Source organism: Alosa sapidissima, chromosome 17, assembly GCF_018492685.1.
Source record: "Alosa sapidissima isolate fAloSap1 chromosome 17, fAloSap1.pri, whole genome shotgun sequence".
NCBI classification, from domain to species: domain Eukaryota; kingdom Metazoa; phylum Chordata; class Actinopteri; order Clupeiformes; family Clupeidae; genus Alosa; species Alosa sapidissima.
Window position 1 is genome coordinate 3,999,700 of NC_055973.1, and position 134,575 is coordinate 4,134,274.

General features: G+C 40.4%; 3 protein-coding genes and 1 long non-coding RNA gene across 12 annotated transcripts in view; 1 reads left to right on the top strand and 3 right to left on the bottom strand.

Moving 5' to 3' along the window:
* The first annotated feature begins 44,979 nt into the window (after window positions 1-44,979).
* zgc:113279 (uncharacterized protein LOC553749 homolog) lies at window positions 44,980-115,667 on the top strand. 4 transcript variants are annotated; one of them, XM_042067387.1, is made up of 11 exons: window positions 44,980-45,091; window positions 52,771-53,493; window positions 104,396-104,517; window positions 104,625-104,649; window positions 104,740-104,786; window positions 104,884-105,512; window positions 106,696-106,801; window positions 106,920-107,066; window positions 108,670-108,730; window positions 110,065-110,228; window positions 112,963-115,667. In XM_042067387.1, exons 3-11 carry the CDS (start codon window positions 104,452-104,454, stop codon window positions 112,978-112,980), a joined length of 1,263 nt encoding a protein of 420 aa, XP_041923321.1. In that variant the 5' UTR covers window positions 44,980-45,091; window positions 52,771-53,493; window positions 104,396-104,451; the 3' UTR covers window positions 112,981-115,667. The 4 variants fall into 4 exon arrangements, with proteins under 4 accessions (XP_041923321.1, XP_041923318.1, XP_041923319.1 ...); XM_042067384.1 differs by lacking the exons at window positions 44,980-45,091; window positions 52,771-53,493 and adding an exon at window positions 93,984-94,140; XM_042067385.1 differs by lacking the exons at window positions 44,980-45,091; window positions 52,771-53,493 and adding an exon at window positions 103,994-104,272.
* On the bottom strand, window positions 55,036-55,889 carry LOC121688065. The gene is made up of 2 exons (XR_006024490.1): window positions 55,771-55,889; window positions 55,036-55,144 (listed from the first exon to the last, which is right to left on the bottom strand). It is a non-coding gene; the product is annotated as an uncharacterized LOC121688065 (long non-coding RNA).
* A 7,181-nt stretch (window positions 115,668-122,848) lies between the features above and the next one.
* atf5b (activating transcription factor 5b) lies at window positions 122,849-125,989 on the bottom strand (the record flags this gene model as incomplete). Its single annotated transcript, XM_042068821.1, has 3 exons — window positions 122,849-123,907; window positions 124,151-125,315; window positions 125,845-125,989. Coding segments are annotated over 3 exons (1,497 nt in total), but the record flags the coding sequence as incomplete, so codon positions are not given.
* A 3,816-nt stretch (window positions 125,990-129,805) lies between these two features.
* phldb1b (pleckstrin homology-like domain, family B, member 1b) overlaps window positions 129,806-134,575 on the bottom strand; it is a 59,818-nt gene continuing 55,048 nt past the window's right edge. For all 6 annotated transcript variants that reach the window (XM_042067868.1, XM_042067866.1, XM_042067864.1 and 3 more), the window contains 4 exons: window positions 134,021-134,167; window positions 133,374-133,593; window positions 132,599-132,684; window positions 129,806-132,081 (listed from right to left, as the gene is read on the bottom strand). In XM_042067868.1, coding sequence (XP_041923802.1) covers window positions 131,941-132,081; window positions 132,599-132,684; window positions 133,374-133,593; window positions 134,021-134,167 — 594 coding nt within the window. In that variant the 3' untranslated portion in view covers window positions 129,806-131,940. The remainder of the gene's footprint in view (window positions 132,082-132,598; window positions 132,685-133,373; window positions 133,594-134,020; window positions 134,168-134,575) is intronic.

Genomic DNA, 134,575 nt, shown 5'->3' on the forward strand with positions numbered 1-134,575 from the left:
TCTTGTATATGGGAACCTGCCTTTATTTGTCCTGCTATAAATAGAATCAATCCCGGTCATAATTTGAGGATTTATGGTAGCCTAGTGCTCAACTCCTCCTGCTCAACATGACGTTAGCTGTTATGTTTATGATAACAAACTCAACTATATACATACAAGTCTATCAACATTTTTGTTCTAAGACATTTATTTCAGTATATATTTCAGTATATATTTCAGTATATATAATTTCAAGACACAAATTGGATACTTCAGTTACCTTGGTGCATAAATCCCAGAGTGTAGGCTACCACACCCCAGAGTGATGGGCCTAGCGTTCTTATGCGTTCAGTGTGGGGTTTAAACAAGCTGAGAATTTAGCGGTGTCACGTCTGCCTGTCACAGACGTGGGGAGCTCTTTGAAGCTTGGGATAATGTGATACAGTCACTACAGTAACAGTATTTTATTTTACTTCTTATGTAATTTTTTTTTTTTCAATTTTATAAATGCTTTGTTTAAATGCTGTTGGAACAAATTGATTGAAGTTGATTATAAAGGCAACTTTCTGTTGCAATTTTCTGTGTGTTCTGGACTGGTAACTTGTTAAGCCAACACTTGTTAAGTTCTAACGTTGTATAAATATTAACTGCAAACACACAGTGGAGAGTTGATTTGGTTTATACCAGACAATTTAAATAGGCCTAACTAGGCTATTTGATCATGTAGTCTATGTTTGGATCATAGGCATGATGATTCATTCATGGCTTCATAAAATATCAACATCCCATGTTGCTTTTTTCTACCATTAGCCTAAGTAGTGACCAGTATTCTACCATTGGCCCAAGTAGTGAAAACAATTGTTTGAAAACAATCAATGGTATTATCTTAATATTCTGGCAAGTTTAAAATATGATGGTCGAAAGTGGGCCAGAGGTGGCAATCCGATATCTGGAAATCTGATCCCACTATGGGTTTGTGTTCACAATTTGGTCCCCCTCACTTTCAAAATATCTCATGTGCCCCTGGCTAGCTTAGCTGTGCTTGTGGAACGTTGGTAAACCTCACTCCCCGGCGCCTCGAGTGCTGCTGGCATGCGAGCCAGTAGCCTGGGCTATTGGCTCAATTGTTAGCGCGCTCGCCTCCTGATCCGAGGTGCTGCTGTTCGCGGGTTCGAGTCCGGGCGTGTGCAGGGCTGAATCGCGCAGGTTCAACACAATGCAGGTTACATTGGTGCCGTGACCCGGATCGGGAGTGAGGTTTAGGGGGGTGAGTGTAACGGATGCCAGCTAGCTTAGCTGTGCTTGTGGAACGTTGGTAAACCTCACTCCCCGACACCTCAAGAGTGCTGCTGGCATGCGAGCCAGTAGCCTGGGCTATTGGCTTAATTATGACCGCCGCGCAGCGAAGCGGTCATATAGGTTTAGTCGTTTTTTTTTTTTTTTTTTTTTCGCATGTCCAAATTTCCGTCAAGGATTCCCGGGACACTGAAAGACCGGGGTAGACGAAACTTGGTGGGCATGTAACCCCATATGGATAGCATGGAACCATTGTTTTTCGTTTTGATCTGTAGCCCCCCCGCTGGACTGCACCCCCCGAAAGGAGGGTAGGGCAGACAGTTTTCTGTGAATATCTCGAGAACCGTAAGGTTTAAGAGGAGCATTTTTTTTTTGTATGTTAGGTCACAGATACCTGCGATTACAACACCTAATTTTTACTGACCATTGACCAAACCCATTCCATAACCACTCATTTCATGTATAGCGCCACCTAGTTAAACACAAAAAAGTAAAAATTAGGTGTTGTAATCGCAGGTATCTGTGACCTAACATAGTCAAAACTGCACGAAATTGGAAGTGTAGGATCATTATGACACCCTCTGAATGCACGCCAAGTTTCGTGGAATTCCGTTCATGGGGGGCCACACAATAAATTAATTTATGTTACTATACACCAACTGGCCTGTAGGTGGCCGGAGACAGTTTTCTGTGAATATCTCGAGAACCGTAGGGCCTAGGAGGTCCACCTTTTTTTTGTATGTTGGTTAAGGGGGCATGTCAACCCATCCCATTACCACTTATTTCATGTATAGCGCCACCTAGTTAAAAATAAAAAAGGAAAAAATTTGGTGTTTTCATCACAATATCTCTGGCTGACATGGTCAAAACTGCACGAAATTGAAAGTGTAGGATCATTATGACACCCTCCGAATGCATGCCAAGTTTTGTGAACTTTCGTTCATGGGGGGCCTTACAATAAAATAATTTATGTGTACATTTAGTGACCGTACACCAACAAGGATTCCCGGGACACTGAAAGACCGGGGTACACGAAACTTGGTGGGCATGTAACCCCATATGGATAGCATGGAACCATCGTTTTTCATTTTGATCTGTAGCCCCCCCGCTGTACTGGACCCCCCGAAAGGAGGGTAGGGCAGACACAGTTTTCTGTGAATATCGTGAGAACCGTAGGGCCTAGGATGACCAATTTTTTCCGTATGTTTGCCTCCAGGGGTCATGATAACCCATTCCATGTGCACACATGTGCATAAACAGATACACACGCACAGACATACATTCACAGTAATCATACGTATGACACATACTCACATAGTAGATATATGTACGCATGCATGCACATGCACAAGCACACATACGCAGGCAAACACACAAGCACGCACACACACACGCACACACACACACACATAAACATAAACATGTACACGCACACATGCACACAATTCAAGAATTTCTCAGAATTATGAACAGGCAAGATGGGGGTGGGGTTGTATAAAATGAATTTTACATGTGAAATCTATGAACTAATCATGTTTTGGTACTTGTTGTCTAGCAGATACCAGTGAGAACTGAGTGTGGATAATGCAATTTAGTGAGACAGTTAGAATCATATAGGCCTTTCAGCGTGATTTATTTTTGTGGAAAAAATGTGCTGGACTGGGCGGCGGTCATATTTTTTACCGCTCTGCGGTACATCTAGTTGTTAGCGCGCTCGCCTCCCGATCCGAGGTGCTGCTGTTCACGGGTTTGAGTCCGGGCGTGTGCAGGGCTGAATCGCGCAGGTTCAACACAACGCAGGTTACATGTGCATGTGTGTGTTTCTGTCTGTGTGTGTATGTGTGCGTGCATACGTGTGTGTGTGTTTGTGTGTGTCTGTGTATGTGTATGTGTACAGTATGTGGATGCATGTGTCTGTGCCTTTGGATGTGAGTGTTTGTGCATGCGTGTGTGGGTATATGTGTGCATGTGTATGTGCGTGTGTGTGTTGATGTATGTATGTGTGTTTGTGAAAAAGAATGTGTGTGAGACAATATCCTCTTCCTGCAACCCTTCGCTCAACACCACCATCTACAGGCCAATGAGTGTACAGTCACTAAATGTACACATAACTTAATTTTTTTTAGGCCCCCTCCTCCCCCCCCCATGGATGAAATTCTACGAAACTTGGCAACTTGGGATCAAACGAAATTTTTATGAAATGAAAGTCTAGTGAGTACATACCCACCAAATTTCATGTGCCTCGGTGTTTCGGTGTCCCGGGTATCATTGACCAAAATTTCAGGAAGTAGATGACGGGGAAAGAAAAAAAAGAATAAAAAAAACCTTCGCTAGCGGCGGAGTCAAAATGAGTGAGTAGTGTCAGTAGTAGTGATAATGACATTTTAAAAAAGATGGACATTTGGTGTAAAAAGGTGGTAATTGTTGTGTTTATTATATTTAAAAAGATCAGAATGTTTTGTAAAAAAATGAAAATATACTGTATATTCAGAAATATTACACATGTTAGAAGTATGGTTGTGATTTAAATCCTAAAATATTTTACAACTGCAGCAATGAAACAAAAAAGTGCTATAAATCTAGTTATGTTGAAGTCAGCATTCAAATGTTGGTATGAGTGCTCTTGAGTGTGTGTCGATTCTATTCTTACCTTGGAACAAATTCCCAGATAAGAAACATTACTGAATGCCAGAATCTTCATGGCAACTGTCAAACTTTTTCCATTACATTATTGCTGAATTAACTCTCGCTAATCCACTTATAGTGGCGTTGGAGCGTTGGAGCGTAGGGCACCAAGGGACAGAGCTATCAAACTGCTTTTCACTCTTTTGAAGCTTTCAATAATTTGTTTCACTTAAACTAAGCATTTACATGAGGCACATGGTATGCCGATTGAAACACATTCCACTCAGATAGGCTAGGTGGCTACCAGGCTCATAATTCACTTTTAATTGCAAACAGAAAATGTCTAGTTAGCATTATGTCATTACATGCTTCCATTTCCAAAGCAATAAAGGCCGTTTATACCAACTCAATATTATGCATATCATTGTTAATATTGTGCTATAAATGTGTCACAAACAATGCTAGGGTGTGGATTAGCCATAGGCATAGGTTGAGTGTGGATTAGCCATAGGCATAGGTTGAGTGTGGATTAGCGATAGGCATAGGTTGAGTGTGGATTAGCCATAGGCATAGGCTGTATTTGAATGGAGCTGGCATAATGTCATTATGCAAAACATGTAGACCAGAGGTGGGCAAACTGCGGCCCGCGGCCCGCATCCGGCCCGCCAAGCACTTTCATCCGGCCCGCCGAGCATTTCATTTAGTTATCAGGCTGCTCGCTATTTTTTTCCCTGCGATAGAGACGACGTTGGTTAGCTTTACTGCAAACTGCTTTTCACTCTCCTTAGATAACGTTTACAATGTCAATGTCAATGTCAAAACATCATGTTAAATAGAGATAACATCATGTTAACATCAAACTAAGTTAACTCTTAGTTATCCCCTTTGCAGCAGATCTAACGTGAACATTATGCGATCCATTTAATTGGGAACGCGTCTGCCGTAGGTACAACACTAGCCATAGCGGAGCAGACAGAAGATCATTGAGAAATAAATGTGAATTAAAGCGACTGTCTTAAAGTGACAGTGCACAATTTATACATTTGTTAAACAGCATAAAATTAGCAGTTTTTTAAGCAATTCATATTTTAAAACAAACACTTTTCATACTAAATTATAGGCTATAAAAAAATTATTTTTTTATGCGTGTGTCGTGTGTGTGTGTGTGTGTGTGTGGGGGGGGGTTGTTGTGCGGCCCGTCGGCCAATTTTCAAAACCCAATGTGGCCCTTGAGCCAAAAAGTTTGCCCACCCCTGATGTAGACTCACTCTTAACATGACAGTGCACCATTTATAAATAACTTAAACAATATAAAATTAGTAGTATTTCTTAAGAAATAAATATTTCAAAACAAAAATACTTATCATTTAAATGTTATAAAACAGTGTTTTTGTGTGTTTCTGTGTGTGGGGGGGGGCACCACAAAGCAGTTCTGCTTATATATAAGGTTCTGTGTGCTGAGTTCTGCTGCGGGCATGCAGAAGCCCAAAAAGTTCAATTTGGGTTCAATTCCCGGCTTCCATCACTGGGCCTTTAAGCAAGGCACTTAACTCCAAGTTGGTCCCGGGACATTGGTCCTTGTAATATAACTGACCGTGACCATAAGTCACTTTGGAGAGAAGTGCCTGCTAAGTGAATAACTGTAAATGTAAAAGCGATGAATGAGGCCCAAGGTGCCTGAAAATGAACCCACAACTTTTCAGCCTTACAGTACAGATAGCTTATTTGGGCAGTATAGGTAGTCTATTCGGCCAGTATAGGTAGCCTATTGGGGGCCGCTTCACCCATAGTCAAATGGGCTGCTCCAACATTGGCAGCAACAGAGAATCTATAGCTGGACGTGTAGCAATGATGGAAAAAATGTTCCCCACATCACAGGGCCCTTGGGGTAGCCTGGAAATACAGACTCAAATCTAGAAAGATTTAGGGTCTGGCTATGAGTAATGACAATGGCCCAACTCAAGGGGCAGTGTGATGGTTTTCTATGACTAAAGGATACATGTATGTTTTTTATAAACTTTAATATAACTGCAGTTATTATGAGACTGCAAGGCCTGTACACATCTTGAACAGACCAGACCAGCAGTCAAGGAGTGGGGTGCAAGAGGATACAGTAGACACTAGGCCTTTCATATGATGGCCAGTATCAGAGGATGATGCCAGCTGGTGAGGATAAGAACAAGGCTAAGTAACAGGTAGACATTGTACGAAATGAAGTAAACAAGATAAAAAGCCCTGCTTACACCCTGGATAGAACCAGAAAGACCCAGAACTAGACAGTTTCGCATATATTGTTATGCATAATGGGAAAATGGTTTCCACCAACCCTGGTGGATGCTGATTGGCCAAATGGTGTCTTTCGAGAAGGGCGAGAGGAGAGTGCACAACTCTAAGGTTAAGGAGTATAAAACATAGGCCGCAGCCATCTTTTAGTCAGATCTCATTGGGGGGCGCCAGCTGATGACATCTCACCTCACCCTATGGCTTGACGACTGGTCTGGACATCGTTTAGGCTGGACCAGGCTAGGAACATGGGGCACACTAGGAGGCCCACCTTTTCCAGATCTCACAGATTACCAGTCTGAGTGTGTGTGAGTGTGTGCGTATGTCCTCACCAACAAGGTGATCAACTACAGAAGCAATGGGCCTTTTCTAGATCTCACAGATTACCGGTCTGAGTGTGTGGGTGAGCATAGAGAGAGAGAGAGAGAGAGAGAGAGAGAGAGAGAGAGAGAGAGACAGAGAGAAAGTATGTGTTTCCTTATCTCCTGCATCAAACCCTTTTCTTTTTTAATAATCCTCAACTGATCTTCATCCTGCTCTGCACTCTCTGCCAATGACACAGCCAGTCAGCTGTTACATGTATTTTCATGAATGATGTGTCTACAGTCATCATTTTGAATTGTTCTTGGCTATTTTTAGCATAAGTTCACTGTCTTTACTTCCAAACCTCTTTATAATTCTACTAATCTATTATTCTACCTCTCCATATTTTTTTTTTATCAGTCATGGCTTGATATCTTCATATTGAGGGATTAAAAAAACATGTTAAGATAAATGCTACACACTGTATATGTGTTGTTAGCCTTTGCTGCTGCTGGGTTTGCTGTGTGATCCCCACCTAACCTAAACTGCACTATCCCACTATACTGTACTGATGCACTAGCTGGATTAGTGGCTCTGCAGTACAACAGATCTGGGTGCTCTGGCTGGATTAGTGGCTCTGCAGTGCAACAGATCTGGGTGCTCTGGCTGGATTAGTGGCTCTGCAGTACAACAGATCTGGGTGCTTTGGCTGGATTAGTGGCTCTGCAGTACAACAGATCTGGGTGCTTTGTTTGCAGAGATGGGAAGTAATGAAGTACAAATACATCAAGTTTGTATTCGTAGCTCATGTGGTTCAAAAGTTACAGTCGGAACCTTTTTCGGGCAGCGGCCCTATTGAATGCCTTCACATTTTTTTTTATCAGTCATGGCTTGATATCTTCATATTGAGGGATTAAAAAAACATGTTAAGATAAATGCTGTCATCTTTTCAGACATGAACAAGATTGTCTAACAAATAACATTTTTGAAAAGGGCTAGCCCTGACATTTATGTTGACACAAATCACAATGTGGAAACGAGCCACGGAACAAGTGAGGGATGTGAATTTACAATGAATTTGTGTTTTCATTATGTTTCATCATGTTTTCTGACCTGACCTCATCTCGAACCTCCCTTCCTTCTAATTGCCTTCACAACAGTATGCCAAACACACTGACACTCCAAATATTTTCCCTGCAAAACATTGACATTTTCCAGTAAATTCAGTGGAGATTAGAAACAAGATCTAATGTGAAAAATGGCCGAAGTTCTCCTTTAAGGGCATTTTTCATACACACACACACACACACACACACACAGAGACACGCACATGCACACACACGCACACGCACACACACACACACAGTTACGGCCTAGTGTGCACACACAGGCACTGTAGTAACATAATAATTAATAATAACTACTAGTGGACAAATGTCTTTGTCCCCCAACAGCTTGTTGGAATGCAATGCTGAAAAAATACAATGCTTCCTCTTTCTGATGTTAAACAATAGTGCCAAGCCTGTACTTCCTTGTTAGTATTAGACACACTACTGAGTATCCTCTGTTGTACTGAATAACTTGCATTGTGACATTGAGTATTGGATGACACTGACACTGTTTTTACAACTAAAATGTGTATGAAACAAGCAAACAAACAGGATTGGTAATTATCACTCAATGTTACAGCCTTTGCAGTGGAAATTATTTTTTTTCTAAGAGAATCTACACACTTGTGTACACTGTTCACAATTTGTGTGATTTGCATGGTGTACAGTAAACCTGCTTTCCAGTGCATTATGGTGAATCACAATTACATTATAGGTAATTGCACATGAATGAAACATCAATAAAATGTATATTCTTGTAGACCTGATATCCTGCAAGCTGTGTATCCCACCATTAATCCATATTGTGGAGGAATACAACCTTTATTTTGAAAAGCTTACTATTTAAGTCACTATTGCAGGTCTGGTTATTCCTTTGCTGTTTCTGGGTTTTCGCCTGATTTGGGCTCGCATCGACATAGCTCCCCCTGCAGCTTCAGTAGCAAGTGACTGCTACGCTAAACCCCCACTAGCTAGCGAGCCATCAATAAAGCAAGCTAAACATATACAGGGCTCACAATAAAACGGTCGAGCAAACACATTGTTCAAGAGACTATCAAACCACATTACAAAAACGTTCAATAGTAGGCTACTTACAATTTCAACAGCAACAAAGCCAAGTCGGAGTCCGTTTTGCAGTATTCTTAGAAACTACAATCTGACTACATTTTCGAGGCGCGATTGGATACTTCCGCTGATTTTCCACGGAGAAGCACTAGGGGGGAGACGGAAGTACCCACCAAACGACCCAAAAAGTGTTGTAGAACCATCAGAACGGCTCTCAACCTGCATAATTAAGGTCATTTTTGCTAAAATTGTTGCTTAGGGCTTCTTTAAAGTGCCATGTGACAATGCAAATATTTAATGACACTAAAGCAAATTATTTGAATTGAAATTACATAAGTGATTATTAAAAACATAAGTGATTTTAGTTAATAAATTAGGTTATTTTTTAACTTTTTAATTTCTTTGGTGTAACCCATTACTCAGGTGCAAAGGTACAGCACTCAAACACACATATTAAGCTATGTCTAAGTATTTTCTTATACAGCAAAGAGACAAAGCTGGTCATTTACTAGTGTGTTTATAATGGTGTAGGATGATGGGGAATTTAGGCTACAGCCTAAGGAAGCTTCAGTGCTCTACTATGCATCTGTAAACAACATAATGCCTTGCTTTTGTGCTTTGCTTCTGTTACCCAAGTTTTTAAAAGTAATAATTGTCCTAGCATTAGCATGTTTCATGAAGGAAACGGATGTTTCAGATGGATACAGATCTATTATGCTTGCAGCTCAGTGAACTCTATGTGAAGACGTGCACAGACCTGTGCTACTGTATGCCTTTAGCTGTGTGCATGGACGGATTATTAACTTTCGGGCCCCTGGGCCCAGATGTATTAAGAGTGCCCCACTAATTGTTGCATATGTGAGGGGGGTTGGGGGTCCTCCCCCAGAACATTTTTAACATATGCAGTTACTTTCACTATTGACTGACAATGGGTTACCACCGAAAACATAGGCTGGAAAAAGCAACACTTACCCTAATGTTGCTCAAATGACTGAATAAAACAACATTTATCCTGCAGAGGAGTTGCTTATATCTCGTGACAGTGCGTCTTCCGCTGTGCTCCATACTTGTCTCTCGCCTCTCCCCTAATCACTTTTAACCGTCATTACCAATTTGCAAATGATGGTGAATAACTACTCATCATGAGATGTACAGTATTTCGTAATATCTTTATTCTAATTATGTTTCCCATTGTAATCGTGCAATTTGTAATGCTTTGCATGGACGTGCGCTGGTGTGCGTTCATGAATGATAGAAGGATGGTGCGTGCACCTGCTAATATGACTGTTGACATGCGCTCTTAAATTAGCATATGAACAACTCGCCATTGACTTCTGACCAGCAGGTTTAGGTGGTGTATGATCAGGGGCGATTCTAGACCTAGAGCTTTGCTGGGGCACAGGCCCCCAACTCCCAATACATTAAAAAAAAAAATGACTGTGCGCGCAATATGAAATAAATGGCTAGTTTGATTTGGACCATCACATATCTCCCCTAGGTCACAGACATCCTCCTCCATACTCTGAATAGTTTTACGTCTAGCCCCCAGTATGTCCTCATCCGTTTCTTGCCTGTCTCTCTCCTCCTCCTCCTGCCTGGTATTGGACTGCCCAGCCTGTACTCTTTCTCCCCTCTCTTCGACCTTCTTCTCCTCCTCCTTCTCCTCCTCCAGCACTCTCTCCCTCAATTGTTGTAGCAGCCACTATCCAGCAACATCCAAACACATAGGCATAAGTAGGCTTATACTCACTGCATGAATTTAATAGGCTTTCCTACTAACACAAGGGAAGCTTATTTTTATTCAAAACTGAGATATACTTCCCTCCCATCCCAAGATATACTTCCCTCCTATAGACATTCTGGCAATACTGCAGTTCTTTGTATCTTAAATAGCCTGCTAAAGCCTTCATACTGACTTTTGGTGATAATTTGCAAATGTAGCCTATAATAATCTACACAGATGGATACTCTGATTCTGTGTATATTATTATAGGCTACATTTGCAAATGCAGCAAACTTATTTAAGTTTGCCATTAAACCATTGATCAAATCACAGCACTGGCTATTACCAGCATAAATCTTAATGTTACCGTTAATGTGGGCAAAATTATCATACCTCCCTCATCCTCCTCACTGTTCCTCTCCCTCTGCCTCTGTTCAGGAAGAATTTTCTGATGTCCATCTCTGAATAGTTTATCAGAAGGCTATGTTTAGTTTTACAGTAGGACAGCTTCACAAACAGTATAGGCTACTTTTAAAGGACTCTCTCTACAGTATACGTATAAATCCTTATTAATTGTCCGCATGTGTGCATGCAACCTACGCATGGTGTGAGTGTGTGTGTGAGGAAGAGAGCACAAGCTGGTAAACTGTTGCTAAATTTAGGCTACAATGACGCTAAGCATTGAAAAACAGATGCTAGTTATAACACTCTCTAACAGCGATCAACTTGTCATTTTTTCTGTCAAACAAGTTGTGAATTTGTTGTAACATTAAACAGGGGACTTATGTGTGTGCAGTACAACGAAACACTCGGAAGAATCATGTGAATGATTTTCATTGGTTGTTGCGTTCAATCTTAGCCAGCTACATAGGCAGGGATGGATTACTGAACGGCCTACAGGGCCCAGGGGCCCAAGGGGTCAGGGGGCCCTGAAGCCCAAGCCTTTGCATGGAATCATTGCCTCAATATCAACAAGTCAGGATGTAGGCTATGAATCCGATTGACTTTAGTATTGTCCATCCCCAAAATGCACCAGAATACAGGAAATCACATCAAACAATTTAAAAAATTTCTGGGGGAGGACCCCCAAACCCCCCACCCACATATACGGCAATTAGTGGGGGGCTCTTAATACATCTGGGCCCAGGGGCTCGAAAGTTCATAATCCGCCCATGTACATATAGCCTGGCTAGCGCCACCACTTCTCAATGAGACGTGGACTGGGAACCAAACGTTAATTTTCTCGTATTTGAAAAAAATGCCCAGATCCGTTTATTGGGTGCCACGGATGTCTATCAAATGCGTCTGTGCATAGCTCATCATCGTCTTGCTTTCCCCCTTGTTCTGTGATTGGTCCCCTATCTCAGGCGAAAATTTGCTCCATGGTCTCCAGGCTGCCTTAGCAGCTTGAATCAAATCGCGCGCAAGGCAGCATGGGAACACCCAGGCTAATGTACATAGGTGCTATTTCCTGATTGGCTATTATGGCCCTTTTCTTTATTCCTTGTTTTTTTTTTTTATTGGCTGGTAAGTGACAGGCTCGAGCCATGATTAAAGCAGGCACGGAGATGCGCTCATGAATGCCGTTTCCAGCTAGAGCCGCGCTATAATTTTACTGGGGCACTGGAGACTTTTACTAAGGCACGTGCCCCAGTGAATAAGGTCTAGTGACGCCCCTGTGTATGATAGCGATTTTTAGACAACGCGCTAGGCCCCTCCCTAGGTTGTTAATTTCCACACCCCTGGTCGCAATGTTTAAAAAATAAACGTGCAAAATACCGAATTAAGCTTTGCGCGGGTAAATAACGAGCTTTACGCCATGCGCTGGAGCCCAAAATACAGCCCGAAGTGTGTAGGCTTAAAGGGGTGGTTCAGGATTTTGGACATAGGACCTCATTTCTAAGTTAGCAAGTGTGATATTTATCAGTGGAGACCATTTTCAACACGTTTCATCCAGTCCTTCTAGTTGCGGAGTTCGCAGGTGCTAGGCTACTGCGAGTCAACAGTATGTGTTAGCCTGCCACTAAAAACAGTCTTACCCACTCCACAGTACACCGCAGGCAAATAAATGATAACGCCAGACTATCGATGTAAATGTCTGTGTTGATAGAATAGTATTAGAAATAAACCTACCCTTGCATCGCATTGCAATAGTTATACTTCTTTCCCTGAAGTTGGTAGTAGGCATATAAGCAACAGCAGCGAAAGACTGATCCCAGGTAAAAAAGTAGTATATTTTAGTGTGTTACAAAATATTATTAAAGTATATGAAGTATAAAACAAGTATGCTTACACTTACATTATACATTGTATTTGAAGTATGTTTACTGCAGCGGCGCCGGAACGAGTTTGAAAGTGGGGGTGCAAAAAAAAAAAAAAAAAAAGGCTGGTTTCGGGCTGGGTTCCCCGAGACAATTTTGAAAATGCCAAAATTCCAAATATTCACGCACGTTTTCACGTGGGATATTACGATACAAGATATGATAATAATTTAAAAAAAGTCTAACAAAAAAACTGTCATTATGTTAGGTGCGTGGTTAGGTGCTGTGTAGTGATTTCGGGTGGTTTCATTCAAGCTGATTGGACTGCAAGTAGCGTCTTTTTACGCACAAATTGATTTAGTCTAGGCTACAAGTTCTAAATGAATAATCTGTTAAAATAAACTGCGCCTGATATTGACAGACACGGACACACCAGCATAACCTGAATGTCCATTCAAGGAATAAAGGAGTCTATAGCCTACAATAATAATGATCACAATCTCAATTTTACGCAGCCAAGGTCATTCCCATTCTCCACGCAGTGCCAAGATGCACCCGCATAATTTGGCCTGTGAATCACTGACCTATTAAAATTTCATTGCATTTTACAAGAGCCCTATATCATCGAAACGATCAAAAACATTGAAACAATCTCTGTAGTCCTCCACACACAAGTTCCAAGAACAAATATAACTGAAGGTAGCGTAGAGCAGTAATGCACAGCGATTTGTAAGGTAAGTGTGGTGGTGACGATAACTGAATGAGCTTCAGTATATCATCGTAGCCTTGTTGGTCGCATTGATACGGTTGGTGCATAGTAGTGTTGCGTGGGTCAACCCGTTACCGCGGGTGCGGGTAAGTTTGATCGGAAAATATCGCGGGTGTGGGCGGGGCGGGTCAAAAATTGACAAAGCACTTCTTCTCACAAAGTTCTCACTTAAGTTATTAATAATGTAGGCTACAGAACATTAACTGCAACAAACCTTCTTGCAATCTCTCTTAACTCATGGGCGTAGATTTAGGGTGGGACGCTAAGGACTAGTCCTAATCAATATTTTAAGATGACAAAATTGTCCCCACCAATATTTTAGCGAACTTATTTGTGCTGCTGATCATTCCGACAGCCAGCACAACAGTACAAGAAACGTCGTCATATGATTTGCTGAAAAACAGAGGGGGAGGGGGAAGGGTTATCTGACATGCACGCAACAGTAGGCCTACACGCACGGAGAGTGTCAAAGCACAGGCAGCAGTAGACTCCTAGGCGGATCCGCCTTCAAGACGCCAAACCCGCGTGACTGTCGCATTCGTTTTGGTGCCTCACAGAGGATCAGCTCCGCCTCCAGGCGGTCCCGTAAATTCTACTGTCAAACAGCGGATCCTGAGTGGACCCATGTCGGATCCGCGGGCGCGGACGCGCATTTACTGTAACGGTTGAACATGACTGTACACCAAGAGCCAAGAAGAGTCATACTAGTGGATATTTTCTTTGCTGGGACACGGTTGCGCTGAACCCTCTCGAGTAAGTGATATTTATTAATATATTGCGACATTCACAATAGCTAAACATTGGCCTTTGTGGTTTTATAATCATCATGTTTATTAATTGTAATGACGTTGTTTGATATTAGGACTAACGTTAACGTTAGTGCAACCAGAGACGTTTGTCATTTTGTGCAACAGTTTGTGCAAAGTTAACGTTATTGTTAGCTGTGATGCTCATAGGAGTCTGTAGCCTATCTGATTTAAAATGGGATAGCAATTTCGGCAGAATATGTAATGGTAGTGTGATTTAAAAAACACACATTGTTATTTAACATTAGTCTGGTCTTGTCTGTTTTAATGTGTCGCTGTTGTCCATATAGTGCTACTATGCTAGCGGCATATAGCTGCTAGCTAGCATGCTGCTAGGCGCAATTGCATAAGTTATTGCTAATGTCTATTAGTGCTATACATATATTGAAATCACGTTTGCGATGCAAACCTTGATTAAGGTGATATTGGCACTGGTATTTCAGTCAATGAAGTCAGTGAGGCACTCTGCTATGATGGCTACCTACAACTTTAGCATGTTGACTCACTGATAATGGTTTAGCCCTAGCCTCTAGCTAGCTGTGCATTAACGTTTGCATTTTGCCAAGTTTGGTCTCATACGTAACTTTAGTGTCTATCTGCCATCTTTGTAATGAAAGCCTCGGCATTTTAATCACTGTTTAAGTCGGTTCAGACAACTATTGGCATCGGTTTGTGATTTATTATGCTAACGTAACTTAACTGTATGGAACTTGGTCCCCATCTTCTATTTTGTTTGTTCTGCAGCGTCAACTTTTATCGGCTGGATTCTAGCATCTAACGTTACGATTGCCTCTGTTGGGTTTGCTTGATCAAGTAAGATACTTTCTGGGTTGTTAAAATGTAATGTGAACACATTCCCGTAGCATTCCAAAATAGACCAGAGATGCTTGTACTATATGTATATTTGGACATTTTGGGATTGCAATAACCATAATGATATCGTTATGTAACAGCCATCGTTTCGGGGACTCTGATGACAGTGAAGAGCCAGAAAATGGTGACTTTGCATCTCTGAGGTACCTTCCAACTCGCCTGGTATATCAGTTGAAGCCTCAAGCCCAAGCCAATTGCACTGGCAAAGTAAGTAATAATCTCTTAACATTGAAATAACTAAATCATAATATTAATATTAGAGATATGGTTAACATTCTTAGTGCTAAATACATTCCCCTCTCTTTGTATCTATTCCTCCAGCTCCACCATCTCGCCGAGTGCCAGGCAGCTGAGTCACTACCCCTTAACCTGGAGAAAACTGTTAAGGTAAAGACTGATCTCTGAAATAATATTGAATACAGTGGCCCCATCTATATTAACACAGCAGTAGTCACTCCATTTCAGATCAACAGATTGCATCTGCATTACCATCTGAGATTTTCTGCATACTTTATCCATTACTTTCAAAATCTCAGCCAAATATTTTGTCAGTTAAAACATCTGCATTCATGCAATATTGCCTGAAAAGTTCATTCATTATTATCAGATTGTATTGAAACACATTGATTTCAATGTCAATCCATTCATGGAGTTGATATAGATAGTGCATACCAAAATATTGAAACATACAAATTCATGTCCAGCATGACCAGAGATTTGTTTTTGTTTGCCATTGTTTGGCCCTGTAGCTCTCAGCCTACCATGTTTAACAGATCACAACCATTTATCTCCCTTAGCACCTCACCATGGGGCAGGACCGCAACACTCTTCACCACCTCAACTCCCTGCACCTGCACCTGCATTTAACATACGGAGAGTTACTCAAGGTAGGGACTGATCTCTGAAATATTAGTGAATAGAAAGGCCCCATGTGTATTATCAGTCATGGTTAACAGATTTAATAAAAAAAAAAATACAATTTAATACAATTTTACAATTTAATACTACCATTTAATAAAAAAATGTTCCCCCTCTCGCACACCGCCCACCTCACTATGGGCCAGGAACGGCAGTCCCTCCTCAACTCCCTCCACCCCCACACCAGCCCTCAACGTGCAGCGAACAGAGGAGCTTTGTAAGTCATGTTTCTTTTTAAATTTAATCTCCTTAATACCTATCTCATATATTGTATTGTGTAAGCATACTTGGCTTTGGATGCTACATACCATAAACATAAACATATCTGTCTGTTTGATTACAGGTGCTGTGAGGAAAAACATGGTGACACGGTCTGCCACGGACACTGAGGTCACCAAACACGCAATCAGGTGTTTCAACCGGCGGTGGATCGGGCAACGAGGAGATGTGTTCCGCCTCCATCCACACAAATGGAGTAATAGGAGAAATAAGCATTAAACAATCTTTTTATTGAACTTCTTGTCATTCACCAGTTATTCATTTTCTGATATTTTAGCTGTGCATAGCGCAGTATTTCATTGAAGTTGTAGCCTATTAGATAAAATATTTAATGTCTGCACTGACCTAGGCCTATAAAGCACTAAATTAGGTTTTGACCACAAAATGAATGTAAAGTAGCCTAGGCAATGTAGGCTACTTAACAAAAACAGAATAGCTTATAACCTGTAACTTTCCATAAATGTCCATTTTATATTTCCATTGAGTAGTGATCACGTTTGTACAGTAAATTGATGTCTTGACTTAAACCTTTTCTGTTAGGTTTATTGACAGTATTGTTAAGTTAAAAATACGAGGCAATGCAGATTAATCGTAGGCCTATATTGCTGTAGTAGCCTAGGCTAGGCCTAGTGATAGTTTTACTTTTATCCTATAGTTGCCTAGTTTTATCCTACAGCAAGAACAGAAGGAATTTTGAAAATGAGATAAACGGGTCCAAAACGGACCCGGGCCAGATGAGCCTTTGAGTCCGTTCCGGGTCCGCGGCGGATGTATGTATCGATTTGCGGATCCCAAACGGACCCGCCGCGGAGGTAAGGTTTTAATCGCGGATGCGGAGTGGATGCAGTGCGGAGCCACGGCGGGTCCGCGATCCGCCTTCGTAGCGGATCCGTTCCTGAGAGCATCTGGACTCCGATACGGGTCCGTTTCGCGGGTCCGTTCCGGAAGGCGTCATACCTCCGCGGCGGATCCGCCGCGGAGTCCTTTTGCTGTGTGGGTACTGTACTTGTTTGCACCGGCAGTCAAGCGAGCGAGTGTGTCAACGACAACGATAAGTTAGGGCTGTCTGCCAAGCCTATCCCAAAAAAGGCCAGAGTAAAACATTGTGATATTCCCTTTGCCCTTCAGCATGTACATGTTTGCCCCTTTTTGTGGTTTGTAGATCAAAAATACGAAGCTTTTTCATTGAGTCTATGCAAAATAATTAGCCATACAAACTGGCAACTTGTGACCAGGCTTTCAAATGCGGATTTTACTGTTTAAAATAGCATATTACCTATTGTCACAGCTAACCTAGCTTCTGTAATCTTTCAACCAAAGTTAGGAGTCATGTTGAATAAGGGTGTGCCGCAAGGGCAGTCACATAGGCTATAGTCATTATCACTGACTGTTAGGCTAATTGGGCTACCAATCTTGCAGTCGCAATAAACAATGGATCCGAGATATTTTCCTGTTCCTATATTCTGTTTATGTAGGCTAATGTATTTGTGAATGTAGCCTGCACAATGCAAAGAAATAAAAGATAAACTGGTGCATTTCCATAGGCCTACTCATAGAAATGAACATTGCGAGACACTTATCTCTTCTATGATCTCATCCCATAAAGATTTTCTTTGACTTGTTAGTTTTTTTTAACATTTATTTTATCTAATGATATAGCAAACATGATGAATTGAATCCACATATCCTTGCACTTGCGAAACTATTTTTCAGCATTCACGTTCCTCTTAAAGTGACAGGCACTCAATTAGATTTACACACCAAATGTGATGATATAGACAAGTGTAGCCTAATAATTTAAATATCAATATGATGTAATCAAATTACTAAATATGTTTAGCTATTAGTAATCATGCAGATCATAAAATACTATAAATAATTCTCAATATACATTTATAGTTTATATGAATTGCAAAATATGAAAAAGAAACCTATGACAACCATTGTTGTATGTGTGTGTGTGTGTGTGTGTGTGGAGGGTCAATCAAATTCTATGATTGCCACTGATGTGAATGATCTCACAAATCAGAGTGGAGTGCACACACATCTCCAAATTTAAACAGGTGCTGGGTATAAGGCTTAGCCGACAGGGATACCTGACAGGGATACCTGACGAAGACCTCTGGTCGAAACGTTGTACTAATAAACCACTCTGGGAGGTTATAGAAACAGTGTGCGGGTATCTTTTTATTTTTCAATGATCTCACAAATCACACAAACCAAATCAAATTTTAAAAAATCGCAATAGTATCGAAATCGAGATTCTTCACTTGCTATTGGTATTGAAACAATAATGTTGGTATTGTGACAACAGGAGTTGTGGAGGTGTCCCCACCCAAAGCTGAGACCAAACCTAAGCCCTTGGTGGCAACGTTGTATTACATTTCACTAAATGTGGTGGAATTAGTGTGAGATTCACAAGGAAGGAAGGTGCAAATATTATGTAATTTATCATGGGAAACTATTGGAAATGTTATTTCTTGTTTATTCTAATTGCAAACCACACACATCCATTCGTAATCACACGTACACATTTAATACTGGAAGACTGTCATTTTGTTTATTTGATGTTGCTTAGCAACGGGGACAGACTTCAGAGCAAAGATTCTAGAACAGAGCTTCAGAGAGCCACGTTTTGAGTTCGTGGCCAAGTAGGCTACCTAAAATGTCGGTTTCCATGTGTATGTGCTGGATGTGCTTCCTTTATGAAAGTAAGTGTTTTATACAGTTAACGTTACAGACATAATGAGTCATGTTGTAGTGGTCCACATAAATGTGCCCCTTCTGTTATTAGAATGCTAAGCGGAGATTTTAACATCATTCATTTCTTGTGTGGCTAGAAGCTAGCTAGCTAGGTCATAGGGAGGAGATGTTGCTGTAACGTTATGAGATTTATGTTGCTTAGCGTAATGCCATGGTCATTTGAAATGAGATGCTTGTACTCGTAACTTCGTCACTCTTAACTTTAGGACTCCTATTTTTTTTACTAAGAGTAATTCAGGTAGCATTTTAGCCCTAAAAGTAGCGCCTGAGTCTGTGACAGCTTAAGCGAGGACTCCTAATAAGACCGATTCACAAACAATGTTTTGTGGTGGCATTTCACTTCGCGATGTTTTGAAATGCGTCTAACAATCACGAGGGAACAATTTTGCATTGTAGGCATAACTAAGGGATGCAGTAACACCACCAACAACAACCAAAACTATCCTACTCATTGTTTACATGTACATTAAATGTAACGCTTCATTGTGAATCAAATTAAAAGATTCTCCTCTTTGCAAACGTTGGCATAGGCATATGGTGACAGACAGATTAATTTAATAAATGTTGCTGCGTGAATCACGGTAAGCGCGAATGAAGTGGCCACTTCTTAATAGGAGTCACTGTATGGAAATAGGCTAAGTAAAATAGAGATGTTTAAAATAAGATAAAGTTAGGATATGCCCGCTTGACAACGGCAGAGATAACTGGCCTTTGGCCATAGCAACCATCCATTTAGAACGACTGGCCTTCATAGCAACCAAGGATTTTAGCTGTGATTCATGTAGTTACAGTATGCATACAATGTGATGCAAAGTATAGAAAGGTGATGAAATATACAAAGACAGGTCAAGAAATATAGTGCAATGTAGACAGTAGTATACAGTTGATTTACAGAAGGTGGTGTAGAGTAATATGAATTGAATATAAATATGTACAGTGTATTAGCAGTTCTCATACAATAAGTAGAATAATGTATGTAGTAGTAACATTATAATAGTATATATATATATATATATATGCAGTGTATTAACAGAATATAATAAAACAGAACTAGAAAAGCATTTCCTGAAGGAAATACAGTGCATGAAAATGCAAAAAATATGATGTCAAATATCATACAGAGTAAAAACAAACTATATTGGTTGCTAGGTAGATGAGGTTTAATATAGTTGGAATGACTGAACAGTTAAATAGGTGGATAGTTTATATAGGTAAATGATTTACTTGATCGATAAGGTTTAATATAGTTGGAATGATTGAACGGTTAAATAAGTGGATACTTTAAATGGTTAAATTATTTAGGTAGATAGTTGACGATAACTGACACTTGGAATGGCTCTAATGTTTGCTAGCAGTTATGCTAACTATGTTAACAAAGATAATAATGTTAACCAAGTTACTATGCTAACTAGCATGCTAACAATGTTAAAATGCTAACTATGCTAACCATGTGACTTAGCTAACTTATCTAATTATTTTTAGCAGTTATGCTAACTATGCTAACTAACATGCTAACTATGCTAACCATGTTACTTAGCTGACTTAGCTAATCATTTTAAGCAGTTTTGCTAAAAATGCTAACTAGCATGCTAACACGCTAGCATGCTAACTATGCTAACCATGTTACTTAGCTAACTTAGCTAATCATTTTTAACAGTTTTGCTAAAAATGCTAACTAACATGCTAACTATGCTAACCATGCTACTTAGCTAACTAGCTACAATGGGTAGGAGTCATAGCTGATGACAAGTAACAGTTACAATGGCTGAACAGTTAAAGTTCAGTAGTTTAAAGGGTTTAATTGTTTAACAGTAAAATATTATAGTGAGGACTTTTATTTTGAAACAGTTTTTGGCAGAGGAAGCAGTTGAACAGGATGTGTAGTCTTAAAGGAGAATTCCGGTGTGATATTGACCTAAAGTGTATTGAAACATGATACCGAGTGTGAACGTATGTCTCATAGCCCATCTCGACTTGTCCCCTGCACTCCAAAATCTGGCGCTAGTTAGCCGATGCTACCAACAACTTTTTCAGTAGTGGTGCTTCGGCATCGGGCTAGCCATGCAAATAAATCACTGTTTTACACCCATTTACGAGGCTCAATGTATCTCCACACTTCATTGGTAGACTTCCTAGGGCCCTGACATTTAAAACGAGACATTGAGAACTTTGAAAAAGCACTGGTAGTTTACTTACAAGACGATTTATACAGACAGTATCTTCACGAAGTTTAACGTTTGCAGCCATCTTGAATTTAGTCACGATAAGTCGAGCAACGAGTAAGAATGAACAGGTATGATAAGGGATCAGATTCCAAAAATAATTCAGTGGAAATGCATGGATTCCAGTTTCTTCCAGTAGCAGCAACTGGAATCCATGCATTTCCACTGAATTATTTTTGGAATCTGATCCCTTATCATAGCTGTTCATTCTTACTCGTTGCTCGACTTATCGTGACTAAATTCAAGATGGCTGCAAACGCTAAACTTCGTGAAGATACTGTCTGTATAAATCGTCTTGTAAGTAAACTACCAGTGCTTTTTCAAAGTTCTCAATGTCTCGTTTTAAATGTCAGGGCCCTCGGAAGTCTACCAATGAAGTGTGGAGATACATTGAGCCTCGTAAATGGGTGTAAAACAGTGATTTATTTGCATGGCTAGCCCGATGCCGAAGCACCACTATTGAAAAAGATGTTGGTAGCATCGGCTAACTAGCGCCAGATTTTGGAGTGCAGGGGACAAGCCGAGATGGGCTATGAGACATACGTTCACACTCGGTATCATGTTTCGATACACTTTAGGTCAATATCACACCGGAATTCTCCTTTAATAGAGCCAGTTTGTATGCTTAAAGCCTGAGACTGGCAGTTGGTCCAGGTGGCCTGAACACCTGCCATAGGATTCTAATTGCTGTGATGTCATAAAGGGCAATGTTAAGTCAATGGGGAAATTTTGATAGTTTTTAATTAATAGTTTAAAAAGTATAAAAGTTACAAAGATGAAAAATACAAAGCCCACGTCCTAATTAAGACCTACGCGTCAATGTTTGAATGAAGTTTCTACGTTAAACGGTTGAAGCTGCATTAGCTGCGTTAGAATAATAATAATAATAATAATAATAATAATAATAATAATAATAAAATGCCTTGGAATAACAGTACAGTGCATTTTCATGCACTGTAATAAGAAGCCTAGGAAGAACAGTACAGTGCATTTTCATGCACTGTAACTAGAGAATGCAATTCCGGGGAATTACGAGTGCATGAAAATGAAGCTACGACAGACATAGCATAGCTTAATAAAAGTTGATAGTTTAGAAGTAGACAGTTTAACAGTTGAATGTAGATAGTTTAAAAGTTGTTAATAGACAGATAGTTTAATGGAAGTTGATACACATAGTTTAATAAATGTTGAAAGTTTAAAAGTTAAATGTAGATAGTTTAAAAGTTGTTGATAGACTGATAGTTTAATGCGTGTTGATAGACAAATAGTTCAAAAGCTCTATATAGGTAGATAGTTGATGATAACTGACAGTTGGAATGGCTCTAATGTTTGCTCACAGTAATGTTAACCATGCTAACAATGCTAATAATGCTAACTAGCTAGTTAGGACTTTTATTTTGAAATAGTTGAAGGCAGAGGATACAGTTGATGGGAGTCATAGTTGACTGACAGTTACAACAGTAGAACAGTTGACAGTAGGTGAACAGTTAAAAAGTTGGATAGTTTAAAGGGACTTTTATTTTGAAACAGTTGTGGGCACAGGAAGCAGTTGAACAGGATCTGTAGTCTTAATACAGCCATATTGTATGCTTAAAGACTGAGACAGCCTGAGACAGTGGCTGCAGGTGGCCTGAACACCTGGCATAGGATTCTAATTGCTCTATTGTGATGTCATAATCTAATGTTAAGTCAATGGGGAAATTTTAGTAGTTTTTAATTAATAGATTAAAAAGTATAAAAGTTACAAAGTTGAAAAGTACATAGCTGAAGTCACATAAGTAAGACCTACGCAACACAGTTTGAATGAAGTTTCTAAGTTAAACGGTTGAAGCTGTATTAAACGCACAAAAAGCGTTAGAAGAAGAACTAGAAAAGCATTTCCTGAAGGAAATACAGTGCATGAAAATGCAAAAAATATGATGTAAAATATCATACAGAGTAAAAACAAACTATATTGGTTGCTAGGTAGATGAGGTTTAATATAGTTGGCATGACTGAACAGTTAAATAGGTGGATAGTTTATATAGGTAAATGATTTACTTGGTAGATAAGGTTTAATATAGTTGGAATGATTGAACGGTTAAATAAGTGGATAGTTTAAATGGTTAAATTATTTAGGTAGATAGTTGACGATAACTGACACTTGGAATGGCTCTAATGTTTGCTAGCAGTTATGCTAACTATGTTAACAAAGATAATAATGTTAACCAAGTTACTATGCTAACTAGCATGCTAACAATGTTAAAATGTTACTTAGCTAACTTAGCTAATCATTTTTAGCAGTTTTGCTAAAAATGCTAACTAGCATGCTAACATGCTAACTATGCTAATCATGTGACTTAGCTAACTTAGCTAATCATTTTTAGCAGTTTTGCTAAAAATGCTAACTAGCATGCTAACATGCTAGCATGCTAACATGCTAGCATGCTAACCATGTGACTTAGCTAACTTAGCTAACTAGCTACAGTGGGTAGGAGTCATAGTTGATGGCAAGTAACAGTTACAATGGCTGAACAGTTAAAAAGTTCAGTAGTTTAAAGGGTTAAATTGTTTAACAGTAAAATATTATAGTGAGGACTTTTATTTTGAAACAGTTTTTGGCAGAGGAAGCAGTTGAACAGGATGTGTAGTCTTAATAGGGCCAGTTTGTATGCTTAAAGCCTGAGACTGGCAGTTGGTCCAGGTGGCCCGAACACCTGCCATAGGATTCTAATTGCTTAACGGCTCTATTGTGATGTCATCAGCCCATGTTAAGTCTATGGGGAAATTCTGAACAGTTTTTAATTAATAGTTTAAAAAGTATAAAAGTTACAAAGCTGAAAAATACATAGCACCCATGTCCTAAGTAAGACCTACGTAACATAGTTTGAATGAAGTTTCTACGTTAAACGGTTGAAGCTGCATTAAACGCGTTAGAAGAAGAAGAATAAGAAGAAGCCTAGGAAGAACAGTACAGTGCATTTTCATGCACTGTAATAATAAGAAGAAATCGGATAACAGTAGAGTGCATTTTCATGCACTCTAATAATAACTAGAAAAGCATTTCCTGAAGGAAATACAGTGCATGAAAATGCAAAAATATGATGTAAAATATCATACAGAGTAAAAACAAACTATATTGGTTGCTAGGTAGATGAGGTTTAATATAGTTGGAATGATTGAACGGTTAAATAGGTGGATAATTTAAATGGTTAAATTATTTAGGTAGATAATTGACGATAACTGACAGTTGGAATGGCTCTAATGTTTGCTAGCAGTTATGCTACTATGTTATCAAAGATAATAATGTTAACCAAGTTTTTTTGCTAAAAATGCTAATTAGTATGTTAACTATGCTAGCATGCTAACTATGTTAACCATGTTACTTAGCTAACTTAACTAATCATTTTTAGCAGTTTTGCTAAAAATGCTAACTAACATGTTAACACGCTAGCATGCTAACTATGCTAACCACGTTACTTAGCTAACTTAGCTAATCATTTTTAGCAGTTTTGCTAAAAATGTTATCTATGCTAACCATGTTACTTAGCTAACTTAGCTAATCATTTTTAACAGTTTTGCTAAAAATGTTAACTAGCATGCTAACATGCTAACATGCTAACTAGCTACAGTGGGTAGGAGTCATAGTTGATGACAAGTAACAGTTACAATGGCTGAACAGTTAAAAAGTTCAGTAGTTTAAAGGGTTAAATTGTTTAACAGTGAAATATTGTGGTGAGGACTTTTATTTTGAAACAGTTTTTGGCAGAGGAAGCAGTTGAACAGGATGTGTAGTCTTAATAGGGCCAGTTTGTATGCTTAAAGCCTGAGACTGGCAGTTGATCCAGGTGGCCCGAACACCTGCCATAGGATTCTAATTGCTTAACGGCCGTATTGTGATGTCATAATCATAATGTTAAGTCAATAGGGACATTTTGATTAGTTTTTAATTAATAGTTTAAAAAGTATAAAAGTTACAAAGCTGAAAAATACATAGCACACATGTCCTAAGTAAGACCTATGTAAGCCTAGGAAGAACAGTACAGTGCATTTTCATGCACTGTAATAAGAAGAAGCCTAGGAAGAACAGTACAGTGCATTTTCATGCACTGTAATAATAATAAAATGCCTTGGAATAACAGTACCGTGCATTTTCATGCACTGTAATACGAAATTTAGGAAGAACAGTATAGTGCATTTTCATGCACTATAATAAAATGCCTTGGAATAACAGTACAGTGCATTTTCATGCAGTGCATTTTCATGCACTGTAATAAATATGGATATTCAATATGACAAATATATAACAGATATGTACATAACATACAGCTATGTGCAGTGTGGAAACAGTGTCATTGTAGTGCAGAAACAACATTATAAGAGTAGTAAGAATAAGTCTATGTGCAGGATGAATAGTATAAAGATCAGTAGAATAACTATGTATAAATGTAATTACAGTAGGCCTATGTACATTTGTAAATAAATAGAAAACTATGGGTGAGAGGGATAAATTCATTTTATTTAATCGTAAAAGTAAATTGCATTCAATTAAATTGCAATTAAAAATCTTTCCAGTAGGCTTTAATGTCACGCAAAAAGTACAACCAAAGCTGAGCTTGATCAACTAGAACGTCTAAAGAACCAGAACTTGAGTGTAGTTTTTTGCTGGGTCCCAGGCCATGTTGGTCTGAGGGGAAATGAGAAAGCAGACAGTGCTGCTAAGCAAGCCCTCAATGAAGAAGTCACAGAATGTCAAATCCCTGCCCCAGACCTTAAACCTATACTGAACTCTTACATCTCAGATAAGTGGCAATCTGAATGGGATTAATGTACCAACAACAAGCAAGGAATGTGAATTTTGGCACATTTTCATGATCCACTGGGTCGTTATGGGCCACACAAAATACGGTGTTGCTAAAATTACTCCTATTGTGGCTATCAGAGACATGCGTTCATTAGTATCCAGCTACATTCAATGAGTTAAGTAAAATACATTCACACACAAAAAAAAAACTCATCACTAATGTTGTGGACATTCCTTTATTCTGAGATACATCAATAGGCTCTCAAAACAATCCCAAACAGACATAAGGTCTTTATAGAGCAAATCCATATAGATTATTTGTCAAATAAACCAGTAAAACAGAATTAGGGGATGGAATATATAACATTCACACTCATAGCTCATATTTCTAAAATAAATCAGTGAAAAAGTATCCTGACAAACAAGCAGCAATTTAATGCCTTAGTCATATTTCATAATTTCAAATTTTTCTCTAGGTTACCTGATAGCCCAGTTTGAGAGGTGCAAGATGCGTGACATTATTTATTTTTGCAGCCAATCACTGCTGTTGTTTTATTTTATTAATTTGATTTTAGTCATAGAAGCTAAATTCAAAGGCAGGCCACAGGTAAAAGCCAACGAACCGCATTCACCCCGCAAGGCAATAGTTGAATAGAGCTTTTGAGGTAGGCTATTGCCACAGCTCCAACACTGAAAGGAACTGTTAGAATGCTTGGATCAAGCCAGGTTCAGCATAGCGTATGTCACTGTCTGCTCACGTTGGTGACCGGACCAGGGCAAGCACACTTTCGCAGTTCCCGCCGGAAATGCAGTCTAGTTATTTCTATTTTCTGTACTCTTATTTCCCTTCCTCCTTTATAATTGTATGTAGGTATATTTAATGGATTCAGTGTACTGTAGACAGACATAGAAGACCATGTTCCATTGCCTGGGTGGAGGAAGGTGAGTGCTTCAGTGGTCATAGACCATGTGTGCATTCTTACAGTGCACATGCCATTGCTGGGCCTGATACTGACTCCCATGTTTTATCAGCAAACTTTGACTGACCATTTAGTTTGTTTTTTCAGTCTTCAGACCGATCACTCCCACAACCACTTTCAGAGATTTGGCATACCCATTTGGTAACTATTCTAGACAAATTAACTTATTTTCTGTTCCACTGGGAATCCCCAACCAATAGCACAACAAACTTAATATCTTTTATCACCTCCTGCCAACAGGAAATCTTTGTTGTTGATGGGAAGTGTTAGTCACGCCTGGGTGACCTGGGTTCATTCTGTCCTTGTTCTTCCTATCCGGTCTTCTTGCCAACACAATCGCAATCAGGGTATTACCCTAGGGTACACAGATTAGTAATATACACAGACAGACAAAGCTAATGACATGAACAATGTTGACACAGTTTATGTCTCACAGTCTGAAAATCCTAGTACATCCGCACAGGTGAGGTTTAGACTTGGTCGCATTCTCAAGCTAGTTGACAGACTGATTCAAACTATGTCAAGACAAGATATTGTTCACACACATCCGTCTATGCAGGCTATCTGCAGGTCAGTGTTTCAGTTGAGGTCATATTGGTAACATGGTTATGTGGTCCACGCTTTTCTGATTAGCTTTATTGAGAATTTATGGTATTTATGGTTTATGGCTTTATGGTCTTGTGGGGTGTATAAGGCACCCTACTGCCAGTGGTTGGTTGTGTGAGAGCAGCTTTATTGGAGCCCCCTTTGGAGAAACGGTATACTGCAGCTCTGCTACATTTAGGCCTTGTGTTGTTGCCGTACCCAATCAGATTCAGAAGCGGTATGCTTTGCATTGGGTAGGTTGACTGTACAAAGCACTCCCCACTTTGTTTTAATTTTGTAACTGTATAATGTTGTTAAGCAATATAGCACGAGTGAGAGTGGGGTTGGTCATGGATATTCCCACGGGTGTTGTTTGGCCGTAGCCACGAGGCCAGAGGCCGAGTGGCGCAGGCAACAACAGCCGTGGGAATATCCATGACCAATCCCACGATCACGAGTGCTATATTGCTTTTATACAACAATTCTACCACAAACTAAATAATCTGAAAACACCCCATTATTGTTTAAAAAAATGTTAATTTCGACATTGTTCTTATGCATCAAAAAATAGTTCCCTTTTCAATAGACAGTGTCTTGGTTGCTAGGTAACCAACATTCCAGACCCCTCGTTACGGGTCTTTGTGGTTTACATGTCTTCTTGAAAGAAATGTGGAAATCACATTCATATCTAGGTTTGCTGCATGCATGTTACAAGGACACTGGGCCATGTCATGTAAGGGACATAGTACTGCAAAAAAACGGAAACATAGTCTACATTGCAGAACCACTCAACTTTATTAATGTATAGTGAATAAATGTTACACTACTGTGCACAGCCTGACGTGACGATGCTAGCACGTTAGCAGCTAATTATGCTAACGTTAGTTATCTACAAGTCTCCTCCAAGTGACAATCATATTATACACAATGCTGGCAATGCTGAGAACAATTAGCATCCTCGTTTATCTTACTTACATTGAGTTGACTGTGTGGCTTAATCCACAGATGTGGTGAAGCACTGTTTCGTTACGGTTTGCTAAGGAGTAACCCATTGCTTGAAATAGTGGAGAGCTGGGTGTCAAATCTTCGCATTGTATCGTGGAGTGATTTATTATTAGCTGTGCTGAGACTGAGTTGAAATGTCCAGGGATATTCCAACTCATGGAACGTCTCTCGGCCAATCAGAAACAAATAAATAGTTCCATAGAACCCAATTGTTGTATAATAGGCTACTTTACATGTATTGTTAGGATTTGGGTGCAATTCTAGCAACAGAGAAAGTGTATTAATGTTTGACCACGAGTTCATACACACTGAGTCTTACGTGACTAGCTGTAAACTCCTAGCAACTTTCCATGCATTCAGTGAAGTTTAGTTTAGTGTGCATGGAAAGTGAAATTCAGTCTAGCAGGAAATGAATGTACATTTAGTTTAGCATTCTATTTATGCATTACCAGCAGGAAATGAATGTACATTTAGTTTAGCATTATATTTATGCATTACCTCCGTATGGTCTACATCTGTGAATGTTTAGTGAGTCTCAGAATATTAATTAACTGTCATTCTGTGCACCTGAAAATTCCATGTCTCATGTCTCCCTTGCTAATAGGGCTGACAGTGATGGTATAGGAATGATGCATGTAATATAGCCCATTCAACTACTACTTTTTATTTTGCTTGTGCAGATGCCAGTGCCTGAAGGCATGTTTTGTTTGAACCTTTCCTAAAGGAATAAATGTGATAAGCCAGTTTTGGTAGTCCCTTCACCGTCTGACTAATAGTTATATATTACTAATATATTAAAGATGCCCTGCCACACGTATTTCATTACTTTGTGGTAATGTCTGAAGTTCTACCATGGACTCTGTAGCATTTTTTGTGGAAAACATGCCTTGGTTACCTTGTTTCAAGCCATTCTAGCGTGGTATTGCTATTAATAAAGTTATTGGTATTGAAAGCCTGCATGATAACTCAGCTCGATTTGCACCAGTTCTCATTAATCTTCAACTGCTTGACTCTGATTGGCTAACAGCTAGTAGGTTTCGTCCATAACATGACAGCCATTATCAACTAATTTTGTGGGCATGGCCCCAACTGAGAGAGAGAGAGAGAGAGAGAGAGAGAGAGAGGGAGAGGGAGAGGGAGAGGGATAGAGATAGAGATAGAGATAGAGATAGATACTTTATTGATCCCCAGGGGAAATTCAAGGTCTCAGCAGCAGCATACATACAACACAAACACATTCTTTACCAGCAGAAAGAGTAATTAAAGTATATAATATAAAAACACAACTAAGCAAGTCAAGTCAAGTCAAGTCGGCTTTTATTGTCAATTTCTTTACATGCACTGGTCATACAAAGAATTGAAATTTCGTTTCTTACTTTCCCATGCAGACATAGACATGCTTTAAATACAGACATAGACATACTATGGACATAGCCATAGACAATAAACATTAAATTAAAGTGCAAGACTGAAATATAGAACATGTATGTATCAAAATAGAAATATAGGACATATATATAAAAAAAAAAAAATAGAGGTAGTTGTGTTGTATATTTCTGTAGTCTTAACAGTTACATGAAGTTTAAACTTGTGCTTGTGTGACCTGTATATTTACATTGATATGCAGTAATTCAAGTATATCAGGCTTGATGTGAAGCAGCAACACGTTTGGCTGCGCAGTCACAGTGCAGTTCCACATGGCGGTGTTGGGGGGTTGGTAGACAGGATCCTAGTTTCCTAGGTTCCTGGTTGGCTGGTGGGTGGGGGGGGCTGTCAGTGATGGGAGAGTGGGTAGAGTGTTCAGCATCCTGATTGCTTGGTGGATGAAGCTACTTGCCAGTCTGGTGGTGCGGGAGCGGAGGCTCCTGTACCGCTTTCCAGAGGGCAGGAGGCTGAACAGTTCGTGTGCAGGGTGGGTTGTGTCCTTGACAATCATTAGTGCTTTGCGGGTGAGGCGGGTGGTGTAAATGTCCTGCAGGGAGGGGAGTGGTGCTCCAATGATCCTCTTAGCTGTGTTAACAGTGCGCTGGAGGGTCTTCCTGTTCTGATCTGTGCAGCTTCCGCCCCACACTGTGATGCTGCTGGAGACGATGCTCTCGATGGTCCCTCTGTAGAATGTAGTCATGACAGGAGGCGTGGCACTTGCCTTCTTCAATTTGCGCAAGAAGTAGAGGCGCTGCTGGGCTTTCTTCGCCAGTGATGCTGTGTTGGTGGTCCAGGAGAGGTCGTCGCTGATGTGCACCCCCAGAAATTTTGTGCTGCTCACTCTCTCCACAGCATCTCCGTCGATGGACAGTGGTGGCAGTTGTTTGTGGCCTCTCTGAAAGTTGACAACAATCTCCTTGGTCTTGCTGACATTTAGCAGGAGGTTGTTGTCTTTGCACCATTTAGCCAGCAGGTCTACTTCTTCTCTGTAGTGAGCCTCATCGCCCTTAGTGATGAGGCCCACCAGTGTTGTGTCGTCCGCAAACTTCACCAGATGGTTGGAGCTGTGAGTGGTTGTACAGTCATGTGTTAGCAGTGTGAAGAGCAGGGGGCTGAGCACACACCCTTGAGGGGCCCCCGTGCTCAGGGTCAGAGTGCTTGAGGTGTTGTCCCCGACACGTACTGCTTGTGGTCTCTGCAACAGGAAATCCAGCAGCCAGTTGCAGAGGGAGGTACTGAATCCTAGCTTGTCCAGTTTGCTGATCAGTTGTTGTGGTATTATGGTATTGAATGCTGAACTGAAGTCTATGAACAGCATTCTCACATACGAGTCTTTATTGTCTAAGTGGGTGAGGGCTGGATGGAGGGCAGAGCAGATTGCATCCTCCGTGGATCGTTTGGCTCGGTATGCAAACTGGAAGGGGTCCAGGGTGGGGGGTAGGGTGGCTTTGATGTGTGACATGACTAGCCGTTCGAAGCACTTCATGATTATGGGCGTGAGTGCTACAGGACGGTAGTCATTGAAGCATGATGGTGATGATTTCTTTGGCACGGGTATGATGGTGGCAGTTTTGAAAAGTGATGGGATGACTGCTTGCTCCAGAGAGGTGTTGAAAATGTCTGTAAAAACATCCTTCAGCTCTTCTGCACAGTCCTTCAACACTCGTCCTGGTATGTTGTCTGGGCCTGCTGCTTTGCGTGGGTTAATGGTGGCTAGTGTCCTCTTCACGCTGGCAGAGGACAGGTACAGGGGTTGGTCGTGGGGGGGAGGTGGGGTTTTCTGTGGGTGAGTGTCATTTTGTGCTTCAAAACGGGCGAAAAAACTGTTCAGGTCATTTAGCAGAGAGGTGTTGTTCTCACAGCTCCGTGGCGCAGGCTTGTAGTCAGTGATGGCCTGTATGCCCTAAGCAAGCAAGCAGTAAGGACAGTAGAAGATAAAGAATATGCTAAATATACTAAAATACAAATTATACTAACACTTAATACAAAATATAAAAATATACTAAAATACAAATTACAAAAATACTTAATCTAAATCAATTCTAAAAACAGTATCCACATAGTAGTGATTAACAAATCAGAGGCGCTTGCAATGACTGAGGCAGGGACTGAGCCTGTGATTCTCTGTGCATAGTAAGGTATGGTAAGGTGCTCTGTGTGAATGAGTGTCATGGTGGTAGTGCAATGGTGATAGTGCAAATGAGTAAGTCAACAGTGCAACAATGCAGAAATAAAGTAAAGTCTATACATCTATATATTTAACTATATATTTAACTATTTAAGAAAATGTATAAGTGTGGCCACAGTTCGGCTGTGGCATGGAGGGGGGGGGGGGGGGTATGCATATGTGCTAATGTGCTAATATAGGGGGGGGGGGGGGTTATGCTGATGCGCTAATATAGCACGCAAACAGTGGAGGCATAAAGACAGTGGTACAAGTGGCTAGTGGACAGACAGTACCAAACATGGAGGGGGTGAAGAGGCAGACAGACTATGCAGAGAAGTCTCTCTCCTCTTCCCTTAAGTGAGGCATTGAACAGTTCAATGGCCCTGGGGACAAATGACTGTCAGTTGTGCAAGGCAGTGAGCGAAGTCTCCAGCTGATCAGGCTCTTCTGCTTAACAATAGTGCTGTGGAGTGGGTGACACTCATTGTCCAAGATGTTGATCAGTTTGTTCAGGGTCCTTTTGTCAGATAGTGAAGTGATGCACTCCAGTTCAGCTCCAACTACAGAGCCAGCTTTCCTTACCAGCCTGTCAATTCGCCCCACATCCTTCTTCCTTGTGCTTCCTCCCCAGCATACTACTGCATAGAAGAGGACGCTGGCAACAACAGACTGGTAGAACATCCTGAGGAGCTTACTGCACTCATTGAAGGACCGCAGCCTCCTCAGGAAGTACAGCCTGCTCTGCCCTTTCTTGTAGAGTGCGTCAGTGTTGGCTGACCAGTCCAGTTTATTGTCCAGGTGGAGACCCAGATACTTGTAGGTGCTAACCACCTCCACATTGACCCCATCAATGTGGATTGGTAGCAGAGTGGGCTTAGACCTGCGGAAATCCACCACCATCTCCTTTGTCTTTGAAGTGTTAAATTGAAGATGATGGAGTTTGCACCATTGCACAAAGTCCTCCACCAGGCTCCTGTACTCCTCCTCCTGCCCGTTCCTGATACACCCCACAATTGCAGTATCATTAGAAAACTTCTGCATGTGGCATGACTCGGTGTTGTAGCAGAAGTCAGATGTGTACAGGGTGAACAGGACTGGAGAGAGCACAGCTCCCTGTGGCGCTCCGGTGCTGCAGATCACAGTGTCAGAGAGACAGTTCTTCAGTCTGACGAACTGTGGTTGCTCGGTCAGGTAATCTGTAATCCAGGTTACCAGGTGAGCGTCCACACCCATCTGCAAGAGCTTGTCTCCCAATCTGAGGGGCTGGATGGTGTTAAAAGCACTTGAGAAATCAAAGAACATGATTCTCACAGCACTTTTCCCCTTGTCCAGTGGGAATGTGTCCTCTTTCTCCCACTGGACGCCCACTTTCTCCTGGTAAGCAAACTGTAACGGGTCTAGTGCATGGCGTACCTGGGGTCTGAGCATGCCTAAGACCAATCGCTCCATTGTCTTCATCACATGTGATGTAAGAGCGACAGGTCTGTAGTCATTAAGCTCACTAGGGTGTGGCTTCTTAGGGACAGGGTGAGGCATGATGTCTTCCACAGTGTTGGAACTTGTCCAAGGCGTAGGCTCAAATTGAAGATGTGCTTCAGTGGCTCCCCCAGTTCAGCAGCACAGGCCTTGAGTAGCCTTGGGCACAGTCTGTCAGGCCCAGCTGCTTTATTGCTGCGCAATTTCTTAAGTTGGACTGTCACTTGATCTTTTGTAATGGTGAGGGGTGTAAGGGGAGGGGAGCATCTGGGATCTGTGTGTCTGATGGCTGTTGACTGAGGTCGTCGTCACCTCATTGTTCATGATCGCCATGTGGGGGAGGGGTGCAAAACCCAGTGATGGTGGGGGTACGATAGCCTGTGATGATGGAGGTGAGTGTTGCGCTGGTATTGAGGGGGTGTGAGGGTGGGGGCTGGGGGATGGTGGACGGACCACCGCCATTGGAGCTGGAGCAGGGCAGTCAAACCTGTTGTAGAAGTGGTTCAACTGGTTCGCCCTGTCCAGGTCCCCCTCCACAGAGCTGCTGTTCTTCTTCAGGCCAGTGATAACCTTCATGCAGTCCCATGTCTCCTTCAAGTTGTTTTCCTGCAGCTTCTGTTCCACCTTCTTTCTGTAATCCTCCTTAGCTTCCTTCAGCTTGAATTTGAGTTCCCCTTGCACGCGCCTCAGCTCTGCCATGTCCCCCTCTCTGAACGCCATCTTTTTCCTGTTGAGAAGGGTCTTGACATTGCTGGTTATCCAAGGCTTGTTGTTGGGAAAGCAGCGTACAGTTCTGGTGGGAACAACAATGTCCATGCAGAAGTTCAGGTAGTCAGTTGTGCACTGTGTGACCTCCTCCAAGTCCTCTCCATTCTGTAACACACTCCAGTCAGTACACTCGAAGCAGTCTCTCAGAGCCTCATCCACTTCGGGTGTCCACTTCCTGAAGGTGCGTGTGGGAACTGGTAGCCTCTGTACTTTGGGCTTGTACATTGGCTGGAGATGAATGAGGTTGTGGTCTGACTTTCCCAGTGGGGGGAGGGGGTTTGCACTGTATGCATCCCTCACGTTCGCATACATGAGGTCTATTGTCCCGTTTTTCCTTGTAGGGCAGTCAACATACTGGTAAAAATTTGTGAGTGTGGAATCCAGTGTTATGCGATTGAAGTCGCCAGAGATCACAAAAAAGGCGTCAGTGTGTTGGGTTTGAAGCCCTGCGATTGTGGAGTGGATGACGTCACATGCTGTATCCGGAAGAGCTCGAGGTGGAACGTAAACACAGACAGCAATTGCGTGCGAGAACTCCCTCGGCATGTAGTACGGACGGAGACTAACCGCTAATAACTCCACATCCTTACAGCATACAGTCTCCTTTACTTTTACATGTCCGGGATTGCACCATCTATTGTTAATGTACAGCACCAGTCCGCCTCCCTTCTTTTTGCCAGAAAGTTTACAGTCTCTGTCTAAACGAGCTACACTGAAGCCAGGCAGCTCAACGTTAGAAGTGGGGATATGGCTTGTTAGCCACGTCTCCGTAAAGCATAACAAACTACATTCCCTGTACAACTTCTGGTTTCTTACCAGGGCATCCAGTTCGTCAGTCTTATTAGCCAGTGAGTTCACGTTTCCCCATCACAATCGATGGAACTGAGGGCTTGTATCTCCACTTCTTCTCCCGACGCCTTGTCTTCACTTTTACTCCCGCTCTGCAACCCCAAAAGCACCACAGTTCCTCTGGAATGTTGTCGCGAACACAGCCAGCATTCCGTCGTAGTGCGATCAGCTGGTTCCTTGTGTACACAAGCTTGCTGTCGCTGGAGCGTTGTAATATGTCCGTATCCATAGGATAGAATAAAAACACTCCTCAAAGTGTGTAATCCAAAAAGTTGTGAAGTAAAAAGTAACCAAAAGGTAGAACAAAGATGTAGAAACAAACACTAAGACACGGAGCTGCCGAGTAGGCTGCCACACCTGACTGTGCCGGAACCGAGCTCATCAATTCCACGTCAATCTGAAGAGCTTTTGCAATTGGCCGAATTTCTCTGCTTATTACTTTTCAGTGGCTAGAGCTGACAGAGGAGGTAGCTGTTTATGTTCACATTCACAACATAGCACAAACACATATGAACCTATTATGTTAAAAGGGTCCCCCATACTGATATTTATCTATTACTAATATATTAATTAAGCTTAACCAACATTATTATAAGGGTCCCCCATACTGATAGTTATATATTACTAATATATTTATTAAGCTTAATCAACTTTATTATAAGGGTCCCCCATACTGATAGTTATATATTACTATTATATTAATTAAGCTTAACCAACTTTATTATAAGGGGCCCCACGCTGATAGCTATATTGTAAGGGTCCTATGGGGAGTGGTTCATATTAGGATAGGCAGAAGCACAGTTTAATAACAATTAGTTAAATAATAATATGTCATTAACTTTTCTATTAACATATAGTTTGTAAATAAACATTTAATATTTAAATGACATGTTTTTGTTTGTATTTATGTAATGTTCGTAATTTTATGTAATGCTCTGTTAATTGTTTGTATTTATTTTTCTAGTTAAATGTAATCACTCTTTATTTATGTTATTTTCGATCGTTTTTGTGTTATTCTTAGTCCTTTTTTTCTGATTAACAAACTCGGCTGACACCATCAACGTCAAGTTAACGTTAACCAGCTTCCATTGGGCTGATGAGCGCCTTGGCTAGCTTGCCTTATGTCTCTGAAGTCCCTCATCCATCCGTGACACTGCACATGTCTGGACGGAGGGATTGCTCAGCAAGGGTGCCTAACGTCAATCTGCAAGAGATCTGCAGCTGCCACGACCACCGAGCTGCGGCTGACATGCGAGCTGCCATGCTAGCATCTACCGGTGCCTGGAGTCTGGATCGAGTGCCAAGAAACTCTGATGACAGCGTCAACCATGAAACAACAAACAACAAACGGTCACTGTCTAGGTCCACCGAGCTGATAATCAGCAGGGTTGCCCATCACAAATTCGGACTGTCTTGTCCTTCCAGTGCTCTCCAGACTGCCAGTGAATTCTCCGGGTTGGTCAGTTATAAAGAACTTTGTTGGTGTTGCATCGTGAAGACACAGCTGTGCGCAGTTTTCATGCGGGTCATCTTGGACATTTTCAGACGGTTGGAAATTGGACTAATTTTATTTTTAATTTTTATTTATTTTATTTATTAATTTGTTTGTTGTATGTCTTGGTGTCACGGGTAAGCTGGCGAATACTAAATACTTTGCAATAAAAAGTGGCATAAAAAGTCCTCACTTTAGATGAGCTCACAAAATATCATTAACTAACCACTTGTAACTCCTGAGTTAATAATGAATGATAGTATTAGGAAGTGGTTTATAAAATATGTATCCACACTTTGACTATTTACTATGAACAAACCATTTATAACTGTGTGTACAACTGCTTTATTGATGAGAATTAACATAGCTAGGAGTAATAATTTACTAATGATGAACAAAGTATTTAGTAATAATTTGCAACTGGTTTATAATGAGAAACCCATTTCATGTATACATGGTTGTTGCATTATTTATTAAGTATAAAACATCTATTTACAAACATATTTTTGATATTTTTGAGGCTTATTTACTATGAACAAACCATTTATAACTGTGTACAAATGCTTTACTAATAAGACATAATTAGGGCTGGTTAATGCGTTAATCACACGTTAATTAAGGACCAAGCATAACGTGTTATTTTTTTTTTTTTTTTATCACGTGACGCCAAAGAATTTTGATCCTTTGATGCACCGTTTCTGGTCCTCAACAAAGAAGTGCCACAGACACTTCCTAGCAAAGATTCTAAGAACTTTGCTTCATAGTAGGCTTCTGCCATAGACAGTAAAATATTCTGCCTAGTCCTCCTCCTGTAGTCATGGAGATAATAAACACCAACGCAGTTCTGAACTCCCGGTCAGCTGAATAGTGCTTTAAAACGCTGTGTGACATGAGTGCATTGCACTCTCTTTTTGACATTCAATTACATTAGATTCCATTCTTCCTTCATTCTCCGCACACCAGCATTGCATTTTGCCACCGTGTAAATCACGATTCAGTTCTATTTGGTCGGCGCCACTCCATAAAGTACATTGTTCATCCAGTGTTTGCCAGTTACAAATTTCAGCACTGATGTGTGTGGCAAGTGACAGTGCACCATAGACTGTATAAAATAGCAGTGCACTCATGTCGGCGCCGGTGTCAGCTTAGTCGACATGGAACTAAAATATCACCGAAGCACTTCAAGTTTAAGCTTTAATCTATCCTACAAGCTAAACATTGTTTACACTCACATTGTTACATGTGAACTGAACATGGAGATATGGACTAGGCTATTTGTGTTTGTTATGCACTTCATTGAAATGTGCTCTAGGCCTAGGCTACATTTTGCACACTTGTGCATATTTCTCAATATGAAAAGTTCCTTATTTTCAACTGAACTGAAAGATAATGAATATAGGCTATATGGAGTATTTTTTTTGTTAATCAAATAGACCTAAAGTCTTAAAGTTAAGTTAATAAAGTAACCTAACTTGCTTTGCTTTCATTTGTATCACAATCAAGATACAATGGTAATAATTGCTTTATATTGTTATTATGGAATTCTGGAAAGTTCAGAAATGCAAAATAATAGAATTTGATAAAATATGCGATTAATCACAATTAACTATAATAATTTAGCAATTAATCGTGATTAAAAAATGTTTGACAGCCCTAGAAATAATGTATGAGCAATGTACTTTGCAAATGTTGAACAAACCATTTACTAATAGTTTACAAATGTTTAAAAAATGATTAATTATGTGTTATATAGTTATTCTAAAGTGCTACCAAAAACCTATTATCCACTGCCACTGTGAATCAGCTGCTAGCAACTGAATGCTTCTATGTCCCCGACTGTAAACACTCCCCGTGACTGTAACAAGGCTACTCTATCTGGCCACTAAGAACTTTGATCCGCCGGTGGCTGTGAAATTAGTCCCCTTGACTAACACTGCAACCCCCTCTCTACAACGGTGAAACTGTTCCTGCCCCCCTTGACTAGAATGTTATTCTCCCGTGAGGCATTGACTATTTAAAAAATGGCGTCAAAGCGAAACCCCCCCCCCCCCCCCCGGGCAGTGATCTCGATCCTCCGTGTCTCTCCTCCCCTCTAGGCCTCAGCCTGCTCTGCTGCCCCGGTTTCTCTCTTTGGATGAGCTGCGGCCAAGTGTCTTTAGGATGATGGACAGATGAGCAAAAGTGTCTTGTATGTCGTGTCAGGAGTTGTTAATCAAAGGCCAAAGTAGAGATGTTGGGAAATTCCGGTTTCACTTTTGCATGTTATCAGGGGAAAACAGTGTTTTTGCATTGTGACCTGTTGTTCCCTCATTTGTTCAAAATATCTGATTGTAACATCCTTCCCCAGCTGTTTTTGGCATCAGTGTGACTCCCATGTCTTATCAGCAAACGTTAGCGCAGACTGATCTTCAGACCTCAGACCTGTGACTCCCACAACCACGTCCAGAGACTTGGCATACCAATATTGTAACCATTCTAGACCATTTTTGGTTCCACTCGGAATCCCTGACCAATAGCACAATGGACTTAATATCTTTCTTGGGTTTTATACATTTTCCCGGTAGTGACACCCGCAAACCCCCTCTATCTTTTGGGCTTTGTATGAAAAAATGTCTGACCTGGCTGTCGCAAGTTCAAGCTCCCGATCTCATTCCACGAGCCTCTTGCGGCTGTAGACGGTAATGTTTCATGTAGGGTTCATACTGACTAATATGTTTTTAAAAATGTAATTATTAATATTTTTATATATAAGTCGCACGACCAGCCAAACTATGAAAAAAGTGTTATAGTCCGGAAAAAATACGGTACTGCTTTCTGCCACATATCAACTAATTTCTCAACTTGCAGTACAAACTACCGTTACTAGTTATAAATGGATGGTTTCTATGGCCAAAGGCCAGTCGTTAGCTCCATCTCTCCCGTTGTCAAGTGGGCATGTCCCAGGATCTGATTAACCTTAGCTTTGAAACATCGCTATTTTACTTCGCCTACTGCCATGTAACTACTGCTTAAAGGAACCGTATGTAAGAAATGTATTTTAATTAATCATAAAATGGCCCTGACATGTCACTAGACATTAAGAAATCATGTTCATTTCAAATACTTATATCACTGACAACAGTAGTCCGGCCAGGATATTGTCATTTAAAAAGTGCAGCCCTCAACTGATGTTGATGTTGTCATGTTGTGTTGATGTTGATGTTGTCATGTTCCCTCCACGATTATCTACTAATCACAAAGTCAGTAGTGTTTCAGCATCCGGGTTGCCAGCTCTGCCAGTAGGGGGGAATACACCGCTCTACAGTAATTTGAAAGTGATAGTAGTACCAGTTTTGGCCACAATCTTACATACGGTTTCTTTAATTATTCGCCACTTTTGTATTATTTTAAAAAAAATTCCTTTATTTTTTTATTTATGTCCTTTTGGTCATGCTCTATTGACATGTTAACAGTCTTACTCTGTCATCCTCTGTTGTTTCTCATTGTGAATCCAAAACAAATAATAATAATAATAATAATAATAATAATACATTTTATTTATAATGCACTTTTGTCATTGATCTCAAAGTGCTACAGGTTAAAAACAATAAAAATGAGAAGTTTAAGGAAAAGGAAAAGAAAAAAAGAAAAGGTTTAAAAAACATCTAAAGGGGACCAAAAGCTTTGCTAAAAAGTCTTAAAGGAGAATTCCGTTGTGATTTTGACCTAAAGTATGTTGAAACACGATACTGAGTGTGAACGTATATGTCTCATAGCTCATCTCGGCTTGTCCCCTGCACTCAGAAATCTGGCGCTAGTTAGCAAATGCTACCAACAGTTTTTCGTTGGGGGTGCCTCGGGCATCGGCCTAGCCATGCAAATAAATCACTGTTTTACACCATTTACGAGGCTCAAAGTAGCTCCATACTTCATTGGTAGACTTCCGAGGGCCTTGACATTTAAAATGAGAGACATTGAGAATTTTGAAAAAGCACTGGTAGTTTATTTACAAGACGATTTATACAGACAGTACCTTAAGGAATTTTACCGTTCGACACCACCTTGAATTTAGTCACGATAAGTCGAGCGACGAGTATGAACGAACAGGTATGATAAGGGATCAGATTCCGAAAATAATTCAGTGGAAATGCATGGATTCAGTTGCTTCCAGTAGCAGCAACTGGAATCCATGTATTTCCACGGAATTATTTCCGAGTGCAGGGGACAAGCCGAGGTGAGCTATGAGACATACGTTCACACTCGGTATCATGTTTCAACACACTTTAGGTCAATATCACACCGGAATTCTCCTTTAAGACCTTTTTTAAAACAGTGGATTGTGGTGCCCTCAGGTTGTCAGGGAGGGCATGAATTTGGTTCTGGGTATGTGGAGGAGGTTTGAGTGAGTGGAGTGGAGTAGAGGGAGTGTGTTCTGTTTTGTGGGTTGATAATTTCTTTGAGGTAGGGGGGAGCATGTCCATGGATGCATTGGTTTGTGAGGAGGGAAACCTTGTACTCAATCCTGGTGGAGACTGGAAGCCAGTAGAGTGAGTGGAGAATGGGGGTAATGTGATCATGTTTCTGCACTCTCATCAGGACCCTCGCTGCAGAGTTTTGGATGTACTGAAGCCTCTGCAGACTCTTGCTAGAGATCCCAATGAGAAGTGCGTTACAGTAGTCCAGTCTGAGGCAAAGGCATGAAAACAAATCCAAAACAAAGCCTTGAAGGCATAAGAACACAGTTTTCTCTTTCTCTCTTTCTCACTCACTCTCTCTTTCTATGTAAAGATGGTCTTTCAGGAAAATCTGATGCAGCTAAAACAGGCTCGGGGGGAGGCAGTGCCTGATCCCTTTCAAATTCGCCGTGTTCCTTGCATGCCTGTCTCTTTGGCTCAGGGCTTGGGGGATGCCACTGACTTTGAGGGGGTCCCCACTGCTTGTATTGAATGGACAGTCCTACAGTCACATGCCTGGAAGAAACCCATGTAAATTTGAGGAAGATAAAAGCTGAGAAAGAGAAAAGGCTGAGACATCACAAAATATTTAAACACTTTGAGAAACTCCAGTTTGACAGCTGTGTAATTTTAGCCCCCTGGTACAATAGCTGTGTGTCAAACTTCACTCCCAACACCTTAAGAGACACGCTAGCAATGGACGCTAGCACCGAAGCGTTTTAGTCTGCTTGCTAGCACACCACCCTCCCAGTCCGAAGTGCTGCAAGTTTGCAGGTTTGAGTCTGAGTAGTTATAGAGCCGCATAGTTAAAGAACAATGCAGGTTACTTTGGTGCTGTGACTCCGCTGGCAGTGTGGTTTAGGGAGATGGGTAACAGTAGACAACTGGTACAGTGGCTGCGCTGTAAGAGCATAAACCACTCTTCTGATGCCTGAAGAGATGCTAACATGCTAACCCATTTTTCCATGGGTTTTAGCCTCCTTGCTAAGACGTTCACCTCCCAGTCAGAGGTGCTGCAAGTCTGCCTAGCCGTGCAATCGAAACACAACACAGGTTAGGGCTGCATCCGTTAGGATGACCCTGTCTCATCTTTGGGCCCTTTCACAGGGTTAGCGCACACACTAGTATCTCATTTCTTTTTAGTTGGGTATATGGCTCAAAAGTTACTGGCTTAAATGCACCAACATTTTTCAGGCAGAGACATTAACTTTGGTAAAAAAAAAAGTAAACATAAATAACTGGCTCCAGTAAGTGTCCAGCAAATACCAATGCAGTTCTAAAAAAATGTTATGTTGCAGATACTGCATCTGCTAGAGGTCTGTATCATCATTCACAGCATTACTTCTCACACCCTCTACACATAGCAGTGTTTCTCAAAGTGTGGTCCACGAGCAGATGTGCCAACAAGAAATATGCTTAAGTCGTATCACAGTGTTAGCATTGCACTTGTCCTAAAATGCAGGCTAAAAAACTAAACTAATACTTCAACAGCAACATTTTCATCACAAACACACAGCGTCAGTCCACAGTACCACAGTACAGCACAGAGGCCCTCATTGGGCAAATGAATACAATAAGATTTGTTTCTGCCCCAACTCATAAAAATAAAAATGATAAATTGTCACTCTTTAGGCTCCCTGAGACAGAGAGATAATGTTACTGTTGTGGTCAGGTGTTCAAGGAACTAATAACCTAACTAAATATATCAAATGAAACCACTGACACAACAAAGAATGCACAGAAACTTGATAAAAATGCTTCATGGAGTATTGCGTAATGTCGTCACCATAACGTCCTGAAGTGAGTGCACTGAGAAAGAGCCACTAGGTGGTCTAATGTTTAAGGATCCAATAACTTCACTCTCTATATATATCAAAGTAGTCTTGCGTTACTATTTTCAAAAATAGATCGCTTCAGAGGAAAAATTCGAAAGAATAACTGAAAATGTGACTGTACTGTACCTAGATTTAGGTGTTGGAAACTTGAACTTTGTCCTGCATTGCCTGAGTTTAAGGTGCAGTGTTTTGATGATTTTGTAAATTTTTACCAATGCGGGTTGGATGTGTGGACCCCCCACATCCAAACCACTCTGGATCACTGAATAAGGAGATTATTTGGGTGCTAGCTCCAAAGGATCTTAATCGCCGTAGGAAATAGATACGCTGATGCATCTTTTTGCAGGTAAAGGCCCAACTCGAGGGGCAGCGCCAAGCATGCATTTGAAAATCTCACTGCACGCAATTGAATAACACTAGACCAATGTTTACTCTGAATGATTCCAGACTTCCAGACGCAATTGGATAACATTACGACCAGTATTTACTGACCTCCAACGTTGCAGCGCTGTCGTCATCAGTTTAGCTTGCCTCTGGCCCGCATATCAGATACGCCAATTTGATTGTTTTTCCTGGATGCAAGGGGTAAAAGTAGCGTGCATCATTGCTCATTGCCAGAGTGTCTCGCAGAGACAATTCCATTGTGGTCTCGCGAGAACTCTGGATTTCCAGGGTAGATCTTCACTGGAGACAGTTGAAGATTGGGTGTTTTTCCAAAAATGATTTCCTCACACCATTTGACTAACCAATCAACATTGCCCTGGTACAGTGTATGGTCCTCTGATTGAGTGAATAGGGTCACTAGAGTGGAGTCATCAGAGTATTTCAAAATATATTGATTTGGCACATTGGTTGTGCAGTCTGAAGTATACAGGGTAAACAGCACAGGGGAGCTTATACTCCAACATTGGTGGTATTTGGAGAGGAGAGTGTCATTTACCTTGACTAACTGAACCCTGTTTGTGAGAAAGGAAAAATACCAGTGAATAAGGTATGGGTTAATCTGAAACTTAATAATTTTAGATAGAAGTATGTCTGGCTGAATGGTGTTAAACGCAGATGAGAAATCAAGAAAAAGAGCCCTGGCATAGGTTTTTGGTTTATCAAGATGTTTAGATAAGATGTGCACCAGTGTAATTACTGCATCCTCTGTGCTACGGCCTTGGGTCAACTGGTATGGGTCTTGATACCTCCCCAGCTGTCTATTTAGGTGTTGAACTATGATCTTTTCTAGTGACTTCATAAGTAAGGGCTATTGGCTGATAATCATTGTATTCCTTGTTGGGGCATTGGCCTAATGTGGGATGTTTTCCATGCTAATGGTATGGAGTGTGTATCGACCGACAGCTAGTTCCCTGGCAAAGGATTTTAAGATGAGTGCACTGCTGTGGTCAGGCCCTAATGCTTTCCTTGGGTTGTTGCGCTGGAAAGTACCTCTGACCTCCTCCACAGTTGTGGAGAATCTGTCAATGTCAGAAGGTTTAATGGTCTTAACTATGTTTACACATTCCTTGAGATGGGCAGAAGAATCAAAAACGACAGAAGAAATCATTTAGCTCATTTGCAAACTTATTCATTGCCAGTCACAATAGTTTTATTTGAGGAGGACATCCCAGTCCATTTCATATTGTCCCAGAGTTTTGGGGTTTCTTTCTTTGAATGTCTTTTCCAGCTAATTCCTATGTATCTGTTTGGCTTCCCTTAGTTTGTTTTTTAAATCTATCTCCAATTGTTTGCATTTGATGGCATCTTTGTTTTTAAAGGCCACCTTCCTTGAGTTTATTATACCCTTAATGTCCTTAGACACAAACCTTTTATTGTTGGGATAGATCTTTATTTGTTTAGTGGGAATAATTAATTGTGTATTCCACCTCCCCTGCCTCGTTTCCTGCGCCCAGTAGGCCTTCTCAGCTCAGGAGGAATATGATCCAGGAACATCAGGGGCAACAAGGTTGATGGTTTATGGCGAAGTGTGAGCAAAGCATCACGACTGTATCGTGGACTGGTTCGAAGTTCCGGGTAAGATTGCAGTAGCACTTCTTTCATAGCCGCAGCAGTAAGGAACTTTTTGGAGTGTGCCGAGGGCTATCCTCCAAGGGTGACAATCCCGACTAGAGTCAGTATAATCCACGGGTAGTTTATCTTCCAAGTTACATAAGGCCAAACGAGATCGGTGGCATTTCGGACAAACAACAAATGACACTATCACACTAATTGACACATATTAACAAACTTAAACGAGCATGACATGCCCAGGACGCGGTTCGCAGCCGAGCAGCGCACCGGAAGTGTATAGTCTGTGTAAAATAAAGCGTTATTTTTCAAAAGCCTAAATTCCTTGTGTTTATCACAGTTGGTGTACTGTGTAGCTAATATTTTAGTTGTATGCGTAAAAACATCAAACATCAACAAACAATGTTGGCCACATACAATTACATATGACCGCCGCATGGCAGCCGTGGCCCACTGGTTAGCACTCTGGACTTGTAACCGGAGGGTTGCCGGTTCGAGCCCCGACCAGTGGGCCGCGGCTGAAGTGCCCTTGAGCAAGGCACCTAACCCCTCACTGCTCCCCGAGCGCCGCCGTTGTAGCAGGCAGCTCACTGCGCCGGGATTAGTGTGTGCTTCACCTCACTGTGTGCTGTTTGTGTTTCACTAATTCACCGATTGGGTTAAATGCAGAGACCAAATTTCCCTCACGGGATCAAAAAAGTATATATACTTATACTTATACATGGTGTTGCCACCAGCTGCACTTCCCAACTCTTCCATATCTCATGCTCCTGCAACTCCTTATCATCAGCAAGTCATGTTTTCCCAGTTCTCTTCATTCTCTGCTCCTGCAAGTCTCTCTGTACCTCATGTCTTACACCTTCTCTCCTCAATTACTCGATTATATGCAGTCTGAACTGATAGAACTGCAAAACAAAACACGATTTATGAATGTACCAAGCTGCATCACAATGTGAGTATGTGTGTGTGTATGTGTGTCTGAGAGTGAGTGAGAGAGAGAGAGTGAATGTGTGTGTGTGTGTGTGTGTGTTTGTGTGTCTGTGTGCATCTGTGTGTGTATGTTTGTGTGCGTGTCTGTATATCTTCAATAAAACTAAGCACACACCAAGCCAACTCCAAAAACACAAGCTGTGATGGCGACGGATTGTTGAGTCGTCTTGCATTGTTTGTGTGTGGCAAAAAAAGTTGCACTGGGACAAACCACAAATGCCATCAGGCTAGCTGTCCATGGTCACTGTGTAGCTCAGGGATACAGTATACAAAACCTGTGTTCAAAATGATTGCAACCACTGCTTCACAATTAATGTAGGACAGGTGCACAATATAGTCCCGGTTATTCTGCCAAAGTGTTTTCCCCTGCTAGCTAGCACTCACACTGCAATTTAACAATAAACTCTAAGACTACTGTACTAAACTGTAAATCAGGGGTTATTATGACTCCTGCTCACTGCTGATTCTGATCAGTCATCAGTGTTGATACTTCTTGACAAAAGTGCAATCTTTGACACCATTGATCATAGTGTACTTCTTAGCCGTTAAATGCCAGCAAAACAGAATTCTTAGTGAAACCGTCTGATAAATTGAATGTTAGTGTTGAATTGAATTTCACATCAATTTCAATTCAATTTTGAATTTCACATCAAGGCCATCACCATAACAGCATTTTATAATCTGAGAAATATTGCTAAAATGAGATCTATGTTATCATTGTGTGATACTGAGACACTAGTGCACATACAGTATTCATATCAGCAAGACTTGATTACTGCAATGCCCTGTTTTCTGGTCTTCCTGATGCTGCACTAGAAGTCTTCAACTTGTTCAAAATGCTGCAGCAAGAATAGACAAAAAAACTAAATATTTAACCACGTAACACCCGTAGGAAGATCTCTACGCTGGTTACCAGTTCAAGCCAGAGCTGATTTAAGGTTCTCCTTTTGACTTTTAAGGCTTTACATTGCGCCACTCTACGCTTATTAGCCTTATACACCGGCACAAACTCTTCACTTTCTTAATGCCAGTCTGTTGGTCATTCCATCGGTTAATAAAAAAAAAAAAAATCAGCCGGTCAAAGAGCATTTTCCTTCCGTGCGCCATACCTTTCGAATGGCCTTCCACTAAATGTAAGTGGAGCAGGCAGATTTTCTCAAATCCACCATAATACCCTAGTAGAGTAAGTTGTAATATGTTTAATTTCAATCATTTGTCTTGCATTGCTTTATTTGTCATTGTTTTGTAATAATTATTATTATTATGATTATTATTGTTTTATATTACTTGTTGGTTGTATGTACTCTTATTTTTATTTGTATTGAGGCCATGTTGCTTAGCACTATAAATAAATTGATTGATTGATTGATTGATTGATTGATTAAGTTAAGTATTAGGACAGCCCAAATACTTTGTTGTCATAGATGTTAGAAGTGGGGTGTTATCACAAAGCATCTGAAATAGTTATTCCATGACTTATTCCTTTAGTCATGTCATATACAGTATACCCGGCGGCATGTATGACAGGTCTGTTCATTGTTGCCAACCGGCGTTGTTAAAAGTACTACACTAGTTGGACAAACTGAATGTTTAATACAATCTTAACTGAAAACTTGCATCACTGTCGAGTTGAAAACCAGTAAGGCCAGAGTAGAGGATTTAAAAAAAATTCATACCACACCTCTCTCTGGAAATGGCACATATTGCACATTCATATTTTACACAAATGTAATCTTGAATGCACTGTTCATAAAATAGGCTGGACTTGTGCAGTAGACCGCAGGATTCTGTAGGTCACCATACAGAGGTTTTAATGAGACTCATCCCAGCATCTGTATTCTGGTTACCATATTCTTCATAAAACAAAAACTTTATTTCCTGTACTTAAACAAACTCTGTCTGGGACATTTTGAACTCAGCACTAGGCTCCTAGGTTATGTTCTCATATTGCAGCATGTAGGCCTATCCGTTTGATTTTCTAGACTTTTGTGAAGGTGCTAATGTTGTGGTCATGCAGCATCACCTGCTGGACAATGTAGTCACTACTCTTTGTAAAGTAAACTCAAACACTGAAGTAGCCTAAATTACAGTAAAACCTACAATACAAACAAATGGTATCATAGTATAATTATTCAACTGCTTTAACAATAAGCCTATACTTAAACTGTGGAAAAATCAAAGATTACACGAGGATAGAGGTGTCTGACCCAGAGCCATGGTCTGACCTAAGGAGCTAGGCTAGCAAGCCAGAAAAGTTGTGGGTTCAATCATTGGCTTCCACCATTGTGCATTTGAGCAAGGCACTTAACCCCAAAATCCTCCAGGGACAATGGCCTTTGTAATTTAAATATATAAGTCACTTTGGATAATAGTGCTAAATTAATAAATGTAAATGTAAATAAATGTAAATTTAGGTCTGAGAAGTCAGGGAAGATATGTAGGTCTAGTTATGAAATACTGTTTTCCAGATGTGCACAATTATGGAAAGTCTGGAGGTTTTGCTCAATGTAGGCTAATACATTTGCAGAAAAGTCTATAATACTAAAAATAGACACTTGTTTTATAAAACCATGTAACTATTTACCATTAAAAAGTAGACCTTAAATGTGGTTATTTGTAACATGCTATTGTTTTTAAAGCCAAATCGCTATAATTTAAAGACAGGTTGTAATAGCTAAGTGGGAATATACTCGAAAGGCAAATGTTATTGAAGACGTCATTAAAGAAACATTCATTAACAATGTTACCATCCAAAGATACAGTTAGAACTGTGAAAACAAGAACATTTTAACAACAAGAACATTATTTAACAATTGTTTAGTTAAGGCATAACCTGGATGATTATAACAACGCATAACTATCCAAAAATGTTTTATCACCAAATGAACTGTCCACGTTTGTGACAGGCCAGCAGTGGTCTATAGCTGATTGTTTTCTGTGCTAATGTTACTATGTAGCATTCAGTAGCCTACACTAGCCTTACCATATTTTTTTGGAATATGACTTTTTGGAACTAGTCTTCCTGCTTTGATCCTAACCTTAGCACTGTATTTGAATGTATAAAAAATGGACATTGTCTTCTGATTCCATTGTACTGTTTATTTTACGAGCAAAAAACAAGCTTTCCGTTCAACACAAGATTAGATTCGTAGCTGTATGACTAAAAACGTTCTTGCACCGTTGCCGCTAAAAACAGCAACCCCTATCGCAATTGAAAATTACTGTACGGAGGAGCTTCCTCCCTTGGCCATTGAAAACGACGTGATTCACAAGCATGAAAATGCACTGTACTGTTCTTCCTAGGCTTCTTCTTCTTTTTATTACAGTGCATGGAAATGCACTGTACTGTTCTTCCTAGATTTCTTATTACAGTGCATGAAAATGCACTGTACTGTTATTCCAAGGCATTTTATTGGAGTACATGAAAATGCAATCTACTGTTATCCGATTTATTACAGTGCATGAAAATGCACTGTACTGTTCTTCTTAGATTTCTTATTACAGTGCATGAAAATGAACTGTAGTGTTCTTCCAAGGCTTTTTCTGATTATTCTTCTTCTTCTAACGCATTTAATGCAGCTTCAACCGTTTAACGTAGAAACTTTCAGCCATTGTAACTGTTACTTGTCATCAACTATGACTCCTACCCACTGTAGCTAGTTAGCATATTAGCATTGTTAACATTGTTAACATTTTTAACAAAACTGCTAAAAACTGATTAGCTAAGTTAGCTAAGTAATGTGGTTAGCATTGTTAGCATGTTAGTTAGCATAGTTAACATAACTTAAAAATAAGCTAAGTTAGCTAAGTCACATGGTTAGCATAGTTAACATGCTAGTTAGCATTGTTAGCATAGTTATCATTTTTGACAAAACTACTAGAAAACATTAGCTAAGTTAGCTAAGTAACATCAGAGCCCGTCTACGGAGAGCCTTGGCACTTCCTATTAAGCCTCATTGTATCGACATTGGTTGCAGTTCCATTAGAATTCCACTGGGGGTGATCGCGGGCGAGTGCAGGTTGAATGGGGGTCTATGGAGCTAGACGGCTAAATGTATCTCTTTCACCTGCTTGTCGTAGAAAAAATGTATTGTAGTTTATGCAGGTTCAATATAGATTTTAGATCTAAAGTTGAATGAACGAGTACTTATGTCCTTTTCATTTCTTACAGGTTGGGTCGTTGTTGCCCATATCACGCTAGCATTGTGCTAATGAATGACATCATTGACATATTTGAAAGGCTTTTTTAGAAGACTTACGTGACTTCAAAAAAATATAACAATCAACAGTGTGTATTTTCTTTGCCTCTCCTAGCGAATGCAACATTGAAATTACTACTCAAAAAATTATATCCAGAGAAAAGTGGATATTGAGGGGTAAAGCTCCATAGACCTCCATGCATTCTGCACTCGCCTGCGAGCGCCCTCAAGTGGAATCTGAGGAGGAACTGCAACCAGTCCAGAAACCGGAAGTAACCAGACAGTGCCAATTCTCTTCCTATTAGACATTCTCTGGTAACATGACATGTTAGTTAGCATAGCTAATCATTTTAGTATTTATGCTAACTAAGTTAGCTAAGTCACATGGCTAGCATAGTTAGCATTCTACATTGTTAGCATGTTAGTTAGCTAAGTTGGCTAAGTCAAATGGTTAGCATAGTTAACATGCCAATTAGTATTTTTAGCATAGTTATCATTTTTGACAAAACTACTAGAAAACATTAGCTAAGTAACATGGTTAGCATAGTTAACATGTTAACATAGTTAGCATTGTTAACATAACTGCTAAAAATAAATAGCTAAGTTAGCTAAGTCACATGGTTAGCATGTTAACATTCTTAACATTTTAGCATAACTGCTATACATTATTAGCCAAGTTAACTAAGTCACATGGTTAGCATTTTTAACATAGTTAACAGCATTAGCATTATTAACATTTTTTTAAAAAAACTATTAAACATTGTTATCTTTGTTAACATAGTTAATAGTGCGGTCAGTTAAACGCGTTATTAACGGAGTTAACGGAAACCTATTTTAACGGCGTCAATTTTTTTATCGCGAGATTAACGCTCATTTTGGTGTAACAAACTTTGTAGTTTTTTCACATGCTGTTGCAACAACTAGTAACGTTAGAACAACTACAACACCTCACCGATCTAGCCAGACCGGAAACTAAACAATACGCACTGACGAATGGAATGGAACGTTGTATGTGCTGCATACATGCCCCCTTTTAGGGGGAAAATGACTGATATAATGGAAATCTATGCTGCATCAAAGTGGAGGGCGAAACGTGCTTATAGTAAACTTACTAAATCTTGAAACAAACATGAATAAAAGGCACAAAATAAGGTTGGTGTAAGAGTTGTCTGTGTGTTTATGGGATTAATGTGACCATGTTCCTATGTTTTTCTCTCTCCAGTTTACTAACAGGAGTGTCACGAATGTATCGATAGGCACAGTCAAACTGCCCGTGGCTAACTATAATTAAGTTCAGCAAGCTGAATTACAGGTCATAACATCAACTAAACATAAGTCACACATTCATTCTATCACTTGTAATATGAACGTAGTCTATTTCCTACAACTAGGTGAGATAATTGGCTGTTATACTGAAGTTCCACAGTTAGCTAGCTAGCAAGCTAACCGTTTTGCATGGGATATTATGGTAAGTGTACATGATAAATTTGTATAATACATGGGGAATTGCAAACGAATTAGGTTGGTAATGTACATCGTTTCGACATGAGTAAGTTACATGTTTTCCGCCAAAATGGGGCGTGATGCAGATCAAATGTATCTTTATGATGATGCGCCATTAGTAGGCTACGTAAAGGCATGCTGCACACACTTGGTTGGGCTAACGAGCCGGCCAAAGAGTAGTAGCCTAGGCTGACTCATTAGTTGTGTGCCGCCAAATATTGTTTCACCGTCACTTGTTCTGTTATCAACATTCCTCTTTGGCTGCTACTATTTGCGATGCACTCTGCTTTCGACATTCATTTACATTAGATTCCATTCTTTTCAATACAACTCCGCACACCAGCATCGCACTTTGCAGCCGTGTAAATCACGATTCAGTTATATTTGGTCGCTGCTCCATAAAATCCATTGTTCATCCAGTGTTTGCCTGTTAAAAACTTCGGGGTTGATGTGTATGGCAAGTGACAGTGCACCATAGACTGTAGGCCTATAAAATGGCAATGCACTCATGTTGAAAAGTTCCTTATTTTCAACTGAACTCAAAGATAATGAATATAGTATGAATATAATATGCCGTTTATAATGTGTGTAGGCCTACATTTTGTGCATGCACTTCTGCAGTAGCATTTATTTCAGTTTATATCAGCTATATTTCTGAAGAATATATTGTGTTGCCTCAGGTCTGCTGCACATCTTTTGAAATTTGATTTGAAATAATCAAATAGACCTATGTCTTAAAGTTCAGTTAATAAAGTAACTTGCTTTACTTTTATTTGAATCCCAATCAAGATAAACCATAATTGCTTTATTGTTAATATGGCCTCCTGGAAAGTTCAGAAATGCAAAATAATAGAATTTTAATCATATGATAAAATATGTGATTAATTGTGATTAACTATAGGAATTCAGCGATTAATCGTGATTAAAAATGTTAATCGTTTGACAGCACTAGTTTAAACCTAAAGAATAAAATGTATCAAATTATTTTTATAGGTGCACTGAGGGGAGAAAGTGTCCACAACTCCATCTTGTTGAAAGCAAAATCGTCTGCATTAGCTCTCAGCCTGAAGTGGCCGAAAGATTCCAGGGTCAGCAGAACACAGTGTCGTTTTCGGGACACCACTGTGTTGGAGGATTTAGCAGACAGTGGCGAATCAAAGTGGCGACGTGAATTTTTTGAGGCGATTTAATGAATTCTGAATTGGAGCGCAGATTCGATCAAGCTGGCATGTCAACAGCTGCAAAGAGGGAGAAAGTGCTGGTGGATTCTGCTAAGGGCATTGTTTCCGATGCTGACATCAGTAACCTTCAGCTTCCGCAGATGGACACTGCATCCCTAGGCCTGCAACTGAGGATGCTGGGTGGTCTCACCAAGCAACAAGCATTCCACTCAGTCAAAGAGTGGATTGCTCGATTTGCGTCATCTCTACATCCACAAACGAGAGGGCTCTTCACCAAGGTGGAAAAGCTGATCCACCTGTGCCTCTGTTTACCAGTGTCTACTGCTTGCTCAGAAAGGTCTTTCTCAGCTCTTCGCCGCCTGAAAACCTGGCTCCGTAGCACTGTAACTCAGAGTAGACTCACACACATGGCCCTGCTTCACATCCACAAGGACATTTTGGATGATCTGAATCTGAATTCAGCGTCTCATGGCAGAGTTTATCACCCGAACACCAGAGCGCAAATCTACGTTTGGTGTACCAAATTCATCGTAAGGTAGTGTCTAATCTCAGTCTTTTTCCTGCCGCCGTGCAGGCCCAGATATGTTTGATGTGTTTGTGATTGCTGTAGAAAGTAATTGGTCTATTGCATGTTCTGTATATTTTACGCACTGTTGTATGATGTTGATTATCATTCTGTCACATCTCCGTCTTCTTTTTCCTGCCGCCGTGCAGGCCTAGATGGAAGCTTATAGTATATATACTCTTTTGATCCCGTGAGGGAAATTTGGTCTCTGAATCCGTGAATTAGTGAAACACAGCACACAGTGAGGTGAATCACACACTAATCCCGGCGCAGTGAGCTGCCTGCAACCACAGCGGCCCTCGGGGAGCAGTGAGGGGTTAGGTGCCTTGCTCAAGGGCACTTCAGCCATGGCCCACTGGTCGGGGCTCGAACCGGCAACCCTCCGGTTACAAGTCCAGAGTGCTAACCAGTGGGCCACGGCTGTCCCGCAAACTTATATCGTTTTTGTATACATACAGTACTTTAATTGTGTTTGTGATTGCTGTAGAAAGTAATTGGGCTATTGCACGTTCTGTACGCACTAATTGCTGTATGATGCTAATGATCATTCTGTCACATCTCCAACTTTATGTTTGTGATTGCTATAGAAAGTAATTGGTCTATTGCATGTTCTGTATATTTTACGCACTGTTGTATGATGTTGATGATCATTCTGTCACATCTCCGTCTTCTTTTTCCTGCCGCCGTGCAGGCCCAGATGGGAGCCTATATCGCTTTTATTTGATGTGTTTGTGATTACTGTAGAAAGTAATTAGGCTATTGCATGTTCTGTATATTTCACACAGTAGCCTAATTGTTGTATGATGCTGATGATCATTCTGTTATGCGATTTAACCTGGTTTCGATGAATTGTTAGAATGAAAAAAAGTCCGCTACACCTGCACCAGCTCCCAATAAATGCTTAATTTATTGCGAAGTTTCGGGCACTAGCCCTCTGATGAATTAAGCATTTGTTGGGAGCTGCTGTAGCGGACTTTTTTTTTCATTCTTCCATTTTTTTTACCTTTTTGTCCAGCACACAACTTAATACTTGGGATGTGCGTGCTTTATTCCTTTTTTATTTTGATGAGTTGTTAGGCATAGCCTAGGCTAAGACACAGCCTTGGCTACTTGTGGTAGTTTTTAAAATAAACATTGTCATCTTAACACCCGTCCTGGCGCAGCGAGCTCTTTGTTTTAACAGACAATTTGATAATGGATATATTGCTAATAATATACAATTTACATTGATTGCACTAGGCAAATAATATTTTAGTTTGTAAGTACGCATTTACACAGATATTTATACATATTATTTTTTCCATCGCTGGTCTTTGGAGTTCGCTTGTTGCGATATAGGTTGTGCAAACTGTCAGCTCATCTGTTCTTCATGCAGGGGAGGGGCGAGTGTTTTTGTTGTAAGGAGACTGTGAAGTTGTGCCTAGTGTTCTGTGCAAAATTGAAAAGTGGAAGGACATCTATGGAGATTAAGAATGCTGGATTCCACTCAATGACTTGAGAAATAAACTGTGCTTTGTTTCCTCTTTTTGTTTCTTTTATTTTCTTTGAATTTAGAGGCAGGCATATGCAGTTACTTCACATTCAGCAGTTATGAACAGTCATTTTTCACCAGGTGAAAAACCTTTAAAAAGAGACAAAAAAGTAGAGAACAGACAGCATGTAAGATGAGGCTATACACCCAACAGTAGACATTTAAATAAGTGCAATATCCCACTAGACATGCAGAAAATTACATCTATTTCAGCAGCATTTGATGTCTAAATATAATGAATACTACTTCATATTTCCCACGTGTAACATACGGAAATCACTCAATAGAGAAAAGATTGAAATGGCAGTTTAAACATGACAGTAAGTAGCATGGGTAACCAGACATTTAGACAGGCGAAGAATGTTCAAATATAAAACTAATTTAATAGAAAAATATATCTCCGAGTAGAAAAAATATATCTAAGTAGAAAAATACACATTACGAGTAAAAACACACATGTAGCCCATATTAAATTACGTAGAACCCAACAAACATCCCACAACTGTAGCCCATTTGCGCACACTATACAATACAGTACAATACAATCCAGTTTTAGCAACGTTGCTTAAATCGCTAGGCATATGCAATAACATTTCAGGCATTTACACGGGCAGCAGGTGGAACCGCAACTCCACGGACGTTCGTGTTCCAAGTCAGTTAAAGCATGCATTTGGTTCGAGCACCAACATTGTTAAAAAGTGGTATAAATCCCTTACCGTCAGTCTCTCCAGCTTTTAAACGTCCCAGATTGCACAGAACTTTGTGAACATACGCAGGTAACTCTTCAGCATTTGTTAGCGTCTGCTCTAGCGTTTACTGTCGTGCCTCCATTACTCACTCCCGCTTTGCACTTAATTAGCCACCTGTCTTGGAGATGCGCTGCCCGCTGAAGGCGATGGAAAGAGGCTTGATTGACTTCAGCTGATTCCTCTGCTAACCCGTCAGAAAGTGAAATCGCCACCACTGTTTTTTTTGGGGGTTTTTTTTTGGCAGCTTTCTCCCATTAATCTCAAACTGTATCCTAAAAGCCAGTTTGATGTAACACCTCCCACTCGAGCTTCCCTGATTCATACTGGGAAGGTCGCTACTCAACGTCAAACTCCAAATGAGGTACAGTGGGTCCCCGTTAAGTTTGGACGGGTTCCTTCATGAATCACGCACCCCATTTTCTCAGCAGAAATGGCACAAACTGCAGTTGACACAAACAACCACAAGGTGTCACTTGGGTGCCACTACTATTTTTGATGCGACTGACTTACTGCTTCCATGACGCAGCGGGGGCACGGGAACTTAAATTGATCACGGTAGTTTAAGCTTACACTTGACAAAAAATTCTAATATGAAAATGTAGATGCAATTGTTGTAAAATGGTGCAGCTCCTTTAAGAAAGCACCGTGTGCAGGGATGGAGAGAGAGAAAGCGAGAGGGGATAGGGCTACAGTATGTGTGTTAGAACTTAGCGTGTGGAAAAAGTACGTGCTGTTGAGGCTGGAGCGAGTCATATTGAAAATAATGCAAAAAAAAAGCAATTATCCTCATTCATTGCAACCAAAGCATGCCTGCACAGCATGTTGTAGGCCTACTGTAGAAATGTCACTTAAATTGCAACCCCAACGTTCAAACGACAACGAAAAAGATAATAAAACAACAAGAGGGTTGAGTCTGAATGACACTGAGTTTTTAGACACTGAGTTTTTGTAGTTAAGAAATATTTTCGTATAAAAAAATGGTCATTCTTCAATCTCCTTCACTGACGCCTATGGAAAAGGTTAACGTCCCAAAACAACGATCAATGATCATCAAATTTCTCTCTCACATTGCTCCTCATAACCATCTATAAAAAAGTGTTTTTTCTTTTCTTTTTGAGCACATCCGAATCCCAGGACATAACGCACTGGACCTTATAATAGGCTCGAGATATAATTCCAAAGGGGGCAGATAGGGGCCACTGCACTTAAAACTTAAAAAGATGAAGCTTTCCGAACTTTGAAATTGCGATCAGTGACTGGCATCGGGTGAACGAAGCTTTTCGAAGTTGAACAGGCTATTAAAAACTATTTGCGCACCTCCATGTCACAGGAGAGACTGGGCTCTCCCTTCTATGAAAAAGACGTTAGGCTACCTGCAAACTGGCCTATGATTTCATTGCTGAGTTTGCGGCAAAGCAAGAAAATGTTTTTTTTCCTGAGTCAGGATATGGCGAGTCAGTGTCATTTATTTGTCCAATGTTAGCCTATAGATACAGACCAGTACATCTTATCAATAGTTTGAATGTCGTGTGTGTTTCTGCTCATTGACAAATACCGTTCAGCACAATGATTCATGCCCAATTAATTCCCCCTAAAGTGTTTGCCTTTGTTACACTATTTGGTTTCGTGATGTAGCCTATGATAAACACCATATGGCAAAATATGTGACTCAGCTAATGTTATAGGCTATACAATTGAATTTCCCCTCTTAAAGGCAAGCTGGTGTAGCTTATTAGTCTAGGCTACTATTAAAATACACCGACGGTAGCCTTGGCTATGTGTAAAGTAAACTATCGCATGATTTCATGCACGTAAGTGAAAAGGGCCTTGCATCTGTCAAGTTCGCACAGGGCCTCGCACCCCCTTGCGACGGCCCTGCAGCTCCTCCTAAGACAGCGAGGAAAAAGTTAAAATACGCGATAAACCCGGGAAAAGTTGACAGGTTTGTTTCGGTCCCGGTGATTATTTGTGAAATTGTGCAAACGACAGCCTTTTCAAGGCATTTCAAGGAAGGAGTCGTAGCATGCAAGCTCCCAAATTGACCCAGTAGCCTAAGGCATCAATAAATTGTTGGGACTGGGGAGGGTAATGCGTTTTTTCTCAATCACTTTGGAGGGTCATAGAAACAATTCTTGCTGGCGAGGGAGGGTCACGTCTTTTTTGACTAACGCTCCCAAAACTCCACCGGTAGCCCCTTAATTAAATAAATAACGAACAGTCCCTAATTGATTAATAGCCTAGGCCTACACCAGCAATTGTTGAACATTGACCTGTACAGGACATTGACAGTAGCCCAGCCTAACAAGCAAATGTTGCAAAATACATCAAAAGACGCAATTAATCAGAAATAAATAATGTAATCTGCATCGCTTTATTTAACAAACTGCAAGCAACAAGAGCATTGAGTTCGCTGTAAGGCCAAACCCAAGAGCAAAGTCTATCTGTTAAGGCAGTCGATAGACTATATAACGAGCTGTGTGCCTGGAAAGACGATAGATGACGGCTCTGGTCATCCCATACCCTCCCCCCACTTCCTGTAGCCTACCATTATGAAGGCCTGTATCCTAAAACGACTCGTTGCCGTTTTGTGACATTAAGCTTTTTCACGTTAAGCCCCCCTCCCCCATCCCCTTCTTTCACAAGCAGTGGAGGAGCGCGGGGCACAAAGTAACACTTTTTGGTAGACAAAGGAGGGTTCTTCGCGCTTCTGTCGTTTGGCCACAATCCGTTGCAACCAGGCCAGGACAGATATTTTAGAGAGGAGAGACGCCGGTGCAGCTCAGATGTCTTCTTAATTTTCTTTATTCTTTAGTAAAAGGTGCAGAACATTATTAAACTTTGACTAACATTTCGATGTGTCGATATTTTTGACTAACGAACATCGAAACGTTAGTCAAAGTTTAATAATGTTCTGCACCTTTTACTAAAGAATAAAGAAAATTAAGAGGACATCTGAGCTGCACCGGCGTCTCTCCTTCTCTAACACTTTTTGGCTTTGGCTAAATATTTCTAAAATCATTTGAGTTTCACTAGTCACATGTTTTAACAAGCAACACTTGTTATTGAACTAATAACAGACGTGTGTCGAAAATTGACTTTATTTTCCATACGGAGAAATAACATATGCAGAGTCTAACCAAGGTCAATCTTGCCAAAAAAGCCCTCAAACCTGAAAACACATGAGGCAAAAGTGCAAAACATCACAAAACTAACTAAACTAACACGCGCATATTTTTGTATTGCAATCATTGTAGCCTACAGTTGTAACACCGCGTAACAGTCGTTTTACTCCCCGGATGCGCTCATTATAAAGAACGTTTAACGTGTCCCAAAAACAGCTATCAATGAATCACCAAACGTCTTATAAACAAGTATTGCCAGGAGCAACACCTTGCAAAAAATGATAACAATAGGCCTAGGCCTTTATATGGCTCTGCTCCTGCCTAGATTTGAACTCAGAACTGCCTGAAATTTGCAGACCTGTTCTGGAAATACGTGCATTAACCCAGTGTTTCTCAAAGTGTGGTCCGGGGACCACTGGTGGTCCGCAAGCTATCTCAAGTGTTCCGCGAGCAGACGTGGTAAAATATGATATAGGCTAGATGAGTTGTTTGCAATATTGAACCAACTTGTATGTAAATCCAAACAGTTCTGCAACACTGTCTATGTAAGATATGCCAGTTTAAATCATATGAATCCTCTGACACAATAAGCAAAGTGAAAATACAATAAGCAAGGTGGTTCATTGAGTAGGCCTATTGTGCTGATATACTGTTGAAGTAGGTCTAATCTATTTTTTTTAGCTAGGTGGTCCATGCATTTTTTATTGGTTAAGTGGTCCTCCATCTGAAAAAGTTTGAGAAACGCTGCATTAACCCACTCGACCGTCAGACAACGCTATCTGCTTCGAGTAGGCCTATTGGGTAGGACTGTAGCCTACACTGGTTGCTGTGGCACAGTCTTGAGTGACCGAATTCGTTTTTCTTTGTCATATGAATGCTGTCATTTTGTTAACATTACTGTTAAGGAGATGCTGTAGGCAAAGTCTATATTTCAACCTCGTTAGTGTAGTAAAAAAAATCAGAACTATTCACAAGGTTTCTGGGCAGCATATTTATGTTCTGTTAGCAAGCGAACTTCTCATGACTACCGAGAAAGTAGCCTACTGCCAGCTGACGAAGCTCTCATTTTAAAACATTACTGAGAGACAGACACTGTACAATCAAGAAATCTTGCCACTAAATCCAAAACTATGTTTAACATTATGTACAAGGCTTAGGCTACAGTGGACTAGCATGTTGCAGGGGCTGCTAAAAACACAGAGAAACGCACTGAAAACTCGGCCAATCACAGCCCTTGCTGTCGAATGCGCCGTCTGGTTCGACCGTGGAACTTCACAGCGGACTATGCTGCCCCCAAGCGGCTGCAGTTGTACTTACATTTCACCATTCACCATGATCGTGAATGAAGTGTCAATTTTTAACTGGGACCCACTGTAGGTCACCTAACTTGAATTTGCAATTTGCTCTTCAACCGGCAACAGGGCAGCTAGGCCCCGGAAGTCCCGGTGAAGGACTGCCTCCCACTTTGGTCTTCTCAGGGCCCGGTTTGGTCCAAGGAACCTTTTTTCTTTTTCTTTTTTACAGCACTCCAGATGCATGCAATGGTCTCAACCAGCCTGAGTAAGACACTGAACCACTTAACGTCCATAAGGCTCTGGATCGCTGGACCTGCAGATGGTTTTTGTTGCCCTGTTTGAGATAGATTCTGGTCCCGTAGTGGCTTTATCGCTGGGGCCCTTGTCAGTGCGGGGACAGAGGTTTTCTTCTGCATCTTGATGATGCTTTCACTAGCAGCAGTAGCATTTCCCCTAGAGGATTTGATGGGCCATCTACTCACAGGTATGCTCAGGAACTTTGATCCATGTTGCCCCTCTGAATCCTCATCAAAGCTCTTGGGGCCACCTCCTTTTGTGATCAAGTGTGATTTGCTCCTCATTTGCAGCAGTGGCTTTCAGGTGATTAAGGTTGTCATGTGATGTCAGGAAATCATAGTTGTCCTGTTTCCACCATTCCAGGAAGTCATGGTTGGTGGAAAAAGTCTTAGACTCCTAAAAGTTGCAGCCATTTCGGCTAGTTGATGGCAGTTGTTCTGGGATCCTGGCAGCGAGCTCTTCATACTTTATTGCAACTGTTCTCATTGACCTGGCAAAGTGGGTTTTGGACATATGGGTGGACACGGTAACGCTCTCGAAAAGGTCCGGATGCGTACCTCCAACAGTTTTCCCCAGGGGCCCGTCCCACAGCACAAGATCTCCGATGACTCTGATGCGTTGAGGAGCCAGCTTACCCTCCCGGTGGCTTATCAGTAGGCTGATCTCCTTGGGCCGCTCAAGCTCATAAGCAGGGACGTCTGAGAAGAACTTCTGCAGCTGCCGCGCTGTCACGCTGTCTGCAATATTATTTAGTCCGTAACAAACTAGCTGGTGAGATCGGAGGGCACCCTTGGGGGTCTTTACGCTGATCTTTAAGAGGTACCTCTTTGTCTCTACACGGACCTTCATCCCTCCAACGCCATGAACAATGAGGGTGACATCTTCACTCTTTAGGTTCAGCCTTCTTGCAGCCCTGTGTGTAATGTAGTTTGTGTCAGATGCCAACTCGATCAAGGCCCCAATTCTCTGTCCAGCATTTGCAGTTACCTTAAGAAGCATCATGATGACTGGTGATTTTTGTATCCCACTTCCCATGAGGAGGCTCGATTGCTCCGTTGATATACTCATGGTTCTTGAGGCAGTGTTTGAAAAGACGTCTCTGCACTGGTTTGCAAGCTCTGGAGAAAGTTTCCTCAAGAAGTCCTCTTGGTCAGCGGTGTACCTTTCTCTTTCTTTCCCGGGATCACATCCACTCCTTTTCTGGCTTGCACCTCTTCTTGTGTCGGTGTTGGGGCACAAGTAATAATGATGTTCTGGCTCATGTCCATCCTGGCACTCTGGATGTTTGCAGAGGAAGGTGGGCTTACACAATGCCAGGTCATTGTGTACTTCAAGGCACCGCTCACATGCTCCTAGCTTCTTTACTGCAGCTTCTCTTTCTACTGGCTTTAGTGCTCGAAACTGCTGGCAGAAGTACAGCCTAGTCCTGTGTTTCCAATCGCCACAAACTACACATCCTGAATGGGAATCTTCCAACTTGGTGGCCCTTGTCTTGGCATATTTAGACTCAGGTCTTGCTTCCCTCCTTGCCTCATCATCCATCAGTTGCTCTAGCTGCTCATAGATCCTCTCTTGCTGCTTCAGGAATGCCAACAAGGTGTCAAATCGGTGGTCATGGGTCACAGCATTTCGACTATCTGCCACATACATGAGCCACTCCTTCTTCAGAGAGTCCGGAAGCTTACTTTCGATCGAGTTTATGACCAGTGGATTTTTTATTGCTCCTGTGTCTCCTAAATCGCTCAAGTCTTGCAGGGCCTTCTCTACCGCTTGGATTAATTCCACAATCTTTCTAGGCTGATGACTCCTCGTGGCCGGCATCCTCTGTAGTTCCTCTACAATTTCGATGGCGATGGCGGTCTGGTTCCCATAGCGATTCTCAAGGACACAGAAAACGTCTTCTGCTGTGTTGTAGGCAGTGAGTCGAAGGTCTCTGGTGACCTTTTCTTCCAGGCTGTCCAGCAACTGGAACTTCTTCACCTCCTTAGACCCAGTCGGCTCACCTTGCCTCTGCAGTGCTTCCCAGTCCTTCCTCCACCTATGGAAATCACGCCTATTTCCAGAGAACTTAGGCAGGGATATAGGTCTTAGCTTGATGGTTGCTACAGGGAGATTTGGGAGGGCTATTGGAGCTGGTCCTCTTCTCTCTTCATCCTTCAGTCTCTCCTGAATGAAATCAGCTTTTCTGAGTATGAGCTTTAGGAATTGTCAGCTGAAGTTCCTGGAGCCGGTCTTGAAGATCTTTCTTTTGGTCAGGGGGGATCCATTTCTTCCAGCGGTCGTGGACTTCCTTTGCTGACCTTGCGAGCTCTTGTAGGTTGGTAAGCATGAACTCATACGCCTCTTGTTTGCTGCTTAGGTCAACTGCGATGGTGTTCCTGCAGGCTGATTCTGCCACTCGCAGCACAGTCAACACTTCAAGGGCTCCGTAGCTGGACCACAGCGTGTCCTGGACAAGGGTTTTGATTGTTTTAAGTTTTGTCTCGGAGTCACTTGCAGTTTTTGTTATGTCAGCTTTCTGCTGTTCCGACAGCATTGCCTCTTCTCCAGCGTCCAGCCCGGCCTCAATGTCTGCAAGGAGTTTGGCTTCCAAGTCTTCATTTATACCTAGGACCTTTTCTGCTGCCATCGTGAGTCCACTGAGGTCCCCCTTCAGGTCTAACTCAGCCATGTCCTCATAATTTCTTACTAAACTGTTTGCAAGGCGAGAGAATGCTCTTTTCGATGTGGTTCTCTCCATCCTAAGGTGTTTGACGGTCTTTACGCCTTCTTCGGACATGTTTCTTCCAGTACCTGACCTGGCGGTTTTTCACTGTCAAGTTGTGCCTAGTGTTCTGTGCAAAATCCTCAACTTAAAGTGGAAGGACATCTATGGAGATTAAGAATGCTGGATTCCACTCAATGACTTGAGAAATAAACTGTGCTTTGTTTCCTCTTTTTGTTTCTTTTATTTTCTTTGAATTTAGAGGCAGGCATATGCAGTTACTTCACATTCAGCAGTTATGAACAGTCATTTTTCACCAGGTGAAAAACCTTTAAAAAGAGACAAAAAAGTAGAGAACAGACAGCATGTAAGATGAGGCTATACACCCAACAGTAGACATTTAAATAAGTGCAATATCCCACTAGACATGCAGAAAATGACATCTCTTTCAGCAGCATTTGATGTCTAAATATAATGAATACTACATATTTCCCACGTGTAACGTACGGAAATCACTCAATAGAGAAAATAGATTCAAATGGCAGTTTAAACATGACAGTAAGTAGCATGGGTAACCAGACATTTAGACAGGCGAAGAATGTTCAAATATAAAACTAATTTAATAGAAAAATATATCTACGAGTAGAAAAATCTCTGAGTAGAAAAAATATATCTAAGTAGAAAAATACACATTACGAGTAAAAACACACATGTAGCCCATATTAAATTACGTAGAACCCAACAAACATCCCACAACTGTAGCTTAAAATTTCACAGGCCCATTTGCGCACACTATACAATACAGTACAATACAATCCAGTTTTAGCAACGTTGCTTAAATCGCTAGGCATATGCAATAACATTTCAGGCATTTACATGGGCGTAGATTTAGGGTGGGACGCTAAGGACTAGTCCTAATCAATATTTTAAGATGACAAAATTGTCCCCACCAATATTTTTAGCGAACTTATTTGTGCTGCTGATCATTCCGACAGCCAGCACAACAGTACAAGAAACGTCGTCATATGATTTGCTGAAAAACAGCGTTCAATCCATCGAAAACCTCTGAAATGATTATCGTTAGACTACCTAACGGTAAAACTACTGTTTTTCATTAGGTTTACTTGCCTCTATGCTTTACCTTAAAGGGGTCATAGAATGCAAACCCGAGTTTACTTTGTCATAGATGAATAGTGATAGTTCAGTGGGTGAAATGGACATACAGAGAACTTCAAAACCCCACCGACACCTCCTTCCTATGCAAATCTCACAATTCGAAACTCCCGCCATAAAACGGGCGAATCCAAACGAAGCTGCGAGTTTACGCAAACTCGCAGGTGGTACCTTATTTGGCTCTGGCCTGTAGATTTGTCACGCCTCAAAATTTACATACAGACCAGCCCACTGGTGCTCTGAGACCAGGAACGTGAATGGAGAGCGAAGATGAGACAAACACTAGTTTAGCTGCCTGCTCGTTTACTTCCACAGGAATTATAAAGCAGACAGTTCTTCAAGGATATCGAAAATGAGCCACGGTCGTAAATGCAGTGTTCCAGTTTGAAACTTAGGCTACAAAGAAATCTGAGACTTTCCATAGTCTTCCCAAGGATTCAAAAGTTCGAGGGGCATGGATAATGTTTTTCTACCAGAAGATCCCTGCAAAGTTTGACACTCCGTTATTAATTTGTAAAACATTTCACCGAAGGCAGTTTTCAAAACCTTGTACAGTTAAGCAGGATTTGCTAAGCTGCTGTTACTGAAACGAGGGGCTGTTCCGACCGTAAGGTCATCACAACCGCATGCTGTAAGTATTATTTTGTCGCTAAGCAGTTGTTATTAACCATGCTAACGTGTATCTAGCAAGTAGAATGTGTGATTTAGTTCATTGGCAAGGCTATTTAATTTTCCTGTGTGTCATTCGGATAAAACTGAGTAAAAAAAGCTGAGTAACACGATAGTTTGGTTGCTAAGCTGTAATATAACCCATACCCATATAATATACGTTTTTGACGTCAGAAGTGGAAACAACTTCACGTTATGAATTCAAATGATATCTAGTCGATATGTTGAAAACCGTGTTGTCTAGATACAATGGATTTATTTGCACGTTCTTATTTTGGAACATTACAAGAACGGCAGCATGCCAAACAGATACCCCAAGTGTGGCATCTTGCGGGGCTTAGAATATTAGCAAATGCTTTTGCTGTGAGTTAACAGCTTGGTGTGTGCATGCAAAAGTGACTTTCACTTGTGTTACAACATTTCTGTTGTTTGGTTTAGGTTTTATCTAGCAGCCATGCACTTCAATGAGAATGCGGAGTCCCCACAACAGAAGACAGCCAAAGAGAAACTATGTACAGACTTGCCAAACAATTTGTAAGTTTAATAAAATATGTTTTTATTACAAACAACAAATCAAAATGTGCAACAGTATAGGCACTAAAAAGAACTTATCGATTCACACACAACAGGCTGTCTTAGACCTGATGCTACTGGTGTCAAAATAAGCACAACATCAGTTATCCAGACATAAAGGTTATCACCACGCGGTTTACATCACCTTCCGTTATTACAAAAATATGTAAGCCAGTTAAGCAAATTGCTGTATTGATCAGTTAGAGATTAAGCGCCCAAACCTGTGACGTCACATGCAACTGTAGTTTGTTATCACCATGTTACGACAAAAACAATTCAACTGATCCTAAAAATAAGGTATGACCACTTGAAGCAATAGAGGTGACCCCAGTGCCTAACATATGGAAGGCATTAAATTAAGATCCCAATGTGCACCAAGATATATTTTTTCTAAAAAAAAATCCCATCCCCTCCGCTAAACTCTAGGAACGCAACCACTAGATGGCGATGAGATTACTTTCCCTCCCTATAGCCTGAACTGCCCACGACGGGCTACAAACTTTTCAGCTAGTTTCTAACTGGACTTGACAAAAATTGCACAAGGGTACAAGTTGTAAAACATTTGTTTGTGTGCAAATTAATAACTTCTGTTGCTTACAATGCTAAAAACGAACCTAATGCAATGTTTAGCTGGGCTACGTGTTGCAAACTCAAGTAAATGACAAAACTTACCACTCTGAAGTAGTCATTTCCAATCTATGGGCGACTGGTTGCTCCTCTATTTCAGATTCTTCCTCTGATTCAGGCTCAAATATGCTGTTCAACACCTATGTCTCCATAGTATTTCCACCTTGGCTGTTTCAGTGAGTGCTGTCGGCCATGTTTGCATCTTTGCTCCGGAGCTTCGCTTGTTGTAAACCAACCAATCAGCACGCAGGTTATTTAAATATTCATGAGCATACCATAAAAGGAAGAAAACCTCGTTTCATTTTAACCAGGCTTGCATTAGGGCGCATAGAACAGCACATATGCCATTTTCAGCCCAACCAATGTTACACACCCTATTCAGAGACCTTAAGGACCAGCACAAAATACCCTATATCATCATTCTATCACCCCTTTAACATACAATGCTATTGTAGGCTACATAGCTTTGTTCACGAGTTTCCGTGCTGGCTGGACTACGCTTCTTATCCAAACAATACGGTTATCTCCCTTCAGTGCGTTAGTTTCCCTTCAACCGGACATGCTAAACATTCTTCTTACGGGAACCTAACGTTACGTACGAGGTAGTCGAGCCTTGTTTTGCCTTTTATTGTTTATGTAGATAACACAGAAGCTAAAATATCGGCACATGATATATGTTATATGAAGTTATGGGAGTTCAAAAAAATTCTAAATGAATGGGCGTTCTATGGGGTTAGCAGAGAGTTGATAACCACCGCTACATCGATGCTTCTACTTCCGGGAATTCGCCTGCCCCCTTGCTCCTATCCACTGTAGCTAGTTAGCATGGTTAGCATAACTGCTAAAAATGATTAGCTAAGTCACATGGTTAGCATAGTTAGCATGTTAGCATTGCTAGCATGCTAGTTAGCATAACTACTAAAAACTAGAAAAGCATTTCCTGAAGGAAATACAGTGCATGAAAATGCAAAAATATGATGTAAAATATCATACAGAGTAAAAACAAACTATATTGGTTGCTAAGTAGATGAGGTTTAATATAGTTGGAATGACTGAACAGTTAAATAGGTGGATAGTTTAAATGGTTAAATTATTTAGGTAGATAGTTGACGATAACTGACACTTGGAATGGCTCTAATGTTTGCTAGCAGTTATGCTAACTATGTTAACAAAGATAATAATGTTAACCAAGTTACTATGCTAACTAACATGCTAAAATAATAGCATGCTAACTATGCTAACCATGTGACTTAGCTAACTTAGCTAATCATTTTAAGCAGTTTTGCTAAAAATGCTAACTAGCATGTTAACATGCTAGCATGCTAACCATGTGACTTAGCTAACTTAGCTAATCATTTCAAGCAGTTTTGCTAAAAATACTAACTAGCATGCTAATATGCTAGCATGCTAACTATGCTAACCATATGACTTAGCTAACTTAGCTAATCATTTTAAGTAGTTTTGCTAAAAATGCTAACTAGCATGCTAACATGCTAGCATGCTAACTATGCTAACCATGTGACTTAGCTGACTTAGCTAATCGTTTTTAGCAGTTTTGCTAAAAATGCTAACTAGCATGCTAACATGCTAGCATGCTAACCATGTTACTTAGCTAACTTAGCTTACTAGCTACAGTGGGTAGGAGTCATAGTTGATGACAAGTAACAGTTACAATGGCTGAACAGTTAAAAAGTTCAGTAGTTTAAAGGGTTAAATTGTTTAACAGTGAAATATTGTAGTGAGGACTTTTATTTTGAAACAGTTTTTGGCAGAGGAAGCAGTTGAACAGGATGTGTAGTCTTAATAGGGACAGTTTGTATGCTTAAAGCCTGAGACTGGCAGTTGGTCCAGGTGGCCCGAACACCTGCCATAGGATTCTAATTGCTTAACGGCTCTATTGTGATGTCATCAGCCCATGTTAAGTCTATGGGGAAATTTTGACTAGTTTTTAATTAATAGTTTAAAAAGTATAAAAGTTACAAAGTTGAAAAATACAAAGCCCACATGTCCTAAGTAAGACCTACGCAACATAGTTTGAATGAAGTTTCTACGTTAAACGGTTTAAGCTGCATTAACTGCGTTAGAAGAAGAAGAAGAAGAACTAGAAAAGCATTTCCTGAAGGAAATACAGTGCATGAAAATGCAAAAATATGATGTAAAATATCATACGGAGTAAAAACAAACTATATTGGTTGCTAAGTAGATGAGGTTTAATATAGTTGGAATGACTGAACAGTTAAATAGGTGGATAGTTTAAATGGTTAAATTATTTAGGTAGATAGTTGACGATAACTGACAGTTGGAATGGCTCTAATGTTTGCTAGTAGTTATGCTAACTATGTTAACAAAGATAATAATGTTAACAAAGTTACTATGCTAACTAGCATGCTAGCATGCTAACTATGCTAACCATGTTACTTAGCTAACTTAGCTAATTGTTTTTAGTAGTTTTGCTAAAAATGCTAACTAGCATGCTAACATGCTAGCGCTAGCATGCTAACTATGCTAACCACGTTACTTAGTTAACATAGCTAATCATTTTTAGCAGTTTTGCTAAAATTGCTAACTAGCATGCTAACTATGCTAACCATATGACTTAGCTAACTTAGCTAATCATTTTAAGCAGTTTTGCTAAAAATGCTAACTAGCATGCTAACATGCTAGCATGCTAACTATATGACTTAGCTAACTTAGCTAATCATTTTAAGAGGTTTTGCTAAAAATGCTAACTAGCATGCATGCTAACCATGTGACTTAGCTAACTTAGCTAATCATTTTTAGCAGTTTTGCTAAAAATGCTAACTAGCATGCTAACATGCTAGCGCTAGCATGCTAACTATGCTAACCACGTTACTTAGTTAACATAGCTAATCATTTTTAGCAGTTTTGCTAAAATTGCTAACTAGCATGCTAACTATGCTAACCATATGACTTAGCTAACTTAGCTAATCATTTTAAGCAGTTTTGCTAAAAATGCTAACTAGCATGCTAACATGCTAGCATGCTAACTATATGACTTAGCTAACTTAGCTAATCATTTTAAGAGGTTTTGCTAAAAATGCTAACTAGCATGCTAACATGCTAGCATGCTAACTATGCTAACCATGTGACTTAGCTAACTTAGCTAATCATTTTTAGCAGTTTTGCTAAAAATGCTAACTAGCATGCTAACATGCTAGCATGCTAACCATGTGACTTAGCTAACTTAGCTAACTAGCTACAGTGGGTAGGAGTCATAGTTGATGACAAGTAACAGTTACAATGGCTGAACAGTTAAAAAGTTCAGTAGTTTAAAGGGTTAAATTGTTTAACAGTAAAATATTGTAGTGAGGACTTTTATTTTGAAACAGATTTTGGCAGAGGAAGCAGTTGAACAGGATGTGTAGTCTTAATAGGGCCAGTTTGTATGCTTAAAGCCTGAGACTGGCAGTTGGTCCAGGTGGCCCGAACACCTGCCATAGGATTCTAATTGCTGTGATGTCATAAAGGCCCAATGTTAAGTCAATGGGGAAATTTTGAGTAGTTTTTAATTAATAGTTTAAAAAGTATAAAAGTTACAAAGCTGAAAAATACATAGCACCCATGTCCTAAGTAAGACCTACGTAACATAGTTTGAATGAAGTTTCTACGTTAAACGGTTGAAGCTGCATTAAGTGCGTTAGAAGAAGAAGAAGAACTAGAAAACGCAATTCCAGGGAATTACCAGTGCATGAAAATGCAAAACATATGGTGTGAAATATATTGTTAAAACAGATTATGTGCTAATTGGCAACCAACATGATGAGGTTTAATATAGTTCAAATGACTGAACTAGGTAGATGAGGTTTAATGTAGTTGGAATGACTGAACTAGGTAGATGAGGTTTAATATAGTTGGAATGACTGAACAGTTAAATAGGTGGATAGTTTATATAGTTAAATGATTTGCTTGGTAGATAAGGTTTAATATAGTTGGAATGATTGAACGGTTAAATAGGTGGATAATTTAAATAGTTAAATTATTTAGGTAGATAATTGACGATAACTGACAGTTGGAATGGCCCTAATGTTTGCTAGCAGTTATGCTACTATGTTATCAAAGATAATAATGTTAACCAAGTTTTTTTGCTAAAAATGCTAATTAGCATGCTAGCATGCTAACTATGGTAGCATGCTAACTATGTTACTTAGCTAACTTAGCTAATCATTTTTAATAGTTTTGCTAAAAATGCTAACTAGCTTGTTAACACGCTAGCATGCTAACTATGCTAACCACGTTACTTAGCTAACTTAGCAAATCATTTTTAACAGTTTTGCTAAAAATGCTAACTAGCATGCTAACACGCTAGCATGCTAACTATGCTAACCACGTTACTTAGCTAACTTAGCTAATCATTTTTAGCAGTTTTGCTAAAAATGCTAACTAGCATGCTAACATGCTAACTATGCTAACCATGTTACTTAGCTAACTTAGCTAATCATTTTTAACAGTTTTGCTAAAAATGCTAACATGCTAGCATGCTAACATGCTAGCATGCTAACTATGCTAACCATGCTAACTAGCTACAGTGGGTAGGAGTCATAGTTGATGACAAGTAACAGTTACAATGGCTGAACAGTTAAAAAGTTCAGTAGTTTAAAGGGTTACATTGTTTAACAGTGAAATATTGTAGTGAGGACTTTTATTTTGAAACAGTTTTTGGCAGAGGAAGCAGTTGAACAGGATGTGTAGTCTTAATAGGGCCAGTTTGTATGCTTAAAGCCTGAGACTGGCAGTTGGTCCAGGTGGCCCGAACACCTGCCATAGGATTCTAATTGCTTAACGGCCGTATTGTGATGTCATAATCATAATGTTAAGTCAATGGGGAAATTTTGATTAGTTTTTAATTAATAGTTTAAAAAGTATAAAAGTTACAAAGCTGAAAAATACATAGCACCCATGTCCTAAGTAAGACCTACGTAACATAGTTTGAATGAAGTTTCTACGTTAAACGGTTGAAGCTGCATTAAGTGCGTTAGAAGAAGAAGAAGAACTAGAAAAGCATTTCCTGAAGGAAATACAGTGCATGAAAATGCAAAAATATGATGTAAAATATCATACAGAGTAAAAACAAACTATATTGGTTGCTAAGTAGATGAGGTTTAATATAGTTGGAATGACTGAACAGTTAAATAGGTGGATAGTTTAAATGGTTAAATTATTTAGGTAGATAGTTGACGATAACTGACAGTTGGAATGGCTCTAATGTTTGCTAGCAGTTATGCTAACTATGTTAACAAAGATAATAATGTTAACAAAGTTACTATGCTAACTAGCATGCTAACATGCTAACTATGCTAACCATGTTACTTAGCTAATCGTTTTTAGTAGTTTTGCTAAAAATGCTAACTAGCATGCTAACATGCTAGCGCTAGCATGCTAACTATGCTAACCACGTTACTTAGCTGACTTAGCTAATCGTTTTTAGCGGTTTTGCTAAAAATGCTAACTAGCATGCTAGCATTCTAACTATGCTAACCACGTTACTTAGCTGACTTAGCTAATCGTTTTTAGCAGTTTTGCTAAAAATGCTAACTAGCATGCTAACTATGCTAACCATGTGACTTAGCTAACTTAGCTAATCATTTTAAGCAGTTTTGTTAAAAATGCTAACTAGCATGCTAGCATGCTAACTATGCTAACCATGTGACTTAGCTAACTTAGCTAATCATTTTAAGCAGTTTTGCTAAAAATGCTAACTAGCATGCTAACATGCTAGCATGCTAACTATGCTAACCATGTTACTTAGCTAACTTAGCTAACTAGCTACAGTGGGTAGGAGTCATAGTTGATGACAAGTAACAGTTACAATGGCTGAACAGTTAAAAAGTTCAGTAGTTTAAAGGGTTGAATTGTTTAACAGTGAAATATTGTAGTGAGGACTTTTATTTTGAAACAGTTTTTGGCAGAGGAAGCAGTTGAACAGGATGTGTAGTCTTAATAGGGCCAGTTTGTATGCTTAAAGCCTGAGACTGGCAGTTGGTCCAGGTGGCCCGAACACCTGCCATAGGATTCTAATTGCTTAACGGCCGTATTGTGATGTCATAATCATAATGTTAAGTCAATGGGGAAATTTTGATTAGTTTTTAATTAATAGTTTAAAAAGTATAAAAGTTACAAAGTTGAAAAATACATAGCACCCATGTCCTAAGTAAGACCTACGTAACATAGTTTGAATGAAGTTTCTACGTTAAACGGTTGAAGCTGCATTAAATGCGTTAGAAGAAGAAGAAGAACTAGAAAAGCATTTCCTGAAGGAAATACAGTGCATGAAAATGCAAAAATATGATGTAAAATATCATACAGAGTAAAAACAAACTATATTGGTTGCTAAGTAGATGAGGTTTAATATAGTTGGAATGACTGAACAGTTAAATAGGTGGATAGTTTAAATGGTTAAATTATTTAGGTAGATAGTTGACGATAACTGACAGTTGGAATGGCTCTAATGTTTGCTAGCAGTTATGCTAACTATGTTAACAAAGATAATAATGTTAACAAAGTTACTATGCTAACTAGCATGCTAACATGGTAGCATGCTAACTATGCTAACCATGTTACTTAGCTAATCGTTTTTAGTAGTTTTGCTAAAAATGCTAACTAGCATGCTAACATGCTAGCGCTAGCATTCTAACTATGCTAACCACGTTACTTAGCTGACTTAGCTAATCGTTTTTAGCGGTTTTGCTAAAAATGCTAACTAGCATGCTAACTATGCTAACCACGTTACTTAGCTGACTTAGCTAATCGTTTTTAGCAGTTTTGTTAAAAATGCTAACTAGCATGCTAACATGCTAGCATGCTAACTATGCTAACCATGTTACTTAGCTAACTTAGCTAACTTGCTACAGTGGGTAGGAGTCATAGTTGATGACAAGTAACAGTTACAATGGCTGAACAGTTAAAAAGTTCAGTAGTTTAAAGGGTTGAATTGTTTAACAGTGAAATATTGTAGTGAGGACTTTTATTTTGAAACAGTTTTTGGCAGAGGAAGCAGTTGAACAGGATGTGTAGTCTTAATAGGGCCAGTTTGTATGCTTAAAGCCTGAGACTGGCAGTTGGTCCAGGTGGCCCGAACACCTGCCATAGGATTCTAATTGCTTAACGGCCGTATTGTGATGTCATAATCATAATGTTAAGTCAATGGGGAAATTTTGATTAGTTTTTAATTAATAGTTTAAAAAGTATAAAAGTTACAAAGTTGAAAAATACATAGCACCCATGTCCTAAGTAAGACCTACGTAACATAGTTTGAATGAAGTTTCTACGTTAAACGGTTGAAGCTGCATTAAATGCGTTAGAAGAAGAAGAAGAATAAGAAGAAGCCTAGGAAGAACAGTACAGTGCATTTTCATGCACTGTAATAAGAAGAAGAAGCCTAGGAAGAACAGTACAGTGCATTTTCATGCACTGTAATAAGAATAAGAAGAAGCCTAGGAAGAACAGTACAGTGCATTTTCATGCACTGTAATAAGAAGCCTAGGAAGAACAGTACAGTGCATTTTCATGCACTGTAAAAAGCCTTGGAATAACAGTACAGTGCATTTTCATGCACTGTAATTATTAGCTAAGTAACATGGTTAGCATAGTTAGCATTTTAACATAGTTAACATGCTAGTTAGCATAACTACTAAGCTAAGTTAGCTAAGTCACATGGTTAGCATAGTTATCATTTTTGACAAAACTATTAGAAAACATTAGCTAAGTTAGCTAAGTAACATGTTTTAACTGCTAAAAATGAATAGCTAAGTCACATGGTTAGCATGTTAACATTCTTAATATTTTAGCATAACTGCTATAAATTATTAGCTAAGTTAGCTAAGTCACATTGTTAGCATAGTTAACAGCATTGACCTGACTTGACCCGAGGTTGCGTGTTAGCCTGCGTGCCTATGTGTATGCACTCATAATGATTCTCAACTTTTTACTGGATTGCCATGAACAAAGTAAAGGCAAAAAAGGTGTTTGTTTGTTAAACAAATTGGAATGCAATGTGAGCCTTGAATTGGATGCCATGCAGGAATTTGCTAGGATCTCAAAACCGGATAATGAGCATGCTTTGCCATAGAGAAACACACGATAGCGCTGGATTATAAACATGCTTTGCCACAAAAACAGACAAAAACGTGGGGTAAGTCCAGCTATATGAAGTTATTATTTTGCTGTCACTTTGTCTGTTTTATAACCCAGAAGGATGTATCAAATGATTGCTCTGTGTCTCCTCTTTCATTTGACATGCGTGGCATATCTATCCGATCACGGGTCAGGGAGTAATTCAAACGAGAGTAATGAGCGTGCAGCGTTGGTTTGTGTACCTGACGTTATTATTTTGCAGTCACTTCGTCTGTTTTCATAAGCCAGAAGGATCGATAGTCTCCTCTTTCATTTGATATGCTTGTCATATCTATGCGATCACGGGTTCGCGGGTAGTAATGGGTGTGCAGGTGAACGCAGAGAAGTATAGACTGTAAATATGATGCAATTTGATTTAATTTCAAGATTTTTTTTTACATTTTCATACTTTAACATACAGACAAGTGTGTGGTCTCATTGGAAAGCCCCACTTCTCCTCTGTCACGCAATTAAAAAAATCATCTCAGTTGAACAGTTGCGGAGCAATGTAACAGAGAAGAGAGGGTGTGTTTTTTGACGCACTTTGCGTCAATCGGGTTCTAAGGGTTAAACCTCATCTACCTAGCAACCAATATAGTTTGTTTTTACTCTGTATGATATTTTACATCATATTTTTGCATTTTCATGCACTGTATGTCTGGAGTGGGGCAAGAGAGTTATTAAGCGCTTTCAGACATACTTGTAAGACCGGAGGTTCTGCCGATGTTAAACGGTGGGGCCGGGGAAGTCCGAATTTAGCCGGTTGTTCTACTACTCCCCCCTAGTATTTCCTCCGGACATTTTGTAAATGTGCTGTGTCTGAACGAGGCGTAGAACATGCGGTTAAAATTCACACCTAGTGAGAGGGCGTGTTGGTGACGTTTCTTTCATGCGTCCACGTGGTTAGATCTGACTTAAATGCAAGTGTTATGATGGAGTGGCATAGTGCTGTCCAGAAAATCTCCGACCTGGAAAGATGCAGACATCACGGAGCTACTGTCCATGAGGGCATACAACATTTTGATAGAACACATGAAGGGAACGGCAAGAGACGTTGTAGCCTACAACTGCATGGCAAGGCCAAACGAATTCAAAAGACTGAATCACCATAAGCAGAAGGCGCTGAAAAGGCAGTAGCCTACAGCAACGTCGTTGACGACAATAACAGGAGTATTTAATAAATTGTTAGCCAACACGGTTTTCTGTTCATTGATACCTCGCTGAGCTCGCTGATATTTGTTGAGCATATATGCCTAGAGAAAATGAAAACGAAGAAAAGCCAACTTTGTTACAAGCTCCTTACGTAAAAGCAATAGACACATGGGGAGAGGATGCTTTTGGAAAAAATAAACCATCAAAAAGCGAACAACTTCACTGTTATGTTAGTATTTTGTTTATTGCTTAAAACGTTGTATGATGGCCTTGAAGTCTTGAGTTAGCCTACTGAATTGGCTGGTAGGCTACCATAAAGTTTGTGCATGCTCTCTCTCCAATGCAAACCAGATGTGGGGTTCTATAGCCAAGTAATTCTGGTACATAACGTTGAAAACAGATAAATGTGTTTATTCGAAGCACACATACTGTTTGCTTACTTGACTAGCCTACTTCAAGTATTAGCCTACGCACAATAGATTTCTCTTCTTTAGCCTACATAATGCATAGGCTACACTTTGTAAACAAAAAGCAGCTGTGACAGGCAGCGGCCGCATATATTCTGCGTCATATCTCGCATCTTGTGAACTCTACAAGCCCCTACCCCTCACTCGACAACCACACGGAGATTCTGTAATGTGCGTGTATGTCGTTCACACATACCGTAAAACTCCAAATAATAGCCCGGGCTTTTATTTTCCCAAATCGCCAAACTGCACCGGCTAGTATTAGAGACAGGCGTCTATATGAGACAGGCCTTTAATTCCCTTTACACAAAACTTTTCCTCTGCAAAAATGGAAAATATTATCGAATTAATTATTTCAAACACACTGAATGTCTACCTACATGACTAGGCTATCTGATGACAATTACGGATCATCATTCATTTAGTGTTGAGATGTTGTTCATTGAGTGAGATACAGTAAGATCCAAATAGCAGGGATAGCCAGAACAGATGAAACACGTTTTAATTAAACGTAATCTACAAAGAGATCGTATCACACTGAGAGCTCATATTTTGTCACTAGCAAATAGCCTATATCGGTCCTTTGTCAAATACAGTTGCATTATCAGCCCTGACCAAAACTGTTCAGGAATTATTTATGCAAAAGTGGAACGTGCTTAATGTTTCATTCTCCCTCCTTTTTGGCACGAATGAAACAGCATGAGAGAGCATGAACCATATTGTTTCTCCCGTTTTGTAATTGCCAAATTTGTCTACATTCAAATCATAGCCTGAATTCCAGGCTCGCGGGAACATATTGACCAGGGGTGCTGAATAACAAAATAATCATGCATGTCCGACGATTTCTCCCCCAGCATATGATTCGAATTTAGACAGCTAAATACGCCATTTCACCGCCGTGTATGAGTAGGTCTAAGAGTGAGAAGTTTTATAATGCCCTGGGCAGCCACATTCCACTGCAACTATGCGCAGCACTTGCCACTTTTCTGACTTCTTTCTCTTTATCGCCATGGCATTTAGAATAAAGAATAAAGTTCGCGAAACGTTCTGGTTTTGTTGCCAGCATAAAAACAAGCTTACCATCGGCCTATCCGCAAATTTTAAACACAAGGGATGAATTGAACGATGACGAAGTCGGACATATAGGCATAGTTCATATTGGAAAAAAAGTTATACAATTTGGAACTCTAGCTTTTCCCCACCGCAGTCTTTTAATGCAATCTAATCATAACGTGCGCAGTCTGCGCCATACTTAAGCCCAAATCACACCCAAGATTCGCAACGAGATGAGCAGAAACTTCATGCAACATTCTAAAACCTTGCAACTGTGACCAGACATGTGAATGCTTTGCGACGGCTTGTAACGATGTGCAACATCTAATTCACACGGCTGTAACCTCCTTTCTGTAACGGTTTCGTGTCATTGCGAATCTTTAAACAGACGATCTGACGGGTTTTAGAAGATTAAATACAACCCGAAACTAAAAAACAGACCAGGCCTCTACTGGAGACCGGCCTTTAACCCAAACCTGTAGCCACGCCAGGCGTTTAAAAGAGACAGGCGTCTCTTAGGGACTCTGCGATTATTTTAAGTTTTACGGTATGTGGTTTTAACATTAAATTATAATTATTATATTGTAATTGGGTCAATGATGTGACATGTATTGTCTTGTCCAAGTATTAGAATTTCTTTGAAGCTATTTCAATCCACATGTGTAATGCCTCCATTTAATCTACAAAACCTGTGTAATTTAAACATATTTTCAGTACATTAATATTACCCCCAAAATATCAGGTGGTCCAACCATCCAAGCAAAAAGTACTAATTACAAACAGTAAAAATATTGACTTTGAAGCGCGGCAACACTACATTGGCCCAACTGGCTCATGAACTAAATCATTTTGCAATTAGTAGTCAGTAGAAAACATTTGAATTGAATTGATCTAATTCAATTTGATGGGCTTGTTGCTTTTTGAAATGCATCCTCGAAAAAATTAAACATGGAATTGTGTGAAATGTATATTTGAGTATTTTGATTTTCTGTCTGATAATAACAAAAACAGACTCATATCCAAGCATTTAATCTTAAATATAATTTTATTTTACAGACGCCCTCAAGAAGAACCCCCTTACCAGCACTACAAACGGTCATTAGGGAAATGGTTTACTGGGGCAAGGGACAAGGGAGGGCTGAGGGCAGCCAGAGTGGCAAAGTGATTTAATTCAATTCAATTTAGGTATTACTGTTTGTAACCAGTTCTTGTTGTTGTTCTCTGTGTTGATGTTGATGTTCTCTGTGTTGTAATTTATTAAATGATTATTATTAAATACAGAAAAAGAAAATTAGGCTGCTTTTTCTGCTGTTTGGTGGGACCATAGAGCCATAGCCCCCTGGAAGTGACTAATATTATTTTCTAGTGAACTACAAATGGGTCTGGTTTTGGATTGCTATTTATAGTGTATGTTGTAAACATTGGAAATTTAATTATATTTTATTGTAAATGTTGGAGCCATATGACATTGAAGACGGGACCAAGATCTTGTATGCATTGCCCAGCTTTGCCCTACTTAATAACTATAATCTTGCATGCAACCCATTTGGCCAATGTGTAGAACCTAGACAGAATATTAAGGTGGGACACGGATGGGTCTGGCATTTATTGCCCAGTTTGGAGCCACATAAAACCCATTGTAATCCTGCCTGAAGCCCATGTGGACAAATGGCATGGGGCCACTATAGAACCTGTGATTCATCCCTCCTACACCCCATTATTTAAATCATGTAGTACCCATGTAGAACCCAGGTAGAATTTAAGGCTGGGGCCCCAGATGGGTCCATTGTTTGTTGCCCATTTGTTAGCCACATAAAACCCAGTGTAATCCTGCATGAAACCCATGTGGGTAAATTACATGGGGCCACTTTGAAACCCATGGACAATCCCACGAAAAACCCATATTTCAACCCATGAGGTACCCATGTAGGACCCAGGTAGAATTTAAGGCTGGGTTCCAAAAGGGTCCAGTGTATGTTGCCCAGTTGGGACCCAAATAAAACCCAGTGTAATCCTGCATGGAGCCCATGTGGGCAAATTACATGGGGCCACTTTGGAAACCGCGGACAATCCCACAAAAAAAAACATATTTCAATCCATGAGGTACCCATGTAGGACCCAGGTAGAATTTAAGGCTGGGTTCCAGAAGGGTCCAGTGTACAGTATGATGCCCAGTTGGGACCCAAATAAAACCAAGTGTAATCCTGCATGGAGCCCATGCGGGCAAATTACATGGGGCCATTTTGGAACCCGTGGACAATCCCACAAAAAAAACATATTTCAACCCATGAGGTACCCATGCAGGACCCAGGTAGAATTTAAGGCTGGGTTCCAGAAGGGTCCAGTGTATGTTGCCCAGTTGGGACCCAAATAAAACCCAGTGTAATCCTGCATGGAGCCCATGTGGGCAAATGACATGGGGCCATTTTGGAACCCGCGGACAATCCCACATTGGACCCATATTGGCAAAACATATGGTACCCACATGGGCCCCACATACAAATGTTGGCTGGGTAGTGGCAGCCAAAATGCCCACTAGTTAACTAGTAAGGCCCAAATTCTCTCTAGTTAACTAGTTAATATGTTTAATATCTTACTAGTTAACTAGTAATGCTCAGCATGTTCACTAGTTAACTAGTGGACATTGAAATGTGCACTAGTTAACTAGTTAAAGACTTGTATATTTTACTAGTCAACTAGTAAGGTACAAATATGTTTACTAGCTGACTACTGATTGTCAAATTCCCACTTGTTAACTTCTATGTAATTTGGCCAGCCGCTTAAGCATTTATTCTGATATCTTGATATCAGGCCAACATGTAAGCCATTGTTGGCAACTAGTTAACTAGAGAGCCATGTTTGTGCAGACTAGTTAACTAGTGACAGCAAAAATGGCCACTAGTTAACTAGTGAACACATTTTAGTTTCACTAGTTAACTAGTGAGCGCTGGAAATGTCCACTAGTTAACTAGTAAAGGCCAAAATGCATACCAGTCAGCTAGTTGAAGGCTTTTGGGTCTCACTAGTTAACTAGTGACAGCCAAAAATGTGCACATGTTTACTAGTGAAGGCAAAATTCCTCACTTGTTAACTAGTTGGAGTAGGTCAATGTCACTAGTTAACTAGTGAACCATAAATGGCTCACTAGCTAGCTAGGTGATGGCAGCAGGCTCACTAGTTAAAGGGGAACTTGGCAACTATTTCAACGTAATAAACCCGTTTAGAAATCATTTGGATGGTTAAATGACCTGTTCCGGTGAAAATGGTGACTTTCCCCGCTGCGCCTAGCGTCCCCAGGTGGAAAACCAACCTTGCAACATTGAGACTACCGTCCCGGAAAGAGAAGTTGTAGCACTGCCACATAATTTTAGGATTCACTTTTCTTAAGTCTGTGTTATGAAATGATAACCAACATAAAAGTGTTCTCCGTTATATTTTTCCATGTTATGTAAGTCTGTAGCCCTATCGTGAACACCATTTGAATTCTGTTGTACGTCTTAGCTCTGATTAGCTGATGGTAACTGTCAGATGACGCAAGCGACCTGTCAAGCGTCAGCTGATATGATTCAAGTTTAAAACGCGGAGGTGCGCGAGGGCCAGGGGGCTTCTTTGAACAGTAGGCCTACCCAGGGAGTCTACGTGAGACCTGGACAAACTTTGTGTGGATTTGATATATCCCAACGAAAGGTGGTTCTAGGTCGGAACCACAGACATACCGGAGAGACAGGACTGAGCTTGGAGATCGCCGTTGTCGAGTCGCTGGGATCCGGTAAGAAGGATCCTATTTTTTGTTTATCCAAAAGCCTCGTCGGATTCAACGTTTTCTTTGTGGATTACACGGGTTGCACTGGACGTGGATTATTCAGACTGTTTTCTTCTTTGCGGTGGATTTTATTATTATTATTATTATTATTATTATTACATTACATTTGGCTGACGCTTTTTAGCCAAAGCGACTAACAACATAGTAAACAGTTTAAGTTTTAGAGCAGTTCTCAACAATTTTAGGACAATTTAAAAACATTAGAGTACAGTAAGAATAAGTGCATCAGTGAGTGCTGTTTTTAACAGTTACTTGACAGTTTGAGACGGCTGGTGAGTGCTAGGATCAGTAAGACTTGTTGTAAGTGTTGCTATGAGAGGAGATGTTCTCTAAAGAGCTGGGTCTTCAGGAGTTTTCTGAAAATGGAGAAGGATGTCTCTGCCCTTGTAGGAGCTGGCAGTGTGTTCCACCAACGAGGAACAACAGATGAGAAAAGTTTGGATTGGCTTGAGCGTACCGGTGGTAGAGCTAGACGTCGTTCGTCTGAGGAGCACAGCGGTCTGGAGGTAGCGTATGTCTGTATGAGGGCATTCAAGTAGGTGGGAGCAGAACCGGAGACTACTTTGTAGGCAAGCGTTAGAGCCTTGAATTTGATGCGGGCCGCCATAGGTAGCCAGTGTAGCTGGATGAGCAGCGGGGGTAACATGTGCCCTTTTGGGTTGGTTGTAGACCAGGCGCGCCGCCGCGTTCTGGATCATCTGAAGTGGTTTCACTGCGCAGGCTGGGAGACCTGTCAGGAGGGCATTGCAGTAGTCGAGTCGTGAGATGACTATTGCCTGAACCAGAAGTTGGGTAGCATCTTGAGTCAAGTAAGTCCTGATTTTCCGTATGTTGTAGAGTGCGAAACGGCATGACCGGGCGACTGAGGCAACATGATCTGAGAAATTTAGTTGGTTGTCGAGAACAACTCCTAGATTTTTTGCAGTCCTGGTAGGTGAAACAGACAGGGAGTCAAATTTGATGTTGATGTCGTGATGTATGGTAGGTTTAGCTGGGAGGACCAGTAGTTCAGTCTTTGAGAGGTTCAGCTGGAGGTGGTGTGCCTTCATCCATGTAGCTATGTCTGAGAGGCAATCCGAGATCCGTGCTGAAACCAAGGGGTCATCAGGTGGAAAGGACAGATAGAGCTGTGTGTCGTCTGCATAGCAGTGGTATGAGAAGCCATGCGAACGGATAATCTGTCCCAAGGAGGTGGTGTAGATAGCAAAGAGAAGGGGGCCCAGCACTGAGCCCTGGGGGACCCCTGTGGTGAGATGGTGAGGTGCAGATAGCTGACCAAGCCATGATACGTTAAACGAGCGTCCTGTGAGGTAGGATTCAAACCAGGAGAGAGCAGAACCGGAGATTCCCATGTTAGCGAGTATAGAGAGAAGGATGCGGTGATTAACCGTGTCAAAGGCAGCCGATAAGTCAAGCAGAATGAGTACTGATGACCGAGCGGTCGCCCTGGCTTCTTTTAAGGCTTCTGTTACAGACAACAGAGCCGTTTCGGTAGAGTGGCCGCTTTTGAACCCAGACTGATTTGGATCCAGAAGGTTGTTCTGTGAAAGGAAGTCAGAGACCTGTTTGGAGACTGCTCGTTCAATGCCTTTGGATAGGAAAGGCAGGAGTGAGACAGGGCGGTAGTTCTCGACTTGAGCAGGGTTGAGAGAAGCTTTCTTAAGTAGCGGTGTTACCCGGGCCATTTTGAACGCTGTTGGAAATGTGCCGGAGGTTAGCGAGGCATTGATCACATGTGTGATAGCTGGAGCGATGGTCGGGCTGATGGACTGAAGTAGGCTCGTAGGTATAGGGTCCAGCGAGCATGTGGTAGGACGGCTGCATGTCAGGAGTCTAGATACTTCACTCTCGGAGAGAGGCGTGAATGCTGAAAAAGATGTTCCAGCAGTCCCTAGAGCAGGGGTCTCAAACTCAGATGAGCTGGGGGCCAATTCTGCCAACGTCATCTGATTGGAGGGCCGGCTATTTCTGAAATGCAATGTTCTTTTTTTCAAATACCACACAAAACTGCAAACAGAAAGTGCAAGTGTTTTTATCTAGTTTTAGACACCTGTGCTAGCAACCTTAGCTTATAAATAAAATAATGATAAAATAAATATTAATACAAATTATAAAATAAATGAAAAACATAAAAACAGGTATGTGTGTGTGTTTCACACCAAATAAAAATATTTCCTCATAACTTTTTTAAACCTGGCAAACTAGGCATCAGGGTTAAGAAAGCCATTGCCAACACCATTGGATTTTTATATCAAAATTTCAAAAGGCCATGGCTTGAAAGTGGTCAGAGATAAAGTCCTACTGTAAATGTAAAAATCTTTGAGTAAAACAAAAGTTTATGAAGGGGGTAAATTTACCCATCTAATTTGTCACTGGATGGCAAGCACCTCAAATTATGCACCTTTCAGTAAATACTGGATGAACATATTTAAGCAGGTTTACTTTCCTTTTTTCATATTACCCACATAACAAATTAACAGGAAAACACCTAAGATGTTGTGGTTTAGTAATAGATTACTACAATATAGGCCTATAATAAAGTATTCTGGTCAAACAGTTCCTATCGCGGGTAATCTGCAGTACCCAGAAGTTCGCATCATATTGAGGGTGACTTTGTAGTTCTTTAGAGCCCTATTTCTACTAGCCCTGCTGTCTGTACCACATCCATTACGGACACTATTATCACGATTACCACTGCAACCTCCAAGCTATGTTGGGCAGAGGGTCGAAACAAGCATGGTATGCTTAGTGGACACCGTTGTATACACGCACCTCCATTCAGAGACGCACCGTGACTATCACTGTCATAGACGATCGATCATAATCTCCAAAAGGATATTCTTCTTCAGAATTAGAATAGGTGAATAACATAGCTTACCTAAGACTTCATCACACGTGAACGTTTCAACATTTGGTGTAGGCCTATTTCTGCTTAATTTCTGCTTCAATTTCTGCAACACTATGGCCTGCATCGCTTCCGCGTCATTACATATGCACGTCTTTGTGTTTCTCGCGTGTAATACAAGTATTTCCTGAAAACTTTGCGCAGCGATTTTGGGTTTGAAGAGTAGAGTAGGCCTACAAATGAGATTTGTCACCGTACCTGGATCTATCGTCTATTTTAAGCAGTATCGTTGTTTGTCGCAATTAATAGCCTCAAGGGCCGGATTACATTATTATTTTGTCATACGTCGCGGGCCGGAATTGGGCAGGACGCGGGCCGGATTTGGCCCGCGGGCCGGGTGTTTGAGACCCCTGCCCTAGAGGTTGTAGGAGTGCGGTATCTGAGTCAGATGCGTTGAGTGGGCATGTAGAGAATTGACTGCTGATTGCCGCCACTTTGTTTGTAAAAAATGAGGCGAGGGTATCTGCAGTAAGGCTGGATGGAGGAGGAGGCAGCTGAGGGTTGAGTAGCGATTTGAAGGTTGAGAAAAGTTTTCGAGTGTCTGTAGCGCTGTTGATTTTGTCATTGTAGAAAGCCGTCTTAGCAGCAGTGATGCAGCTCCCTCAGCTGTTCCCAAACGCCCAGAGTCCAATTGACCGATCCCAAGCCCCGCCCCCTTTTGCTATGTCACAATGAGGACTTCGGAGGACCTCGGTCAACCTCGGTCAATTTTGAATTTTCTAGTGGCCATTCGGTGTGACAATACGCCAGTTATGCGAATGCTATAATGCTTCTTTTGCGAGTAGCTTAAGTAACTAAATAACTAAAGAGCTCAAAAAGGTTCAAAGATAAGCCTGGGATACTTGTAGAAGTGACATGCGATATCCTGACCTTGTGAAACATTAACACACATAGGCCTAACTTTGCATAACTTTGGATAGGCTGCTACTTTTCAGTAAAGAAATCTGAGTGTGTACGAAAATGTTCCCTTTATTTGTGTTGATAACTAGGCTACACACAAAAACATAACTAAATCTGGTTTCCACTGATGAAACGACAACATAAGCCTACGCAAAAAATTATACCTACCTTGCAGGAACTGAACTCGCATATTCATACGATTGGAAGACGCGCAAAAGAATACACCTTCAATCACGTATCGCCTTACACACAACAAGAATACTTTCAGCTTTGCTACCTTGCCATGTTTAACTTGGGATAGAAGACTGTTCACAGAAATAAGCTAATGATCATTTTTTTCAACAAACGCAATAATAGCCTATACTGCGATGCATTATTGATGGCTGAACGAGAGATAGCCAATGTCTTCTAAAGATCGAATCATGTGCAGACTCAAAACTATGCAGTCTCGAAATCGCCCATATTAGACCTAGGCTACTACATTGCCCACGTTTAAATTAATTATAGCATAAGCGGGCAAGTCTAGTGCAAGACAAATCACGTCTGCAAACTGCAGATATGTCAAACGTGATAGCCATGGGTTTGAACTCGGAGTGGTTTCTTTTCAATACACTTGTATCATGTTTATTTGAACTCTTCCTTCTAAAGCAGCCATTCAAAATAATAAGTAGGCTATCGGCCTACCTAAGAGAAGCTATCTCTCCACCTCCCCAACATGAGCTGCTTGGCTAGTCACTCTCCCAAGTTGCGTGGGAACTTGGATCTGCAGCACTTGTTCCCGTCTCTATTAATCCTCGAAATATGGTTAGATTTTGTTATAGACACGTCAACACCATATTTTTGCACAGACCTGTTTATTGAATCAGTCACATCTGCAGCAAATAAGGTAAACTACCTGCTCGTGATAACGTGCTAATTGTTTATCCCCAGTTAACATGCATCCCATTAAGATCCACGACACCGGATTTGTTTGTCCTCAATTTGTGGTGTTCCACCTCGTTGATAACAGCAGACATTGTGAATGTGTCCATCTGCATACTGAAGGCCTTTCTGGCCTCTGTTTTTTGAATATATCAAGATTACTTGACGCCCAGAAATCCAGCATACACTGTTGCACTCGGCTAAATGGGGGTGCTGCGTCCCCATGTTGAACACGCGTTCTCGCACACTTTCCTGCAAACTTGTCCGACTTAGCAACAGTAACTATGGGACTGACAATGGGAGGAGGGGCTTGGGATCGGTCAATTCTAAACAATTGGAGAGGATTGGCCAGTAGTAGCCTATGTGTTCTTGCTTTCTCTTTTCCAACTCACTGCAGTTGTTGTCTGATTACCTGAGAGGTGCTCCGATCTTATAAGGAGCTAGTCACGTCTGATCCCGCCCTCTGACGTTCGCACAGCTTAGATTGTTCAAAAGGGTGTTAATTACTGTCAACTGAAAGTCCGCTCGCTCACACCGACCGAAACTCGCAGTTTCAAGTAGCCTCCCTCAGCTGTTCCCAAACCCAGAGTCCAATTCTAAACAATTGGAGAGGATTGGCCAGTAGTAGCCTATGTGTTCTTGCTTTCTCTTTTCCAACTCACTGCAGTTGTTGTCTTATGGATTTATGTCGGAGTCTCTTGGAGTCTCTTTGTTAATTTTCGTTTGGATGGACGGTGAGAGCGCATGAAGTGCGTAGACTGTGTGGACACTTTGGTTGCGTTGTTTGCGATATGAACTGTGTGGAAATAAGTGTTTGTTTGTTTTCAAGCGTATTTCTGCTCACATAAAGTCTACCTGTTAACTGTATGTGTGGTGTCTATTCCGATGTCAGTGAAAAGCATTATTATTTATCTAGAGCCAATTCAATTTGTATCCGTGTTTAATGGTAATAGTTAGAATTTAAAAATCTGATCGTTACAAAGTGAGAAACAAGAAACTTGTTTTAAATAGTGTTTCTTACCTTGTAACATCCACATAGTTCTGCCAAACTTATGCTAACCGTTCGCTAGCTTGTAAACAAATCCATGTGCTTTATCGTTACCTTTTCCCACAGTTTGAAATAGCATAACGCACAATTTCTCCAGCAGAGGGGGAAAAGTTTCCCTTTAATGCATCCTTTGTCCAAACCATAGATAGTAAAAGAAATGGACGAACAGACTCCGTCGTTTTCAATGGGAGGGCACTGAGTCAAATAGAACGATTTTTCAGTTGGTCCCCCCAGTACTGCGCAGACTCGCACTTAACTTCGTGACGTTAGCCATTGAACTAAATCATGATAGATAGGCTATACAGAAATTCTTCTCACACTTCCTTTGCCTTCAAAGTCATCAAAGTTAAACATTTATTTAAGTATTATTATTAATATCATCCTCACAAGTGATATCAAGTCGTGTTAATGTTGAAACTACCACACATGATCATCTTCAAAAACAGTCATGGTAAAACAAACAAAAAAGTTATAGCCTAGCACTGCTACCTAGCACTAGAAGCTAATCTTCTTAACACTTTTCTGACCTACGGTCAATCCATCGAAAACCTCTGAAATGATTATCGTTAGTGCCGTTTTTCATTAGGTTTACTTGCCTCTATCCAATGCTTTACCTTAACATACAATGGTATTGTAGGCTACATAGCTTTGTTCATGAGTTTCCGTGCTGGCTGGACTGAGCTTCTTATCCAAACAATACGGTTATCTCCCTACGGTGCGTTAGCTTCCCTACAACCGGACTCGCTAACTTTACTTCTTACGGGAACCTCAACGTTACATACGAGGTAGCTGAGTCTGTTTTGCCTTCTATTGTTTATGTAGATAATACAGAAGCTACAATGTCGGTACAGGATATATGCTATATGTAGTTATGGCATTTCAAAAAAATCCTAAAATGAATGTGCTTCTATGGGGTTAGCAGAGAAGTGGTCCCTCCAGCCTACATTGATTCTTCTACTTCCGGGAATTCGCCTGCCCCCTTGGTCCAAACTAGTTAACTAGTGAGGTCATAAATGTATACTAATAAACTAGTTTAAGCCTAAATTCACATAGTCAGCTAGTGGCACAGAATAGAGTACTAAAGTGAAAACGTCACGTTGTCCTGGCAACCGGATTTTCAGTTCTAAACAACCGAACGAGAGATGGCATTTTCCATTGCTTCGCTGTGTTCTTTCTTTTAAAACGAGAATAAATCAATTTCAATTTTCAGGTGAAAATCACTAGATCGAAACATGTGGAGGCTTTTATGTATTTTTCCGCGGTATTAAAAGGAAAAGTTTGCGCTAGTATGAAAGATAAAGTTTATAACGTAACAGTAAATTTGCCTAATCTGTTCTGATTACATAACGTTATTACTGTCCACCGGGGTGGCTTCGGACACTTTTTTTTTTTTTTTAATTGGAATTTATTTACAAATCTGAAAAAGAAAATCGGCAAGTGTGAGACTCTGACTGATGCCTGCATATAGGGGCGAAGCACTGCACCATACTGACAGCAGTTTTTTTTTTTTTTTTTTTTAATGAAGACAATCTATTCTCAATATTACTTACATCATTGGTAAAGCAAACTTGCAAATCATTTCGCAAAAAAATCGTTCCTTTTCCATAAAACGTTCGTGTGGCATAGGATTTCCCCTTGTTAATTTGGTTTGTTTAGAACTGAAAATCCGGTTGCCAGGACAGCGTGACGTCACACTTGAGTACTCTATTCAAATTAGGAGGCGGAGAACTCTGGAAATTGAGGTTTTCTATTGGCTCCCTATGTCCAAATAAAACATGACAACCAATCACAGCACAGAATTTCACAAAATCCCACCCACAACATTTGCATGTGGCACACAAGTTAACATGCTGGCCAAAGGAACTTTAACTAATAAACTAGTGGCTTCAGTGTGACTGACTTCGTAGAGAGTCTGGCCTAGATCCATAGGCGTTCGTTTATTTCCAGGTGGGAGGGCACAGTTTTGAGGTTTAAAATCATTGGAGTTCCTTTGAACCGCTTTGAACCAATCACTAACAACCAGCGTTTCGTCATACACGGGTGCATCTTATCAGCAAACAATCACACGTTTCATCTGCGTAACTCTCGCCAAAATGCATCATATAGTGTTTTGTGAATGTACCCAAGTCAAACTTTCATATAAATGCATAAGTACGTCCAAAGCGCCACTTTTAAGCTTGTATGCGTTTTCGCTTTCGGGTGAAATGACCTTTTGAATGGGATTCCTATAGGGCTACTACTTTTTTGATACAATCGTGTCAAAATCGCTATTTTTCAAATACTATGAAGGCTCGACACAACATGAAACTTTGATCGAAGTATCATCAGTGTCTCTACACATGAACTCGAGCATTGAGAACATTGTTGGTGTACACAGAGTTTACTAAAAGAGAGGTTTTGAACAACTCGCTTGTTTTTTTCTGCTCGCTGCCATCTTGCAAGGAGTGAGTTGTCCAAAATCTTTCTTTTTAGTAAACTATGTGTACACGAACAATGTTCTTAATGCTCGAGTTCATATGTAGAGACACTGATGATGCTCCGATCAAAGTTTCAAGTTATGTCGAGCCTTCTTAGTGTTTGAAAAATAGCGATTTTGACCCGACCATGTAGCCTACTAAACTACAGTTTGACTCGGGTACGTTCGTAGCCTTTAGTGACAAAATCTATGACTAAAGTTTAGCTGACGATATAACATCCTACTCCACTGTGACTTCGTTCATGACACTCCTGTTAATAGGCTAAACTATTATTTACATTTGCTCAAAGATTTCATAAGTATAAGTCATTTTCGCTCCCTACGTTGATGTATTCCAAGCATCTGCTTCAGGGGCGGGGACGTAGTAATTGAAACACCATGCCTGGGTACGTAATCGCTCTCAGGGACGCCCACTGTTCGTTGGTTGGTCGGCTGCCCAACTGCCGAAGTAAACAAGCGTGAATCAACCTATTCCAGACGGAGTACTGTAGGGAAAAGAAATCGACCGGAAGTACGTAGACAGGCCAAGGCCAGGCTACAGTGTGACACTTACAGTACATGTAAACTAGTAAAGGCAGAACTGCTCACTAGTTAACTAGTGAAGACACAAATGCCGACTAGTTAATTAGTGAGGTCTAAAAAGTGTCACTAGCTTACTAGTGTGCACCAAAACACCCACTAATGAACTAGTGATGGCCATTTCCATTCGACTAGTTAACTAGTGAGGTGCAAAAAGGGTCACTAGTTTACTAGTGTGCCCCAAAACGCCTACTAGTTAACTAGTGAAGGCCATTTCAGCCCCACTAGTTAACTAGTGAGATGCCAAAATGGTCACTTGTTAACATGTAAGGGCAAAAATACCCTCTAGTTTATTAGTGAGGGTGTTGTGGGCCTTACTAGTTAACTAGTGGCATGCATATTTCGTTCACTAGTTAACTAGTTACACCTAAAAAGACAAACAAGCTGACCGTTTTTGCCCACTAGTTAACTAGTGGAACAATTGAAGTCTCACTAGTTTGCATGTGTGGCAGTGAAGCAGCTCACAGTTAACTAGTGCCTGAAACGGTCTTTATGCAAATTCTAATGAGAGGGTGGGTAGAAGACTCTTATTGGGTATAGTAAGAATCCCACCCAGTCTAAATGTAAATTAATAACCTCGCGATCAGGTCCTGATGGGTGTCCCTAGTGGCTAAAGTGACACACTGCTCTGCAACAGTACTTCAGTACAGAAAGCAGAGCCTGCAGTAAAAAAGTATCTCATATTCTGTCGAAATGGTTTTTAACAGGAAAACCCCATGAGCTCTTAGTGATCCACACAGGGATCGACGTTAATATTATTCTTTGTTTATTGTTGCTAGGCAACCACAGACATAAATGCATCCTTCAGTCGCGCTTTTCTGATTAATAACTGAAAAACAAAAGATTGTACACATTAACTGCACATGGTTTCAAAAGTAATTAAAAGCTCAAAGATCAAGAAAACAACTCTGTAAAACTTCATGCACTTCTAAGGAATTGAACCCTGGTCTCCCACATAATCTCCTGCTGCTTAATCACTTGAGATAGTCTTGCCACATCATCATCAGTGTCATCAACGTTGTGTTACTGAAGTGTTTTGTTGCTAGGCAACCATATACAAATGCCTCCAGTTTTATCACGATTTTTAGACTAATAACTGAAAAACTAAAGATTGTACACATTAACGGAACGAAGATTACAGCAACACACCACAACTTTGTCACTAGAAATGTTATCAAAACATATTTTTATGCTCAAACGTTCTTAGTTTAGAAAAGTTTGCTCTTAGAACAGCCTGGGCGAAGTCAGCCATGTTTTCTAGGTTTCTGAGTCCTAAATGGACCTATCAAAATCCTTGTTCCGCCTTCTTCATTTGTAAACTAGTGAAATGGAAAGTGCCATCACTAGTTCACTAGTGGGTGTTTTGGTGCACACTAGTAAGCTAGTGACACTTTTTAGATCTCACTAGTTAACTAGTCGACATTTGTGTATTCACTAGTTAACTAGTGAGCAGTTCTGCCTTCACTAGTTTACTAGCTAAAGTTCCTTTGGCCAGCATGTTAACTTGTGTGCCACATGCAAATGTTGTGGGTGGGATTTTGTGAAATTCTACGCTGTGATTGGTTGTCATGTTCTATTTGGACATAGGGAGCCAATATAAAGCCTCAATTTCCAGAATTCTCCGCCTCCTAATTTGATTTCTGCGCCACTAGTTGACTAGTGTGAATTTTGTCTTCAACTAGTTTACTAGTATATATTTATGACATTGACCTACTCCAACTAGTTAACTAGTGAGGAGTTATGCCTTCACTTGTAAACTTGTGCAGATTTTTGGCTGTCACTAGTTAACTAGTGTGACCCAAAAGCCCTAATCTAGCTATCTAGTATGCATTTTTGCCCTCACTAGTTAACTAGGACATTTCTGCCTCTCACTAGTTAACTAGTGAAGCCAAAAATGTGTTCACTAGTTCACTAGTTTGGCTCCCACTAGTTAACTAGTGTGCATATTTTGGCTCTCACTAGTTAACTAGTTCACACAAACATGGCTCACTAGTTAACTAGTTGACAAAAATGGCGTACATGTACATGACAATTATGCCTGATATCAAGATATCGGAATACATGCTCAACCGGCTTGCCATAGGAGAGGTGATGTCGCAAGAACACAGCATAGGCTACTGATTATCAGTCGAGGTGATTATCCAAGAAAGTAATCTAGTTACTTTACTGATTACTTATTTTCAAAAGTAATTAGTTACTTTACTAATTACTTTACTTAGTTACTTTACAAAAACAGCCGAAAGCTGTGGCCTACTGGTTAGCACTCTGGACTTGTAATCGGAGGGTTGCCGGTTCGAGCCCCGACCAGTGGGCCGCGTCTGAAGTGTCCTTGAGCAAGGCACCTAACCCCTCACTGCTCCCCGAGCGCCGCCGTTGAAGCAGGCAGCTCACTGCGCTGGGATTAGTGTGTGCTTCACCTCACTGCGTGTTCACTGTGTGCTGTTTGTGTTTCACTAATTCACCGATTGGGTTAAATGCAGAGACCAAATTTCCCTCACGGGATCAAAAAAGTATATATACTTATACTTATACTTACTTATAAAAACACACTGTGTGTGCAGTGCCGCTGCTGGCTATTTTGGTGCCCAAAGCAGAACTGTTATATTTCTTAAGAAATATGAAATATTTCTTAAGAAATACTACTAATTTGATGCAGTTTAACTCATTTATAAATGGTGTGCTGTCACTTTAAGAGCATCTACACAACTCTCATAATGATCGGCTCCATTCAAATATAAGCCTATGGCTAGTCCACAAACTCCACATTTGGCACTATATTAGCAATAGTCATGATATTAAGTTGGTATAAACAGCTAGCTAGACATTTTCTGTTTGCAATTAAAAGTGATAGCCTATATGAGCCTGGTAGCACCTGAGTGGAATGTGTTTCAATCGGCATAGGCTACTGTGCTTCATGTAAATGCTTAGTTTAAGGCAGTGGTTCTCAAACTTTTTCTTCATTCCCCACTTTGATCAAGGGGGCCTTTTCGAGCCCCACCTACCCCTCATCGCTCTAAGAAAGTGGTAGGTCAAGCTTAAAATTGTCAAATGTATTGAAATAATGACAAGTCCTAAATATATCCTCTTCAGCAGAGTTAAAATCAGCTGCTGCTGCAGATATAATAATAAATAAATACATAATGTGCCATTGTAAATTAAACACACATATTTCTGTTTTCCAGCAACATATTAGGAAGCATAGGCCAATATTTTACAGCATTGTACAATATATTCAATGAAATACCAACATGCTGCATTAAATGGATCCATAATCCAGTCATACTGCACTGCTGGTTGGGAAATATTTTTGAAATAAACTTTGCAGGGATGTGATGTAGGCCTACTGTTTAATACATGGGATCACAAGAGTGGCTCCCGAAGCAGACGTTTCAGCGATTTCACTCAGATTCTCAAAGGCATACTGTTGCGATCGAGGCGCCTGTCCCATACCTCAAGTTTTTTGGTGAATGCCGTAATCTTATCTGCTAGGTGAGGTAGGTGCTTGTCTTTGCCTTGTAACTGGAGATTTAACTCATTGAGCTTTCCAAATATATCGCAAAGATAGGCCAGCTTCAAGAAATGTTCATTTGTGAACGTGCTTGCAGATTCAAACATGCGCTCACGCTGCCTTGACACGAGCGCTTCCCTATGAATAACACAGTGCGTCCATTGCGCATCGGGTGCTACCTGGGAATAGGCTACAGATAAAAAAATTAAAAATTAAAAAAAAAACTCCTGTTTTTCGCGCCCTACCTGGCATGTCTCCGCGACCCAGTAGAGAAACGCTGGTTTAAGGGAAACGAATTATTGAAGACTTCAACACTCACCAGCCCCATTACAAAAAGGCAAAGACCACATTATATTTTTGCCCATTTTCCAAATCACAGTGAATGCAGCCAGAATATTTATAATGCCCTGGCTCCTGTTATAACGGGCCAGTAGGCTACAGGGAACCCAGTGGCGGAGCTAGGGGGTGGCTTAGGGGGCTTAAGCCCCGAATCTTTTTTTAGTGTTTTAAATTCCCGGCAACTCTTATTTCCAATATAACTTCCCCTCGGTTTCTCTATAAATGTCACAAAATGCTCTATTACTGAGGAAATATATCCCTTATTTTCAAAGCCCAATATTGAAAAATAATTTGACTTGCTACACAATCTATGCCAGGTCTCTGGGCTATCCGCTATGGTGATTTCAATGGTTAGATTGATTTGTTTAGATCCAGTGAAAATGCTGCCTTGACAACGCTACGTCATGGCTTCGGTGTTCCAAAAAGCTCTGTTAGAAGTCTGTCACTTTTACAGTCTGTGATAAAACACTTGTTGTTGTTGAAACGTTATGGATATTAGAAAGTTTTTCAAAAGACCACCCAGCTTCGTTCAAGCAACAGCATCGCCCAGTGAACTGACGGTTGATGTTGTTTCAGGTTGGTGATTTCACGTTAAGAGCTTTCAGTCAGTTAGGCAGGCTAACGTTAGGCTACTTGGCTAGCTCCCTAAATGCTTAACGTTAACGTTAAATGTCCTCGTTCGTCGGCGGAAAAGGCAAATTCAGTACTCTCATAGGCTAGCTAAGCCTACTGCAGAATAAGAAATTCCAGCTCCCAAAACAAAGTGATCCTCGTCTTGTAATAAATTAGGCTACACTGTTTTGAAATGTCAGGAAAAACCCATCAACAGTTATCTGCCCATGTCAACTTTTCAGTGTCACATGTTGCACAAAAGAATGTTAACTGTTAGCCTACCTTAAAACCTTGTTGATATCCTATCCACCACCACAGATCTTATAAGTCCACATGAATATAAAAGTCATGTTAAGTTGTTTTGGCTGCCTAACTAATTATTAACTAAAAAAAAAAAACATTACAATGATATATTGAGAGGAAAGGGCCCTTTCCATAAGTGTGTTAATCAAGCACCATGCAGTCTGCATTCATAATCTAGGTGCTTGATTTTATGCACCTGTGTAAAGGGACCTGATGAAACCTATGAATAATCTTGCTAAATTACAAAATTAATATAATTTAGAAACGCCTATGTCAAGATGATAATGCATTCCTTCTAAAATACCCTTGTATCATGATGACTGGCCATACTGTAATTATATCATGATATTATGTATATTATAGTATAAGATATTCTATATATTTGTCACACAGATGAGATCAGGGAAGAGGAAGAAGGAGAATAGCAATAATAAACAATAATGTCATATCAAACAATAGCCTAATGAAAATAAACAAATACTATAATATACAAACCATAAGAAACGCTTAATTAACTAAGTACATGCTAAACAGATATGAACAGATATTGCCTCTTGAAAGACCCAAAACTATAATTTTACACAGTGTAGTGCCAGTCAGATACCTTGAATCTGTTGAATGTTAGTTTCACATTTTTTAAGTCTCAATGTGTCCATTAGTTTACACAAAATTCACTAGAAGTCATTATTTAAGGGGTTATTTTAAAAAAAAATTAAATGGGCTAAGCCCCGAATGTTTACAATGTCTGGCTCCGCCCCTGAGGGAACCCACGACGTCCTCTATTTTCATCTGTTGCTGCAGCCGTCATGTCGGGATCTGGGGGTGTCTCAATGAGTTTCACATTCCTGTGCCGGCTTGCTAGGTGCTTGCTCAGATTTGAGGTGGAATTTTTCGCTGTAGACAACATTTTTCTTCCCAGAAGAGTGTACAGCGTTAATGTTTTTTTCTTAATGTCTGAACTGCAATGAATTAAATGCTCCATGTTCGCGCTCTCTCCTGCACTCCATGTCTTGCACACGTGTGTCTGTTGTTTACATCTATATTGCGCAGCTATAGCCTACATCATTGTCAGGAGTTATTCTCACAAAATCCATATGGCAAAATCCCAAATTCTTTTACTGTCTATGGCAAAATCACGGTTTAGTAACGCAGTAACGCAGGCTGCTTGCAGGAAAGTAAAAGTAATCTAATTACTGTTTTTGCAATTGTAATCCCTTACTTTACTCGTTACTTGAAAAAAGTAATTGGATTACAGTTACTGCCCATCACTGCTGCCAAATAACTTTTATGACTAAACAGAGCTCAAATAATCAAATAGTGTTGTAAAACTCATTATAACAAGTTTTCACAACTAATTTGGGAATTTCACCTAACAAGTATCTATAAGAGAGAAGTTTCCCAAAGTTGACTGAACTTTTTAGTCAAGTTGGCGCAAGCGAATTGTTTTCTAACGTATCAAGGCGTGTGTGGAGCAAATGACAACAGCATTGTCAAAGGTAAGTAAGGCATTTAGTTTTATCCAATATCCAATTGTTATGATAGTCAGTCTTTCTCGGTGTCGTGTTGCTTTAGCTAAGCTGATCTGACTGCCCACATTCCGTTAGCAGCAATCACTAGCTAACGTTAGTGATGTCTAGTTATCCAGGGTAGGAATTTCACGGCGGCCACGACAGCCATGGCCGTCGTAGCCCCTTGCGTTGGCCGTGAGGCCCCTTTGAAAATCAGAGGTTTACAGGCCACGGTGGCCTTGGTGCCCCCTTCTTTCAATATTCTGCTTTGCGTCCTACTAATAGCGATTTTTATTTAGCCTGTGGCCTGTCAAAATAATCTTAGCATTCACAGCGCAAATTTATTTAGTCTTTTACGCAGTGGAGAAAGTGACAGCGCAAGAAAGAAATTGCGTCCAAATTCACCCATTCTCAGTTGAACTACTCGCGAAGTAGCCTATTCATCACACAGACATTTCTCAGCTTTTAAACGATGTTAGCCGATAATTGCTGTGTTGAACGGTTCGCGAGAAAAGTAAATCATATAATTCAATTTAATCATACTGAAGGTTTTGCGTCCCATGATCTCCCTACCCATTCATCTCGGTGGAATACTTTACGAACCCTTCTTTTAACACATGACAAACCGTATATCAGAATAAACAGGAGACCTTACCGAACACAAAGGTGTAAAGCAGTCCCCTGTACAGTTAGCCGTTCCAGAGTAATTCAGTTTTGAATTGGCCGTAAAGTTCGACATACATGGATGTCTCCAAATTTGGGCTTTAAGTTTTACAATGTGTTTAAATAGTTCCACATGATTTCATAACGGGCCAAATACAAAATAAATGTTACAAATATCGCCTAGATATTGGTAAATCAGAGGACAGCTGACTAAGAGTTTGTGAAAGTAACCTTAATGATCACAAAATGCTAAGCATGCATCTAGGCTATTTGAGTTTCTTAAAGCTGAGCTGTGCTTAAATTGTTCAATACATGATTTCATAACAGGCCAAATATAAAATAAATGTTATATATAGCCTAGATATCTGTAAATATTAGATAGTCAGATGATTTACAGTTCTATGTAATATGTCATGTTTTCATTTCATGTTTTTGTAATGTTTCATACAGTGATGCAGGTCTACTGCAGTGAATAGGCTAAATACAACTTTGATCATTTTTATAGCCAACTACTGTATAGTTAACTTTGGCCTTGGTGCCCTGACATGTGGCCTTTGTGCCCCCCACCAAATATGCCCAACTGAAGGCCAAGTGGCCTTGCCCCCAGAATGGTGAAATTCCAAGTCTGGTTATGACTGTGAATGGTAGAAGCTTGCAATGTTCTGAAGACATAACCGATAATGCTGAACAAGGATGTTCCTAAAACATTCACTTTCAGGAACAACTTTGTGTAAAATGGATGTCAGCAAGGAACGTTCTTGGAAATAGTGTGGTGTTGTTGAAATAGTAGCAGTTAGCTATTAGGCTAAGCTAGCCTGCTAGCTAATCTTAGTGGCTAAATTCCACAACTAGTGATAGCCATACAGCTCAATTAGCTGCTACAGCTCAATTATCAAGGCAATGCAATAGTATAATTGTCTGGTTAGCTACTGTATTTCCCTGTTTTGCTGAAAACATGTATGTTCCTAAAATATTAACCTTTATAGAAAGACCTTTGTATTGGATGCCAGCGAGGATAGCTATCTCACTGTGGAGTAAGCTAAACCCCTGATTAAACCTCACTCCCGCCCAAAGTTTTTAGCAATGTCTTGCAACTGCTGCCACTCTATCTGCAGAGGCGCTGCATATAGGTTGAAAAAATGAAATGGCAATGTAATTTTTAATGCAACATAGTGCTATGTCAATAGAATGCAGGCACATAAAACAATGGCAACCCCACATTCGCCGATCGCGCTCCCTTAACAAATGCTTGATCAGAGCCAACAAATGGACAAGTTATAGCTTCATCACTATGTAAATGTCCTCCAAGATGTTTAAAAAAGTCCACTGCACTACAAACCTATATAAAAAATAATAATTTTCTACTCTTGTTTGTTGTTGCAGACTCTTTTGTTGCTATGCAATGTAAGGAGTGTCCATTTTCTCACCCGGAGAGACCCTCCTGACCCATTACAGGCTTCATCACGGTCTCCAGGGAAAAAGCTGGCTCTGCCTCCACCCCCAGTGCGTGTGCATCTTTTAGACTTCAGATAAGCTTACATTAAAATTTAATTTGGCATGGTACCATGCAAAAGACAAATCACCTCAGGTCGAAACTACATTCAGTTGTCAATAGTGTACATTCCAATGTGATTGCAGTGCAGTGGACTTTTTTAAACATCTTGGAGGACATTTACGTAGTGGTGAAGCTATAACTTGTCCATAGCATTGGCAATGTACAAAACTTTGTGACACACAAAAGTAGGAAGCACAAACACTTCATAATTAGGGAACTCGGAAATGCAGTAGGTGCACCAGTTAATGATGTTAAAATGTATGCAAATTATCGCATGTTTAATTAGATACTGCCTAATTGTAAACACTAAATTACAGAAAACTTCTCATATTAATGTAAGTAATACATTAATATGAGTATAAGTAATACAACTGGGAAAAAAGTCTGCAAAAAGTTTCATACTGATATCTGCTAGTTAAAAATGTTACCCTATTCACCTGTAGTGTCTAGCCTTAAGTAAAAAAAGAATTAAGAAGACATCTGAGCTGCACCGGTGTTCCTCTCCTTCTCTTTACATTTTCTGTCCTGCCCTGGTTGCACCAGATGGTCGCTAAAAGGCACACGTGCAGAGAACTTTTAATTTATTTTTTGCAAATTTAGTGATCTAGTTCTGTGCTTTTCCACCAAGGATGCAGATGCTGAGGACTGGCATGAAAATTGGAATCTTGACCGTCATTGAAGACGACCAAGCCATGAAAGCACCGGACACTGTCACCAATATCGCCATCGTCCTGGAAGAGACTGTTGTTCTACAGGACATCAAGGATTTTCCATCTGCACTGGCCTACCTACTGTATGCGGACTCCTGCATGACATGGGGTGCCAATACTTATGACCCCTGTATTTTAAGAAAGAACATTTATTTATTTATGATACATTATTCGTTCACAAAGAAAATTGGTGTTCTTATATGTTGTATATTCCCTCATTTTTTAACTTAAGGCATTAAGATCAGTTTCCAAAAGATGATTTAATATTCTTCTTTTTAGTCAGCGTTTGCAGAGGTGCCAATAATTCTGGAGGGTACTGTAGGTCAGGGGTGTTCACACTGGCTAAAAATAAAAACATTGTTTGATCTATTTGGATTTTTGAGTTGTTATTTAGACATGTTTTTGGTTAGAGTCAATGTATTAGTTGTCATTAATATATATTTTCAAGTTGGGAGCATTTTTTGATTCAACTTGATTATTTAAGTTCTTTACTGTCAAGTAGAACTTTGTGCCGATCAAACCTGACCCCCTATAATAAAGTAATGTAATGAAAACATGGCAGCTACATACGGAAGATGGTCAGCGTCTATAAATAACAGCCCAGGTAGCGCTGTCTCCGCCTCTCTCGTTTCCCTCTACCGGTGTTTCGTCTGCTGTGTGTTTGGTTCGCTGGTGTTGCCCTGCGTAGGCTGAACGTGACGACAGGTAGAGTGTTTTGCCTTGTGAGAGCGGCCTGGTTTGGTCCTTGTCTCGGACGCTCCGTGAGTATTGCCTAGCCTCAAAGAACTGTCTTTCCATTGTTCGGCAGGTTGATAACTCCACCGAGTTGTTCAGAGTTTTGTGCGTGTTTGGTCTAGTCCAAACCGAGCTCCGTGATCACTTTGCAATAACGAACTGTTTTATCATTGTTCAGCAAGCGATCACGGCAGCAAAGTTGTTGTTCCTGGTCTGTCGGCCTGTCTTGCCCCATTCGTTCCGTGATCTCCTTGCGCTGTAACTGTCTTATCCTTGTTTGCAGGAGTCACGCAACGTGGGTAAGCTAGTAGTTTTGTGCGAGTTGTTTGGCCCTTTGGTGTGCACTCCATTCGCTCCGTGATCTCCTAACATTAGAACTGTTTACCATTGTTTGCAGGAGACACGCGACAGTAGCGAAGTTGTAGCAGCTGGCCCACTTCTCTGTGTTGTCCTGTGCTCTTTAAAAGCGCTCTTGTTGCTTAGTCGTGAGCGGCGCGACTTTAAGTTGAATATAGATTACATAGGCTACTGGGGAGGGTTTCCTTAGGGGTTTTCCTGGGGATTATTATTTTGTTTTTTGGGGATATTTTTATTTCTACATTTTCCTTTCCTCCGGCGCCGGCCTGCCTTTATTGTAATCTAATCTAAACTGTAAACTGAAAGCAATCACGTTTGTGCTCTAGTTTTGGAGAGCTCTTCTTTTGTTAAGTGATTTTGCTATTTAATGTTATTTTGTTTATTGGTTTATCCACACTGGGAGCTTTGAAGCAGTCGGCTATGTTATAGTAGCCAATTAGTTATAGCCTAAATAAAAGGTCTTGTTTGTGCTGCACTTGAGTAGCTTGTAATAGCAGCATAATTTGTTTAATTTGTTAACCTGTTTGAATTTATTGTGGCCTTAGGCCGAAGAGGTCTTTTTTGACCGAAGATACTTTTCGTTTTTGGACCTTTTTGCGTCTTGCCTTTTTGCATTTTTTGTCAAGGCTACCGCCTACCGCCTCCTAGTGGCCTGACCTAAAAATAGGCTGAATGGACTGCTGCTGCTGTTGTGATTTGTTTGCTTGTGTGGTGTTAATGTGTGTCCTGAACAATATATTCCACTTTTGAACACACCTGTTTGTATTTCTTGAAGTCTTTTAGTTAGAGTTAAAATCATTTAATGTTTGTGGTGCTTTATAAAGCCATTTAGTTATTATTTCTTAACTTTAGTTTATCTTCACTCTGTCTGAGTGGTGGTGGATAAATCCACCTGGCGCCCAACCGTTACGCTACCCCACTACCGCCACAACTTACTCAAAAAAGCTAGTGAAATGTGTTGACTTGTTTTTTTAAGTTGGAAGAACTTTTGATTCAACTTGAATTTTTGAGTTGCCAACCTAATGTAAGTCCACCTTACTTACAATACTAAGTTGGCATTACTAGATATTTCAAGTTAAAAGCACTTGATTCAACTTGAATTTTTGAGTTGCTAAACTACTGTAAGTCCACTTTACTCACAATAAGTTGGCATTACTAGATATTTCAAGTTGGGAGCATTTGTTGATTTAACTTGATTATTTGAGCTCTTCACTGTCAAGTTGAAATTACTCAAAAAAGCTAGTGAAATGTGTTGACTTGTTTTTTTAAGTAAACGCAGAGAGTTTTTTTTTTACAGTGAGGGCTACTATAACCTCCCTTGACAACGTGAGGGCTATTATCAGTCCTAAATCCTGATTCTTGTTTTGCGCGCAGATACACTGATTGCTGCATGCGCGCACCACATGAAGTGCACGGATACTGCGTGGTTTGAGCGCAAGTTGCGCGTCTCAGTTTTGTGCTTCTGTTTGGAGCAGATAGGCCACCTTGAAGGTGTCGCTGCGTTTCGTAGTGCGGTAGGATATTGTTTTCGAACAGCGACAGCGTTGTTGCATATCAGATACACAGGCTTTGCATTTGTGAAACCGGGTAAGATGAATGCAAAATGTTCTTTCCATTTCAATTTATAGGCCCAGCTATTTTTCTCAGCTCCAACTCCTCTAGTTCGCTTCTCACTCTGCATGCTAATATTTCTTGTAGGCAAACAATAAATATTGTAACATTGTCAGAAGATGGGTCAACCAAGTAGCTTATTTAAGAATAAAAGTAAGATAGACTTTATCCAAAGAAGTAGTTAGAATAAGTCAGGCTCGGTGTTAAACTATCCATCAATGCCACAATTATTGTAGCCTAGTGTTGTAGTGTCCACATTTACTATTCACAATATTGAAAGGGGAGATAGAACAGAGTTCATCAAGATAATGACTAACTTTGGGTATAGGACCCCAATAAAACTATTTCACTATACTTTATATTATATAAAACGTTTGTATTGAGTTTGTAAAGTAATTTATTTTATTCTATTTTTTTTGTTATTTATTTGTTCGTTTTTCTTCTTTGTCTTTGTCTTTGATTTAGCCCAGTGGTCACCAAACTACGCCACCTCAGTTTTTGGTGGCCCCCCAAAACCATAGACAGTAAAAGAAAACATGTCTGTGGTATGTAGCATCCGGCCCGCTCGGGAGTACGACATCGTCAAACTACCTTCGCAATTCCCCCCATTCATTCTCTATGGCGAGTCTTAACAGTACACATGTAATACTCTTTTTGTACACTGGTGGTTGTTTTGGCGCTGTTTCGCGTTTGCCATCGAAAACGGAATGAAATGTACAGGCCTACCTGCAAACAGACTTTCTGGGATAATTATTTCTATTTTTTATTCACTCGTCCAAATGTTCATACAAAGAGTTCACAAAGTTCTCATAAGGTGAGTGAAAGTTAGAATGGTGGTAATTTCAGACCACTTCAGCACTTCCTAAAATTCTCAGAGTTTGAGAACTTTAAATTATTTGTAGGATATTCACAACATGTGCTGCGTATTCAAAGACACAGAGTTCAGAGTTCACACATTTTTAATAAAATATACTTTTGGGGCTCCCTGCTAATACTTTTGGGAAGTATTTTTATTAGTAGGCCTATTGAGCTACATTTTACACTGATATGGCATGATGGCAATATAAACACAGCTAACAATGGTATTAAATTGCAATAGCCTATGATTAAATGTAATGGAATATTCAACTAAGGTAGACTGCTGTTCACAGCACTAAGCTATTTATGGTTACTGATATACTCTGATTTACCACTGATTTAGCCTATTATCAAGAAAGTTTAAGCACCCAGTTGAAGTAGGCCTACTATAGGGTGTTGAGCGCGCTTTCTTATTTCTACACTTCTAATGATACAAAATGTGTATGTCTATGTACAATTTAGGATTATAAACTAACCATTTTACACTTACACATTTTACACAATTTTACGCTAATTAGATGGTCAAAACTCAAAATTCAGCTTGGGGACAGGGCTAGTTGGATTCAGAATACCTTAATTATGATGAAAAGTCCTGTTGTCCCCAACTTGTACTAGGAAATGCCGATAGCATGCACATATTTTAAAAATAACACTTGTCTACTATAGCAGAGTAACATAAATAGGCCTACATCGCGACTCTAGAGGGAGCTCTAAACTTGCCAAAAATACCTAACCTGCATAATATTCCTTTAAACGTGTTCCCAAGCACCGCTCAAGCTAGATTTGCTGCATTCTGCTGGAGAGGACCCGAAAAGTATCATCCTAATGTAAGATGCTGTTGCTGCATTAGACATTGTAAACGTCCTCTAAGAAGAGTGGAAAGCAGTTTGCAGTAGCCTAAAGCTGCACTGGCTAAATATTGGTGCCCCCTCTGCCCCTTGGCGCCGCCCTACGTAGTGCGTGATGCGCGTAGTCGCAGCGGCGGCACTGATTTTAGCACTATTAGGCTATATTCATGACGCTAATTGTTACAACTCTACAGCATTTTTTAATGGCTGCGTCAAGGTTGTAACAAAGGTAGGCCTACATGCCGCTGTTTACTTAAATTCTTAACAAACTATAACATCTTTTTTATTCTATTTCAACTTTCATGGAGTAGGCTAAACATGTGGGCCTATGACTCCTTTCTGGCCCAATTTCACATCTTTGAAATCGTCTTTGTATAAATTGAGTTTGAACTGAGCAAATAGAAAAGTATTACGATTGTACCAGTATTCTCCCCCTTTACATCTGCCGTCAAAAAAGCCCGCCTGCCTTTACTAAAATTAAATGTTTGCGGCAATTGTGGAATTTGCAGCGATTGTGGAGCAGAAACCTGTCTGCGTGTGATAAACATGTGAAGTGGGAAAAACTTGCATAATTGTGAAGGGGTGTGGACTAGTACACGCCTTCAACCAGATCTAGGACAGTTTATAGCTTTCCAAACGTCACTGCTTGTGCATTTCAGGATAGACACCTATACGTGTTGTCGCGTACCTGGAGGTGCACAACTGAAACACCCAAAATAACCTTTTAAATATAAATTACGATCCTCATAAAGGAAATATGCTTAACCTGTAGATTAAAACCCAAACATCTTAGGCTCTAGCAGAGGAAGATACTTTTGTTGCCATCACATCGTTTCACTTCTACCAGGGAACAACTAGTACCATTGAGTCCACCTGCTCAGATCATGCGTTCGACATCGGAGGTCCATAACGGCGAAGGTGCCAGACACTCAGTTCCGCCTTTAAATGGTAACATTGTAACTATATTATGTTTCTTGCAGTATAAGTTGGTGAAGAATCATTTGGAAAGTGAGGCCTATGAAGTTGATAGTTCTGCCAGCGATTGGTGAATCTACCTTTTTCTTTACACAGGTTCTAAACGCTCCAGGTGTAAAACTGAGAAAAGTTACCTTGGTGTCAGAGTACGCATGCCTGTCAGGGACTTGTTAAGAAACATACGCATAGCGAAGGGAATGGATCCTAAGGATATCCAGGTAGCTCATGTTGCTATGCTACAGAACTGTCGTTTACTTTCTTAATTTTGATCTTGGGCTCTGTCTTTATAGTATATGAATAAATAATTTGCATTCATTTGTTGTAGAGAATGTCTGCGAAGGCATCAAAAGGTAAATATGACAAAAATGACTGATAAACTATTTATTTGAAATGTAACTCGCTTTGAGGACAGTGTGATTTCACTTATTGCTTCTACTCAGGAGACAAAAAACGTGTCAAGACGTCAGCAGATCGAAGAAACAACCAGGTGAATAACACAATTATTTCACTAAAAGTTGTAAGCTCATTTTCAAACGATCTTTGGATGAGTTTGGGTATATGTTTTCTCTGTTTTTCACTTCTAGAAAAAACGTAACTCGGTGGCTCAGGAGGAATTGTCCATAATAGTGGAGGTGTTGGAGGAAGACCTCAAAAAGAGCACGTCCACACACCAGCCCAATAAATTGGTCACCTCGGCCAACAGACCCGAGCACAATCCACTGCCTGAAGAGTTCCTTCCCCAGACATACTTTTGTGAGTTCAGTCAGAAAATGGAGATGGCCCCTTCTCCAGAGCCTACCTCGCCTCCCGCACCCTCCTCCCCGGACGGGTTCTTCTCCTTCCCATGTGCAGAGTATCGGAGGAGTTTTTCGGTCCTTGCCGACAGCTTCGGTGGCTACAGTAGTGACGACTCTGAAGACTTCCGTGCCAGTCCGCAGCAGTATGTCGCTGACTCCCCCAGCTCAGGGGACTACCAGTTCCCCTCGTATCATGACTCCTGTCAGTCCAGCCCAGAATCTGCATGTGATTTTGGTCTGGACTATGCTGAGGGGTCGGCGATAAGTCAGGAGTTCCACGGTTTCTCTCAGCAGGGTTCCTATCAGCAGAAGGAGTGGTCCAATGACTTCTTCTGGAACCAAGTTGAGAGGGAAGGGAACCTTCTGAAAAGGTTCTCCAACAGGGAGCTGCTGACACCTGACAGGAATGGAAAATTGTAAGTAGGTCAATAAATCATAGCCGTCAGTTTTATAATAATGATAAATAATAATACATTTTATTTAAAAACGCCTTTCAGGACACCCAAGGTCGCTTCACAGATAAAACAAATAGAAGAAAAAAATATATATCAAAAATTATTTAAAAAAATATATATAGTCCATTTAGCCATATCATAGTCCATAGGCTAGTCTTATGGAGCAGGTGGTGGCTTTTGGGCTGGAAGGTGTCATTCCTCTATATTGGAAGGCATTCCTCTATATTGCAACAGTGTTAGAGATATGGGTAGTGTGTGTCACTTGTCTCATTGTTGTTCGAGGGTAATTTGTAGCTTTCTTTAAAAATGTTGCACATGAACACAGACATACACATATTACACATATTTACTGACCCCATTTAGAGTGAAAGGCCAGACAACATGAGACCAATTATACTCATGAATACTTTGTTTAGGACCAGTCTGGCCCTCAGCCGTGGCCTACTGATTAGGGCTTCAGACTTGGAACCGAAGGGTTGCCGGTTCGATTCCCAACCAGTAGGAAACATGTGGGTGGGGGAAGTGGTTGAGCACTGCTCTCCTATGCCCACATCCATGGCTGAAGTGCCCTTGAGCAAGGCACCCTCACTGCTCCCCGAGCGCCACTGTTGCAAGGCAGCTCACTGCTCTGGGTTAGTGTTTGTGTGCTTAACCTCACGGTGTGTTCACTGCGTGCTCTGTGTGTTCACTAATTCACGGATAGGATAAATGCAGAGACCAAATTCCTTGTATACGCAAGTATACTTGGCCTATAAACCTGATTTACATTTTTTTTTTTTACATAATTCAAAAAATTGTCAGTGCTTCATCTGACAGTCTATCACAAGACATCTTATATCCTCACATTTGGTCAAATAACCTTTATTTGGTGTCAGAGGCCAATGTACAGTAATGTGTTAGTGTTGCTTTATATATATATATATATATATATATATATATATATATATATATATATATATATATATATATATATATATATATATGTATGTATGTGTGTGTGTGTGTGTGTGTGTGTGTATGAATATTTATCTATGTATATTATTTTTTAATAGTTAATTATGATGAATTATGATTAATTATTAACTATGATTAATTATTATTAATTATTTTTATAACATGCACTTATATCTTAACGCTTCTCCAGGTTGCTTCATCGACTGGTCGAAGAGGGCAAGCGGGCACACGTGTACATTATTGCCAAAAGAATGGCCGACCTGAATCAACTGAACGCCAAGGATCAGGAGGGGAAGGTAAAAAAGGCAAAAGTAGAGAAAAAACAGCCAAAATATATGGCATGTAAAAGGACAACATTGACTCATTAATTTAATGGTGAATACTTGTTGTGTTCATGGTGTTCTTTTCCCATAGACTGCTCTTCACATGGCTGCACAGAAAAACCAGCATGTGATGGTAGCTGACCTGATCAGTTTGGGTGCTAACATCAACGAGAGGGACCTGTGTGGGAAGACGTGTCTCCATCTCGGTGCAGAAAATGGCTATGTCAGGGTGCTAGAGGTACGAAACCCTCCGATATCCCTTTAGTGCCTCTAGAGAATGGTCTATGGTTACACATCTTAGTCTGTGTTCAGTGAGTCCATTCTACAACTAGATGTACCGCGGAGCGGTACAAAATATGACCGCCGCCCAGTCCGGCACATTTTTTCCACAAAAATAAGGCACACTTGTCAAATTGTGTTCAGTTCCTACTTAGCTTCAGTAATTCAGCAAAGTCAGGATATCTGCTGGTCTGGCTGCTGGCTAAAAACAAAAGGTGAAAGGCATATATGATTCTAACTGTCTCACTGAATTGCATTATGCACACTCAATTCTCACTGGTATCTGCTAGACAACAAGTACCAAAACATGATTAGTTCATAGATTTCACATGTAAAATACATTTTATACAACCCCACCCCCATCTTGCCTGTTCATAATTCTGAGAAATTGTTGAATTGTGTGCATTTGTGCGTGTACGTGTTTGTGTGTGTGTGTGCGTGCGTGCATGTGGGTGTCCCTGTGTGTGTGCATGTGCATGCATGAGTACATATATCTACTGTGTATGTCATACGTATGATTACTGTGAATGTATGTGTGTGTGTGAATATCTGTTTATGCACATAGTGCATATGGAATTGATTAACATGACTCCTGGAGGCAAACATGCACAAAAAATTGGTCATCCTAGGCCCTACGGTTCTCAAGATATTCACAGAAAACTCTGTTGGTGTACGGTCACTAAATGTACACATAAATTAATTTATTGTATAGCCCCCCATGAACGAAAGTCCACGAAACTCTGTCAGCCAGAGATATTGTGATTACAACACCTAATTTTTTGCTTTTTAATTTTTAACTAGGTGGCGCTATACATAAATTGAGTGCTAATGGGATGGGTTGACTTGGCCCCTTAAGAGCAACATTAAAAAAGGTGGTCCTCCTAGGCCCTACGGTCCTCGAGATATTCACAGAAAACTCTGTCCGGCCACCTACAGGCCAGTTGGTGTACAGTAACATAAATTAATTTATTGTATGGCCGCCCATGAACGGAATTCCACGAAACTTGGCATGCCTTCAGAGGGTGTCATAATGATCCTACGCTTACAATTTTGTGCAGTTTTGACCATGTTAGGTCACAGATACCGGCGATTACAACACCTCATTTTTACTTTTTTGCTTTTAACTAGGTGGCGCTATACATGAAATGAGTGGTTATGGAATAGGTTGACATGGCCCCTTAAGATCAACATACAAAAAAAAGTGGTCTTCCTAAACCCTACGGTTCTCGAGATATTCACAGAAAACTGTGTCTGCCCTACCCTCCTTTCGGGGGGTTCAGTCCAGCGGGGGGGGCTACAGATCAAAACGAAAAACAATGGTTCCATGCTATCCATGTGGGGCTACATGCCCACCAGGTTTCGTGTACCTCGGTCTTTCAGTGTCCCGGGAATCCTTGACAGAAATTTGGACATGCGAAAAGGAAAAAAAAAAAATCTGACTAAACTGAAGCGGCGGTCATAATGACAGAACTGTGACACCAGAATTGATCACGCTGCAGTACTATCAGTACTATGTGACTTCCTTTGCATTGAACTGACACATTGTACCATTTTCTCAACAGGTCATTATGAACGCAATGAGAGATGGAGTGCATGTGGATTTGGAAGTCAAAGATATGAATGGTATGTAATTGTATGCTGCACATCTCATATATGCTGGTTGACCCTATGTTATTGAGGGACTTGCTTGTTTATGAAGTTACAATTGGTAAGATGTATATTACTTCCTCTTTAAAGGTGCTCTAAGCGATGCTGGGTAACGTCACTTCTGTTGACTTTCAAACAAAACAGAGAGCTAGCTAGATACTTCCTCCCCCTACCTCCTGTGCTGCTCCCATGCAATTGAAACTCTCCTAAAAGCGCATCTCATTTGTGATTTGCTGGTCAGTTTGTTATGTTTTTATATGCTAGGTTTACCCAGGTTGTTTTTGTTGCTGTTTTTGGAGCCTGGGCTGTCCACAAAGATCACGTTTTTTTTACAGTGTATTCAGGACACAGACAGCTAGCGGTTGGTTAGGTGATGTTTGCAGTAAGTGACATAAAATGTTTTAGCCTAAAAACGTGTGGCATCGCTTAGAGCACCTTTAAAGGATTCTCTGCTCAGACTGTGTTCAGTATAGTCTGTGGCTCACTTTGACCATACACATAGTAGTAGTAGTAGTAGTAGTAGTTGTAAATAGTAAATGATAAGTGGGCTGCATTCATTAGTGCTTTTCCACTCCTCCGAGCACTCAATGCGATTTACAATGCCATGCCTCTGATTCATAAAAAAACAGGCTAACACACTCAACACCTTGGTTTATACCATAGACAGTAAAAGATATGGACACAGCCATCCCATAGTGATGTGTGAAGCAAATTTGATCCCATTTCCTGTTGGTCAACTTCGGTTCTCGCGCATTCCTCAGTCCAGGCGAGTGAGAGACGTGTGACGTTAAGCAACGGACTGAAACACAGTAACTCGTCTGGTAGCCGTGCAAAGAAAATTGATATCGTGCAGAGTGCTGCGAGTTCGAGTGCAGCTTTTGGTCGGGATTTGTTCTGACGTAGCACCAACCCATCAAAACATCACACAATTGTTTTCCCCCCTCGATGCTTTCCTAAATATCTTACCCGTGGCCTTTCCCCCAGACTGCCTTCGAGTTTCTTATCCAGAGAATACGGTTACTTTGCTCCTGTCCCATGCTCATTATGCATTGTTTCAGAAAAACTTTCTGAAACTGATTTAAAAAAAAAAAAAACAATGCCAATGATCTCAGCTGGTATTCTGTCTATAATGGAGTGGAATAGAAATGTATAAGTGTCTCCAAACTTTTGACTGGTAGTGTAGGCTGTAATGGTGTCTTTTGAAGCACACTCTGTGTGTGTGTAGGCTGTAATGGTGTCTTTTGAAGCACACTCTGTGTGTGTGTCCACTAATAACCTCTGACCTCCTGTGCGTCCATCTGTGCGTCCAGGGCTGAGCATCCTGCAGAGCACAGTGGTATCCCTCAGTGGCATGGTGCAGGAGGGCGAGAGCAGGGCCCTGCAGGGCCACGCCAGGCTCCACGCCCTGCGCAAGCAGCAGATGATGGAGACGCTCGAGTGCCTCCTGCAGATGGAGAGTAACGTGCACAATGTGGTGAGTCTATACAATAACTATACATCTTTATCCTTTAGTGTGGTCATGGGTCTGAGTCTCACAACATGGTGGTGAGTCCATAGAATATACTATGCCTCTTTATCATTTAGTGTGGTAATGGGTCTGAGTCTCACAATGTTTTGAGTCTATACAATAACTATGCATCTTTATCATTTAGTGAGGTAATAGGTCATTTTATCTAAGGGCCAGATGTACTAGCGCTTTTGCGCCCACTTCAGGCATATTTGTTTCGCAATGTGCGTGTAAAATCATTGCGAGGTATGTACAAACAGGCCGCAATGATGTAAAAGCGCAAACTGCCTGTCGCGGGAGCTGAAAGTGGCAGATTGCATTTGTCATGTCATGCATATGCATTCATGGGAGGATCCAGGGGAAAAGTGGGAGTTTAGCGTATAAAGATGGGAGGGGAAGAGTAAAGAGCGCCTAATTATTTATTCCGCGGTATGTACAAAGTCTGCTCCTGAAAGCGATCGTCTATTCTGCGCCTAAATACTTCCGCCTTTTAAAAGCAGCTGTTAATCCAAATTGCAGTTCAATGCGTCAATAAGAGAACCTTTCAAAGACAACAGAATCGCTATTTAGAGCACCAGTTTTTGTGGTGAAAGTATTTGTAGCCTACTACCAAAAGCAACCTCAACTTTCGTTGGCCTTTCGAATGTCTTACTTTCACTTTTACGTGATTCACTTAAACTTTCCTACTTGCTAGATCTGACCAATCTTCCATAGCCTACGTGCACAAGTAGTTTGAGTAGAACTACTGATCTTCATTATCTCCCTGCTTGTTTACATCTTATCATGTATGGTATTATTTCATGATCGCTAGACGTTTGATTCTTTTTAATGTTGTCATCAGTTAACTTCATTCAACTGCACTTGTATGTAGGTGCTGCCATTCAGTTGTGGACGTTCGTAAATTGCGTTTATGGGCGGAGAAAGGCAGAGAAAGGCGCAGTTTACACTAAGGATTGAACGATTGATGAATACGACGGATACTTGGGTCTGACAGCGTTCGCAATCTGCGGTGTGTACACCCCGACCAGTAGGCATGGCTGAAGTGCCCTTGAGCAAGGCACCTAACCCCTCACTGCTCCCCGAGCGCCGCTGTTGATGCAGGCAGCTCACTGCGCCGGGATTAGTGTGTGCTTCACCTCACTGTGTATACACTGTGTGCTAAGTCTGTTTCACTAATTCACGGATTGGGATAAATGCAGAGACCAAATTTCCCTCACGGGATCAAAAGAGTATATATACTTATACTTATACTTACATTGCACATTCTGCTGCCATTCTCACTTCATTATGTAAGATCAGCATATTTCAGCAGCATTTAGTGTGGCTATGGCTCTGCGTCTGGCATGATTGCTGTGACAATGGCCCGGTTCCTCCTAACGTTGGAGCTCTGATGGAGCCCTAGCCTAAGACTAAAAGCAAACATACTGTAGGTGTAAATCTCCATTGACAAAAGCATTTAGTCAAGACTATAGATGCAATCCCTGTACAGGAAACAGGCTAAGTGTGCCGTATATACACTGTGTACGGTATGCAAAACAAGTGTCAATGTTATATCTCATTATCAGTGTTCTGTCTCAGTATCAGGGCAGATTTGTGATTGCTTAAAATGTTGCAAGACCTTTGCAAGAAAGGTACAGTTCAATACATTCCAATGTAAGATTAATTGAAGAGTTGAGTGAATGTTCTGAGGAAATGAGTCAGTTGAGTCAACAAATTTACTGTGCAAAAAGGTCTGATTGATAGGTTGATTTATAGAGTTTTGCCCACTGCTGTTTGGGAATAACTGAGAACATGTCTGTTCATTCCTGCTGTCACTACGCCAACGTAGCCACCAGCACCACATCAGTGTAAAGTTTCAGATGTGTCACAGGCTGGCTGCACCGAGCACGGCACGCAACGTTGAGTGTTGCAACACACGCTCCGTGATAGCATGTTAGCATTAAGCTGTCCTCCCACTTAGAGAGAATGTAGAAGGTCCGTCTTTCCCACAGACATTACTTTGAACTTCAAACACACCTCAAATTCCATTTGTGGCACACTTTCACCATTCTGCTTTACGTTTGTTGATTGATAAATAAAAAGAGAATTCACTATCTGTTGATTTTGCAATTAGATCCGCATTAATCTAAAACGTCCGTTGTGTGATTATGAAGTGTTGAAACAACAATTCAGTGGTTATAAAAAAAAGCTTGTTTTGCTTGTATATTATTGAATTACCAGGCTCATTATTGAATTGCCAGGCTCATTATTGAATTGCCAGGCCTTGTACATCTGGCTCTGTTTGAAACGGAAGACAGCTGCCTGCTGCCTCCCTCCATAAATGTCTTACTAGACATGACTTTGGATTGAATGCATCTTTTAAGAATGAGTGTAGCACTCTAGAATCTTTGGTTAACACTACGGTATAGATGGGTTCACAGTGTAATCTGATCTAATCTGATCTCCACCCAAAACAGCTGCAAAAGCTTTGTATGCGTTTTAAGGTTCCTTTCACATCCTTTACCTTCTCTGTTTGTAAACTGTAAATTTTATTTGATAGGAATCTATTTATGAACATTTTCCTTGAACTTTTTTGGAGAGTTACTCAGAAACAGGTGTGCGCTACCTGTTGGAATGCCCTACCCAATAGAAAACCCGTGCTCGGGGACCTGCTGTGTGTGCACCATGCCTGATTGTGTTCTGTGTGCTTCTCTTCTTACAGGAGATCTGCATGACCTAGCTGTGGCCTGCCCGCCATCACATATCTGTAGTTGTCATGAACTTCACGTGTGTGTGTGTGTGTGTGTGTGTGAGCATCTGCAGAAAGAATGCAGTCCTGTTAACTGACGGTACATGTTTCTGAGTGAGTACAAGCTTGAACCTGTCTCAGAAGAGTTCAGAGGAAGAAGAAGAAAAGCCAACAGTAGTTGGAAGGCCAGTTGTTTGTGTCGAGAGAGAGAGAGGAGCGTCTTCTTCTGGGCTTAAAGGTCAAAGCTATGTATTATGCAGCCAGAGGGTATTTGCAGAGTTCTGCGATTATCACTGAGGCTGCTCATTAGCTGGTTTCTATGGAAACTTATCCTGTTTGTTCAATTTTCTTGGTATATGAAGACACACATGTGGAGTATACTGTGTGATCAGTCAATGTGTATATAATATACACAAATATTATTTGTGTAGCCTCCCACCGTGTCGCTGCCTTTATGCAGGTAGTGAGGTAATGTTAGGGAGTGCTGCGTGGCATGCTCATGTTTTTTACATGTTACATTGTATTTTACTGTGGGCCCTATTTTGGCGATCTAAAACGCATGGTCACTAGCGAATAGCTTAATTCAATTTAGGGGTTTGTCCAGTCCACATTGGGGGTGGTTTGGTTATCAAACATTATCAAAAGTCGGGCGGATGGCACAACAAGGCGGTTATTATGTTTCTTAATCACTCTTGGGTTAAACCAATGAGAATGACACCTGTCATTCCCTTTAACAGCACGCAGCGCAATTCCAAACAGCGCATCTGTATTTTGCAGCGCATTTGAAGGAATCTGCTTGCACGTGAGACCGAATGGAACAGATATTCCACTAAACCATGCTATACTAAAACCTAGCAGAGCATATAGCCTATACGCATCTGTTCTCGTTTATCCTGCAGAGGAGTGGCTCGTACTCGTTACTGGCTAAGAGCGTCTTAATGGTACTTCTCACTGAAGTTACCAGGGAATTACAACTTGGAATATAATTATCCAACTTAGGTTCCCATTCTTTATCGTATTTACTTGTGATGAATCAGATTTTAGCATGCAAAATACTCTGACCTTTATTTTTATAGACTTTATTTGTATATCAGTCATTGCCATGGACATAGACTATGTTAATGTGACAGGTCATGTTAGATATCAGTTTAGTGGTATACGCAAGTAGGCTACAACCCTGGATATTTGAGGTAGGACATGGATTCGCTTAAATAGAGGACAAAATGGGACTGAAACCCCAGTGTGTGGTGTGCAGTGAATTGCTGGCACATGAGAGCATGAAACCAATAAAACAAAAATGCTTCATGGAAACTAAGTACCCCTGTTAAAAGCAAACCTGTCGAGTACTTTGAAAGGTGTTGAAGACGCACAAATGTAATTCCAAACATCAGCATGTTCCAAACAAGTAGGCCTACAGGCACTTTGCGTGTCTTACCATGTAGCTCACCATATCTGTTGGCTTGAAAGCTAAAACAAAATTGCGTCACGATTAAAGTCGCGACTAAATGGGAACATGGGGAAATTGTGGGTCCTAAAGCCAGACCAGTTAAGAACCACTGGTTTAGTCTGCTGTGTCAAAATCTAAGCCTATATGTTATTTAAGCCTACACATTTCCTCACTTTCTTACGCGACCTCTTTCTTATCTTCAAACGTCTTCTTAAGTGACACCCCGAAACACTATTGCACAGGCAGCACACAGGACTCTCACAAGTAGCAAAGAACTGGCATGACCAATGTAGGAGTAAGTTATTGCCCAAGCCTAATATGTTTATATATCTTCCAACAAACATAAAAACGGTGCAACAATCTAATGTTAAATAATTATTATTTATGTCTCTGTGTGGCATATAGCCTACTTGGGATGCTTACATGCAGATGTCAAAGTTTTTCTATTTTTGTATTGATGTGAATTAATTAACTATCAAATTAGAGGATATTTCAGAACTATTAACATGGACAGCTCCCCTTAAGAGCATCTTAAAAGCAGTGCACACGCGTTCACGCTATGAGCGTGTTCGGAATAATGCGCTAGACCACACCTTCGGTTGTTAATTGCCACACCCCTGAGCACATTGTTCAATAAAAGAGTGTAAGATAGGAATAAACTTTGCGTCAGGATAATAATCCACTTTGCACCAGGTTTTGCGTCGCAAAAGTAGGGCCCTATGACTTTGTAATCTATTAATGGTGCAGTCTATACTTCCAATCCAAACTACGGAGTGCTCATCACCATGGTCTAAGTCATCAATGGAAAAAAAGAAAAGAATTAAGGCACTTCTGTCAGAATTAAGGCACTTCTTTATTAAATACTGGTGACATGGCTGCATGTTTCAATCGTCCTCATCAGGGCATGACTTTTTGTCAAATTGAGGAATTTTTTCATCACAGCCTTCTAGCTATCAATTGTGTCTATGCCCAGAGAGGTGACTGCATGCAGTCCTTGCTCTGTAAAAGTGACATGGACCAAGCTATAAACTATTTTTGCTTCACGAGCATAGAAGTGATATGTGATATGCTCATCAGAATTGCAGACTACACCTTTAATGGAGTTATTTATATATGTATATGTATATAATTTGGTGGAGGACCTCTGTAAGGAACCTTGTTTCATTTTTTGAGTGATAATCAATTCAGAAAATAGTGATTTATTTCTAACTTCAGTTTGGTTTGATGGGTTAGTGAGGCAATTTCTAAACCTCAGTGCGTGTTATGTGCATTGTTTCTCCTTTCTGAATACCTATCTGACTGTCTGGAGAGCACGATTTACAATCTCTTAAACAGCAGGGATTTAGCACGCCGGCATTACCGTGGGGCAGCTGGGGGTGGGTGGGGGGGCGTGAGTCACATTCCCCCTCTGGCTTTTTAGTTTTTCAAAAGAACAAACTGTAATGCTCACTAGTTCTCATGGTAGTAAGCTAAGCTCCTTATCTTGAGATTTTAAGCACTCATCTCTGGTATGATGGACCTGAGTTAGCTTGGTGCATAACCTGCATAAGCAAGTTTGAGGCAGGCCTTCAAATGCAGGTCCATTTTTGTGAGGTTATATGCGGAACAGAGAGTTCAAGGGCATTCGTTACTTTTAAGACAATACAAATAAAACATGTCACCTAAAACAGGTTACCATTATTTTTTAAATGTTGGTTCTTGTTTAAGTCCCCTGAGGTGATTTATTGTTGCTGTCATTATATTTTAAGATAGCATTTTGCACATACATGTTTTTGGACAGTTCCTTTTCAGTATGGTATTTGGCAAACCCTTTTATCTTTACTGACTTACAAGTGAACCCACTGATGTTAAAGTCCCATTATAAAATATTATTTGTGTCATCAGTGTCAGATAGGGGAGATAGAGAGGATTTGTGGTTGTTGAGGGGTAAGGAATAAAACGCTGTGTAATGTAATTGTGTTTGCATCCGTTTCTTATTGTTGTTCATTTTGCATGTCATAGGTCACATTGTTTTATTATTATTATTATTAATAATAATACTATTATGAATAGTAGTAGTAGTAATAGTAGTAGTAGCATTTTGAAGACTGTATTAGCAAAAAATCTTCTTTTACTTTATTTCTTATGTGTGTATAATACATTTGTTATGTTGTCTAAGCACATTTTGAAATGTTTTGTGTATTAGGTGATGGGGATTATATAAAGCGTGTTAGTGTTACTGCTTTTATATGTTTGAGAAGTGAGCAGTGGAGGGGCTGAGTTAGCTCGTCTGTGTGAGTGAATGTGAACTTCCCATCACTTAATACAGAAGCAAATAGTGGAGGTGTTTGGTTTCACAGCTATTCTACCACAGGCACCACTTTGCATGGGTGGGTATCGAATGAATAATACAGTCAGATGATTGATTTAAAAACTTTAAGTTGAGCTAGGTTTGGTTTAGTTTAGTTTAAGTGGAATTTATTTTTTCATATTTTTGTGGCGGGAATGTAATCTTATGTACAACATTAAAATAATGTAACTTTTTGCTACACGGCATACACATTATTTGTGTTGAGTTTTTACCTAAGAATGGGTTGTATTGCATTTCCTTTGTATGCAGTGATTTGTATCATGTTTAAGATTTATTATTGATAATGTATACATAATGTCTTGGGCTGATGTACTGATACATGATACTTTTGTGAGTGTTTCTCCTGTTGTCATGGCCGAGGCCAATAGTACACACTGGGTGTGAATGAGCACCTGATCCATTATTGAGAATAGTAGCCTACGAGCCCTTTTTTGTGTGTAGGCTATTGCGAGTGTGAACGAGGTGACTTGTTTGTTGAAAGCGGAGGACTTGGGTGATTCTGGTAAATTGTGCAGAGTACAGAGCCCTGTGGGGCAGCGTCGGTGCAGGAGGGACTCCCTCCGCTCAGGTTGGATTTCACAACCCGCTTAATGTTTGATGTCGGCACATTACCCTGTTGACTTGTGTATTTTGCTACTTACTTTCATTGTATATCAAAATCAAAATTGTCAAGATGTTATACGTATGTGGAACAAAAAAATAAATAAAACACATGAAAGAATAAATTAACCTGGAGTGATCATTCTAATAAACCAACAAAGGCAAATAAGCACTACATGATCTCATTCATTCAAGTATTCAGACATCATACAAGATCAGAGAATGCCAACAGTTTGTTTTAATCCACATTAATATCCAGACAGTATTGAAATGATCTTATTAAGTGCTCACTGAGATTAGAATGCATTCTGGTCTTCTTCATCATAACCACACACTGCAGTGTGGGTTATAATTCTTATGACACCACGAGATGATTATGGCCCTCGAGACAACACCAACCCATCTTCTTCTCACGCACAGAGAGAGCCCGCGGCTTCTCTTTGACAGATCAAAGATTTGTTGATCCCCACAGCTATTTGCGCGCAAATGGCTGGCTGACAGAAAACCGGCTCTGTAAGATTCCATCTTGAAAGTATGGAAAGCTATACAGTACACCGGCTACAGTGTGGTTTTCCAGTCACACACTTTTGAAACTGAGCAGCATAACCAGTTCTAGTACCTATCATAGTATCATAATACTATCACCCCCAGTCTAATTTGTTCGAAAATTCTGACTCGTATCATAACTACTCCTTAAATAGATCTTGCCATTGTCCTGAGTAGACATTATAACCCCCCCCCCCCCCCCCCCCCCCCCCCCAACACACACACACTCACACACCATTACACCATACCCCCCAAACACACACAACATATAACATAACACATAACATTTCATCATCCTCCCCACACACACAGAGGTACACCCCCTCCCCCACACACCCCATTACCCCCACACACACATACACACATACCAATACACCCCCCCCACACACACACACACACACCATTTCATCATCCCCCATTTCATACCAGCATTGACATATTCTTTGGAATTGAGTAAACAACTGCATTTAAAACCTTTGTTTACCTACACTTCTGAAACGATTTGGTAGGAGTTTAATGCACCCATTTAGATTTAATTTCACTGTTAGTTACACCCCTGCTGGAAGTCGTAAGTCAATGAACCTTTCCCAGACCCACTCTCAGTTACAATTGAGAATGGCTGTGTGCTAACCAGGCTCAGACCACCATACACTTTAAGGTACATATGCAGATCAAAATGGTCTTATGGTTATGGATATGGTTACGCTTTTGTCCAAAGCGACATACAAATACAAAACAATACATTACAGGAACGGAGAGCACTGCGTAACTCATTTCACATCATGAAACTATACTAAGGAAAAAAGTCTTGAATTTGATCTAGCATTTAAAAAGGTCTTGAAGTTCTGTTGATCTTGTTACAGTTTTTCAACTGCTTACACACTAAACCTTTGCTTGTCGCACAATTTTCTAAACATGTCTTCCAAACTTCATAACCCCACACCAAATCTGCAGAACCATAAATATAACACTAATTCACAATATTTGACTCAGTTTTCAATTTACAAAAACAATTTTGCAAAACACCACACACAATTTTTTACTTAACACACAAAAATCTAACAGGAAGTAACTTGATTTCGTTTTTCACACACCATCAAATGCCACACTAAATCACCAGTGCTTCACTCTCACTCTTCACATGTGTAAACACTCATTACTTTACTGAACACCATTCAATCATTGCCTTAGTATAGGCCTATGAATAGATACTCTATATGTCCTAGAGGATTTCCGTTTGAAATGTTCAAAACCAATGCAGATTTGAAAGGAAAATGACTGTAATCGGTAGCCTGACGTAGTCATACTCAATTCTAGTAATACTCAAACGTTGTGGGCGGGACTAAGTTCGGAATGGCACCCAGGCTATGTAATCGGACTTTAGCTTACAGTAATATTCTAAAAAAGTTGGCTTTATGTAAAACTTGTCTTTTTTACTCTAGTTTTGTTTCTCCCCAAGTTACCTTTAGCTCAATACCCCCCCCCCCCCCCCACATACACACACACACACACACACACACAAAGGCAAAGTCATTTGATAGTAATTTCCATCTTAGGCAAAATCAGCTTTTTCAAAACTCCATGTACATCTGGTGGTCATTGTATTTTGCATTATTTTTTTCTTGCTGGCTGTAAAATACTGTATTTGCAACAGCACATTATTTGGGGAAAATCATTATTTTTGGTTTCAATATTGCCTGCATTTTTTACTGTATATTTCAACTTCTCTCTGTAGATATTATAACTTTCACTCTTCTATGGAAATACATATATAAAGCCTATATGAAAGACAGAAGAGTTTTAGGTTTTGAGCAACAGTGTGTATGCTGTATCCAAAATGTCATATTTTGACGTTTTGTTTTGCTTTTTAGATGAAAAATGCATTTACTGCATTGTAAATCATGACAATTTCTCCTGGAGCTATATGAGCTGCCCTGAACACTGCGTTTTCCATCTTTTGATGTAGCGTCTAATGACTGCTCAGTAGTGTTTCATTTTGACTGCTTTGTGAGATTATCTGAAGACAGTGTTTGGTTTTGAGCACAGGTACAACTGTTTTGAGGTGATTGTTCAGTTTTGCAGGGGTTGTCAGAAATTTTGTGAATGTAGTTTGATATTTGAGATTTGTGTTATTGTGTTTTGTGTAAATGTGTTTAAGCAATTGTGAAAAAATGTAATTACTTAAATGCAATTAACAAAGTGAGAGTGGTTTGAACAAAAAGAAAACATATTTTGTTCTTTTCATGTAGGTCAACATGTTTGAATCACTAAAGATGGCCTGCATGTTGTAACAATAAGCTGTAGGGCCATAATTAAAATTCTTGGGTTTGTTCACATGTGCAAACCTGTGAGGCATCTCTCCTGCAGTTCATAACTTGTAGCTTTGAAGGGGTCTTTCCAGGCTCCCCCTTCTGGTCCACTGAGGTACTTCACAAAGCACCTTACCAATGTACTATATAAAAACAATCAGATCATGGATAAAACATGGCAGACCAAGTGTCTCACTATTTGTACAGATGTTTTTTGTTTGTTTGTAAATTGTTAAAAGTTAGGAATATAATGGAAGGTTTTCAATTCTTGTTTAAAACACAAATAACATCTGTATTACACACATTACAAGCTGTTTTTTCCATTTAATGTCTTATTTTGTCACCCTGAGATGACACATTAAGAACAGCAAATGTTAATTTCCGCTGACAATCATGCAATGTCTGCTCGATTTCCTCCACTGCCTTTATCACACCATGCAGCCTATTGTAACCTATGGAACAGACTGAGAACTCCTATTTGGAGCACACTATTCTACAGTTGACCTTATATAATAATATGATTATACTATCGTAATTATGACCACCGCGCAGCGAAGCGGCGGTCATATTGGTTTAGTCAGATTTTTTTTTCTCTTTTTTTTTTCTTTTCTTTTTCGCATGTCCAAATTTCCATTAAGGATTCCCGGGACACTGAAAGACCGGGGTAGACGAAACTTGGTGGGCATGTAACCCCATATGGATAGCATGGAACCATCGTTTTTCGTTTTGATCTGTAGCCCCCCCGCTGGACTGCACCCCCCGAAAGGAGGGTAGGGCAGACACAGTTTTCTGTGAATATCTCGAGAACTGTAGGGTTTAGGAGGACCAATTTTTTCCGTACGTTTGCCTCCAGGGGTCATGTTAACCCATTCCATGTGCACATATGTGCATAAACAGATACACACGTACATTCACAGTAATCATATGTATGACACATACTCACACAGTAGACATATGTACGCATGCATGCACATGCACAAACACACATACGCAGGCAAACACACAAGCACACACACACACACACACACACACACACACACACACACACACACACATAAACATAAACGTGTACACGCACACATGCACACAATTCAAGAATTTCTCAGAATTATGAACAGGCAAGATGGGGGTGGGGTTGTATCAAATTAATTTTACATGTGAAATCTATGAACTAATCATGTTTTGGTACTTGTTGTCTAGCAGATACCAGTGAGAATTGAGTGTGGATAATGCAATTTAATGAGACAGTTAGAATCATATAGGCCTTTCAGCGTGATTTATTTTTGTGGAAAAAATGTGCTGGACTGGGCGGCGGTCATATTTTGTACCGCTCTGCAGTACATCTAGTTATAATAATTATAGTTCTTAATCCTTGCACTGGAGGATAGCAATAGTACAATGGAAGGCTTCTACAGCACAGCAGAAGTCATCTCTTGCGAATGTGTTCACACGTTTTCATTGGGTTCACACAGTTCTCACAACCTTTTGCAAAATAGTTAACACAGTTGTCATTCAAAGTCCCAAAACTCGATTGGTTTCCCTGTGCTAAACAAAAGGAAAACATATTTTCACAGGTGGTAGAGATTCCTTGTACAAGTCTGAATCTCTGATACACCTGTGTGAAACTCCTTTGCTCAATTCTTCAATCAGCAATTATTCATTATCCATAAGAGATGCCATGTCTGTTCTGTTTTGCTATTTGCAAGTAGGCTATGGATCTAAGGCACATTTAGAGAAATTATTGTATAGCCTATTTGGTGAAGAAAACAGTACAAAAGGTGTTTACTGTAGGTCTATTTTGATGAAAAATGACAAGTTGTAGTTCAATGAAATTTGTTTTGTCTAGGTGCTTACTGTAAGTCTAACATGTCAATGACAGTTACATCTTGGGAGGAATGAATACAATTATTTTTTATTCAGTACATTTAGTCTTATCAGTTTTTTCTGATACCAGAAAAATGAGAAAGAAATGTAACAGACATAGCAAAAATGCTAATTTTGAGAACTATATTTTGCATTTTGTTGTCCAGTGTGTAATGATTGATTGAAATCACACAGTGATTTGACGACGACAGGATCTGTTGAAGGCAAGATCTGCTTTTGCTGCATGTTTTAAGTGTTTTCAGAGAGTAACATCCTTTTGCAAGCTACATGTAAATGTGTCATTTTGGCCAGAGTGTTTTTGTTTAGACACGGGTGTTAACTGTTTTGAGAATGTGATGTCAGAGTTGACACAAGCATCAAAACAAAGAAGAAAACTGTAATGACAATTGTGGATACAGCCTTCAGCTGAAAGAAACAGCGCCCTCTACCATTCACACGTTGTAAATATTAACATCTCCAGTGGCAGCTGTGTATGGGGAGGAGACTGCATAAACAGGACAGGCTGGATGTAATAGGACACTGATACAAAGATAGATGGCTGAGAATTTCTACCTTGTCCATCAGGTACTGGAACTGTTTTTAACATTTTAAAGGTGACTTGTGGAGCAAATAAGAATGAAAGCACACTTAAATAAAAAAGAGAGAAAATTAAGGTTGTGAAGAACAAATTTGCATACAAGGCTAAAATTCTGTTTTAAATGGCAAAAGCAAGACTTGCTGAAGTACCATAAAAATCAACCTCTTTATTCGGCTTTTCCATTGTGAACAGATTCTATAGATTATTTCGATTCAATTTTGAAACAGTGCATTAAGATCAAAAATGATTGTCCAGTATATTTTAACAGCTGATCTGAAACAAGAGGAAAAGCAATATCATACATTAACTACGACACCCACACTACTGACAATGCAAATAAAATAGTGGGCATATAATGGTGTGTATTAATTAAAGTAAATAACAAAAATACCAGAGTACAAAAAAGTGTGTCAACTAGCAGAACATGAAATACTCCGCTGTAACCATGGTACATGCTGTGAAATCAAAGCAGACATACAAGTCCTGTCCTACCATGCTCATCTAGTTTTATCCATGCATTCAATACCTGAGTAAGTGACATTACTCTGAGGATTTAATCCTTGCATTTGCAAATAGGCAACACATGTCAAAATATCTGTAGTAGTAAAAATAATTGTTTGTAATATTTTGGCACAGTTTTCCATGATGACATCAACTCTTTTCTAAAGCACCCCTGCATTGTCCAATGAGCTTCTCTGAGGCATGACCTCGTAAAATTAGCCTCACTCATTCCCACTGATATCCTTTACTTCCTGTTTCCAACAAGATAAACTGAAGAGTGAATGCATGTGAAAATTCAAAAAAATTAAAACAAGTCACAGTGCACATAATATCAGATCATCAAGATAAATTGATGTGTTGAGAAGATCATGAATAATACACGGCTACATTTATTTTTTTTGTTTTGTTTTGTTTTGTTTTTTTAAGCAATGTGACTACATCAATTAAAAAAAAAAATCATGCAAGTCTCACTTCGTTTCCACAGTCCCACTGAATACATTGCTGGCTCATGGAGGCTTTAGGCACTGATATCATCTTTAATGCGCTGGCTGCGCGCCTTGTAGACCTCGATGAGAAGATCTTTGACATACTGAATCTCTCGCTCTACCGACTCCGCCTTGTCGCGGAGTGCCCGGTTCTGTCCCTCTAGTCCCTGAAGCTCCGCCTCCAGAGAGTCCAGCTCCGCCCTCTTACGCTGACGATACCTGCCATTTTGAACCATCATATGGTTTTTCAAGTTTACATAACAACTATTGCATCTAAACAGAAGACAAAATGGAAGCATTATATGGAGTATATATAATAAACAGAAATTCCAAAACTATTTTACAAAGCCAACTAAACGCTCTACTGATACTAATGATAATATATTAATAATATAGCCATACATATTCAATATATTTTCAATAGTAAAATATCTAACGTTTAATATATTGAACTTGAGTTACCTGTGAGCAGCAGTTTTGTTCTGGTCTCGTTTCTTCTGCTTCCGCTCTCCAGGTTGGCCCTCCATGGGGACAGCTCTCAGTTCTCCTTTCAGTGCACAGAGCTTGTCCTTTGGTCTCTGCACTGGCCTGTGCATGGCCGACACCACGCTGTCCCCTCCTAAGACACATTCGAAACCTTCTCCAAGGCATTCGTGGTAGGGCCGGTGGTTCTGCAGCTGGGGCTCCGAGACCACCCCTTTCACTGAGGCGTCCAGGGGGTCCATGAAGCCCGGGCAGGGTTCTGCTGCGCCGACGCCGTGCTGGTAGAAGTACTCCTCAGCGGCCTCTGGCTCGGAGAACTCCAGGTTCCTCCCATTACCGTTGCACTGCAAAAACGGAATATCCATCCTATCCTGCCAACCAACGTTCTTCATCCCATGCATCAGATGGCTTTCCTTCTTTGAGTGGCCATTCAAGGGTCCACTCACACAATAACCCGGGGCCATCTCGACACTACAAAAAACATCGCCCCGGAAACAATAGTTTTCTTCTTCCTTCAACAATATGGCACATTCTTTGACCTTCTTAACACCTCCTGCGTTCTTCCCGAAAGTTCTGTCCACAGAGCTGTGGTCAAGCACCATGCTATCGAACCCTGAGTAGCTCTCTTTGGAAGTCCACGTTTCTTTCTGTAAAGTCCATGTCTGCTTCTGTGAGTCCATGCCTTCCCTGAATGCATTGGGCGCAACCCTTCGGCCGCTGTAGTGTGGAGGACCATTGTTGAATGCCGTGGGTCGCAACATTTTGGGTCTTCCCATTGGACCTCCACAGAAACCCACTTGATCGAGTTCCCCCAGGCTAACTAGCAGCGGGTTCGTTTCTGATTGGCTTGGGCTGTGCGAAGCATATGGAAATTCGTAGCACAAGGTTGAATCCATTCCTTGTACACCTTTGTGGCTCTTTTGCCATTTCTCCACTTTGGCCGGGCTGAAGTCTGAGAGGAAATAATCCTCAAACTGAGAAAGTTCCTCTTGCAAGAGTGACGTCATGATGTGCAAATCAGAGGGCACCTGAACGTCATGTTCTGGGGGAGAGGCAGGTTGTGAGGAGCCAGGAGACGATTCAGACGAAGGGGAAAATGAGCATAATTCTTCTTTTTCGGTCATCCAGTCTGTGGAATATTCACCTGCGGTAAAGGATAGATAAAAGACACATCAGAATTGTTTTCGCATGTCTTCGACTTCATCTGACCTAAAAATCGCTCGAAAAGTGCATAATAGAAATTGAAATATTGGCCACATACTGTTCTATTTCCCCTAAAGCGATTTTATTATTATGCAAAGCCTTAAGCTCTGCAGTATAACGACATCTTTGTCAAAATTGCATCATAACATGGTACCACGCCTCAAAAATCCACACCATTAAATAAAAAATAAATATTGCAATTTATCGTAAAAAAAAAAAATATATTCAAAATTCAAAATTAAATTCTCTATGATAACCAATTTTTTTTTAGAAATTACAAAGACAAAATTATATATAGGCTGCGAAGAACTAGGTCACGGTAACAATCCAGAGTAATACGGTAAAACACATGCCAGCATACAAAACAGATTTAACGTTAGCCTTACTCACTGTACGCCATTTACATGTGTGCTGCAGTGCGGCTCCGACACGGACACTGGAAAAATAGAAATAGTCTAGTAGAGACTTACCAATTATTTGTCGTTTCCGCAGTGGCTCCTCCCCTCTCTCCTCCTGTGATTGGCTATCGTTAGCCCGTTGGGGAGGGGGAGTGATGAACCCGACCAAGCAAACGAAGGAAATTCGGAAATTTTCTCGAGAATGACTTCTTCTGGTTCATGTGATGAGCTGCGTTGGAAACGAAGGCAGGCATCATGGAGGATAGTGGTGAAACGTGAGACCTGAGGGATATAAAGAGCCACAGACAAATGGTCAGTTTGACATTCATGGTCATAAAATTTTGTGCATGTGTGCCCCACCCCCCTTCCTCCCTTCAGCTCCCCACCCATCCGTTTCCACACCCACTCACAGTGGTGAGGCAGTGAAACTGCTTTCCTAGAACTTTTGCCTGTTCAGTTGCCTGAAAGTTCTCATACATTTTTGCATGTGGGGTCACCAAGAGAAAGCAGGATTATGGGAACAGACCTCTATAATTCAAATTCTATTCATTTGCACACACACACTTAACACAGATATTTAAATATGTCATAAAAGGCTTTTTTCATACTCCTGCTACACTGATCATTAAGTTTAAGAGCAACAGCTGTCACTGTGCATTTATAATCTATTGTGTTAAATTATAGATTTCATCAATAATCCATTGATTAAAGCAAAAAAGGACCTTCCTAACAATGAATATAAGACAATAAGAAATGTAGTTGAGGATATAACTTGTAGGGGTTGTCCAAGTGTCAGCAGTAGCAGTTGTTTACTATATCAATATTATCATGCCACTAGAACAGACTTGAAACAATAGCCTTTACTTACCCCTACACAAAATATGCTGTTACAAATTAAACAGAGGAAAGTTTTAGCACAATCCGCAGGTTAAATGGAAACTTAAAAGAACTTGACACTTACTCCATTTTTCTGACTTTGCTCAGTATTCTGACTTCGTGGAGAATATATTAAAGCACAGCAACGCGGAGATATCGTCGACTTCAATTGATCTCAAACATAATTTTGTCAGATCCTGATGAGTCCGATGAGTTTGCAGCTCTTCAATGTATCAAGGAGTTCTGAAAGTTGAAACCGCTGCTGGGATTCTTCATCAGCGACCAACCGTGTCACACGACACAGTATCCCTCCGCAGATAACGGAATACAGTTGTAGGCTATACTACTAATGGGCCACTAGAGCTGTTCCCGCCGCTCATAATCCCCGTGTCCATGTGTAATGATTATCTTGGCGATACAACTCCATTTAATGCTGGTGTCGCTCGCATCTGGCCGAGTAGCCTAATACTGGTGCCGATGTGTTTTCTGATAGCGTGACGGCTTTACTTAAAAACGAGATGTCTAAAAACGTCTCCTTTTACAGTAAAGGACTACTCAATACGCGCGCGTGGAAGGACACAGTTTTCGCTCTGGGCGATGCAACTATTGTTGCAATAGTCTTGCATCAGATTCAGAGGGGTTGTAACTTTCAAACTTTGTAGTTTTTCTATTTGTTACTACATGTCGCCCTCAAACATCATCTCGGCCATTTACCAATTGAAATTTCTGTTGATAGTGGAAAGAACAGCTTACACATATGCGTACTATAGTGGCCGAGGGCAGTACATTTTACGCTTTGTTGCATTATTAATGTGTTATTGCAGTGTTATCAGCAATAGTGGCAATTGCTCTTTGAACAGCATTAGCCTATACATCTAATTCTCGGGCTACCAAAACGGTCAGGATCAAGGGCAACGTTTGCATTAATGGTCAGTGTCATTATACCTGGTCACATAGATTACACATATTGATGGGTCATCTGTGTTATTGGCCCATTGGGTCCTTGCATGCATGAGCGGACTAACAATCCGGAGGTCTCATTAATGCCCAAGTGACACCGCCTCACATCTGGAGGTGTGCCCCACCCCCGCAATCACATCGTCCTGTTGCTATAGTAATAGTGAACACTGCCTGATTCTTAAAAACCGTAGCCTATCTGTTGCCATGGGACATGACTCTTAACTCAACATCCTGATTGCTGACAGGCTTGGTGAATGGTTATTCACAGTAAATAATTAAATTAATCACATTTTTCACATTTCAATAAACCTGTATTGTGTTTATCAACAAAATAATTCTGGCACAATAAGTGGCCCTCTTGGTGAAACCTGTCAGTGGTTGTACAAATAAATGTTCAGTTCACCAAGCCAATTAAATAGACTATAAATTGATATTACAGTGGCATGGTGAGTCTCAAACATGTCAGCCTATGGTGTGAGTTGTAGAATTGTATCTGTGCAGCTTCCTGGGAGTGCTGTATGGCACATTAGAAATAGTTACACCATCATTTCATCACCAGCTCTCATCTTCCACTTTTTGCGTGCAATCCAGTGCAACACTAGACAGGGCACATGTGCGATCTGCTCTCCACTCAAATGAAAAGCTATATTTTCTCAAGAATACTGAGCTGAGTATTTTAATTAATGGACGCAATTAATGATTACAATAGAGAAGTCAACAGGCATGTCAGACAAGTCAATATTTTCCACAAGATATCAATAAACCACTATGCCATGAGCTGATGTACCTACAAATTGTTATACATATTTTATGTGCTCTGCTACGTGAACGACATTTTCATGTATAAGGTGTTCTGTTTTGTTGACAATGCTGAGGTCTGTGACAAGCTTTCTAGTTAATCCTGGCCTCCTAACAAACCTGAACTCACCGCCATGTTTTTGACCAGATGATCACTAATATAGCAATTAGCAAATATTTTGCAAGGTTGTCAATAAGGAGTCCATTATGAAATATAGAATGGTTAAAAAATCCCCATGCACCTGGCAATTGGTGTTCATAAAAATGTGTGTGTGTGTGTGTTTAACTAGAATTTCCATATTCAAATACATGTGATGGTGTGTGACTTCCTTAACTGATAGACCACCTGCTGTCCCCAAACAGATCAAACCAGATAATCAGGTATATTCATGAGCTACAATTTAAATGTTGCATTTGTGAATTTATCTGTTTCTGTGTTTAATATGATTGTCAATATTGTTCACACCACCGCTCAATAGAACCAAAACAATGTGAAATGCTTTCAACACCTTGTTTATTATTGTCCATATTGCGATTGTAAGTTGTATGTACAGTATCTGTGTTTATATAAATAATGTTATTGCATACATGCTCAAATTAACTTTTCTTTTCTTTCAACGTCTGAGTGGTTTTGTCTGTCTAGAGAAACACATCAGTGTGGCAATACATTAAACAGAATGAAGAGGTACTCTCTTCATTAGTATGTGTGTCAGCATAAACAGTGTGGTGCCTTGCCCTATCTCAACATTTAGAATTATCTTCAATGATTTTTATCAGATATTTATTTTACTACGAAAGGTGTTTGACTGTTTGATTCAACATGAACACGCAATTTATTTCGACCTTGTTTAAGTCAGTGGCTGTATTATTGCTATGTTTTTATATTACAACTTTTACCTTTGTGTAAAAAAAAGCTCCAACACTTCACTTAGGACAGGGCCTTTATGCAAGATTTGGGTTGACACAATTAAGAGGGAGCACCCACCCACCCTGCTCTGGATACAGATTGACCTGGTTGGTGTACTCCTAAAACAAAACTGAACTAGAGTCATGTTTCTCAGAGACGCATTCCAGTTACACACAATTGAGTATCCCTGTTTGAGAAATTAATTTCTTTCTTTTTAAATCACAATTTACAGCTCCCAACTCCATTTTCTCTGTTTATGGCACCTGTATCCAATCACAATCCAAATGTGTCCAATCGCAAGTGAAGTCCACAATGCAAGCTTTTGAGTGATTCAACCTGTTTTTGATGTAATTTCATAGTAGTATTTATATTAATCTCATAGAGAATTATACAATAATTGACTCATGTCATGTCTATGTATCTGAAAGCACTGGGGGTTTAATATGGTGCAGTGGGGAAGGTGATGCAAGAATGAGGCATTTGGAGTCTGAGAATGTGAGAGCACATTTTTAATACAAACCAGTGAATACTTTTGTGTATGTAATATGGCCATTAACATTTTACAACACTTGATTCAACCTTGTGGTGACAATTCATACGGAAATAAAAAAAAAAAAAAAAAAAAAAAAACACAAGCAACCAAATAAAAGGAACAGACGATTAAACAGTTATACAGAGTCAACGTCATGGCGATAGAACGGAACATGGTGGACGTGCATTATATATTTTAATTGGGTGTAAAACTACTCAGAAGCACCTGGTCTTAACAGTGTTATAATTGATATGTTGGACAAGCTCTTTATAAATACCTAGATTCATCTTAATTCCCCGCTTCACTTTCTGTTCTTAGATCTTGCGTTTTCTGAGTCTTATTATCAAGGATATTCTATTTTTAATCTTTAAAACCTAAAAAGTTTTATCAGATATATTAATACACATTTCATGCCTTTGTAAATTCTATAGACTGTAGTTAGACATTTCACAGTTTTTTTCCATTTTCTCTTTCACCAATTTTTTAGGGGGTGGTATTTTAACAATAATCCTCACACAGATGTCTTTTTACAACAATTCATTGAAATCAATCCATTAAATTCATCCATCAATTCTCTGGTGTCAGACAACACAAAGCACTGGTTTAGAAACATTCATTCAATCACTCCCTTTGTATCTGAGAATAAAACAATGGCTAGTCCATCACACAGCATACTGTAAAAACAGCTCACAAGAAATCAAAGGTAAGCAGTCATTTTGGTTGGGCCGACCCGCACTAGTGGATCTTCTCAGAACAGACGTCATATAAATAACACGTTTCACCTGCCGAGAGGGTTGCCACAGAGTGGACTATTATTTCAGGGTGATTCTTTTTGTTTTTGTTTTTGGTGAAACACTCCTTTAAGCTCATACTTTCTCACTCATGTAATTGAACAGTCCAAAACAACAGCCATACTCAGTCACTCCACACACACTGTGCAAATCTTTGCGATCACATCGATAATTCCACTTTTTAAAAACGTAAACATATGACGTACACACTGTAGCTTTTCGTAGTAGCACAGTTTTCAAGAACTGTCCCATGTATTTTTTTTCCTTTTGTTTTCTTTTTATGTGTAGTGATAAACGACTATCAAGGCACAAACTGAATTGCATTACTGTTAAAAAAAGAAACAAAAGAAAGAAAATATCCAGCTCAGTTGTTTCTCCGTTGTCATGGCGCACGACACAGACTGGCAGTGATGAACAGTGATAACGGGCTGCCTTCAGAGAGGGTCCAGCCACGGCATCAAGTTATCAGGTCTTGGCAAGTTAACTCTACTTGGTATTTCAATGCTCATAACATATAAAATCCGTCACTAGTGTTATTTTATGCACTGCGTATGTGGGTGTGTGTGTAAGATGCGCCTTAATGATGTATGTACCGGTAACAATACAGACAGATATAATTAGGCCTACTTCAAAAGGAGTCAATGGTGTCAGTGTATCAAACCGCAGCCGATGCCTGAGTACGGATGTGTGCTGCAGCGAAACCAGCACCACCACCACCACCACCACTCCCTGTGCCACTCAACGTCTGTCTCACTCCTCACGCTTCACTGCAGGTATGTCTGTCAGTGTGCCGTCTGTGGACTAAAACATCCCTGCAATCCTCGCCTCAACAATCTCAAATGAAATATATGACAAGCTACTCAGACAAAACAGGAAGAATAAACGTAACAGCACACTAGTTTGGCATCGTGTGGCAACATGCCGTGACAACTGTTTTTAAAATAGAAAGAAATAAAACTGTCAAAGCGTTGATTGAAAAGGTCATCTGTGGCAGACACCAAAGAAGCACCTGACTGCTACACAAAGATCTCTGTTGGCAAAAACAATAACAAAAAAAAAAGGCCGTTGAGAGTATGTGTCTTAATGTCTTCAAAATCTCCCTTTTTTAAAATGCAGGCACAAGTAGAAAACAGGTGAATCTAGTGTCTATACAGTGGAGTGAATATTCACAATAAACACAGAAAATTACAAATTAAAAGGCTATTCTCCCCCAACACCAAGAGTTTTGGGACAAGTATGGAGGGGTCATGGGTCTCCTTCTCAATGGCACAGCCTGACCTTCGAACTCGGCATACAGTACGGGGTCAGTTCAAAAACTGTGTGTATCCCTCCGCCCCTGTTACTATGACATCCATCCATATCCGCATGGCTTCAGGGGACGGGGCCACCATGTAGTACAGTCTGTCATGAGTCTTCACGCAGAACGTCAGAGAATGGTTGGGACTCTACAAAGCAGAGGACAGCGTCAGTAAACACGAGGCGTCTTTCATCTTCAGCATAAACCAATGTCAAAACACAGATGTGTTCCTACTGAGGAACTGGTCACCGTGACAACCTTTTTCTGAACCAAGCAAATGCACAATGATTGTGAAAACATGATAAATGTATGCAGCAAAGACGAGTTTGCGTGCTCGAAATCCATTCGGCTTTAGGCAGTAATACATAAAATATGCTAAGCATTTTAGAGGAAGCAATGGAGAGGCAGGGTAAGTGTAAGCATTAGAGATAATAGCAGGACACCAAGGAGACATTTTTTCCTCAGTTTGAGAAAATGGAATATTATAATCTTTTTTTAATAGCCAAAGCAGTGAAACTCCAAATCATTTCATGTGTGTTTTCTCTAGACAATTATGCATGTCTTGGAAGGTGCAGCATCCCTTGACAACAGGGAAGAGGGACGTGACTGCATTGTACTGTGAAAGCCTTTGATGTTTCTCCTCGGCTGACAAGGTGACACTCTACCTTAGTCGCACTGCGCAAATGGTCATAGTAAACCTCCTCGATCGCCTGGAAGTAGATGATTCCCTTGAGCTTGGACTCGTGTTTATCTGAAAAACAGACCCAATGGTATTCATGAGAGACCAACTCAAAATATCACATTTCATCAAAATGCCTCGCAATGGGAACGGAACTCACCCATTACAGCACAACAACAAGGCGCTTCTCTCATTTACGGCCATTTTTCAATTAAGACATTAATTTACAGCAACAATATCAAATGAATCCAGTAGGAAACAGCAGTCCAATGGTAATTGACCACATCAATTGGGCAAAAAGAGCGGCTACGCTCCTATTCCCCTGTTGGCCGCTTGAACTGCCCATGTGGCGTGCATTCACTACAGAGCGGGTGCCCTTAACGTATGCCCATGAAATTTATTCGGAGCGAGTAGCTTCTTTATGCAGGGGCACAGTGCACACAAGCATAGCCTGGGTGTGAATTTGTTTGCACTCCTCGATTTTTTTGCAGCTCCGCTGGTAGTAGGCCTGCTAGCATTGCACCTCATTTCATCATCAGCGGGAAAACACAAGGATGAGCTGCTAGGCAGTTTCCAAAGAGACAGTGAATTGTAAATGAACCTTCGCTCTCCTCTCCCCCCTACAGCCACGAGTTCGCAGCAGTTTTTTTTACTAATGCATTATCTCTTAAAGCTTTGGGGAATTGCCATGAAGCACGACAAGTCACGCAGAAGCCGCCGCAAAACGGTTCGCTCGTAGAGGGAGACCTCGCCATACCTACCTACGTAGTACGAAAACGTCCTTTTCATGCGGTCGAAGACGAACCAGCGTTTCTTCCAGGACTTGATCTTCCCTCCCATCTTGACAAGGTAGCCTTTGCAAATCTTCTCGGTGAGGATAACGTGGTCGCAGGTCTCCACCGTGTGACCCGAGGACTCGATGTGGGAGCGCAGGTCGAACTCTTCTTTGCGGATGGGCAGGTAACGCGTCATGGGCCGAGCCTTTCAAAAGAGATCAAAAGAGTCTGTCAGAATTGTCAGAAATGTTATGTCTGTGACGCAAAATAAATTAATTTTTAGTAATACTGAATGACTTGAATGTATTGGATTTTTTTTTGTTGAAACATATGTGAAATGCAGCTAGATTAAAAAATAACAAAAGAAAACAAACTGAAATAATATAGGCAAAATTAATTCCATTTAAATGAAGTGAAACACAATTCTAATTATGGTAATAGAAACAGAATGAAATAACATTTTATTTAAATCAACTGAAATGACTCTGAATGGAAATCTGGGCTTTCGGTATAGCATCCGTGTGTTAATCTCTGTGCACCTTCCTTCCCACATGCCCACCTGAGAGAAGATCTTGGCTTTCATCTGGACCTCTTTCTCTCACACACACACACACACACACACACACACACACCTGAGAGAAGTTCTTGGCCCTCAGCTTGACCTCCTTGTCCACCATGCGCTGCCTGATGGCCGCCTGCTCCTGGAGCTGTCGCTCGGCCACGGCTCGTCTCTGGCGCTCTTCCTCCAGGAGAAGCTTCCGGGCCTGCTCCTCCCGCTCCTGGACCAGACCCAGACACACACACACACACACGCGGCGCTTAGATCAAACGGACCACACAACACAACACGACACACAGCAGTGGGCAGGACCGTGAAATGTGACCAATGTAGACTGCCACGTGTTTTGTGTGTGTGTGTGTGACCAGTGTAGACTGCCATGTGTTTTGTATGTATGTGTGTGTGTGTGTGTGTGTGTGTGTGTGTGTGTGTGTGTGTGTGTGTGTGTGTGTGTGTGTGTGTGTGTGTGTGTGTGACCAGTGTAGACTGCCAAGTGTTTTGTGTGTGTGTGTGTGTGTGTGTGTGGGTGACCAGTGTAGACTGCCACATGTTTTTGCCTGCATGCTTCTGAGACACACGCAGCACACAGCTCTCAGATCACACCTTCACAAAACAGAACTGTAGTGAC

Coding starts and splice junctions, on each gene's coding strand:
- zgc:113279 (XM_042067384.1), top strand. CDS start 94,053: ATGGATATTAGAAAGTTTTTCAAAAGACCACCCAGCTTCGTTCAAGCA. Junction 105,513..106,695: donor CCTGACAGGAATGGAAAATT/GTAAGTAGGTCA, acceptor ACGCTTCTCCAG/GTTGCTTCATCGACTGGTCG. Junction 107,067..108,669: donor GCTATGTCAGGGTGCTAGAG/GTACGAAACCCT, acceptor TTTTCTCAACAG/GTCATTATGAACGCAATGAG.